Source organism: Heteronotia binoei, chromosome 1 (genome assembly GCF_032191835.1).
Source record: "Heteronotia binoei isolate CCM8104 ecotype False Entrance Well chromosome 1, APGP_CSIRO_Hbin_v1, whole genome shotgun sequence".
Lineage (NCBI taxonomy): Eukaryota > Metazoa > Chordata > Lepidosauria > Squamata > Gekkonidae > Heteronotia > Heteronotia binoei.
Window position 1 is genome coordinate 62131286 of NC_083223.1, and position 144179 is coordinate 62275464.

At 41.6% G+C, this 144179-nt stretch overlaps 1 protein-coding gene across 1 annotated transcript; it reads left to right on the top strand.

Annotated features, from left to right (window-relative positions):
* The first annotated feature begins 16367 nt into the window (after nt 1-16367).
* On the top strand, nt 16368-68988 carry FAM83B (family with sequence similarity 83 member B). Its single transcript, XM_060235174.1, has 4 exons — nt 16368-16861; nt 58192-58356; nt 64607-64731; nt 66538-68988. The coding sequence occupies exons 1-4, from the start codon at nt 16418-16420 to the stop codon at nt 68966-68968; spliced, it is 3165 nt and encodes a 1054-aa protein (XP_060091157.1). The 5' UTR covers nt 16368-16417; the 3' UTR covers nt 68969-68988.
* Nucleotides 68989-144179: the final 75191 nt, after the last annotated feature.

Here is a 144179-nt window from a genome sequence, read left to right on the forward strand (position 1 = left end):
TTTATTTCATGGGCTGTATTTAACATTGTCAGTAATGAAGTTCCATAGCTTGTATCTAAGAATCCTGTGTCAATACTGATCTAGTGGGAAGGTAAACTAGGGAAGACCCTTATTTTCAAAATGCAGTTGCTGAGACTTAAATGCAAATAGGGTTGCCAATCCCCAGGTGGGGGCAGGGGATCCCCCGGTTTGCAGGCCCTCCCCCTGCTTCAGGGTCATCAGAAAGCGGGGGGAGGGGAGGAAAATGTCTGCTGGGAACTCTATTATTCCCTAGGGAGATTTATTCCCATAGAAAATAATGCAGAATTTATCCGCAGTTATCTGGGGCTCTGGGGGGGGGCTGTTTCTTAAGGTAGAGGCACCAAATTTTCAGCACAGCATCTAGTGCCTCTCCCCAAAATATCCCCCAAGTTTCAAAACGATTGGACCAGGGGGTCCAATTCTATGAGCCCCAAAAGAAGGTGCCCCTATCCTTCATTATTTCCTATGGAAGGAAGGCATTGAAAACATGTGCGGTCGCTTTAAATGTGATGGCCAGAACTCCCTTCGGAGTTCAATTATGCTTGTCGCAGCCTTGATCTTGGCTCCACCCCTAATGTCTCCTGGCTCCACCCCCAAAGTCCCCAGATATTTCTTGAATTGGACTTGGCAACCCTACATGCAAACAAGAAAGTGCTTAGAATGCTGGAACATTCTCCTCCATCAGTTTGCACATGTAGTCAGAATACATTCCCTTTAGAAGCCTAAGTTCAAATATTGTCATGCAGTACGGCTTCATGGTAAATGTGCATATAACTGAAATCTTGATCTTTCAAAGTTGTGTTGTGGGTGTAATTCTACCCATAACCAATGCAAATCTAACTGATTTTTTTTCTTGATAAATATGTAGAATTAGCTGTACGTATCTAATAGGACAATATTGTGTGGTATCAGTTTTTTATAATTTCCTTGCTTTGGCAAATAGAATTAATCCTTATTTCTGTTCCAGAGGGAGAGGGATTTCAGTTTAATGGCAGGTTTGGGTTCTTCAGGAAGAAACCAGTCTATGTAAGATAATTAAGAATGGAAATAAGATTGTGATAGTGTTCTGTAGTTGTTAACACATCAGAACAGTAGGTATGAATAGGTGTTTATTTATTCTATTACTAATGTCATTCTTGTGCAATTGTGCGATGTCTGAAGCTGTTATCATTGCTTAAAGATACATTGTTTTAGTAAGGCCTGGAAAAACTGCCTTGAATCTCTTGTTGCAGCATGGGATTTAAGGATATGCCAATATGCAGAGGATCACTTTATAGGCGCAGTTCTCCCTATTATGTGTGGGATATGCAGAGGTGAAATTTTGAATCAAGTTTGATGTGATGTAAGTTAATTTCAGCAGGAATTATCCTTCCTATTGAAACAAAGACCATGATCTGTAATTCTGAGTAGAAGGTGAAGTTTCTTTACTGATGACTGGTCCAGCCAGTAGTATCTTTGTACCTAGTTTTGTACATTTCATTCTCTTTGTTCTAGCAAATCTAATAATGGCTCTCTAAGCAATGGTTCTTGGATATATCCAATGAGTGGACAATGGGCCACATCACTTGCTTTTATTGGGAAAAAAGCAACAACCCTGAACCAACAGGAGAGATATCAAATAATAAACTTTGGGTGTACATGTTTTGTTGATGCAATTCTATATGGAAAGAAAGCAATAGATTCTTTCCAAGAAACAGAAAACAAATGTGATTAAGAAACAACTTATATCTATACTGTAAGACTTACCGTACATGAATAAGTTGGCAGAATAACAGAGTATGTTCATGAATGGTAGGGTATTTTCAATAGCATGAATGAAGTAACATAGAACAAAATAAAAAGCAGAAATAGAATAGAACTCCAAATGAAATCTTTAATTGCAGTAAATCATGAAGGTGAATTGTTAAGGAAACAGGAGAACTTCAAAATAGGCAAATACTAACCAACTTGAATTTGGAGGGGAGAGAGAAAGGGAGTTGCATTTTCTTGGCCAATTGCAATGTTCTTCAGTGTACTATTCGTCTATAATGAAACTATCAGGCATGAATGATAATGCTTAAAAGAAGATACAGTTCTTATATCTCACTTTCCTTCTACCGTAAGGAGACTCTAGGCAGCTTACAGCTGCCTTCGGTTCCTGTCCTCACAACAGACACCTTGCCAAGGCAATTGGGGCTAAGACAATTCTGACGGAACTGTGACTGGCCCAAGGTCACCCAGGAGGAGTGGAGCATCAAACTAGGTTCTCCAGATTAGAGTCTGCCACTTTTAACCTCTACACCATGCTGGCTTAGCATTTCTATAGCACTTTAGAGTAGTCCATCTTTGTAATTCTTGCAACCACCCTAAAAGATGGCTCAGTTAGCTGTCACTAGAGGAAGGGCCTTCTCAGTTGCAGCCCCTACCCTGTAGAATGCACTCTCAAATGACAGCTGTACCCTGCTGGACTTGCTTCGTTTCCTCAGGATATGCAGAGCTAAATTATTTAGGTTGGCCTTTGGAGGGTAACCACATGTTTGTGGCGCAGAGTGGTAAAGCTGCAGTACTGCAGTCGGAGCCCTCTGCTCATGACCTGAGTTAAATCCCAGTGGAAGCTGGTTCAGGTAGCTGGCTCCAGGTTGACTCAGCCTTCCATCCTTCCGAGGTCGGTAAAATAAGTATCCAGCTTGCTGGGGGGAAAGTGTAGATGACTGGGGAAGGCAATGGCAAACCACCCCGTAAAAAGTCTACCGTGAAAATGTGAAAGCAACGTCACCCCAGAGTTGAAAACAACTGGTGCTTGCACAGGGGACTACCTTTACCTTTAATAACAGTGATATGATGAAAGCCACATATTTTAATAAATTATATTTGTTATTTGCTTTTTAAAAAACCTTATTAGTTTTAATGTTGTAAAGCACCATGAGACCCTTTGAGTGACTGGTGACTCAAAAAAATCTAATAAATAGATTTATTTATTTATTTGATTTATGTCCTGCCCTCCCCGCTGAGGCAGGCTCAGGGTGGCTCACAATATATGATAAGATAATTTAAGATTATTATCTCCATATTGCAGATGAGAGGATTGAGTTGGAGACTGTTTTTGCATTATAAGAATGAGCCAGAAAGCCCTTCAGCTTGTATCCTTCCTCTTCTGCTCATGTGCAGGCCAGAATGGAAGACATGTCCTAGAATACTGGTTTCTAGTCAGGAAACAAACTACAATTTAACTACTCAAACCAGGAAGTCTTCAGTTCTGGCACAGAGAAAGGGAGAGAACATGCATGAGCCTGAGGGTTTCCTGTCTTGGTACTGCCTAGGGCTAGAGTGCCAAGAATGAGCTCTGCTCAAGGAAGACCTCATCTCTGTCACAAACTCATTATGTAGTCTTAGCTCACCTTTATCTGGTTGTATTCAGGTCTCATAAAAACCAAAACCCTGTTTGAACCAGTGGTTCCAGTGTGCAGTGGATAAGTTACACCTTGAGAAACAATGATAAACATTAATCGGTGTTGTTGAATAAAAATCGAATAGCAAATGAGGTTCTTTGCTCTGTGGGTTCTCTTTTATATTTGCATTTGAAGCCCACATTGATGACTCTCTTTGAAATGTCAATGATATGCTGATGGCAATGAATTGGATTTGAGTAGTTCGAACTTTAGCTTCATTAAAACAAAGATAGTAGAACTGTACTTCAGTGTCTGTAGCCAATCTATGACAAAACATTTGATTTAGTTCTTGTTACCATGGCCTGTGCAGTGTGGCTAAGCTCTCATCTAAAACTAGATATATTCCATAATTTTATATAAAATAACATTACTACTCTGTAGTGTTATGTACTGTAGTCACTTATTCTTGTTGTTCAAAGCAATCTAGGGTTCAAAAATAAAATTGGTAACATGCCAATTTGAACTATCCAACAGCGCATTCAAATAATCAGTTCAATTAACATGATTAACATGTGGAATTCACTGCCACAGGAGGTGGTGGCAGCTACAAGCATAGCCATCTTCAAGAGGGGATTGGATAAAAATATGGAGCAGAGGTCCATCAGTGGCTATTAGCCACAGCGTATTGTTGGAACTATCTGGGGCAGTGATGCTCTGTATTCTTGGTGCTTGGCGGCCGGGGGGTGGGGGTGGGCAAAGTGGAAGGGCTTCTAGCCCCAATTGTGAACCTCCTGATGGCACTTGGGTTTTTTGGCCACTGTGTGGCACAGAGTGTTGGACTGGATGGGCCATTGGCCTGATCCAACCTGGCTTATTTTATGTTCTTAATTATTACTTGGTTTCTATCACTCTAAATCTGTTTTATAATGTAATTCCTGGAGAAGAACATCTGTATGCACCAAACAAAAGTGATATACAATTTAAATTTTATTATTGTCTTGCACAAAAAAGAGAGAAGAATTAACTTCTCCAGGCCTAAAACCCTTGACAACTTGCTTTGCAGCTAAATTTCTAATCTAGATGCAGTGATTGCCTATATGTTACAAGTAAGACTTTCCTAAATACCATTGAATTCTATCAGTTTGTTGCAGTAGTCTTTAGAAAAACTCTGTTCTGAGCTTGTACTACTAATGTTTAAAGTTATGAAGTTTTTAATGTGATGTAACTTTAATGTAATTTTGATCAGTCATATACATGTATATGTTGGCTGGTAAGGGCAAGGCTTAGTTCCACATAATCTCTGTAAGGCCCTTGCAGAATGTAATCTCACATTAACCTTAAGATCTGTATTAGGCCACTACTGGTTGAGAGTCTGTGAATATTTAGACTAAAATGCCATCTAATGACATGCAAGTTTGTTTCTTTATCTGACTTCTTGTTCTGGGGTTTCATTTTTTTCAACTAATACCTTCCTATAGTTAGAGGCTTGATGCAAGGGAAGAAATTCATATTGGAAATAGACAAGATTGAGATCATAGTGGTTTGCGACGTAGTACCTGTTTGGCTGCAGTGGCACCTAGAAATTTTTATTACTAAACCATCTGAAAAGGCTGAAAAGTTTTCACTTGTTCCTTATAACTTCAAGGCTTGACATCAGAAATGTGTTATATATTGGACTGCTCTTGAAGATCATTCAGAGCAGAAGCCAGTGAAGAACAAAATGGCCCACCTTAGAAACCCCTATCTTCACTATGGCCTGTTGTGACCATGATCTCATTGCGCTCAACCAAGATCTTCTTGTTAACATATTATTCAGTTACCTTATTGTTGTAACAAGGACACATGCCTAAAACTACTTATTGCATAGATATGCCACCTTCCATAATGAAATATAAAGGCAATGTAAGCAGTGTTTCCAGGAAGTCTCTGACAGAGGCATTGACCATGCACATATCTGCCTAGTGCCTCAGTGATGGAACATCTGCTTGGAAGACTTTATGATGGCCCGATCTACTTCCCTCCCTCAGAGACAAGATTTCTCCTCCATTTTTCTTTCCATGTCTGACTGAATGGCCCTAGTAATGTATTATCTTCTTTCCTGAAGAACTGGCCATCCCGCCCTTTAACTTAATGTTTTTATATTTCAAATTAACAAAATATTTTATTCAACATAGAGGGGAAAGGTCAGGTGAACTCTGAGGTAAAACCAGTACATGCATAGACTTTATTTCTTATGTTTCAGGCTAATGAGAGTTTCTTAAACTATTCACAGTTACTTAAAATCTTTATGTTGACCGGCTTTTGTTCCAGTGTTTTCCAAACACTCCAGTACACTTTCTTTGAGTATTCTCTGACTCTTTTGGTTTCCAGAAGGCTAGCAAGTCTTTCCAGTACCCAAACTCTGTCTCTTGAAACACCAGTATTCATCTTGAGTTTTTAAGTGACTCTTAAGGCAGGGGCATAGAGCCCTGTGGCGCAGAGTGTTAAAGCTTCAGTACTGCAGTCCTAAACTCTGCTCACGACCTGAGTTCGATCCCTGATGGTAGCTGGGTTTTCAGGTAGTCGACTTGAGGTTGACTCAGTCTACCATCCTTCTGAGGTCAGTAAAATGAGTACCCAGCTTGCTGGGGGGAAAGTGTAGATGACTGGGGAAGGCAATGGCAAACCACCCCGTAAAAATCTGCTGTGAAAACGCTGTGAAAGCAACATCACTCCAGAGTCGGAAACGACTGGTGCTTGCACAGGGGACCTTTCCTAAGGCAGGGATGGGGAACCTTTTTTCTGCCAAGGGCCATTTGGATATTTATAACATCATTTGCAGACCATACAAAATTATCAACAATTCAGACTGGCAAAATTTATTATGTTAAATAAATGTTTTTCTATTTGAAGTCATGTGAGGAGAGCCTAATTTGGCACACGCACACACACCCAGCCTGCTGCCCTTGGCAAATGCCTAGGTCCAGGGCTTTTTTTGTAGAAAAAGCCCAGCAGGAACTAATTAGCATATTAGACCACATCCCCTAATATTAGCATAGTAGGTCACACACTCATTAGCATATTAGGCCACACTATCTGGGATAATCAAGTGCAAACTGAACTGGTGGTAACTGGCCCTCGGGCTGGACGTTCCCCACCCCTCTGTTAAGGTCTCTAAAGATAATTTCTAACCACGCCACACCAGGGATCTTGGAATTCTTCAGAACTAACCCTTTGTTTGGTTGGGTAGGGAAATTCTTCTCTCACTAGATCTATCCCCTGGTCCTTGCCAACTATCCACTTGTCCTTGCCAACTTTCCCCAGTTCTCCTGTCTGTGTTAAACTGCTCTTAGCTAAGGTTGCATTCTGAAACTGTCAGTACTCTATACTCTTCAGCTAGGGCAGAAATCAGACTGATTTCTCTTCAGCATCCAGTTCAGAAGTCTTTCTCTGTTCAGCTGATACTAACCAATCAGATCTCTTGAAACAGCATGTCATTCAAGGCTCTCTGACTTTGTGAAGAATTAACCCTTCACAGTCTTTATCTGTTTGTGCAGCACTTCTGAGCTTTTAAAAGTGCAGTCCCTGTTCATCACAGACTTCTACCAATTACCCTGGAGAACCACTGCCAGTCTGAGTCGACAACAGTGGCCTTGATGAACAAATGGTCTACTTTAGTATAATATAGTTTTATATGTTCATTTCCTTAGCTTCAGTGAGGATGCCACATCATGAAACTCATAAAACTCCCTTCATGATGATAAACATTTTCTTGAGATAAAGCAGGACCTTTTGACCATTTGTGATTTGGTGCTAAATTAACTGGGAATTATTTAGCTTTGCTTTCTTTCATTTATTTTGTACTTTGAACTTTACATGATGTGAATCTTCAGGAACTGAGACTTCAAGAGAAGCTACACCACTGACACATTTCCTGGTGCCCACCAGATGCTTTAAGAAAGTGGGCAGGGCCAGATGGGGCTTTTGCCTAGTAAGGATTCTGATTGGCTATTGAAGATTTTATTAGTTATGCATATTTTTAAAAACATTACTTTCTTCACTGTGTGATTGAAGGTTAGCTGTGGCAGCTGTTGCATGTCTGATCCTGCCTCCTGCATCTTCCAACTTGTGACAGCCATTTTCTGTCTGTGCCTGCCATACTGTATCAGAATTCCAAAGGTGCTCACAGTCTCACAAAGGTTGGGGACCCCTGGGCTACACAGTACAACTGAGAAATTAGAGAGCAGCCAGTTACTTAAAAAATTTATCAGTCTGTCTTGAACAATTAATGAAATGATCTATTGACTATGCTGAAATTATGTGTTGCATAACCTTAGCCATTTTGAAGTTCCTGAAAGAAAAGGACAGTTTCTCTAAAGTGTGAGATAACATCTGTAAAAGAATAAATGTCACTCATGCTTTTAAGGAAGGGTAATTGTTATTTTTTCCTTGGGAGAAATTAAGAATATTTACAGTGAACTGCCAGAACCAAAAAAAGGCTTCAGAGTACACAAGTTTAGGCCCATCAGTATTGTGAAAGAGCTGGGGAGAGAAAATATATTGACATTGATTTCAACTGAGCATTTGCTTGTGATCTTATATAGCAAAATTGAAGCAAGGTGAATTAATCTATAAATTTCATTCAGTAAATCATGCCTGACTCTCAGAAATGCAGCATACAGGAGTCTTAGCATGGTGCCAATCTCCATAATTAATTAGGGAGGTAGTTTTTTAATCTTCATCCAAAACTTCAATGGATTAATTGCAATTTAATAATCATATAATGTGTGCAAATCTGATCCCCTATGTTTAGCTTCACAATTCCTGCTAATGAGAATGCTCTTTACTTCTTGTGTTATATAAGAGGGCATATTATACTTCTATGGAGCTGACTACAGGCTGCATGGAATTCAAACAGGAAGAAGGTAGTCTTGCAGAGGACACTGATGAGGGGAGTCTTAAAACTATGATTCACGAGGGCACTGTGGCAGGACCCAGTAAGACAGGATTTGGAAGATTATAATTCTAAAGAAATCACTTATGTTAAATCATTTCTAGTAATGAATCATTTATATTTTGCCTTCTGGAGAATGTATGGAAATAAAGGCTCTCTGCTGTGTGATGAGGAAACAGGGTGAATTATGTGAGAAGTAATTTCCATATATGTGCTACAGGGATTTTTGTTTGTTTTTATATTTGCAAACATTTGCAAAAAGTGATGGACCTCTAGTTGTAGACATTTTTTGCCCCTGAACTTGTCTTTTATGTAATATTCATCTTAGTGGATTGATGCTTTATTGTGTGGCATTGTTTTTTGTAAGCCACAACCTAAGAAATGTGCTAGAGCAAAATAAATTACAGCTGGCATATAATTTTGGCTTCTAATAAAAGTTATTTGTGTACATTTGATAATGCATCTAGTAGAATTTTGCTCCAGTTCAGTTTCCTTTTGGTGTTTATTCTGTCAAATCCATCAAGTTCTCCAGTCCAGTCTCTGGTATTTTTTGGCCATCATGATATAAATTACAGAACAGCAGCTATTGGTTGAATTGGATAGATGTACGGTAATTATATATCATTTTTGTATCCCTGTCTGCTTGAACCAGAATATACAGACCATCCAATTAATTAGTGAAGTTTGATAGAATTGCTGGAGTTAGTGAGATTGCTGCAATTATTTTTTTTAAAACTTACTTGACCAAGTACCTGGACTTGGACCCAAGGGTCTTGGATTCTAGTTCATCTATAGATTTACTGACCTCAGCAAGGGCAAATCAGCTTGCAGAAATGATTTTCATTCAGATCACTCTTTTCTCCTCCATACATAAAAATGCCTACTACAGAGGCACAAATGTGCAGCAATCCACTTTCACATGTGGAAGTTGTAGGGCCAATGGGGATGTAGGGCCATCTGTGGATATCTTGACAAAGTACTCTTTAGGTGCTGTTTCCCATCTGTAAGGGAAAAAAAAGATATCCTACCTTACAGAGTTGTAAAGATTTACAAAATAAGGATTGTATCAGGAGTAGGCAGACCCCGGCCCCCATGCTGACAACAGCTCACCAGGCCATTCTGCTTGGCACACAGGCACGTATCTCCACCTAAATAACCAAGGCACTGGCAGAACTGCTATGATCAGCAGTGCAGGAGAAAGCAACAGGCATGGCTTATGCCCATCCTTAACTCCACGTCTGCACATTGACCAGCTGAATCCAAGAAGAATTTCTGAGATGCTGACATCCATGCTAGGATTTGGCTACCACTTAAGTGTTGTTCAACCAAGTACAACCCTCATCTCCTCGTCTCCTTTTGTTTGCAAGCACACCAGCATCGTCACAGGTAGATGCTGTGGGTGTTTGGGGTGGCACTTGTACTGCAAATGGTTGCCGGAGGATGGCCAAACTTGCTTAACTTAGCCACGTAGAATAAACATCAGATGTTTGAGAGCCACAAGACATGAACAAATACTAGACACATATCTTTATTAAAACTCTTAATACTCTATTTGCACGGAAAGATAAAATACATACGGTATGTATGCACTTTACAACACAACCATGTTTGAAAGAGACTTTTTTAAAGACAAAAGCTGGGAATAACAGTTCCATAAGACCACCATAGGGAAAGGTTAGGGAATTCTTTTTTGGCACCAATGGGAGAAGGAAACATACATGTACTATAGAAATGGCTGACCACCGTCTGCATCATTATGCATCTCTCTTTGCCTTGACACCAAAGTTAGTAAATACAGCTCCTACGAGACCTATGAAACTAAGGGGGAACCCTGTGCCAGCCTCTTTAATTCCATCCCTTCTTCCAGTGGCTCCTTCAGATCTTGCATTCTTTTCCCCTGCTCTAGGCCTCTGGGCGACCCCTCTGATGCAGAAGAACCTGCAACCCTATCTATTCCTTTACTTTACTTTACTTTACTTTACTTTATTCGATTTATATCCCGCCCTACCCCACCGAGGTGGGCTCAGGGCGGCTTACAACAATAAAAGCTAACAAAGGTCGATTTAAATACAATTAAAATTATACAATAAAATACATAAAAGCCTAAAAATACATAAAACTCACATCGATATACACTATGCTACTATTACTTAAATCAGTCCTTCAAATTTCCAATATTCGGTAATCTGATGTTTAAGATTTAATATTCAGGCATTCTGCTCACAGTTAATTATATGCCAACCGGAAGAGGGTTGTTTTACAGGCCCTGCGGAACTGTTCAAGGTTCCGCAGGGCCCTCACCTCCTCCGGGAGCTGATTCCACCAACAGGGAGCTGCAATCGAGAAGGCCCTGTCCCTGGTCGCTTTCAGACGGGCCTCCTTTGGCCCAGGGATTATAAGGAGGTTCTGAGACCCCGACCTCAGCACTCTCTGGGGGACATGTGGGGAGAGACGGTCCCTAAGGTAGGCAGGTCCCAGACCATAAAGGGCTTTAAAGGTCATAACCAGCACCTTGTACCGAACTCGGTATGTTATCGGCAGCCAGTGCAGTCCTCGAAGCCCCGGCTGGATGTGCTCCCGTCTAGGGAGCCCTAACAACAGCCGGGCAGCGGCATTCTGCACTAGCTGCAACTTCCGGGTTCGGCACAAGGGCAGCCCCATGTAGAGGGCATTGCAGTAATCCAGCCTCGAGGTGACCGTTGCATGGATCACTGTTGCCAGGTCGTCGCCCTCCAGGAAAGGGGCCAACTGCCTTGCCCGCCTAAGATGAAAAAATGCGGACTTGGCAGTGGCTGCTATCTGGGCCTCCATAGTTAGGGTAGGCTCCAGTAGCACCCCCAGGCTCCTAACCCTGTGTGCCGCTGACAGAGGCACACCATCGAGGGCCGGTAAGGGAATCTCCCTCCCTGGACCACGGCGACCCAGGCAAAGGACCTCTGTCTTCGTCGGATTTAGCTTCAGCCCGCTCAGCCTGAGCCATCTAGACACGGCCTGCAATGCCAGGTCCAGGTTTTCTGGGACACAGGCAGGCCGGCCGTCCATAAGTAGATAGAGCTGGGTGTCATCAGCGTACTGGTGGCAACCCAGCCCATATCTCCGGGCAATCTGGGTAAGAGGGCGCATATAGATGTTAAACAACATCGGGGATAGAACTGCTCCCTGAGGGACCCCGCAATCCAGCGGGTATCTTTGGGACAATTCACCCCCAATCGCCACTCTTTGTCCCCGACCTTTGAGGAAAGAGGTAAGCCATTGTAAAGCCAACCCCTGAATCCCCACGTCGGCAAGACGGCAAGTCAGCAACCGATGGTCGACCGTGTCGAACGCTGCCGACAGGTCTAACAGCATCAGTACCGCCGAGCCGCCTCGGTCCAGATGCCGCTGGAGATCATCCACCAGGGCAACCAGCACTGTCTCCGTCCCATGACCTGGGCGGAAGCCCGACTGATGGGAGTCAAGGACGGAAGCATCCTCCAGGAAACTCTGTAGTTGCAACGCCACTGCCCTCTCAATGAGTTTACCCAAAACTCCCCCCCCCTTCCCCACTTCAAATACGGCGGAAATAGTTACCTACCTATGGGTCAGCACTCAGAGGTTGACTGAGGTCCCGATGCTAAGCACACTTACTTGAGAGTAAGCTGCATTAAATTCCTCCTTGACCTCCAGGAGCTGCACAATATGCCTGAAAGAGCCGCATGTGGCTCCCAGGTCACAGTTTGGTCACCACTGTGCTATAGAGTATGTAAAGCAAATGTTTTGGGAAAAATAGAAACTAATTTGACTTCAAGTTTAAGTCTAGTAAACAACCATATATTCTGCTCCTCTTTTCCAAACTAGTTTATTTTCTTGTGACAGCAGTACTTTTTTCTGTAACACAAGGGTTTTTTTTTCCCTTAAGGAGCAAGTTTTGATTAAAATACTTTCTTAAACACTTTTCTTAAGGAACAGGTTTTGATTGAAAGACTGAAAGGGGAAAGTTGCTGCTTTTCAGAACAGGCAGGGTGGATCCCTATTGTCACCTTGCTGATTCAGTTTCTTATCCAAGGTGTGGGAGAGAGAAAAACTGTGAACAGTAGGTCTGTTAATTAGTCATACCTGTGATGTAGGCAGGTCCTGGATGCAAGCAGAAAATGGATTAGATCAGCATGGGAAAAAAAGATAAAGACAAGAATACAATTATCTTAGGGAGATGAGATGTATATAATCCATGTCTGAACAAGATGCAAGAACGACGAGGGGTTGCAAAGAAGAAATTGTTAGAATGTCATATTTTTTTTCCCTTTCCGCTGTTTTTAAGAGATATTCAGCAACAACAGAGGTGCTGCCAATTATCAGAAGCTACTATACACTCTGACGTACAGAGTATTCTCATACCATAAATCACAGTAAATTCTCCCAGGAATCCACAAGCTTCAGAACTGTTGTTAAGGGTAGCCCATGAAGAGTGTGAACAGTGCACTAATCTGCATCTGGGAGGACAGGTATGAACAGTGTACTCATCTGCATCTGGGAGGAAATGCTATGTAGTCTTATCACTTGAAAGGTTGCTGCTACCTGGAGCTCTCAAGAACGCAAGACCAAGTGACTTGTGAATGTTAAGCATGATCAGTGATAGTGTCCCCCATATTCCTTCCCTAACAAGTAATTGCAGCTAACCATCACCATCCCTCAAGTCTCTCCCCCGCCCCCAATTGTGTTTTACTTTAATGGTGTTTAATCTCCAACCGCAGTGTAAAGTATGAAAAGCATTGAGGATCTGGGAGGTACGTATCAGCAACATACTCTTGCTGTTGAATTTTGTATGTCTAGATACCACCCAGAAACTTCATTGAACAGAAGGCTGCCTGGGGGTGGGGGTGAGGGAAGGGAAGACCAGAATAAAAATAAAACTGAGGCCCCAAGCCCTTTCTAATATATTTTAGCTGCTGGTTGCTAATAGATTTTTTTGTCCCACTTCAGATACAAGTATTTTGACTGTGGTCTGGTAATGGATTTTATTTACCTTTTCAAACAAAGCCACTTGTGTCTTGTATGCAAAATGGGGCTGAGCTGTTTTCTTAAAAAAACAACAGCCCTGATTTCAGGAGTTCTTTGTACTTTGGTGTGGTGTACTTTGGTGTGGTGTTTGAGAGGTCTGGTGCTTCTGAAAGTGCCACCCCCCCTTCCTTTTTCAGTGTGTTCTAATTTTTACATTATTGTTCTAGACCAACATAGTGATTCAGTGCTATATTGACAGCATTTAGATGCTTGCAGCTGTCATGGAATTGCTGTATAATTGCTATAAGCCAAAAAGAACACATTGTGAAAAAGGGCGGAGGGGAGCAGTGTGGTTTGAAATGGCAAAGCACTTCAGACATGGCTCATAAATGGATTTAAATACACTATCTGAAACCCCCATCCCTATGTCACTTTACAAGGGATTGGTCCAGCAATGGATAACAAATAACAGCTGTTTTTAAATGGCAGTGTGAAAGTGGCATGAATTAAATTTGGATTTACTGATACTTTTATTTCTTTTAGCAATGTGTTTACTTTTTGGAAGCTTTCACATATTTGTGCAGATTAGAATCCACTGACAAATCCGGTCTGGTTTTAAAATGCAGAAATAAATAATGGGGTGGATCCAAGGAGCCTTCTTCCAGTCTAAGAAGCCTTTACTCCAACTTCAATAGCTCTTCTTCCAACAGAAGAGCTACTTAAATTGGAGAAGGCCTCCTTAGGTTAGAAGGTGCTTAGTGGAGTAGAAATATAGGCTAGGATTCACCCCACTATATATAAGTGCTATTAAATTTGCAACTGACTTTTGGGCGCTCCTGTAAAATTTTCAAGGTAAGAGGTGGTCAGAGTGGTTTGCCAATGGCTGTCTCTATGTAGTGACCCTGGACTTCCCTTGATGTTCTCACATCCATCTACTAATCAGGGCCAGTCCTGTTTAGCTGCCGAGATCTGACAAAATCAGGCTGGTCTGGCCTGTGTAGGAGTAACTGTGAGAATATTACAGGATGACAACAAGAATCCCTCTTCTTGCTGTTTCCTGGTCTCTCTCTGTCACAAGCACTCTAGAGCAAACCCTTGAATATTGTGTTGCAAGCGGTGCCATTAGAATGTCAAGATAAGTATTTTTAAAAACCACCATGCGGTCAAAATGAATGTGCTATCATTCTCTATGGTGAGAACAGCAATCAAGAGCACGTGCAGTTTCAGACTACACTCCACTCAAAACTGGACCAGCAGAGATTTGGAAATGTGATAATTCCCTGGTGTGTCAGGAAATGTTGGTGTTTGCTCAGTTTGCAGACTCACTGAGGGAGCATCACACAGACTTCCACCCCCTCACGTACCGTATATTGTCTCTACTCTTGTTTGAAAAAGTGTCTTCAATACCTAGTATCTTTTTGCTGCTCTGCAGTAGGGCAGTAGTACAAGACACCTATTAGCGTACCACATCAGCATCATTAAAGAAATTACAGCAGATAATGGCAGTGCTGCAACAGTTCACACATTGTATTTCCCCATGTGATCATGTAACCAGGAACGTGTTTCCCCATGTAATCACATTGTCAAGAGAGATGATAGACCGTGATTTGGAACCAGGACATGACTATATTAACAAAAGTCAGGGGGATTTCTACTTCACAGATGCAACAATCCCTGGAATGTACAGCCTCAACAACTCCCACAGATGTCTTCTGACTTCAGTATAAGTGATCTACCACGGAAGCTCCATGGTAGCGGGAAATATTGCAAGGCAATCCTAAGCGGTTATGCCTGAACAAGTCTGCTGTCGCCAGCGGATCTAGAAAGGTGTAGTTCTTTTTAGGACTAGACTGTTGATCACTTAAGTCCTGTCAGTTTCCCAAGGCCACTTAGCAGCATCCAGGCTTCATTCAAGAACTGACCATTTAAGATTATTCCAGCCTTCAGTTGATGGACATGTCATGGCCTGCCATTAGCTCTAGTCTGTAGATTGGGGCGGGGGGGGGGGGAGAACATTTTCCAAGGACAGTTTTCCAAAACAAAAAAGGCCCTGTATTTGCCCATGAAAAATGCTCTGTCCCACATACATAAACACAGGCTGTTTATATGTAGTTGTCAGAGTTGTTCTGCCAGTCAATCATGTTAGATAGGCTAAATGTGGGATATAAAACATGAACAGCCCCACTGCTTGTACATGGTCCAGGCTTGTACATGGTATATTTTTTTGTCTTTTGCTAACATTTACATTTTGCTAGCATTATAAAAATAGTATATATTTAAATTTGCATTGGAAAAGTTTCTGATTCAGATTTTCTTGGAAAACCCATCTCATTCTATGATCTGAGCAATGACTGTGCTCCCTTAGAGCTGGAATCTTTTGATTTTGTTAACAGCTATGGACTGCATCGAAGGTGCCCTTGCTTTGCCTTGGTGCATATGCCATATTTTCCACTCATACGATGAGGGGTTTGCAAATTTCCTGTCATTTGAGTTGCAGCCAATTACACTTTATGCTTTTTTTAAAAAAATAAAAGAAATAAACTTTTAATCAGGAATAAAACCCAATACAAGTACATCTTATGCTGTTGTTGGGGATGGGGGAGCTGCAAAAACAGTGAAAGGAGGCAGAAAGATCTATTCCATGAGCAGTCCTAACAGTTCTTGGACTTGCAACTTTTATTAGCTGCTCTGTTGTAATACTGGAGGTGGGCCCATGGAACTCTGGGTGATGAGAAGCTCATTGTGGGCAATCATTTTGTTCCAGGATTTCTCTGATGTTTGAATAGGCTATTAACGAGACATTCAAGGTATCAGACTGTTATTGTTTTCCCTTGTGTAAAATGCTTATCTGACTCATGGATTCTGTGATTATATCTGTTTCTGTGTAGATGGTTGTACCCTGCTTTCTTCCCAAGCTGAAGACTCAGCGACTAACATACTAATGAATGAATGCAAAGCTTTCTTATCCGTTAAAAAGCTATTGATAAAACTCCTATTTCTCCTCTGTGTGCTAGTTTAAAACATCATTACAAATATGCTGACTGTTTTCTGTTTCTGTTTCAGGTATATTTCATAGCACATGAATGGAAATTTAAGAAGTGCCATTAAATAACTGAAAATGGAAACCTCATCTCTGCTGTCATCATTACACGATGAATGCAAATCAGAGAGCTACCTCGAACCACACTATAAGGAATGGTACAGGCTTGCTATCGATGCTTTAATTGAAGGAGGCTTAGAGGCTTACCAAGAATTTCTTGCCAAGGAACGATGTTCAGAATTCCTAGCAGATGATGAGATTAATTACATACTGAACACTGTTCAGAAAATCCCCCCAAACATGGTGTATGCTTCTGACAACGCAGCTGATGATGCCTCTTCCTCAGGAACTTACTGGCCCATGGAGTCGGATGTGGAAGCTCCTAATCTTGATTTGGGTTGGCCCTATGTAATGTCTGGAATGTCTGGTGGTACAAATATTGAGCTGCTGTTCCATCCCCCAAGAGTACAACCTTTTACAATAAAGGAAAGTGTTAGGAAGATGATGAAAGAAGCAAGAAAGGTAAATAATTACATCGTTCAAAAACGTATTGATAATAGATGAAGGACACTTTGATATCATAGGTAAAGTTCAGATCAAGATTTATTTTCATACCAGCAGTTTGGTGTAGTAGTTAAGAGCATGGACTCTAATCTGGGAGAACCAGGTTTGATTCCCCACGCCTCCACATGTAGCTGCTAGTGTGACCTTGGAAAGTCACAAGTTCTCTCAGAGCTGTTCTCTCAAGAGCAGTTCTTGAAAGAGTTCTCTCAGCCCCACCTGTTGTACAGGGTGTCTATTGTGAAGAGGGGAAGGGAAAGGCTAAGCCACTCTGAGTGAAGGGTGGGGTATAAATACAATCTCCTCCTCCTTCTAGAGCGGGGGTGGCAAAACTGTAGCTTGGGAGTCACATGTGGCTCTTTCACACATATTGTGTGGCGCTCGAAGCCCCCACTGCCCCATCAGCCAACTTGGAAAAGGCATTTCTCTCTCTAAATCACTTCTCCAAGCCAGCTGGTGACTTGGAAAATGCCTTAAAAGTTAAAGTTGCTTTCTTTCCATCTCTTCCATTCTCACTCTCCATCTATTTCCTTCCTTCCTTCCTTCCTTCCTTCCTTCCTTCCTTCCTTCCTTCCTTCCTTCCTTCCTTCCTCTCAAACATCTGATGTTCATGTCTTGCAGCTCTCAAACATCTGCTGTTTATTCTGTATGGCTCTTATGTTAAGCAAGTTTGGACACCCCTGTTCTAGTCTCTGAAATTCCTGTAACCTTTTGTGAGAGAATCATAGGAATGCACAACTTTCAGAACTTTTCTGGTTTTCATGGTTACAGCAATAAGCTGGAAGTATAGAAGACCAAAACACACAAAGGCAAGTACAAGAAGAAATCCAGTTTTCTTGTTTTTGTGACCTTTTTCAAGCTGATTTTAGTCTTATTGTTTTTATGAAGGCTGTAAGCATGTACTTCAAAAGTAATTCAGTCTGATTGAATTGCAAAAGAGATTGGAAGATGTTATAGTGAAAGTATCTTTGTGCTTGTGGCTAGTAGGATCCAACCCAATGTTTTTTAAACTGCATTAGCCAGGGGAAAATGCAATTGAAAATATGCGACGTCCGGAGGAAAGAGTGATCAGAATATATCTTTAAGCCAATTTAATATCAGTCATCAAATTTAACTTTTTCTTTATCCTTTATACATACATTTTATAAATTATGTAGCAATGATCATCTTGTTTATCACTGTTTCAGAATCTTCAAGGATCCATTAAATCAGATTTATCAGTTCCCTTAAGGAAAGTTTTTGCTCATTTCAGTGGTATTTCTTGGTTAGATCTGTCAAGCTTGGAGTTCATAACACCATCTAAATCTCCACCTACACAAATGGTACCTAATGAAAACCTCTGTACTTTAATTCAGGAATACTTTATGCATAGCCAATTGCATAAAATATTCCTGTATTAAAGTAAAGAGGTTATTTATGCAGATGATAAATATAAATCATTGTTATATCCTGTCCACTTAGTAGTCTCTCAAGCATTATATAGTTCTGTATATATTGTAATATAGTTGCATTTGTATACTTCCCGAAGGGTAAAGGAACTTGCCTTAAGTATGATGGTCATCAGTTGTTTCACTCACGATAGGTCTTGCAATAGAATTCTCCAAAATTAAGTAATTTTAAATGAGGCTTGCCTCCTTGTAAGTTTCTGAAGAATGATTAAATCAGCTTTTCAAAAATTGATTTAGCATATTTGTTTCTTTTATATAATGAATTTAGATCTTTAATAGTCAGTGACATTACCCTCCATTTCCTCATCTTTAATAAAACAAAGTAATATTTGTATCAGCCAATTGTTTTCCAGAATCCTAATGTTTCTGTCACTTGTATGGCTCCTACCACAGTCTACTAGCTTTTATTATAACTGTTAAATGCAAAGGACAAACTCAAATTGTATTGTATATTTTGATGACCATTTTTCAGTCTGAAATGGAAAAGTTCTTTTAGATAAAGTACTCAGGTATGCATCATTAAACTACAAGTTGAATTTTTCATAGCTTTCTTAAACCTCTTCATGAATTCCTCGGTATTACCTCTAGTTCTCAAAGTGGGAAAAGTCACAAAGGTAGCAATCCTGTGCTACTTTACATAGGTCTGTTTAGAAGCGAGGGCCATTTTATTCAGTACTCCCAAGAAAGTGATGTTAGGTTTGCAATTTAAATCACCTTGGTTTGTTTACTGTTGTTTAATTTAATTTAATTTAATCCCACTCTTTCCCGCAAGCGGGCTTGTTACTGTTATTGCTGCTCTTCTTATTACTGTTATTACTGTTCTTGTTACTGTTATTACTTGCAACTTCTTTTCAACTTCACTTTGAAAATGCGCAGCCCAATACAAACCATGATGTTCATTTCCAAAATTCCAGTCACACAAAAATTGTATTATATTATTATTTAAAAGATATATATGTAAAATGAAAAGTGAGTAGTCTGATCTCCTCTAGAACCCAGAGATGTCTTATTCTTTGAACCTCTCAAGGCAAAAAGGACACTTTGTCTTCAGAGAGAAAAGCTTTAAGCAGTCTGTCTGCCACAGTTGCTTGACTTTTCTAGTCGTTTGTGGCCTGCAAGAAGCAACATTGGCAATAAGAACATAAGAACATAAGAGAAGCCATGTTAGATCAGGCCAATGGCCCATCCAGTCCAACATTCTGTGTCACACAGCGGCCAAATATATATATATATATATATATATATATATATACACACACACACACTGTGGCTAATAGCCACTGATGGACCTCTGCTCCATATTTTTATCTAACCCCTTCTTGAAGGTGGCTATGCTTGTGGACGCCACCACCTCCTGTGGCAGTGAATTCCACATGTTAATCACCCTTTGGGTGAAGAAGTACTTCCTTTTATCCGTTTTAACCTGTCTGCTCAGCAATTTCATCGAATGCCCACGAGTTCTTGTATTGTGAGAAAGGGAGAAAAGTACTTCTTTCTCTACTTTCTCCATCCCATGCATTATCTTGTAAACTTCTATCATGTCACCCCTCAGTCGACGTTTCTCCAAGCTAAAGAGCCCTAAGCGTTTCAACCTTTCTTCATAGGGAAGGTGTTCCAGCCCTTTAATCATTTTAGTTGCCCTTTTCTGAACTTTCTCCAATGCTATAATATCCTTTTTGAGGTGCGGCGACCAGAACTGCACACAGTACTCCAAATGAGACCGCACCATCGATTTATACAGAGGCATTATGATACTGGCTGATTTGTTTTCAATTCCCTTCCTAATAATTCCCAGCATGGCGTTGGCCTTTTTTATTGCAAACGCACACTGTCTTGACATTTTCAGTGAATTATCTACCATGACCCCAAGATCTCTCTCTTGGTCTGTCTCTGCCAGTTCACACCCCATCAACTTGTATTTGTAGCTGGGATTCTTGGCCCCAATGTGCATTACTTTGCACTTGGCCACATTGAACCGCATCTGCCACGTTGACGCCCACTCACCCAGCCTCAACAGATCCCTTTGGAGTTCCTCACAATCCTCTCTGGTTCTCACCACCCTGAACAATTTAGTGTCATCCGCAAATTTGGCCACTTCACTGCTCACTCCCAACTCTAAATCATTTATGAACAAGTTAAAGAGGATGGGACCCAGTACCGAGCCCTGCGGCACCCCACTGCTTACCGTCCTCCACTGCGAAGACTGCCCATTTATACTCACTCTCTGCTTCCTATTACTCAGCCAGTTTTTGATCCACAAGAGGACCTGTCCTTTTACTCCATGACTCTCAAGCTTTCTAAGGAGCCTTTGATGAGGAACTTTATCAAAAGCTTTCTGGAAGTCAAGGTAAACAACATCTATCGGGTCTCCTTTGTCCACATGTTTGTTCACCCCCTCAAAGAAATGTAACAGGTTAGTGAGGCAAGATCTTCCCTTGCAGAACCCATGCTGAGTCTTCCTCAATAACCCGTGTTCATCAATGTGCCTACTCATTCTGTCCTTGATAATGGTTTCTACCAACTTTCCCGGTATTGAAGTCAGACTGACTGGCCTGTAATTTCCCGGATCTCCTCTGGAACCCTTTTTAAAGATGGGGGTGACATTTGCTACCTTCCAGTCCTCAGGAACGGAGGCAGATTTCAATGAAAGATTACAGATTTTTGTTAGAAGATCCACAAGTTCAACTTTGAGTTCTTTCAGAACTCTCGGATGTATGCCATCCGGACCCGGTGACTTATTAGTTTTTAATTTGTCTATCAGTTGTAGGACCTCCTCTTTTGTCACCTCAATCTGACTCAGGTCTTTCAACACCCCTTCCAATATTAGTGGTTCTGGGGCGGGCAAACACTTCTCATCTTCCACGGTGAAGACGGAGGCAAAAAATGCGTTCAGCTTCTCAGCCATTTCCCCATCCTCCTTCAGTAATCCTTTTACCCCATGGTCATCCAAGGGCCCCACTGCTTCCCTGGCTGGTTTCCTAATTCTAATATATTTGAAGAAATTTTTATTGTTGGTCTTTATGTTTTTTGCAATATGCTCCTCATAGTCCCTTTTTGCCTGCCTGATCACAGTCTTGCATTTGATTTGCCACTGCCTGTGTTCCCTTTTATTAATCTCACTTGGACTGGTTTTCCACCGCTTAAAGGAGTCCTTCTTACCTTTTACAGCTTCCATTACTTTGTTTGTTAACCATGCTGGCCTCTTCTTATACCTGTTTGTGCCTTTCCTAACTTGTGGTATGTATTTTATCTGAGCTTCTAGGATTATAGTTTTAAATAGTCTCCAAGCTTCCCCAAGGGTTTTGACCGTATTTACCTTTCCTTTCAGTTTCCTCCTCACATGCCTCCTCATCTCAGAGAATTTACCCCTTTTAAAGTTAAATGTGGTTGTGGCGGTCTTTTTGGGCAACTCCCTATTTATACAAATGGTGAAATCAATAACATTATGGTCACTGTTCCCAAGCGGCGCAATCACTTTTACGTCTCTCACCAAGTCTTGGGCATTACTTAGGACCAGATCCAGGATCGCCCCACCCCTGGTAGGTTCTGAGACCATCTGCTCCATAGCACAGTCATTGAGAGCATCAAGAAACTCAATCTCTTTCTCTCGACCAGAACACATATTGACCCAATCAATCTGCGGGTAGTTAAAATCACCTATTACGACACAGTTTTTACGTTTAGCCGCTATCTTTAATCCCTCCATCATATTATAATCGTCCTCTCTCTTTTGATTTGGTGGGCGATAACAAACTCCCATGGTTAAATTTCCTTTTGGGCCCTCTATTTCAACCCAAAGCATTTCTAAAAGGGAATCTAATTCTCTGACCTCAGTCTTACTGGACCGTATATCCTCTCTGACATACAGAGCCACCCCACCTCCAACCCTTCCCTCCCTATCCTTCCGATATAACTTATATCCAGGAATCACCGTGTCCCACTGATTCTCCTCATTCCACCAAGTTTCTGAAATTCCCACAATGTCTATGTTTTCTCCCAACACTAAACATTCCAATTCACCAATTTTACTTCGGACACTTCTAGCATTTGCATACAAACATTTATAATTTCCCAAGCAAGCTAGGCCCGCCACCTCTCTCCTGCTGCCTCGAGACTTTAGCAGACAGTCCATACTGTTTGTCACCATCACAGTGGACAACTCTGATCCGTTACTCGGTAGAAAAATAGAAGCCAACCCTTCATCTCTTTGAGACGAGTCCTCCCGAACCAGAGACATTCCATCTCCTGTCGGCTTTCCCCCAAGATTTAGTTTAAAAACTGCTCTGCCACCTTTTTGATTTTAAGCGCCAGCAGCCTGGTTCCATCCGGAGACAAGTGGAGACCGTCTCTTTTGTACAGCTCCGGCTTGTTCCAGAAAGCATCCCAGTGCCTAACAAACTTAAACCCTTCCTCCTTACACCATCGTCTCATCCACACATTGAGACTTCTAATTTGCGCCTGTCTCTCCTGCCCTGCACGTGGAACAGGTAGCACTTCCGAGAAGGCCACCTTGGAGGTCCTGGCCTTAAGTCTGCCACCTAGCAGCCTAAATTTCTCCTCCAGGACCTCACGACTGCATTTCCCCACATCGTTGGTGCCAACATGCACCATGACCACAGGCTCCTCCCCAGCACTGTCGATCAGCCTATCTACTACACGCGTAATGTCCGCTACCTTCGCACCAGGCAGGCAAGTCACCATACGGTCAATACGCGGTTTCGCCACCCAGCTGTCTACTTGCCTAAGGATCGAATCACCAACTACCAAGACCCCCCCTCTCCCCCTGCCCAGGGATGGTTCCTTGGCGCGAAAGGATACCCGCTCACCAACCGAAGAAGAGGTCCCTTCTGAGGGCGCATTCCCCTTATCCTCAGCAAGGTGCCCTGTTCCCTCTAGACCCTCACGCTCTCTGGCAGCAACGGGGCTGCCACATTCAGAGTGGGGCTCATCTAATACGCCCCCAAGAGTCTTCCCCAATTGCCTAACTGACCGTCTCTGCTTCTCCAGGGCAGTCACCTCGGCCTCAAGGGTACGAACTCGTTCCCTGAGGACCAGGAGCTCCTTGCATCGAGCACACACCCAAGACTTCTGTCCTGTGGGCAGATAGTCATACATGTGACACTCAGTGCAAAACACTGGAAAGCCCCCACCCCCCTGCTGGCATTCTACCTTCATGATATATATATTAAATATATAGTCCTCTTTAAATGCTGTTGTTTACGTGGCTCCCCTTCTGGAATGAGCAAGACTATCCATCTGCTTAACATTCTGTTTTCTTTTCTTCGTTGTGGTATATGGAAGGTATGGCAAAAGGCTTACTGTTTCCTTAGCAGCTTACTTCCTAGCTGTTCCAGTGCTATTTGATGTCGTCTGTATTCTAAGAAGCTGAGGTTTGGTTTTGTTAGAATTTGTAATACTTCTTATATGAAACAGTTCTGTATTAGCACTGCCAAAGTACCAGTTCTGAGAATTTATTTCTGACTCTGAAGGCATTTAGGAAAGCTATCCTAAGCAGGTCTACTCAGATACAGAGTCCATTTTATTCAGTGCAGCTTACACTCAGGAATGTCTTCTTGGGATTGCAGCCTAAATGTCAAAGCGTGTGCACACACACGTACAAGAGGAGTGACAGGTGAATTGCAATGGTACACAGTATGCATGGAAATGACAGTAAGTTATCCAGTACTGGTAAAGGGAAATGAGATGGCAATACAAATAGGAGCCAATCAGGGATTCTTTAAAGGAAAATTTAAAATTGCAGAGTGGTATCTGAATGTCATTTCCATGTATTTTATGTCCTTTTTAATTTATTACCCCCTTAAAATTCAAATTGTACTAAAACTATTATATAGTAGCATTGATATAAATGAATTTCCTTGTATACTGTAATTTGTTACTTCATATAACAGTGTATTTGCAGCAAAGAATCTTAAGCCACACAAATGTATCGGAAATAGCAAGACATGTCTTATTAGGATGCAGGCCCTTGGCTAACCCACAGGAGTGTTGAGGGGTGGAGGCTCACCAAATGGTGTCCCTTTCCTGACACTTCATCATGGGATACTCTGAGATTTCCCAAAAATCCTATGGTAAATACCATAGTTTTTGGAACATCCTAGAGCAGGGGTGTCATTTGTTGTGATGGCCAGATCTGACATAAATGAGACCTTACTGGGCCAGACCATGTGTGTTATAAAATGTAATGCCAGGTAGCGGAGATATAAATTTTACAGGGCACAGACAAACACAACTAAAGATTTTGTTAACTTAAAATAAAACATGCTTAAAACATTAGCATGTTTGCAATATTTTGTTTAATAGTCTTTGATAACTGACACTTCTTGCTCTGAATTATTGCATCAAAATTTGGATGCAATCTTGACTATACTGTTAAGGTGTGTATCTGTAAATTGCAAGCCTACCTTTGATTTATTGACATTCACTACAGAAATCTCATGGTCAATGCTCTGTGCCTTAAGACCCGGGGAAAACATGAAATGGCTGGGCATTGTGAGCTTTTGTACAAAAGTTGCTTTGTTTGCTGATCAAGAACATGTGAAGGCACCATGACATAGACTATGTGTTTATCTATAAAACTGTAATCTCCAGAAAAATAACTACAACTCCTATGAGACAGTGCAAGAACAGAGAGACAGCCATGTATAGTGGTCACTGTCAGCCTACTATCTGGGAAGTCTAGGTTCAGAATCCCCAGACTACAATGAAAATATGCTGAACACACACTCTTAGCCTAATCCACCTCACTATAGATTGTGGTTATTCCTCACCTAAATAGTTCCTACAGGCCACACATTTGATACCCCTGTCCTAGAGTGTCTTGTGATGATGGTATGTCACCCTTGGTTGCACAGCTACAAGTGATTTTGTGGCATCTCAGGATTATACATGCACACACAGACACACTTTCCCCTCCATTCTATAGAGCAGCTTGGCATTGCAATACACAAGTGAAATAACAAAACCAACACTATTCGCTAAGGCTTCTTTCAAAAGTATTAGTTTTTGTTCATTTATGGCCCACTTCCCACGATAAGTGGTCAGAAGGGGGTGATAAAGCCATATATACTCATAGATCATTCTACAGGTGTCAATTTGTATATACTACTAGCTTCCTTTTTTATCTTGATGTTGTAACAGTATGCACCTGAATTCTTTTCATGTTTTTGTGAACATGTACAGCATTTCCTCATTTATTTCAGAATACAAAGGCAGTACTTGCAAACATTAATTTTCATACGTAATTAAATTTCTCAATTGAAGTGGAAATTCACATGGAATTCTCAATCAGGTGCATTATTTTATTTAAGTCACTTTTATATAATTTAAGATAATAGGTTTTTAGGGACATCTTTGGGACAGTGAATCAGTTCAGAACTAAAAATTATCTTAATCTTTGGTGGTGTTGCTCATTTTGGACTGAGTAATTCTGGAAAATTTGAAAAAGGACGAAGGCGATTTATTTGAATCTTGCTTTATAGTAGCTTGTGTTTGAATTCTCAGTTCCCCATTTTTTAGATTGCTTTCAGGTTCCATATCAATGCAGATGTAACCTACTTAAAGAAAACTTGCATTTCTTCAAAGTTCTTTAAATGTGTTGCTCCAGAATCTGAGCCTGTAAACTTCCTTTTGTATCTATCCCATAGAGTACATATATCATCCAAAATACATATATTTTTCTCCCTGACTCTCCCTGTGGCTATATCTTATACACTACATTTTTGTTTCCTTCAAGATAGTAGGAAGCTTATAAGTCCTGGTCTAATTGAAAACAAATTCAGAGGCTTCCTCTTTCAGACACTCAGAACAAGCTACTATAGATTTTCTTAAAATGTAGTAGCCTGCCCAATGGGACCCAAACACAGTGTTCTAAATTGTGACTCCCATTAATATACCACTGCACCTAGTGAACAGCGGGGCTGGCAAAGGTACATTTCTGGGATAGCGACCAAGTTGATGCACCTCAGGTTCCCAGGGATCTGGGACATTCTGCTCTGCTCCCAGTTCATTCTACGCAACAAGCCCTGCCACACCCCTGTTCTTACAATATATGACTTACGGCACTCATTTAGCCTAATTTGGGGTTCTGATCAGCCTCCCATTTGTCTGCTGCCAGCTGCAAGTTGTGACATCCATTAGAAGAATTCCCAAGGTTTAATCTTGCTGCTGATGCAGGGCACTGTATGGTCACATGGCAGAGGGCTATATAGAGTGATTGAGAAAACTCCTGTTCCTGGTCAGGCCCTGCTCTATAGTAGCCAGGAACAGAAGCTAAATAGTGTTTCAATTGGAGGCAAGGCATTCCCACTCAGTTCATGCCCATACTTCCCCATAAGAGGTGGGGATGAATGGCTAAACTGAGTCAGGCTGGCAAGCTGCACATGTGGAGGGAGAGCTTGGAGGAATTAAATGCTCTCAGGAACCACCCTCACAGCACTAGATGCCCTGGGCGTGGCCTATAGCCACATGTCCCTTGAAATGACAAAGAGAAATGACAAAAGACGCTTCCCTGGCTAAGAGTGGGGGAAAGTTCAATTCTTTACGCTTTCTCTCAATCCCATATATGGCTTCTGAAACAATTTGGCACTATAGTCAAGAAGCTGCCACTCATTCTCCCTCCCCTCAAGGGGAAGTGTCTCTGTGTGGGTACATGTCTGACTTGGTTGGGTAACTGCCTTCCCGGTTAGTTCTCTTATTGCTACCACACCTTGTAATACCTGGGCAACTCAGGCTCTCGGGTTTTTTTTTTTTTAATCATTGTGATTATTTTCTCAGAACAACCCAAGGAAAAAAAATTCAGTCAGTAAGAGTAGCCCTTGCCTGTCTGTCTTTTCTTTTCTTTTTAAAATATTTTTTTTTTACTTTCTCAAAAAGAAATACGGATGCAGAAGGAAAAACGGATAAAGGAGAAACAAAAATTCCAGTAAAGCTTTTAGATATCTTAAATATTTACATACAACAAGGACAATTAAAATATTAATAAACATAAATATTTCAAGTAGTGTGGAAACAATCTTAGCATTCATTAATATTTTACCTCTCGCAGTCATAATTAGACATCATACAGTATTTGATGGACTCTGTTGGCTGTTTAACTTAAAATCATAGATTATACTATATACTATGACTGCTATAATTATACTATAGTTAAAAGAAATCGGCAAGGTATTTCAAGGATATTTCAAGAAAAAATACAATAAAGACTTCTTTAAAAATTACGTCTTTAACATTAATATTAAATTCAATGGCTTTATTTTAATCTAAACATGGTCATATTTCATTTTATAGATCATACTCTTACAGATTATATTGGATAAATAATAAATTATTAAGTAGTGAAATTAGATTATACTAAGTATCCCCCCCCAACCAATACCTAATAGTACAAATAGATGCCAAAATCTCCATATGTTATATCACACATCTTAGTTATTTCCAGTTACGCATAATAGGCTTGCCATTTCTCCTAGTACTCTTTAGTCAGTCTTTTGTTTACATAGCTTGTTAATTTAACCACTGCTGCATAGATGGACACTCATCTGTCTTCCATTTCATTGCAAACATTATTCTAGCCAACTTTGTCTATCTTTCCAACATCATCCAGAAAACACCTGATATCAGTGTGATCATGGCAACAAAATACCTTCTTATAAGCAGCATAACTGCTTAGCATCCTGCTTCTTTTCTCACTGGAACAGCAACAATCTCAACATACAATTATTATTATATCATTCATTTTCATCTTCTGCTTCCTAAAGAGAGATGCGTTTTGCAAGCATTGTTAATTTTGCATGTTGGGTTACTCTGTGACAGTTCTCCTTATCCCATTTGTACTTAGACCCCTTCTGTTCTGTCCAGAGTGGTGTTCTTCCTATTTTTCTGCTTTCTTGAAATTTCATGTTGGCCAAGTGCTGATGAGTGCTTGCATTGCAGGTCAGTTTGGTGATGGTACAGTTTTCATGGGATTAATGTTACTCTAATTATGCAAGAATCAGAGGGGTTTTTTTCTATTTATCATTTATTATTTTAATACTACAACTTATAAAACCCCTTTTCAAATTAGAAAATAGTCACAACTTCATAAATCTATTTTGTTTTATGATGAAGGCAACACCAGTGCATAGAGGAAAATAAATTACCAACAGTGGTTTGTTTTAAACATATTTTATCATGCATGGTATTTACTAATAATATTAAATTATATTGGGCACAATAAATATACGCTATAAAAGAGATAGATGCCAGATTAGAAATTGCTTATAGCTGCTTTCCTGAGATCCCTGTAAACTGAAGTGATGAAATTGTTTCAACCGATTCTGCTCTAGTCAGTTTCACTACTAAACCTCACAAGCAAATTAAAAGGAAGAATAGAACCTTTAAATCCACTCACAGTTGCTCCAGGCAAAGTGGAAGCATCATGGGCAGTATCCATTAAATGCCTAGACCTGCATACACTGCAGTAGCGGCTTCTCACAGTCCTGAAGGTATTTCCAGAGATCATCATCAGCTTCTGCACGGACCTATAAATAAAAATCATTTTAGCCGTATGACCCATTTTCCCAGTGGTGGTCTACAGTAATGAAACGTGTATTGTAGGCAGTGGGATATCCACAACTAGTGTTTGCTGTAAACTGAGTTAGTGTGAGCTAGCTCAGTTTTTTAGCTTCCAGCTTCACACATGTTTGTCATAGCTCAGGAGAAATGAGCAAACTAATTTATGCAGTAACTCAGAACTTTAATACCAGTAGCTCACAAAGTGGAAGTTTTGCTCACAAAACTCCACAGCTTAGAGGGAGTACTGTCCACAACACGACCATGTTTTTGAAAATCCCCTGGCTGGACACAGCATTAGGCAACAGTCCTATGCATGCATACTTTGAGGGGAGGGGAAAATACCACGGGGTTTGGTGGACTTACTTCTAAGTAATTTTGAGTAGGATTGGACTGCATGTTACCTTGGAATGTTGTTGGATTGCATGTTAACTTAGAACGGCTTCCAGTGGTTTTTTTTTTCTTTTACCTTAAAAGGGCAGTTAGAAAGTAGGAAAACCTGGATACTTTCTGAGGATTCAAGTATTTCTTCTTTTGACTTCCTTCTGAAACAGTTTGGATTATGAGATAGAATTAAGGGGTTGAGCCATTTCAGAAACAGCATCCATATTTAAAGAAGTATTTCTCTTCCCTAGTCTAATGATTATTTTATCTAAGAACTAGTGTTGCAATGATTGCTTGCAGTCTTCAAGATCAGCATGAAGCTTTCTTGCATTTTTGTCCAGTATGGTAGCAATGACTCTCCGTGGAAATTTTTTCCCTGTTAATCCTTGTTATCGCATGTGCAACTTGAATGCTTCTATTAGTCCAAAAGCTGGAAGTTACTGTTACTTGGAAGTTGTGCTGTTCAAACATTGTAATAAATACAGAAACACTGGTGTTTGGTTGAAATACATTGACCAATGGCATAGACCCTTTATTAGTTTTAACTCGGAGGCATTCATGTGGGACTGCAGCTTTGAAGCAGAGAGTGCAGAGGGAAACAGAGTTTAACACTCTGGCAATTTTATTTAGGACAAACAGCTGAAAGAGGGTGTCTTGATGGGGGGGGGGGGGGAGAGAAAGGAATGGCCCAAGAAGAAAGGATTAATCACCTCTTCCAGCCATGTCACTGCTCTGCACAAGTTCACATTTGATTTCTTCTAAAGGTGCATTTGAACAGAGAGAAGAAAAGACTAATCAGGATGCTCCCTCGCAACATGTAGTTTCAGCTCTGTAATTTTGCTCACTTCCCTTTTGATCAACATAGCAGAAATGCTAATAAATCTTAATTAATCTTGGAGCTATCCCAGCTCTTTATATAACCCCAGAGATCTGCCATATTGAACTTTTGTTTTTTAAAAAACTCGTAATTACTAGAATGAATACTCATGCATCCCAAATCCAATCTTAAACCACAGAACAGCTTTTATAGAATTGATTATCCCAGCGTGGTCTGATTTTGATCCTATTTTTGTTACATAGTATTATAATAAAAACAGAAATGCAGTAACTGTGCAATGTTCCGTAATCAACACTTTATGGAGTTTAGCTCTATAACCAAATGCCACACAGCCCAGCCCCCTCTCCCATTGAACATAGCAACAGACTAAGTGCCTGCTGCTTTAAGAATCTACTGGTGCTGAACCAGGGAGAGACACTGCTGTATTTCAGAAGGGAATACAGATGGTCAAGTTTTGGTGGGATGGGAATGATGCTTCAGTCCCCATCCCATCCCACCTTCAGAGTGTGTGTTTCTCCCTATCTTTTTTCAGATGGCGGAATCAAATGTAGGACAAACTATAAACTGAAACCTGCTTCTGTTAGCTGGTTCCCTTGCTGCAATGAGGCATCTGTTTGGCCTGGGGTAGTGTGTGTAGATAATTCAATATCAGCTGTTTCATGTTGCAGTGAGAATTAAAATCTGTCAACTATTCCTGTTTGGAGCCGGAGCTACAATGTATTTGTATCTTAATAGGTATAGCTCCTGTGCAACTTTAACATGCTTTGCTCCAGCCTCACTTTTTCAAGCCGTTCAGACCACTTGTTTGGTGTAGTTGCTGATGCTTTATGATAGCAGTGGATTTTTGCAACCTGCATTGTTTCACATAGGAGTGAAACAAGAGAGACCATGGGAGTCAAGATAATCACAATGAATGTAATTAAGGCTGTAAGCAAAAGTCAATACAAAGTTTTCAACAATATCGCACTAGAATATAATAGAAATAGTGCATTAATAGTCAATATAGCAAAGGCATATATAATCCAATCGTGAAAATCTTTCCACAGCTCTGCCTATTGGAAATGAGCAGTGGGTGCATTTGTATTGAGAGAAGGCTTTTTGTCCTGATGTGAATTTTTCTACCAGGAAGACTACAGATACTGAACCAGAGCTCTTGAAAAAGAAAATTTTGAATCAAAATAATCATTGGGCTTATGGTCCCTCTTCTGGCCCTTTTGTGTGTGTGTGTGTGTGTGTGTGTGTGTATATCTCCTGGTTGACCTTGGGAACCTAAAAGAAATATATGTCTCCTTGTAGACCTTGGGCACCTAAAAGAAATATTGTAAGAAGACTAATGAGTACTTAGGACTTTAGGAAGACCTACTTCTGATGACTTACCTCTGATGGTTGGAATGGACACTCAGGAAATTATTGACTATTGGGTTATATATGTCTTTGTTATATTGACTGCAGGACTATTAATGCATTGTTTCTATTATATTCTAGTGTGATATTGTTGAAAACTTTATATTGACTTTTGCTTACAGCCTTAATTACATTTGTTGTGATTATTTTGGCTCCTGTGGTCTCTCTTGTTATTGCAATTTTAAAGACCGTGTTTTCCCTTTAGCATTTATCTCTTGACCTTCACTGTAGGAGTGGTCATCCCCAACGGAGAACTCCATTCTCCACATCAGGGAGCCTCAACAAGTTGAATCCGGCGAAGACTGAGGTCCTTTGTGTGGGCCGCGGCGGACCGGGAGGGGAGGTCACCCTACCGGCTTTTGACGGTGCGCCACTGATACCAGTGCGCAGGGTCAAGAGCCTGGGAGTGCTTCTGGAATCCTCTTTATCAATGGAGGCCCAGATATCTGCCACTGCTAGAGCCGCCTTCTTCCACCTTAAGAGGGCGAGGCAGTTGGCTCCCTACTTGGAATGCAGCGACCTAGCAACTGTGATCCACGCAACGGTCACCTCGAGATTAGACTACTGCAATGCCCTCTACATGGGGCTGCCCTTATACCGAACATGGAAACTCCAGGTAGTGCAGAACGCGGCAGCCAGCTGCTAGTGGGACTACCTCGGTGGGAACACGTGCGGCCTGGGCTGCGGGACCTGCACTGGCTGCCGGTTGTATACCGTGTTCGCTATAAGGTGCTGGTTATTACCTTTAAAGCCCTATATGGCCGAGGACCTGCCTACCTTAGGGACCGCCTCTCCCCATATGTCCCCCTGAGAGCACTGAGATCTAGCTCTCAAAACCTTTTAAAAATCCCTGGGCCAAGAGAGGCTAGACTGAAGACAACTAGAGAGCAAGCCTTTTCAGCAATGGCCCCTCGATAGTGGAATCAACTTCCAGAGACGGTGCGAGCCCTGCGGGACCTGAGCCAGTTCCGCAGGGCTTGCAAAACCTCTCTGTTTCAGCTTGCTTTTGGGACAGAACCTGGCTGAATGAATCTGTAGCCATCCAGCCATCTTGTGTATGATTGTGATCAATAGCACTTTATAGCACCTGTTTTATCTATTTAATTAACTATGTAATTGCATCGCAACTGAATAGTATTTTAAAATTGTTTGTTTATATTGTATTTTATTTATATCATGGTCTTCCATGTCTGTGAGCCGCCCTGAGCCCGCCTTTGGCGGGGGAGGGTGGGATATAAGAATAAATTTATCTTATCTTATCTTATCTTATCTTATCTTATCTTATCAACATGGTGGCTAAGGGTGTCATGGCGCCCACCAACAGTTTTTCTGGTGCCCACCAAGTGTTTTTAGGAAGTAGGCCAGGGCCAGGTAGGGCTTTTGCCTAGCACGGCTTCTGATTGGCTATGCCGATTTTTAAAAATGCTGCTCTGACAGCAGCTGCTACCACAGCACAAGAATTTGCACTGTGTTGCTGAAATTAAGCTGTGGTAATAATTTTGTAGTTAGCTCTTCTTTGTACAGCAGCCATTTTGTTGCTGTGCCCTCCATGCCATGTCAGAATTCCAAATGTGCCCACAGGCTCAAAAAGACTGTGGGCCCCTGCTCCACACAGTAGTTGAGGACTAAAAGGGTATTTTTGCTTCATAAGTGATCAGACGTCTCTTCTCCAATAAAATTGGTACCATCAAATGGTAATGACATGTGTGCATGTACATACAAGATCCAAAAGAAATATTTATTTTATTGAATTGTTTTATTAAAATATTTTATCTTGCTATTCTCTTGGAAAGCAGTACTCAAAACAGTTTATGAAAGTATAAAACAAGCAACAATCTAAAATAACAGTATTTCATATATTTAATTTATATCCTGCCCTTTCCCCGATGGGAACCCACTTGTTCTGTCTGCACCCTATGAGATGGGTTAAGTTGAGAGTGTGTGACTGGTCCAAGGTCACCCAGCAGTCTCTTATGGCAGAGAGGGAACTGCAGCCTGTTCATTTCTCCATGTTCCCTTGGCTAAATTTTCAAGTGGCTGTTGGCAAGCCAGTTAGTCAGTCCAAAAGAAAGGCACATCAGATGTGCAGTGAGGTGAAAGAGCTTACACGGCCACTTCCTTCCTCAGTCAATGAGAAGAGTGACTCCTGGGATTATCAGTCCCTTTTTATAGGAGCTACATCATTCATAGATGTAGCTCCTATAAAAAGGGACTGATGATTCCAGGAGTCACTTTTCTCACTGACATAAGGAAGGAAACGGCAGTGTGAAGGAGCCCAGTGGCGCAGAGAGGTATGCTGCAGTATTGCAGCCCAAGCTCTGCTCATGACTTGAGTTCATTCCCAGCGGAAGCTGGGTTCAGGTAGCCAGCTCAAGGTTGACTCAGCCTTCCATCCTTCTGAGGTCGGTAAAATGAGTACCCAGCTTGCTGAGGGTAAAGTGTAGATGATGGGAAGGCAATGGCAAACCACCCTGTAAAAAGTCTGCCAAAAAAAGTCATGATGTGATGTCACCCCATGGGTCTGTAACGACTCGGTGCTTGCACAGGGCACTACCTTTACCTTTTTACATCCATAGATGAAAATGTATTAGAAAAAGGCAGGTCCTGTTCAGGTTCACAAAAACCTGACATGGTTATTTATTAAAAAGCTTTATTTAAGGAACTGGCAGGGCAGTTCTAAGCACAGTTATGCCCTTCTAAGCCCATTCACTTCAATAGATTTAGCAGACTGTAACTCTGCTTGGGCTTGCTTTCTGAATTCAGTATCCATTTTAACAAACTAATATCAGAAAATAATTTCTTCTTTCAAATGCCGAGAGACATGACATTTCTGGAGTTGACATCTTTTCGAGGTGGCCTCTCTTATCAAATGTTTGTAATTGCAGTGACTTGGTCTGCAACAATTAAGGTGTGGTAACATTTCTATCTCTGCTGTGAAAACTTTCACCTGCTGACTTGCGCAAACACAAAGGCAGTCCAGACTAGGGTGTGTCTTCCCACCCCCTACCCATCTGGACAGCTGGCAGCCTACTCATTGCCAATTAGGACTGCAAATAGTTTAAGCCTTTAACCATTTTGGTTGCCTGTAGAAAATAGCGGTGTGCTTTTTCTGAAACCTCAACAGGTTGTTGTTTTTTTTTAAAAAAAAATTATGATTTAACTTGACAAAGCTGCAAACTCATGCAAAATATAGCAATGTAGGCTTTCTTTAAACTCATTAGATTCAATTAAGCAGATCTAAATGTCAGCAATGTAATCCATATAATCCAATATAATCTTTTTTGATGAAATAGGGGGAAAGCAAACAATGAAAATACAACTTCCAGAACAATCTGATGTAAAAATTCAAATAATTGTTCTCTCAAGATTTAATTCATGCATTTTCCAAAGTCTTGACCTGAATGGCCCAGGCTAACTAGATCTTGTCAGATCTCAGAAGCTAAGCAGAGACGGCCATGGTGTTACTACTTGGGTGGGAGACCAAGGATGTCCAGGGTTGTTATGTAGAGGCAGACAACGGCAAACTACCTCGGTTTGTCTCTTGTCTTGAAAACCCTACAGTCGCCATAGGTTGACTGAGACTTTATGGCACTTTCCTCCATCAGAATACACTGAAATTCTGTGTTTGTATTAAAAGGAATGCTTGCACCGAACACATTGTAGGCTGGCTGGGGAAAGTGTCTTCTCACCTTTTTAACAGTACTCTTTGCCTATGGTGTTGAATATTTTTAAAGCTTAGACCAAAACTGTGATGATACATTCTGCTCAAGGCAATGCTTGTGTCCTGTTTGTCTGTCTTTTTGGGAGTGGGTGGTGGGTAGGAGACACAATCTAGCTTTTATCACTTCTGTCCTTCCTGGCAAGTAAGATACTGCTGCTTGACTCCTAGCTATGCCTGCTGCCTTACATTGCAATTACTGTGAAAGTGTTATTGCTGTGAGTGGTTTACTGTTGTGTTTTTCTACACTACCCCTAGAACTGTAGACTTCTCACTTTCTCTAAAGCTGTGAGATGATTCTAAGATGATTCTTTGCCTAAACATGCCCCACTCACTTTACTTTCTAAACTCTGCAGATCTTTCTGCTGAGGAGTCACAGGGTTAACCCTTACCTCCTATGATTCACAGCTTAATTTTCTCCTTTCTCCTGCAACTCAGAACAAAAGATTGCACACAACCACATTTGGTTTTCCAGAAGCCCGCATCACTTTCATTTTGCAAATAAAGGAAGGTGTGGAGAAGTAAAGAAAGCTAGCCAGAAGTGAGTTTGTGTTTAGAATTAAGCTTTCTAGGAAGATAGTTTTAGGGAGCAGGAAGCAAGAGTTGCATTTCAAGAAAATCCATTATCCACTGATAGCCCTACTTGGATCCTTCAGAAAATGCTTGCAATTTGGTAAAATGGCAAAAGTGTTAGAAAAAGTATTGCATAATGTTAGAGAAAAGATTGCTTGAGAAGGTTACATGCACATATCTATGCAAATCTTTAATCAAGTGAAAAAGAATTGCTGCTCAGGATTCCTCTACTCTCTTGTACCAGACCAAGACAAATCTATGTTCCTATTTTGCTCTTAACTTTTGCCCTCTAGAAATACCCAGTGAAGATTTCGTTAATGTAAATTGCTCGAGATGTCTTTCTTTAAGTTTCAGCCTCTTTCCCTGGGTCTCTGGGTTTTCTTCTTGGAGTGGGATTCATCTTGCCTCCAAGGTACATCCCATGCTTGTGCCTTCAGCACCCCTCCAGCCTGCCATTTGATGCATGGATGAGGCTCATTGTTGATAACAGTGTAGGATAATTAATCTTTTTCTACTGTAAACCTTGGCATTTAAAACACAGCATGGCAGTCTATTGCAGAATGAATGAATTTGGAACTCCTTGGAGTACAGCTTTCAACAGTAGCTAATCAATGGGTATAATCACTGGTGTAAGAATAGGAGCACTGCCCATGGTTTTATCAAAAATGTTGAAGGATATGAAGAACAGTCAGGTATTTTCTCAGGCTCTGGATTTTGATATCTTTCTGATACTTCACTGGTGTTTGTCAACAATCAGCCTTTCCTCTTTCAGCACACACAGGATATTACAATCCAATCCAAAGCAAAGTTACATCCTTCTAAATCTGTTGAAGTCAATGAGCTTAGAAGGGTGCACCTTTAGTTAAGATGGTGCTGTTAGTCCAGTATGCAAATTCTGTGTAGAGCTACTCCGGGCTGAGTAATTGAAATAAATTAGTTTATGCTGGAACAAATCTATCTAGGATTGCACTATAAATCTAATGCAGCACTTTAATGCTTGCTGTCAAATAACACAGCTCCTTTTTCATGATCTACTCAAAACTGCCCTGTCATCCGGTAGCTAATTATTTTACTTACTTACTGCCAAAAGTATACTTCGTCTCCATCCTTTGGCTTATTTTGCATATTTTGGTAAAATTAGGTAGCAGATTCTGATACAGCTCTCCCACAGAGACGCACATACACTCTTGGGTAATTAGCATGTATCAGTGTGCACCTGAAATGTTTTGGTTCTTTAAGCAGGAATGATTCATTAGTTTCTTTGTCTGGAATGTTCATTTTGAATGTTTGAAAATGAACAGAGTAAGCAGAAAGCTCATAAACACACTGACCTTCAACTCTTATCTAGAAGAGCAATTAAGGTCTAACCTGATGCAATTCAGAAAGAATCTGACAATGCGTCTTTAGCTTTGGCTTTTCCTAGGCTTCAGTTCTGAATTTTATTTCTGCAGTGATTTGTGTAACAGGAGTAAACCATATTATTAAAGTCAACAGGGAAATTAGGCATGACAGTGTCCTAGAACAGTGTGAATACAGGATGGCTTGTTCATTAATAATTAAGAATCCAGCAAGGCATCTGTTTAGCAGCTGGCAAGTGGGCGAAATGATTGGCAAAGTTTACCATCATTACAAAAATGCTGATGGTCTTATTTGTTTAAACCAAAAATATATAAATATATATTTAAACTGAAAAATATAGACAGATATATCTCTAATGCTTAATAATGTTATCAGATATTTCTTTTCTCATATGTCGATCATTTCAAAAATCTTTTGATGTAGGCCCTGATCATCCTTTGCTTGGGTTGCTGTTGGCTTCCCCTGTTATTGTTCTCAACTCTACTTCTAAAAGCATAGCTATTTTTGAGCAGGAACACACAGGAACACAACTCCAGCTGGCTTGGCATCAGGGTGTGGCCTAATACACAAATGAGTTCCTGCTGGGCTTTTTCTACAAAGAAAGTCCCATATGAAACAATGGTGATGTAAGGGGGTGTATTATATTGTATTTTGTTGTGCTTTACTGCTAACATAAAGTTTCTTCTTTGGACACTCTAACTTGGCCCTTTGCAGATACAGCAGCAACATCTACTGGTGAAACTGGATTTTAGGTTATAGGGAGAAAAGAGATCTTATGGTGCTAAAACCATTTTCAGGGAGCAGGAACACTGGAATGCTGCCACGTTTCTGAGGAACGCAACTCCTTCTGCCTGTCTTTCTCTTCTAGCAGGCGTCCAGTAACGTAAGCCAAGGTTAGTTTGTTAGCTTCTGTAGATTCCAGTGAAGTTATAAGCATATTGTAATCCACAGACAGGGAACTGAGAATAATAAATACTTTATCCTCCTCTGGAACAGTTTTTCCGCGCTGCTCCAGTTGCCCTCACAGACTCCCCCTGTCTCATTACAGTCTGGTACATGCAACAGGTAATTGCTATCAGAGACCCAGCTGTGCTTTGCATGTACACAGCCTTCAAACTGTCCCACGCTTGTTTAGCCTTCGGCTTACCAGATACGTGCACAAGCTGGTCGTCTGCCACACTCAAAACGATTGTCGCAAGAACCTTTTCGTCCTTGACGTCGTCCCCAGCAGCTGAAGGGTCTGGGGGAGCGTCGACATACAACCACAGATCTTCACGCTCCAGATAATGTTCCATGTGAAGAGCCCACACATTATAATTGGTAGAAGTGAGCTTCTCCACCAGCAGAGCAGTCGGTGCCTGAGCCATGCTGTCGTTTCCGTCTGGCAGCTGGTCCTCAGAATCACTCCTATGTGCTGTTATCAGGAGCCTGGCTGAGCACGTCTTCTCCTCAGCTCCAGAAGCGGCAGCTGCAGACTTCCATTCAGTCACAGGTCACCCCAGCAGTTCAGCCTCCTTCAGAACCTCCAGAGCACGGCACAGTGGAAGCGTGCTGGGCCCATAACCCTGTTGGCGTATTGGCTGGTATGCTCTGGGTTCGAGAGGCTTAAGAATATACAGCACACTGACTTGTGCTAACTATATACATTTATTTACAGATTTACAGACAATCCATTCAGTAACAGAGGATACACTGTATAGACTCTTCTAAGTTATATACACATATATATATACAAGCACCAATCAGCACACAGTGCTGAGTCATTCTGCATAAGCACAAGTACTCTGGACAGAACCGGTTTGCATCTGCTAAGTGAAGTTGTCAGGAACTGTCACAGATCATGAACTGTCATTTGCATTAGACTCCAGCCTGAAGTCTTACTAGCAAGCATACAGGGACCTACTGCTACATGAGCCAGGTGGAAGAACCATAAGGCTGACTTCAAATTGACTAGACAGTGGTTGCACTTGGAAAGCAGTGTCTCTGTGCTGTTATTCAGGCCTGAGGAAGACTGAGAGAACCCCTGATACTCCAGAATAGGACATTGACCACTTGGAATCTTCTTGAAATTCTGTTACAAAGGTGTTGATTCTCACGCTGTGCATAATGAGTGTAGTGACTGAAGACGAAGAGATTAAGTCTAGCACACAGTAGCTATTAAACTAACTATGTACATTTATTTAAAGAATATATCTCAGACTGACAAAATGCTCCGTACACCTTCACCATCCAAACTCCCGACACATATGAAGGTACTTCTGTACATTTATACAGTTCACAAGTCTGTCTGACCAATCAGGCCAGTGCTGAGTCATGCTGACTCTACCTTGGCTGATGCAACCTGGCACTCTGCCACATTGCCCCCTCCAGCCAGATGATCTACTGTCACTTCAGCTGTCTGCAGTAATCTGGATACTGTCACATATATCAACACCCCTCCTCAGGATCAGATTACAAGTTGCAACAGCTCTCTCAGTTTTACAAATCTTTCCAAGGTTACATTTTTTGTGAATACATCTGCAACATTGTCTTCAGAGTTACAATGCTGTAACACTACCAGTTCTTTATTAATTACTTTCTGTACCATTTTATTAACACACATGTAGCAGCCAGCATTGCCTTTTTCCCGGATACACGCTTTCTCTAGGCAGTTCAGTTTAATTGGCTTCACATTATCCATTTCATTCACATATGCTGGCGCCTTTATTGGTTTAACACATTGCATTGTACATCTAGTTTTATTTCTTTGTTTAGTTTGCAGCTTGTTACAATCAATCTCCATAGTCCAAATTCAGCACACTTTGATAACACCTAGGTTCTGCAGTAGGCACATAGTTTATGTCAGTGTCATAGCCATACCTCCTTGGAGGCACCCCTTTCTTCACTCTGGAAGACACTCAGACCTCTGCCTGAAGGTTGTTAGACTCATCAGGCATTTCTTGCTTTACAGCCTCTGCACTATTAGAGCTTTTAGCTCTTTGCCCATCCTCCTCTAGGATGAAGTTTCTTGTTTCACACTCCCCTCCTCACTCAAGGAAATTTCTTGTTTAACATGCCCCTCCTCAACCTGCTGTGCTGGTAATTCTACACCACCAGGCAGCTCATTGGCATGCACTTTGCTCCAGTTATCGTCCTCACAAAATGATGCAGACCTGCTGAATTATATTGCATTACAGTCATCAGCGAACCTGTAAGCTTTCATCCCATTCTGATATCCTAGGAACAACAGCTTTCTTGCCCTGGGTGGTATGTTTACCCAGGCTTTTATTCCAAAGATTTTCAGAAAATTTAAGTTGGGATTCTTCCCATACAAAACTCTGTACGGTATATCATCAGTTGCTTCTGTCCAAAGTCTGTTAATTAGAAAACACGCTGTCTTTAGCGCTTCCCCCCAATAGGAGATTTTGAGCCCACTATCTTGTAACATTCGGTGGGTCATCGTTTGAAGAATTCCCCCTCTTCGCTCCACAATCCCATTCTCAGCTGGGGTAGAAACATTTGCCAACCTATGATGAATTCCTTGGTCTCTGAGCCAGGAGGTGAATTCCTTTCCTGTAAATTCTCCTCCCTGATCAGTCTGCAGGGCACTTATGGTACAGTTTAATTGCCTCTGCACTCGTTTAGACCAATACTTAAAAGTTGGAAACACATCAGACTTTTTCTGCATGGCATAAACCCAAGTGAAGTGACTCAGGTCATCTTCCAGGATTAGGGCAAACTTATTTTTAGACACACTCGGTGCAAACAGCACGATTATATGTAGCTCAAGGTTAGCTTCTCTGAATCTTGACCCTCGAACGCCATTAACAGCATGTCTATTACTCACTTTTGCTACGGGGTACGCTTTGGATTTTGCTTGTTTACATACATTGCAGTATAGATAAGCGTTGCATGGTTCAACCTTTTCTTTTCCCAGAATAGCGAGGGTTTTATTTAGAGTATTGTAGCTGGCATCCTCTTGTGCAATCTCTTGGATGCAATTATGGTGAGGCTGCTGATTACAAACCACCTGTGCTCTAACTCCCTTTTGTTCAAGCACAAATACATTCTCATTTAGCATACCTCTGGCTAGCACCTTGCGTTCCTTAGATATATTACACCCATGCTCATTGAAGAATACATTAAAGCCTGCTTTAGTCAGCACAGAGATGCTTAACAGGCTTGTCTCCAATTTAGGCACACACAACACATTTACAAATCTGTGTCTCAGTTCTGGAAAATATACAGTTCCTTGGCATAAGACTTCTGCCTTTCTGCTATACTCATGACTTTAAGGCTTGCTGGGTTAGTGTCCTCCAGCAGTCTCTCTTCGTTGCAAAACATCTGAGTAGCCCCAGAGTCTATAATCCATAGAGTGTTCTGCAGACGCATGTTAGTCCTCACCAGAGTTGCCTGCTGACTTTGTGCTGACCTCTGCTTGCCTCTCCGTCTCTCCGGGCAGCTCCTCCACAGATGTGAATCACTCCCGCACAAAAAGCATTTCTTCTTCACCTGCAGCACCCTCTCCACTGGTGGCTGCTGCCAGCTGGAAGCAACTCCTCCTCTTACTGGCTCTGGCTTCCTCTGGCACGGCTGGACGTGAGCTTTCTGCTCGCGGCACTCCTGTTGTCTCTGGTCCTCTGCTAATAACTTCCCCGTTATGTAGCTCAAGGTTAGCTTCTCTGAATCTTGACCCTCGAACGGCATTAACAGCATGTCGAACCGCTCATGCAGGGAACTCAGGATTATGTATACTTTATCCTCCTCGGTGATTGTTTTGCCACGCTGCTCAAGTTCTTGAAAACAAGCAGATAAAGAATTAAGATGTTCTTTCACTGTCTCTCCGGTCTGCATCCTCTTCCGATACAGCCTTCTTGTTAACGCTATCAGCGAGCCCGCTGTAGTCTGTACATAGATGGCCTTGAGCGCATCCCAAGCCTCCTTTGCCAGCTGCTTTCCTCCGACGTGGACGAGCTGGTCATCAGATAGGCTCAAGATTATGGTTGCTAGAGCCTTTTGATCACGGATGGTATCTTCTGGTGTGGGTTCCTCTAGAGGATCTGCTACTGCATTCCACAGCCCCTCTCTCTTCAGGAAATGTTCAACACGAACTGCCCACATGGTATAGTTGGTAGAAGTAAGCTTTTCAATCAGCACTGTAGCCGCTGCTGTAGCCATCCTGCTCAGCCTTGCTTTCTCAGCTACTGCTGGTTCCCTCAGCCAAGGTAGCTTCCTTCTCCACTCCAGATTTGTTATGGGGGAGGGGGATGGATTGGAAAAGGAGGGTTTCACTCCCCCCCCCTTGCTGCTCCATTTCAATTTCCAGGGACCCCCTGCCCCTCAGCTGCTTTAGGCACCAGATGAGGGGAATACAGGTACAAAAATTTTCCCAGTTGATACTTGCAGGTAAATCGTATTGGGGGGGATGTAAATCTGCATTCTATGGTGCTGTGGTCCCAATCCTAACTGGGTTCTCCTCCAGCTGTTTTTTTAAATATAAAAATTACATATATTTAAGCAATTTTGGCATCAAGAAATTTTGCCCTAAGTAGTATATTATCCAGATTCTTGAAAATATTCATCTAGAATATTCATTTTTTAAAAGCTGTAAAAAAAGACATTATGATTAACTTTGCTTCCTATTGTCTATTTTGGGAAATAATTTGACAGTTTTGTAGCTTAATAAATTGATGCACCATATATCTGGCAGTAAATCTTGAGACAAATGACAAGTTAAGCATACAGTGGACCAATTATATTACAAGACTATTAATTGTTTGTTTGCAATGTGATTTGAGCAAGGACCTGCCTTGTTGCTTGTTTTGCTCTGAAATGTGTCACGTTCACACCATTATCATTGACATCATAAACTATCATGGGATAAGTATACACAGAATCATAGAATTAGTGAGTCAGAATGCAGTACAGACAAGTGATAGACGCATGCCAGAACTGCATGCCCTGATCCATCTAGGTCAACTATGTCATTTGCTGGAGAGAACTATGTCAGGTAGTGTAATCCCATGCTACTGCAGTAAAAGTAATTAACTTTTGGAACCCACTTCCACAGGATGTAGTAATGATCACCAATTTACTTGGCTTTAACGGCGGATTAAACAAACTCATGGCAGGTCAGTTCATCAATTATTATTACCTACAATAACAACACAGAAACTCCATGTTCAGAGGCATTATCACTTGGATTAAAGTGCTGTGCAACAGCAACAGAAGGAGATATTGGCTTCTGTGTCATTCTTGTAGGCTTTCCAATGACACTGGCCAGACACTGCATGAAACAGGATGTTGGACTAGATAAATAATCCAGTCCAGCAGTGCTGTTCCTATGCTCCTAGTTGAAATGATACAAATACAGTCAGCCTGTAATAGGCAACTGGGTCAGTGCCCTATAATCCTGATCCACTTAAATTGCAGACTTAGAAAGTCCACTTATTACTATTTTGCTTACTGCTTTTAACCAATCTAAAACAGAATCTATATATCTAGTAGTCACATGGCCCCTTCTGTGTGGATATCCAAATCTGCAGATCTGAGGGATATGGAGGCTAAACAGATCTTGGGGCACTCCCTGAGTTTGCAAAAAAAAATTTGAAAAACTTTTTAAAAGTATCTGGGGGGAGATACTTTAATCCTCCCTCCAAAAGAAAACAGTGTTGCCTATGCATGCACAGAGAATGCACTTACCATTACTGTTTCTGTTGGGGGGAGCTTCAATGGGCCGGGCAGCTGGGAGCTATGCAGGCCTCACCACTATTGCTGCTGCTGTTGGGGCTTCAAGAGCCACACGATATGTATGAAAGAGCCACATGTAGCTCCCAAGCCACAGTTTGGCCACCCCTGATACAGACTATTGTGTAAAGTATTTGGTAAATATATATTTAGTTGATACATGTGAGCCAAGCAGGCAGAGGTGGTGGTGTTATTGGTGGGTGGGCATGAACAGTGGGAACCACTGCCTCTACCTTCTGCCATGTTAGCTGTTCAGGGAGAGAAGATGGCATTGCAGCCAAGCAATAGAGGGGAAAAGGAACAGGAACCATTGCCACATAAGCAGGCAGGCAGAGGTAGTAGTGCTAAAGGTGAGTGCACTGGCAGGCAAGCAGAGCAGGTTGGGATCCTGCTCACCCTCCCTCAGAGTCTTGCAGATCCTCCTCTTGTTACATTCTAAAAACCATCAGCATTTCTTCACAGTGTAGCAAGACTACATTTGACAGCATGGAGAATTCAGCCATAGAGTCTTCCTTCTCTCAGGGAGTTTGGGATATTTTGTTGCAAGCCCATAAACCTTCAACTAGGTACTATTATAATAGGAAATAGATCCATTTTGAATTGCGTGCTTCAGCTAGAGGGGAATGCCCTTTTGCCTCCCCTCTAGTGTTGATATTGGAGTATCTGCGGTCCTAGTGAATGCAGGTCTAGCAGTGTCCTCAATGAAGATGCACCTTACAGCCATTGTCACATTTCATGAAGTGTAGGGAACTAAGGTTTTGCAAGTGCTTTCCAATGTTGTTCTCCCCCCCCCCCCATGCCCTGTACTGTGTCACAGTGGTTGTAACCATTGCTACTGGCTAGTTTTATGAAGCCCCCATTTGAGCCTTTGGCCTCATGTTCCATATTTGTGCTCATAAGAAAAGTAGCATTTTTAGTGGCAATTACATCAGTCAGGAGAGTTGGTGAACGGGCAGCACTTAAGGTTGACTCACCATCCCTTAAAATATTCAGTGAATGGGTAGTTTTACATCCAAACTTAGAGATTTTCTTCTGAAACTAGTGTCTATGTTTCATTTGGTGCAGGAGGTGCAGGAGCCTTATAGACTCTTTACCTTAGGAGAGCCCTCTCATATTGTTTATAGAGAACAGGACCTTTTAGTGAAGCATAGCTTATGAGCTACTGGGACCCCAAGAAGAGCAAAGCAATGACAGGCCAGTTTTCCTAAATAATGTTCCCCCAAGTGTGAATGCCATGAGAGATACCATTCAGCTTCATGGGATTAAACATTAATTGCCACCCAATAGTGATTCCATACAGCATGAAAAGGCCATGTGCAGCAACTTCATGCGTGCATGCTCAGAGGTTATAGTGAATTATTTAGTGTCAAGAATTAAGCCCAGGACAGTAGCCTCACATGTCATAATTACAAGCAAAATCAGACCTGGAGTTTTTTAAACTGCTGCCCTTCCAACAAGTACAACTTAATGTGTGTGTCTTTTTCTAATCTAGCTGCTGTCACTTCCCTAAGGGGTATTCAAACATGGACTGATTCCCCACTTGCCTTGTTCTGGTCTTGTTCTGGGGCAGCAAGTTGCTCCGCCTGTCTTCAGGTTCCCTCCACAGCAGGCAGGATCCTATGAGAAATGGTTTCTGCCTGCTTTGGAGGGAACTTGAAAAGAGGCTGGGCAGCTTATGCAAAATCCAGCAGAAGTGCTGTGGGAAAAGGAATGAGAGTGGGGACAAGGTGAGTGGGGAATTGGTCAAGGTATGCTTTTTTAAAAGGCACAAAAACAAATGTTCTTTCAGTCTCTACTCCCTGTGAGTCTAGTTACATACTTTTTAGGAGGAACATGCTTTGTTTTAGTTTCTTGTTGAGTAGCTACTTACTAAAAGGTGTTTAAGAAATGTGTTGTGATTTTCTTTAAAGCCAACTGGATGTACTGGGAAAAGATGCTAAACACTTGTCAATCCACATTTAGGGTAAATCTCAGAAATTCTGAGCTCTTGGTTCCTCTTTCAGAAAAGGATGGGTAGTTGGTATACACTGTGATTTTCCAAGGAACTGTGAGATCATTGCAGCCATGTTTTATAGCAATAAAAAACATCTTGATTGGTTATAAACTGGCACTAAGTAGTTTGAAATACTTTCCTCTGGTAAAACACAAGGCTACAGATACATCTTTCCTTCCCTCCATTTCTGTCTTGTGGAGCTGTGTGGCACCTAGGGTAAAAACACAACCCTGCCCTGTTAGCAAGCAGAGACTCTCTGTAGGTTCATGTACTAAAGAAGTTATTCTTGGGCTGGATTGTCATGGAAAAGCCTCATAGGAGCAGTTTGAGCATCGCCGCTAGATTTATATCCAGAGTTACCATTGTATCTATGTCCCTATGAAACACGCCTGTGATATGCAACACCCAATCCATCTCAGGGCTGCTGTCTCTGGGTTGGGAAATACCTGGCTATTTTAGGGGTGGAACCTGAGGAGGGTGAGGTTCGGGGAGAAGAGATACTTCAATGGGATGTACACCTTACAAAATAGACATTTTCTTCAGGTAAACAGTCTCTGCCACCTGGAGACCAGTTGTACTAGTGGGATATCTCCAGCCACTATCTGAAGATTGGCAACCCTGGTCCACACCCGAACTCTTTCACTTGTAGGAAGTATCTGTGCCTGAACCTTGTAGTGCCTTTGGGCTGTTTTGCACATAACAACTGAACTGGGGATTTCTGAAAAGGTTTAGCATCTACGTGTTTCTTCCCTCTATGGAGTTTGTTCATTTTCCTTTCTTCCCTATAAAGCTCACAGTGGCTTACAGTACATTTTACCTTCTTTTTTTCCAGCTGGGAAATATTTCAGGGAGCTGTGATTGTTATCAGTTCAGTGCTGCATGGTTCTGTACTGGACACCAGCAGAGGGGGGAGGGGAGGAGAGAGGGGAAGATCTTCTTGCATGACAATGCAATACTGATGCAGGGAGGAGCCATTGCATGCACTCCTTAGCCATAATCTCCATGGTGGGAAACAAGACCTTGATCCAGCAGCTCCATCACCACAAGTAGAACATGAGAAGGGGCTTTCATGTATGGCTAACACATAGTACTGATGAGCACAAAGAATTCACTCAAATCTTTGGTTGCTGATTTGCTCCTTTGCTGATGTTGAACACAGTGGGGTGGGGTGGGGGGGGATATGCGTAATAGCTCAGCTCAAATGAAATGCTGTGTGCATGCAATGTTGCAGAAGTCAGTTCTTCAAGCCTGGCATCACCATGTTTACATTGGGCTTCAGTCTACCATCTAATTCCACATAATGTCGAGAACAGCTGCCTATTGAGCAGTTGTGAGACCATAATGCAGCTTACTCATCAGAAATATTTGAAAAACAAATGTAGGGTATTTAGTGAAGTGTCATGGCTATCATCGGGCGAGGCACAACAGTCATAATTTCCTTGTAGATTAAATATTTTTCATATGTACATAATTTTAAAAAGCTCATCTTATAATCAGAACTAAAAGCCTGCACTGCGGTCAGATAGCTAAAACTCAAATTAGATTAGAAATAGATTGTTATGTTTAGGGTTTTTTTTTTTTTTTAAGCAACCTTGGATAGGAAAACGAGCAATAAGGGATTTAATTAACGTTTTAAGGAAAATGCTGCTTATAAACTCTATAGTAGACGTTTTTGGAATGTGCAAGTCAATACCTCTTTTAAATGCCTTTCAAACATTTCTTCATATTGGATTTTTTTAATTCCTGTCTGGAAGGGTTGGTTCTCTGTTTCACAGATGACACAGCATGTGCTATAAATGACAGGCTGGAAAAGTATCAGTATTTTACATCAGCCAGTTAGTTGGATTTTCTGACAGTGAGCAATTAAACCACTTGAAAAAAATCCAGTTGAATTTCTTCTTGACATGTTCACTTGTTAATGCTGAATTATTTCTTCAAGATTTGATGATACTCTGCAGCGGCATTGGAATTTCTCTTTAGAGACTTCCTATCTTCTTTTTTATAAAGCAGTGTGTTCTTTCCATAGTGCCTTTTGGTTTAGCCATTCTTTTTTCTTTTTTCTTCTTTCCATGTCAACAATAACTACCTAGTGATAAGAGCTGTATGCAGATTTATAACAGCTATCATTGTATGCATGAGATTTACAGAGCAATCATATGCAGAGTTAGGATGGTGGACAGAGGCCAGGAAGCCCAAATGTTCCTGTAAACAAGGAGGCATTTTTCTATTGCCTTGGCGTTCTGTAACACAACATATGATTGAGGCTCCATGTAGAAAAGCACTACAGGAAGAGTTTTCCAGCAAATGATGGTAGGTATTATGACTGATATCTATTCATGTCTCTGGTAGAAAGGATGGTTTTAAAAGGTACAGTGACAGGAAGCTCAGGCAACAAATGTGTAAAATCTAGGCTGTCATACAACACAATAGGTCAGTAGTAGCTTTAGAAACTTGGTAGAGTGCTGGTTAAGAGAGGTTACAGTTGTGGGCTGCAGTTCCAATAACCCATGTCCTGTAACAATGGAATTCCTATCATCATAAATATAGTGAGGTCCAAAATGCTCTACTGAATGAGACCTTTTACAGTAACATAGCAGGTGCTCTTGACCTCACTGTTATTGGACATCCATGTATATAATTTTCACTGAAACTGAGCATTTTTCCTCTCAGTGCTAGACCTCCACACATTTGTAGTAAACTTCGATCTAAAGAACAATTAGTATGTTTATGGCCCCAAACTAAAGTTATGATGAATTGGCAGTCTCAGCCAGGGATCAACTGCTGGGCAAAATTATCTTCTGACAGGTACTCAAATTGGCCCTGCAGTAAAAATAGTTGCTAATGAGGGGTTTAAACTGAACATAGCCATATCACTGTTACTTTCCTGTTATGCAAATAGAAGGTGGAATTAAAACAGAGAGCACAACAGATGACTGGATTATCTGCTGAGTGCAACCTTATTTATCAATAATGTTCCCTACCTCTTTTCAGTACTTTTATATATCAAACCTACAACACAAAATTCTATCCTGTGTTTAGAGGATTCTAAAATTCAGAGCTCTTATGTATTTGTCAGAAATTTTCTGTAGCCCATCTAGGTAAAGATTAATTAAGAGAGAAGTCTAAGCAAGTCTGCTTAGAATCTTATATAGGCTTACTCAATGAGGCTTACTCACAGGAAAGTATACTTCGGGTTGAACAGGGAGAGTCTTGTCTGGAAGCTGTGAACACACAGGGCTTTGGACTCCCCCCCCCCTTAGGGTAATAAGATTATGAGGTCAGCAGCTTTGCCTTAGGGAAGAACATGAGTAAACATGCAGTATTTGACCATTATTCATATATTGCTGCAAGGTTTTGGAGTTCATTGGTTACCTGGTAATTGTGACTTGTGATTGATGCACAATCAACAAGTAAACACAGGTTTCAACCCTGTATTTTGTTTCTGTTGGTAATTATCCAATGTTTAACAGTCCAAATGGGGAAAAAAACAGATGGATCTAAATAAAGCTTATTCATGGCAGACCACTAAGGGCATAGCACCATTTCCTAAGGTCAGTGAAAATTGTAGCAAATGCATTGTGGAGTGCAGCGATGGCAGATCTCATAATGCAGTTGTGTGCTTCTCTGCAGCAACATGTGCACACATACATACAGATATGTTTTAGGGGGAAATTCTGGCCTGTTGTTAGCATGCTGGATCCATGAACAGGCCATTACTACCACGAAAATATGTTATTTATTTATTTAGATATGTATACCCTTTACACTCTTACCAATGAGGACCCAAAGTGTCTAACAATATTTTACTCTTCTCCATTTTATCCTCAAACCTATCCCATAGGAGGGTGCCGGGGGGAAGAGAGGTGGGAAAGCTGAAGATAGGGAGAAGATAAAGGTAGGCCTAACATACATCACAGAGTAGTTGTAAGGATATAGAGGAGAGAATGATGTAAACTGCTTTGAGTCCTCATTGTGGAGGAGTAAATAAAAAATATAGTTGAAGATGGTGGTGTCAGATAAAAGGTTGGTGGGTGAGTGGGGAAGAGAGAAGGAAGCAGGCAAGGGTGAGGACATAGGGGCTGACAAGAGATGGTAAAGAGGAAAGTGTGTGTGAAGGAATAGAGGAGAATGTAAAGTACATCCCTCAACAAGTCATTGTGGATTCTGCACTATGTAACTGGCCCCAGATTAGACCAGTTGCTGATACTGCACAACTTGGCTAGTTTTCATTAGGAGAAGGTGTCAAGGGAAACTAAAAAAGAAAGGGGAAATAAAAGTAGGTTAGTATTAGCGAATTCTGTTTATTCATTGGTCACAAAGATTGTTGGGGGATTTCTGTTGTACCCGCAACAGCATAAACCAAACACTAAAACCAGCAGTTATCAGAAGGCTAATACATATTCACTAATGAGTTTTAAGACCTCATAGATAAACTTTATTAGACTCCAAGTTTCTCAAAGCAAAACAGTTTATTAGACTCTGAGTTTCTCTTTTAGACAGAAGGCTTAAAATACAGTTAGAAAGGCAAAACAAGAGATTGCATTAGTGCAGTTGCTCATACAGTTCCTTTAGACAGAAGGCTTCAAATGGACAGAAAACAAAGCAATTAGATAAAAGATTTCAGGTTTTCATGGCTGGTAACATCATTGGGGTTTGTAGAATCTTTCGGGCTCAAGTGCCGTACTGGAGAAAGTTTTCCTTTCAGACGTTTCATTCTCAGCTGCGGAGAACATCCTCAGTGGCATTGCAGCCGGAGCAGGCGCTCTGACCTTCTTGGCTGCTGTGCATTGAGTGGGGCCAGGGCTGCTGGAGAGCTGCTATTTATAGGCTGGAGGGGGTGTGATGAAAGGGCAATTGGTTTGTGGATGATGTTTTTGCCATCTGGAGTCATGGAGAGGCTGCTTTGAATAACTTTCTCCGTCATCTGAATTCAGTCCATCCTCGTATCCAGTTCACCATGGAGAAAGAAAACGATGGTCAACTTGCCTTTCTTGACGTCCTCATTACCAGGAAAGCCGCCCTGAGCCACTTGTGGGAAGGGCGGGATATAAATCCCGAATAAATAAATAAATAAAGATGACGGAAAACTCGGCCGCACTGTATTCAGGAAACCCACACACACCGACCGCTATCTAAATAAGAATTCCAATCATCATCCTCGCTAAAAACATATAGTTGTAAAAACCCTCATCCACCGTGCATCACGCATCTGTGAACCAAGCCAACTCCAACAGGAACTACACCACCTCAAACAGTCACTGCAGGCCAATGCATACTCCCAACAAGAAATTAGAAGAGCCCTCCATCCCAGGAGACCATCCACACCAAATTCCGAGCCACACACAAATGTGGGTACAGCCTTCCTGACCTACATAAAATCTGTCACCAACCGCATTGGCAAAATTCTCAAACGCCACAATGTTGACACAGTCTTCAAGCCCACACAACAGATCCGCCACATGCTGCGCTCGGCCAAAGATATGAGAGATCCACTTTCAACCGCTGGAGTCTACAAAATACCCTGCTCCTGTGGTGCAGTCTACATTGGCACTATCCAACGCAGTATCAACACCCGTCTCACCGAACACAAGAGACACTGTTGCTTATTTCAGCCAGAAAAATCAGCTGTAGCTGAACATGCACTTCAAGAAGGAGACCACATCATCCACTTTGAAAGAACTGAAGTCCTTTCTACGGTCTCACGTTATCATACCTGCCTGAACAGAGAAGCTATTGAGATTTACAAACACCAGCACAATTTTAACAGAAAGGAAGAAGGCATTTTCATCCACCAATCTTGGTACCCAGATCTGCAAAACACCCTACAGACTATAAATTGCAGAAAGTCACAGAACAACCAGCACATTACACAGAACAATCAGCACAGTCAACAACCATCTTCCTTATCTTCACACCCCTTCCAACCCTCCCAGCAATTAACACAGAACAATGGTCACATTCAACAGCCAGTTTCCTTATCACTACCCTTCCAGGAAGCCCCACCAAACAATGGGCACATCCACAAACCAATTGCCCTTTCATCACACCCCCTCCAGCCTATAAATAGCAGCTCTCCAGCAGTCCTGGCCCCACTCAATGCACAGCAGCCAAGAAGGTCAGAGTGCCTGTTCCGGCTGCAATGCCACTGAGGATGTTCTCCGCAGCTGAGAACGAAACATCTGGAAGGAAAACTTTCTCCAGTAGAACACGGCACTTGAGCCCGAAAGATTTTACAAACCCTAACAATTAGATAAACTTAGTACATTTCAGTTTCTATAGAAGGCTTAAAATATATGGATAGAAAAGCAAACAGAAAACAATTAAACAGAATTTAATCGAGCATAAAGCATAAAATACAATAAAGCAATAATGAAAAATATGTCCCAACAGGGACTTCCCCTATTAGTTACATTTTCCCATTTAAAATAAAAATCCCAAGTCTTAGTAGATGCTATGCTCTAGATTCTAAGTCTGAGCATTTTCTTTATGTTTGAGATCTCAAACAGAAGATGATTTAAAATCAGCAAAGGCTGTTTCTCCTCTTTGATTGTCCAGCAGAGAAGCTGTCTCTGCAGAGCAACTCAAGAGTCTAAGTTCCAATTAGCTCAGCATGATCTGACACAGAGGCAGTGTACTAAACCTCTAGTGCAGATCAGCAACTTGGGCCCAAAAATTCACAGCTTATAAAGGCTCCAACGATCTCATATCAGATCTACTGGGTCACTTACTGTAAGAAATTTTTATAGCCAAATGTAAACAATTAGAGCCCAGCTTTTCCCCAGCTCACTTTGGCCTTTCACCCAGTTAGTAGCCATCTTGCTTCCTGCCATACCAAATATGGAAATTCCTGTCCCCAGAAGACTCTCAACTTTACCCTAGGTTTTTTTCTGTTCTGCTGCCCTATTTGCAATATGAATGCATGATAGTGCTGAATAGCTTAGAACTCTGGTGGCCAAGTTCATAACTGCAGCCAAAAACCATAGAGAAATATAGAGACTTCTAAGGTGTTTGTAGAACTTAGTGCTCATTTTATAAGAGCATGGCTGCTTTCAGAAAGAGTCCTTGTAGCCAATTTCATAAAGAGTATGTTTAAAATCATAAAGAGGACCAACCCCAAATAAATTCCGCCACAGTTAGTTGGTAGATACGAATGAGAGAAGGAAACAAGAAGAGGGGAGAGGCTAGACAGGGGTGTCAAACATCCAGGGCTCTTATCTGGCCCGTGACCAACTGGTGCAAGAGACAGAAGGCAGGAGGCCGTTTGGGGGGGGGAGTGGGTACGTGGGTGAACACAATGAAATGTGTGCGGTCAAAGCTGTCAAAAAATGAAAGGAAAGGAGGGGTATGGTATCACTTAGGAAAAAAACTAGTCTATACCCAAAAGTTAAGAGCCTTGGTGGGACCCCCTCCATCAATGCACCATAGAGAATTCGGCAGATAGGAAGATATCCTTACCTCAAGATCCTATTAACATTGAAGAGGTGGAGGATCCAATCCCTGTTTCAACTACATCCTTGGATCATGAGGTAGAAAGGTCAGCTGAAATGAACCCACATTTGAAATTTCCATGCAAGAAAAACCAGCAGTTGAAGATGTAGATGATTTTTTGCCCCCTGAACATAGGAAGGAGAAAAACAAGTTTGACCCTCCAGTTAAGTTTGACATTGATAAGGTCTTGGAATGTTTTAAGTCAAGGATGCAAGCAATTATTTCAGGAATGCTTCTTGAATGGTCTGATAACTGATTGCATAGCAGTATGGTTTCTCTTAGTTGTTCATTTTGGTTTTTCCCTTTCATTACCCCACCCTTCCCTTTCTTAAATGGTATTTTCTTTGGTTATTTTTCCCTTTTCTCTCTCTTCCGCCATCCTTCCCTGAACAGCATTTGTGGATTTCCCATGATGTTCCCTAGACACAGTCTCCTTTTCCCTGTTTGGATCGTAATTGGGCTACTGGAACTGTTCTCTTCCTTTGTTGGAGAAATTGGAGGTGGATCACTAATGGGGGAGAGGCAGTTTGTGGTCTGTGCAAAATAATGTGGTGGGGGATAGGTAGTTCATGGGGATGGAAGGTGTCTTAGTTTGACTTTCCACCCCCTCCTGCAGGGAGGTTGGAATTTATTGCTATGGGTTTGGGGAAAGGAGGGTGGGTCCTAGTGTGGGAATAGATTTCCTGTCATATTCAGGCTGCCTAGACAATGAAAACAGAGAAAGTACTATACATCTTCTGTTTTGTAGTTGTTTTATCCCCATGTATATTTTGTGTCTCATTTTGCCTTTGTGTATTTATATTGATGTCTTTCTGATTTTAACCTTATTATTAAAAAAAAATCCCACTCTAGTCTTGCATAAGATTGAACAGTCTGTGAACCTTTAAGTGCTCATAATTCCTTTTCAAAAGGAATTATGTGGAGAGTATCAAGAAATGACAGTTGTGAACTAACAGTAGAAAAAGAGGCAGTTTAGCACAGTCTGAGGACTGGAAAGGAGGCAAAGAGGGGTAAGAGGATCATGAAAGATCCCCATTCAAGCAAAAAAAAAAAAAAAGGGACAGTTTCTAGTCAAAAGAAGTAATCCCTTTTCAGTTAAAAAGGACCTAACTTTTAAAAGAGGAGTGATCCCTGGTCTGTATCTATAGAAGGATTTTGGGAATGTGGTTGTATGTTCCTGCCTTCTACAATGGAATTGTCAGTGAAACTTGGAAACCTATGCTTGCAAGTTAAAGCAGAAACTCAAAAGAAAGCCCCTCTCCTCAAAGTTTCAAAGACCTTGAGGAAAAGCAAAAACACTTGTTGGCAACATATCTGGATTTAGTGTGATACAAAGTTACCTAAGTTTTCATTATTGTTTCACCGCATACATCCTACCCCTGATTCTGCTTGACCTTTCCCCTACCAAGAGGAGGAGGAGAAGAAGAAGATGATGATATTGGATTTATACCCCTCCCTCCACTCTGAATTAATATTATTATTAGTTTATTTCTATTCTGCCCCTTCCCCCTTTTGGGGGGCTCAGAGTGTAGTACAACAATTTAAATTAAAATCACAATAAAATCATAGTAAAAAAACAAATTTGATATTCAGTAAGTGCAGTAAGTTAGTTCAGCAAGGTGATAAGAGCAAGATGGTATAGCTCCACAATACAGTGATGCAGTGGGCCGTAAAGGCGTAGGGGGAGGCCAACCGATCTAATAGATGGATGCCCTCTGCCTCTGAATCTCAGAGACTCATAGCGGTTTACAATCTCCTTTACTTTTTTGCTCCACAACAGACACCCTGTGAGGCAGGTGGGGCTGACAGCTCTCACAGAAGCTGCCCTTTCAAGGACATCTCTGCAAGAGCTATGGTTGACACAAGGCCATTCCAGCGGCTGCAAGTAGATGAGTGGAGAATCAAACCTGGTTCTCCCAGATAAGAGTCTGTGCACTTAACCACTAAAATAAATTATTTTGTTAATTTTTGAACTTTACAAGACCTCTTGTGTGCCATTACAAAAATAAAATATAAGTAGGTGATTTTCTCTCTTCCCTCAAGTCCCTGGGCTGGGCCAGCATCAAAATATATGATAGCATGACAGGGTGGAATTTATTATTTATTTATTACTTTAAATTTATATCCTGCCCTCTCCGCAAGCAGACTCAGGGTGGCTAACAATCAATTATATAAAACAATTTAAAACCAATAAAATACATTTAAAACATTTTGTGGTGCTATACATTTGATATGGCGGGATAGACCAAATAAGAAAATAGATATAAGGGCTGCCCAGCAAGAAAGAAAAAAGAAACAAATCTGAGTGTGAGGAAAGAAAGAGGGCAAGGGAGCTCTGTGTATCCTGCTTCCCTTTGTTCCTCATTGACCATGCCTTTGCAGCCAAGGCACTTTACTATGCCAATTAAGATGAAGTTGGAAGTAGCATTGGGCAAGATTGTGGTTCCATCTGTTCCACCCACACTCGTAAATATTAGGCAGTTAAGGTATACTATTTAAGTTCTGAAAGTGGAATTTCATTATTGAATCATAAGCTACTGCTGCTTGATTGGTAGAATGCGATTATGTAATTACCACAGACATATATTAGGCAGTGTCTGTGGTGTCTTCTGCACAGAGCTTTTGCTCCACCTTTCCCTCACAAATGCAGTGGGCTTTCCCCCCCTCCTCTAAGGGATATTGTGCTGTTTTCAGGCATGATGTATGTGGCTTTGGGGGCCCTTTCCCTTTAAGCCAGAACAATAGGAAACAAATGCCTGCATTACTCCAACTTAGAGAAGAAGGGGGCAGAGGTATGCTCCACATTCTCACCTTTCATCTCGTTAACAGGCTTTTTTCATCCAGTTGAGGGCTTGTGCTTCCTCAGCTATGTAGCGGGAAAGGGGCAGATGGTCCTTTAAGCCCTTTAACTCTCCCCCTATTACTGTGAGGCGATGCCCCCAATCAGCTGTGAAAAGGCAGTTGTCTGTTGGAGGACATGTGATTCTTATCCTTTTGGCACTTATGTGCTAACTGAATTGTCTGTAAGGGGAAAGAAGAGAGAGACCAGGAGAACAACCAAATGGTATGGGCTCAGGAACATACAGAGATTTTTCTCACTCACCTCCATCCTGCAACCTGCTGCTTCCACAGCCTATAACATCACTGTCATGATTCTCATATCATTTTGTGAACTTTTAAATCATTATTCTTACTGCTATTTAAATGTGCTGGTTCTATGTCTCCCAAGCAGGAGAGTTCTCATTGGGCCCCTTAAGTTGGTAATTACTGGTGAAATTTCCCCTTCATTTTTCTGAAACTATGCTCTAGAAGTTAATTCATTATGCAGACAAATAAAGGGAAACCTGATTGTATTTTGCTACTGTTTGTTGAACTTTGGCTGTATGGTTCTCCTTCAATCACATCGGGTTTTGTGTGGCTAGAGCCATTCACAGTTATTCCTCCTGCCATGCACTAATTGTATACACAATCAATAGCTCAGTCAAGACACAAACTACGACAATACTAGTTGTGTTACCTGGTTGTGGTTCTCAAATTAATCAAGAGTAGTGTGCTCTCTTAACTTCAGTAGAAATATTAGTAGCCCAATATACTGGAGACTGAACTGTGGTAAACCATCTCCTAGTTGGAAAAAAAGTAAGTTTTATAGGCTTAAAATAAATAAAAGAAGCATTAAATTTCATTCAAGGGAGAAGAAGAGAGTCATTAAAAATACTGAAGCACACTAAAAACTTGCCATGTCAATTTATATCTTTCAGGAAGCAAAGATATCTTTAAAGATATATTTTACCTTGTTCTGAGTTATTATGAGGATTTCAGATTAATAAATATCAGAGGTAAAGACATGTTTGAAAAATGCCCTCCATTTGGACACTGTAGATGCCGTATTATATTAACCATGGCTCAATATGCTGTCTAAGCTACAAGAAACTGAAGATTCTTCTCTGTGCAGCTTAGCTTCATTTTTGTCTTCTTCCTACTCCATGTTCTGTTCATAAGGCAGAACAACAATTGGTAATTTGGTAGTGGTGATGAGTAGTTTGGGATATTTTTCATTACTCATAAGCAGCTCTCATTAAAGAAAATGTTGGTGGCTAATGGTATAGACCAGGGGTGGCCAAACTTGCTTAAAGGAAGAGCCACGTAGAATAAATGTCAGATGTTTGAGAACTGCAAAACATAAACGTAAGATGCTCGAGAGTCACAGGACAGGAGGAAAGGAAGGGAAGGGAGAGAGCAAGGAAAATAGATGGGATGAGGGAGAGGTGGAAAGCAACTTTAAATGCATTCTCCAAACCAGCTGATGGGGCAGTGGGGGCTTCAAGAGCTGCACAATATGTGTGAAAGAGCCACATGTGGCTCCTGAGCCGCAGTTTGGCCACCCCTGCTATAGACTGTGAACACATATATGAATGTCACACTTCCCATCTATCATTGAGCCATAGCCCCTCACATATCTGTTAGCTTTCTAAAGAAAACTCTTGAGCAACATCTGCGTACTATGTTGTGCAAGATATCATTTGGTTGATTACAACTCTATGACTAAGCCTTGGTGGCCCTTGTAAGAGCAGAAAGGCAGGTTATAAATTCTGTTTATAATAATAAGCAAATCTATACTTATGATGGAGATTTAAGGAATCAGAGGAAGAAAGGAAATGTTCAGTACATGGAGAAGTTCAGCATGGTTTGTTGGAGAAATGAATTGTCAACATTACATGCTATATACATTTCAGATTCTTTATCACTTTACAGTTGTCATTGTCATTCATTGTTTATTCCTTTTTTGTATAGGTGATTGCCATAGTTATGGATATATTTACAGATGTGGATATTTTCAAAGAAATTGTAGATGCTTCTACTAGAGGAATCGCCGTATATCTTCTGCTAGATGAATCTAAATTCAGCCACTTTTTTAAGATGACAGAGAAACAGGGCTGTCAAGTACAGAGGCTCAGGGTAAGTAATTTACAGTGCAATCCTAAGGACACTTTCCTGGGAGTAAGCCCCACTGAATAGACCGTAGTAGAATTCAGAGTATACCTGTTTAGGATTGTTCTCTTAGCCTGCAAGAGGAGTAAATACTTATCACCAATGTTCCCTCTAAGCTGCAGAGTCTTGTGAGCAAAAATTCGACTTTGTGAGCTACTGGCATTAAAATTGTGCACTGCTGCATAACTTAGTGTGCTCTGGTGTCATCCTTCCTGAGCTAAGACAAAAATGTGTGAGCCCGAGGCTAAAAAACTGTGAGCTAGCTCACGCTAACTCAGCTTAGAGGGAACACTGCTTATCACTCATATGTTCCAAATTAATTTATGGAGATTTAATTATAGAACAACAAGACAGAATGAATATCTAGCAGTGCAAGCAAGGAAGAATTTCTGCCACGCTTTTGGATAGCCACTGACCTGTTAACTCTGGAAAATAACAATTGCCTCTAGAGTGACTTGGCAAACTCTAGTAAAGCTGGTTTTTCTCTAAGGTTAAATGGTGAACATTTGTTGGAATCATTATTCTGTCAGTTTTTAAATTATAATTACATCCATTGACTCATTAATATGGAATAGAGTTTTCAAAATAAATCATTCAAGTTTGTGTAGAATGGTAGATTAGTATAAAAAAAATTTGAGGGCGAGTACCTTTTGTAGAATTATTTGCAAAGTAGCTTGCTGAAATCATTTAATATAATGGAAAGTGTTAATCTCTTTTTCTCCAGAATATTATTCTGTGCAAGCTGCTAACTATAAAAAAAAATTCACTATTTGGAAACTGTCTTTCCGTATATCTGAGACTGTCATTTCAGAATCTACTAATTTTTTTTAAAAAAAAAAAAATGTTTTCACTGTTGGCGGATTCTGATAGCATATTATTTCATCTTTAATTTTTTTCTGATTTTTCCCTATTGTGCTGTATTTTAAAAGGGTTATATGAAAGACACACAGGATTCAGTCATGTCTAAATTATGTGCCCAGAAGCACAACTTCCCCACTTCCCCTCTGTCAAAGTTGCTCTCTAAAATGCTGCTTCTGAAAGACAAGGAGAGTTAAAGGACTGCTGCAAAAGGGGGAGAATCTTTCCTCAGGTCTTTTACGTGCAGATCTTTTCGGCAAGATGCAACATAAAATTTTCCAGTGAGCTGAAGAATTCACATTCTTCAGAAATCACAATATATCCTAGTATATATCCAAAGGGTGAGAGCATGCTGTGATCCATCACAATTCAGAGAGCTATTTCTTTGACTGTTTGTCCAATTTAGCATGTCTCATGCTGTGCCATGGATACTTTACACAACATTCAAGGGCTGTTAATTCTAGTTTGAAATTAGTAACGGATTTATTCCTCTTCGGATCTGTAATGAAGGACTGCAGATATTGAAATCTTGCTCCATTAAATCTGTCTGGCTAGTGCCCAGCAGGAAGAAGATTGCACTCTGATTTATTTCACTTCTTGCCCAACCTTTCCATGTCTTGCTGCCCATTGTATGGTTATGCAGAAGTTAATTCTACTGACGCCATTCAATTTTATTCCCAAATAGGTGTGCTTATGCATAGGCTTGCAGCCTTGCTCAGATAAGTCTTAGATACAGAAGAATGGTGTGCATACATATGTGGTAGTGTCTGTGTCTTTCTGGAAGTTTTTGGTCGCAGAATAGTGGTCCAAGCATAATTGACAGGTAGTGGATTACTGGCTTTAGATAAGTACATTGTTTCCTTCTGGTGGCTGCCTCCCACAGAGATAATAAAGAGCTTCCAAGATCTGTATAGCTGCAATGGACAGGTTGCCCATGAGAATGGTATGTTTTCTGAGCAATCATGAGTGTAATTAGTTTCCAGCATTTTCTCCCAGTTAATGATTACACTCTGCATGTTTGCTCAGGAGTGTCACTGAGCCCAGTCCCAGGTGCATAGAATCAGAGCTTTGATATCTTATTAAATGTTCCCATATCCATTCACCTCATAGCCTGAAATCCCATGTGTAAGTGAAAGTGTTGGACCTGCGTTAAGTTTTTTCTTCTTAAAAAAAAACAAAATATCTATAATCCTGAGTTGTTAGCAGAGTTAGTTTGTTATAGCGACACTAAACAGGAGCCCAGTAGCACTTAAAAGATTAACACAATGTATTCCAGAATAAACTTTTGTGAGTCAGAGCTCTCTGGCAAAGTTGTATGTGATGAAATGAGCTCTGGCTCACAAAAGCTTGTGCTGGAATTTTTAATCTTTAAAGTTAGGCTCCTGTTCAAAATATCTGTATTCATCCTTAAACTGTTTCTAGACTAAATGGTCCCATTTGTTCTAGTGTTTTAGTCACTAGCCCAAAGACATTTTGTGAGCTTCTGTGGCAGAGTGGGGATTTGAATTTGGGTCTCTGAGTTCTGGTTTGACAGCCTAACCACTGTGCCACACTTGGGAGGCTCATTGGAGGGATGACCTTTGCTCTAGGATTTGGGGAGGAGTTCAATGGCAGCTACAGCAGAATCCACCAGGTAATTCTGCCTCCCATTTCCATAAAGTGAAAAGGTGAAAGAACAAAGTGCTTCTGCCCAGAGCTTGTTTTTGTAGAAAAAGCCCACCAGGAATACATTTGCATATTAGACCACACCCCCTGATGCCAAGCCAGCTGGAACTGTGTTCCTGTGCATTCCTGCACACACACAAAAAAGCCCTGCTGCTGCCACTGTTCACTCACTGCACACCGGGAGCATAAAGTGGACTCTAGCGCATGAAGTCCTATGATTCAAGTTAATGGATAGATCTTTTTGTTTTATTTTCATTAATGATGGTGAAATTATACATGAAAGTTAATAGCTATTTTAAGTTTAAAAAATCTGTTAGCCTTTAATGTGCCGCTCAGCTCCTTTTTCTTTTTGCGCAGGAGACGGACATGGCCACCCCACTGGGATTTCTGACCAGGATGAGCTATCATGGGCATACCAGTTGCCAGAAGGCTATTGCGCCTTTTGATTACCCTGTGGCCATCAGCACTGTGGCACAGATTGTCATTTCCTTTTAGATGAATGGGTTGGCAAAGATATGTCTCAGGAGAGCAGGACTTTCGCCCTCTGTCCTGCTTCTTCTACCTAAGTGAATTTTTCGAGGTCCTACTTCTTCTAAGTAGATCTAATTAGATATACAGCACTTTAATTATTAGATTTTATACCTTTAGTTTAGAACAGCAGCTGTAGTTTTCTTTTTAATTCTAAAAGAAAGATGGAATTGTTTTTAAATGAAGAAAATCTAGCACTCTATTTTCAAGTTGCCATAGAGATACTGCAAGAAGAAGGCTAGTTTTATGTTGAAATGCTAAGGCTGGATATCTGAGCTGCATCTTCTGGTGCGCAAATTAATTGGATTAGGTGATATAATTGCATTATGTGACACAATTGCCCTATTCAAGTTGTTCCTGCTTCTTTACTAGGTTATAAACATCCTTTTCTGTTTACTCTAACCAGACACGTCATTTCAACTGTATACTTTGTACCAAATTGTATATAATACTCTTGCATCTCTCTATCTGCTCCACACTGTAAAGACAAAGTGGCTTTACAGTAATTTCATTAGAATAATAAAATGTAATTAAAAAAACAAACAACCTAAATTCATCAAAATGAATTAAACATAGACAGCAAAGTAACAGCCATAAAACAATCCAGTAGAAGTTGAAAACAAGGCAAAAGCAAGCAGTAGTTTTGTGACGCCTTAGAAGACTACAAGTTTTTCTTGTAGCATATTAGTTTTCATGGACTTGCGGCCCCTTAATCAAGTATATGTAATGGGTTGTCATTAGGCCTAGAGAGGATTCACTACATGTGTCTGATAAAGGGGGCTCTAGTCCACACAACATTATGCTAGAGTAAAAATTTATTAGTCTTTAACTGGTATGTAGGGTATGAATTGTGCTAAGTCCTAGGCAGTACAGATTGGCAAGATATGGTCTTATGCCACCAAGCAATTTTGTTATCCAGCACTTAGTTGATGCTTTCCTACACTTTTTGAAGTTAGCCCCACAGGGAGTGCACTGTAGTAGACTGGACATACTCACTGCAAGGACAGCTTTGGCCAACTAAGTCTTCATGGACTGAGTTTCAGCAAGTCCACTGCTATCGTCAGACAACGATTGAGGACTTCTACTATTTACCTGTTTTTGTTGTTGGGTGTTATTGCAAACTGGTGACCAATCCTTCTCCAAATCTCTAGATGATTTTTCTTAGCAGTTTCATGTAGATGTTAAGTAGATGGAGGGCAGAATAGAACTTTTGGGGATCCTGTTTTATAAATGTCAAGGGGCAGAGTTGTTCCCCAGCATCACCTTTTAGAATTGGTCAACCATGTAGGAATTAAACTTCTGGAGCATGGTGCCCCATATCCACGTCTTATGCCAGAAAGATCCAGGCCCAGAAAGATACCATGGTCAATGGTATCAGACTTGTATGCGTGAAAGATCTATGTTCAGATCTTTTATTGAATGTGCATAGACTGAGAGCTGGATTGGCTGGTGTGGCCTTCCAATCTGTGCATGTTTCATGTATGTGCAGTGAAACATATTTGCCTCAACATTAGGGATGGGCACAAATGAAAAAACTGAACCATTGTTTGAGCACAAAACTTGGCTGGTTTGTGGTTCGTTTCAAACCGGTTTGTTCAGCAGCGTCATTCCCAAACAAAAATGAACTGCCTTTTTTCCATGGAGATTTGGGTGGTTCGTTTTTGCAATTCATTCTCCAGACAGCCTGGTGCTGATTCAATCAATTCCTAGGTAACGCTGGAGGTGGACTTGTGAAGAGTCCTAAAAACATCCAAAGCAATTGTCTATAGCTTGATTGGCAGCTCTGGGAGCCAATCATGGAGCTCCCATTCTGCTCTATAGGAGCAGATTATATGCCAGTATAATACCACATCCTGACTCAGCTGCTTTCACTTGGCAGCATGAAAAGAGAAGAGTTAGTTGTCATGAGAGTAGAAGAATTGTTTGCTGTGTGGCTGATTATAGGAGGCTTTGAAGAACTCCTTTTTCCCCCTACACAGTGGGGCATATTTTTGAAAAACTGGCCCAGCTGGGAAGGCGTTCCTTGCTGTGGTTTCAGAGACTGAACCTGAAGCTGCAGCTGAACTCTCCTGGGGGCACCTGGTTTGTGGGGGGCTATAACTCAGACATCCCAAATCCAATCTTCACCAAGCTTGGAGGGTGGGTAGAGGAGAGTCTACTGAAGTCTGCCTTTGAGTTTCGCATCTCTAACTTGCAAGGGGGTGTTCCCACCTCCTGAATCAAACAAGCCATGAACCAGTTTGGGAAACAGAAAAGTTCATGTAAGATTGTGGTTTGTGCAATCAAACAAGCCATGAACCAACACAAACTACAATTTTCCTGGTTCGTGCCCATCCCTACTTAACATGTATCTTAAGGAAAGCTAATATTTCAGAAACTTCATATTACGTTGATCTACAACTTGCTGCAATACTCTTGTATATTACACATAGAAATTTAGGTAGATCATATTGTAATTCATTGGTTTTAATCTAATGCTCCACTACTCCACTGTTGAATTCACAGAGCCCAAACTGGTCAGCAGAATCGAAGAAACCAACCAATCACTTTTTAGTGTTGCAGGAGAGAGAAACAGGTTGTGTTCTCCTGCAACACTAAAAAGTGATTGGTTGGTTTCTTCGATCCTGCTGACCAGTTTGGGCTCTGTGAATTCAACAGTGGAGTAGTGGAGCATTAAATTAAAACCAATGAGTTACAATATGATCTACCTAAATTTATCTACCAATGAAATATAATATGATCTAACCAATCACTTTTTAGTGTTGCAGGAGAGAGAAAAAAGGTCGTGCCTAGTTTGTCTTGATGCTGCCTTTGGGTAGGGGAAACTATTGTTAGGTCAGAGATTGTTAATTGGTGTGTGAAGGGTCATTGTGTCCATCTAGGCACTAGATACATTTCCCTGCACCCCCAGATAGACTAATGCAGCCTAATCTGTTTGTATATGCAAATGTTGCCTGAACTGGAACAATTAGATTTCTTGGTGTTTGAGATAAGAATTGCAACATGTACTAATACCTTCCTCCAAAGCTGCAGTCCTGTGCTCATGTACTTGAGTTTAAATCTTGCTGAACTAACTTAGAATTAGTAAGCAAATATGACTGGGAAAAAATTGTTTAGTACTGGCTATGTTAATCATACTAAATCTTTTTCATATTATGTTTTCCAGAACATGAGAGTGCGTACAGTAAAAGGACAAGATTATTTCACCAAGTCAGGGGCAAAATTTCATGGGAAAATGGAACAAAAATTTCTTCTTGTTGACTGTAAGAAAGTAATGTATGGTACTTACAGGTGAGAACATGTGTTACCCTTACAATTAATTTAATTTTTAAATTAAAGTTTAAAATTTAAATTTATAGTCTAATGTATTAATTACCTGATATTTTCAAAAACTTTGATATAGTTTAAAACACTAAAATGCATTGTTTACAGTTTTAGATATTATATAATCCTTTGTCTATTTCTTTTTTTGAGTAAGATAATTTCTTTAGGTTCCAGCACAAAGTATGAAGACTGGTTACTAGGCTGGAATACAAAACTCCATTTTATACCAAAATACGTAGCCACTCTCTATTAAACAACAGTATCCACTAAATAATTGGGCATGCTTAAATTAAGTTGTTACTAAAATTCACTATGTCCATGTATGTATTTACCTATTTCATTATCTATTTTGTATATACACATATGCAGCCTTCCTATTATAAAAGAATACCCAGGGTGGTAAAAAATAAAATAACATAAAATAATGGCATCATTCACTGATTTACTAGGAAGTTAACCGGTTTATATGGTACTTGTCATGAAGAAACTGATACGGTCCACATACATCAATTCTGCAGTAGGGCAGGGTTTTCCCAGCTTGTGCACAGGGCATATGGGATCATTCTATGGATACTGTCCTTAGTTATTTTGAGAAAATAAAATATTTAAAATAATCATATTTCAAATTCTTTCAGTCAGTTACTCTTGGACTATGATTATTTGATATGGAAATTGACAAAGGAAAAGTGCACTGTATAATTTACATTTGCAAAAATATTATGAATCCATGATTCTTAATTTGCTTCTTTTTTGTTACATTCAGATGAGACACAGGAGGTAAGGTAAATCATATTCTCCTACCTTCAGATTCCTGCAAAAAGTATATCTTAACTTACACCATAAACTCAGACTGTAAAAACACGATAGTTTTGGGCTCCAATACAAATTGTGTAATAATATTTAGGATTGTGTTTCCCAAAATCAACTGTTACATAAAACCTGCTGGTATAATGTATGTTAAATAATTAGATACATCTCAGCAGAACACTCAGTATTTTCACCACTATATTGCTATTTCTTGGCAACATGCATTTTGGAAAATATTGTTAAAGTTTTAGCAATTTTTGCAAATGCCAAAACCTACCTATAGGATTGCTCTAGATAAATACAATATTTAAATATTTGAATTATTTCACTGCATAATTATATCTAATAAATATGCATTGCAAATCTTTTTTTTATTTTATAAACATGAATTTATTTTCTAACATTTATTTAGTGATGTTATCAAAGATATTTTAGTGTGTTATTTCAGTATCTGCTTTGTAGCTTAACTGGGGGATCTTTGCTGCTCTGTGCAAGTGTTTCCTATCAAGCAGAAAGATACCTGCACAAAGCAGTATAATGTCATGTTTTAACCATACATTTCACACCAGTCATATAAAGTGGCTTCATGCCTTAGCTAGCAGTTGCTATGAGGATTAGCCCTTAGTCATTGTAAATCAGAGCTATGAAAATATTTTGAAAGTACTAAAAAGGAAATTTATACTGAAAACCTGAACAGAATTATATCTTTCTAAGGCAGCTGAATTAGAAGGGTGTATGTCTGCCTACATTTGCACTGTCGTTGTCCACTGTATAGATGTACCTCTCCATCCTTAAGTCACCCCTAAAAGATTTGAATGGTCTTGCAGCCCCAATGCACATTTCAAAGCAGGAGAAAATTGTCTTTATATACAGATAGGCTGTCAGGGGTAATTCCATGTAGTAACTAAGATGAAGTGTTTGCCTATTTCTTATCTGATTATTAATTGTCATTCCTTTCTGTTTCAGCTTTATGTGGTCCTTTGAAAAAGCCAACCTCAGCATGGTCCAGATTATCACAGGACAACTTGTTGAATCTTTTGATGAAGAGTTTAGGACACTCTATGCCCGTTCTTCTGTTCCCAGCTCATTTGATCCAGAATTAGTTAGGGTTAATAGCCGGCGAGCTCTCTGGAACAGTGATGCATACCAGCATTCACAGTCATCCTTAGCTTCAGTTTCTAGCCAGCGTAATCTTTTGGGGAGGCAAGACAAGATTCACAACTTTGATCCCAATTTTCTGAAAACTCGAGGAAGATATGGAATAAATGACAATGACAAATTTGGTAACAGAAATCAGCTCTTTAATAAAACACCATTTCTTCCAGGCTTTCATATGCAGAATAGAATTCAACAACTTCAGTCCAATGAAGAGCACTGGAAAAGACATAGTTATGCTGGGGAGAAACCAGAAAGGACTCCATATCTGATGCTCAACAGAGCAATGAACAGGACTAAGAATTCATCAAATGCTTGGAAAGTACCCTCTGATAGTCTCAGTATTGTATCCTCATCACATGGAGGTCATACAAACCACAATGTACCTCAGCAAAGTTTAGCAGATAGATTTCCACAGCCAAAACTCAATATGGTAGGAAGGAACTCAATTGTTCGGCGATCTTTCAATGGAACAGACAGTCACATGCGCCATCTACAACAGAAAATGCCAACACTTGAACATACTACAAAATCATTTCTGCGTAACTGGCGAATCGAATCATATTTAAATGATCAGTCAGATTTTCCAGCAGATTCTAATGGTTCAGGGGTAGGTGACAGATGTGAGGGCTATGATGCAGCTGAAAATGTCAAAACTCATGCCCTTTATACCCATTCTCGACTGCGTTCTTCATTTGTTTTTAAGCCTACATTGCCAGAACAGAAAGAAGTAAATAGTTGTGCAAGTTCTTCAAATTCAACTATCATTGGTTCAGAGCATAGTGAAACTCCTAAAGCCACACACAATCATCTTCCAACGCTACAAGATGTGACTGATGACACAGAGACAGAACCAAGCCCTAATGTCCCCCTGGAAGTCGATGTAGTAAAAAGCCAGAGTCCACAAGTCTCAGAAGATAAAAAAACTAGTTTTAATCCTCCTGTTATCAGAGAGCAGACTGCCTACTTAAATACTGCTGTGAGTACGAACAGACCAGTAGAATTTCTGAAAAACCATAGAAATGAATATATATTGAAAAGACGAAGTTTTCCAATATTTAACCAATCAAAATCAGCTTTGGATAATGGGGATAACAAAGAGGAAAGTACCTATATCTACAGCACCCTAAATAGGAATAGAATTAAACAACCACACACTATAACACCTCCTTCAGAGGATGCACTAAAAATCTCTAAAAGCTTGCATAGTGTACCCAGTCATCTGGCAGATGATTCTAAAAACCTCAGGACTAACTCAAAAGGCTCTTCTACTGCCAAGTCCATCTCCGTAGCTGCATTGGTTGAAGTAAGCAAAGAAGAATCTAGTAAAGATGTCATGCCAAAGAAAGAGAGCAAGAATTCTCCAAATTTCCTTAAGAAGGGATCACAGAAGCTAAGATCCTTGTTGAATCTTACTCCAGACAAGAAAGAAAACTTGTCAAAAAACAAAGCTCCTGCTTTTTACAGGATGTGTAGCAGTTCTGACACTTTGGCATCAGAAGATGAAGAAGGGAATCAAAAGCCCAAGGTGTCTGAGCTGAAAGCTGATTGCTCTCCAAGAAAAAAGAGAATGTCATCCTCTAATTCACAAGGGAGCTTACATAGGAGTAAAGAAGACGTTACTTTGACCCCAACAAAGTCACCCAAATCACTCAAGATCCCCAAATCTCCTAAATCCCCCAAGCCACCCAAGTCTCCAAAATCTCTAAAACCTCCATCAGAAGAAAACCTTAAAAGATGTTCTCCTGTGAAGCCCTTGGAAAGTATGTTGTTAGAACCTGTAGGTGATGTTTCCGCTCCCAGGTTTAACACCGAACAGATTCAATATCAAGATGCCAGGGACATGTCTACAAACAAAGCCAGGGCACCTGCCCATGTTCCTGCTGGTGTTCTTTCACAAAGAACCAATACACAAAGGGCCAATGCAGTGACAGTTCACCCTTCAAGCACAAAGCCTAAAGATGAGCTGCTAAGATCTCGCTTGAGTGAAAGGCGTGTCTACAGTCGCTTTGAGCCATTCTGTAACATGGAAAGTTCTGCTCAGCAGTCAGGAGTAGTTCAGCCAGGAGGCAGCAGCACTCAGGTTTCAGAGACAAGCAGCAAGGCCTCCAGAAACAACTATTTAAGGAGTAATCAGGTGGCTACTTACAACCCTCGTCTGTACCATCCGTTACATTCAAATGAAAACAAATTTCGGGGGTTTATGCAAAAATTTGGGAATTTCATATACAAAAACAAATAAAACGTAGATCTGGAATGTAACCCCCCCCCACCACCACCACTGGCAATGCTTTAGACATTTTGGCAGCTTTTGTAAAGCTTCGATAAAGTTACCACAGGGATTTTTTAAAAAAACTTTTGCATGTGTATACAATTTTACGACATCCAGAACTTTTGTTCTTCAGCTCAGGATAAGTTTTGAAATTGGAAGATGTTTTTATGTGCTTGCAGCTTTTTAATGTGATATAACATGCATTTGTTGCCTTACAGCACAATATTTGTGTTATAAACCCTAAGAATAACAGCAAGCCAAAGGAAATGTTGCAGATTGTAGCCAAGGAGAAAGCCACTTGTAATACCTCACAGTCCTTGTATGCAATCACTTTCATGCCCAATACATGCAATTGTTGCTCATTTTTTTACACTGTCTTATTTGCTCTCAGGGTTGTGCTTCATTGGGGAGAGTTACATTTTCTCATCACCTTACGTGCTTTTTCTACCACGAAGAACTGTACCAAGGTCACCCATTATACACATTTTCAGCACATATAGTACATTTCCAATCCTGCCAAATACATCCATTTCTTGCTCCTAAGGTGCTTATAGTGTGTGAAATGTGATTGTGTCAGTGTCACTAGGTACATCCTGCCATACCATTGAGCACAGTTTGAAGCCTTCATCCAGCCAAAGGAGATTTTCTCCAATTTAAGTGCATCTTTCGTGGAGAAAGGCTTCTTGAAGGGTGATTGAATTTCCCACCACCACCACTGTATTGATAACAGGCAATTCAGCTCTCTCTGTAGCCCTTCTGCATACTTTTTTTTAAAACTGTTTTAAATAGTTAGAAATGATTATTTCACCCAATTGTTATCCCCCTTCCCAACAGAGGTCATTTGAGAGATCCACAAAATTGTTGTTCAGTCGCACAGTCAAATCCAACTCTTCGAGACCCCATGGACAAAGTCACACCAGGCCCTCCTGTCTTCCACCATCCTCTGAAGCCTGCTCAAATTTGTGTTTGCTACATCAGTAACGCTGTCCAGCCATCTCATCTTTTGCCGTCCCCTTCTTTTGCCTTCTGTCTTTCCCAGCATCAGGATCTTCTCCAGGGAGTGCTCCCTTCTCATTTGGTGGCCAAGTATTTTAGCTTCAGCATCTGACCTTCCAGGGAACAGTCTTGGTTGATTTCCCTTAGGACTGATTGATTTGACCTTCTTGCAGTCCAAGGGACTCTCAAGATTCTTCTCCAGCACCATATCTCAAAAGCATCTATTCTTCTGTGCTCGGCCTTCCTTATAGTCCAGCTCTCACAGCCATTAAATTAAATCCACAAAATTAGCTCCTTTTAAATGCAGTTAGTTTGTACAGATGATCCCCAGCCGTATGGGATAGCACAACAGGGAAGTGGCCTCCACATGGTGCTGTGTGTATGCAAGCACTCATTTGATCCCCTAAAGTGCTTTTCCAGATGTAGGAAAGAACCCCCTGCAATAAGGGTATTTTCCTGTTATTTTGAAAACATTTTAAAACTATACCTGATAGTTTTAAGGTGCTCGCTCCCCCTTTTCTGTGCTGGAATATACATCCAATTTGGCTTGGGTGTGGGAGGTTAAACACCGGCAAAGATGAATCATAGCAAAATTGTTCTCTTCTTCTATCATGCACTGATTATGCGCTATTGGGGCAATAAATTATAGTCCTTTAGATAGTGGCTCATGAAAATAGCATGCAAGATGAAGCTTATGGAGGAGGATGTTCTATCTGATTTTGTAGGAAGTCTTTCAGCCTGTGTTCATTAACTAGGGTTGCCAACAAGCCTGGAGAAAAAACCATGTTTATTTAATAAATTTTTAATGGGATGCTGGAAAGCTTTCATACATAAGCATTATTAAAGGGACAGGATGGGACATTTTTCTCCAGGTCTGTGGGCAGCCCTATCACTAGCCTACTGCATATACTCATGTCATAGATTTTAAAGCCAATCGCAATGAAGAGCCACACCAACAATGAATTGTGAGGCATAACAATTCTGTAGAGAAACTAAGCTTTTTCTGGAGATGCAGTGTGTTCCTCTTACAATAGATGAATTGGGGCAAACACATTTTGCCTAATAAAAGAACTGGAGGCTGAAAATTAGAGGTTATAATACATCTGAAGCTGCTGCCAAAAACAACTACCATTTATCCAGTTTTTCCCCTCTCTCTGTAATACTTTCCTAAATCCTGATGTTATAACATAGTGTGTTTCTTTGCCAGCATAGCAAATTTACAACACTCAGATGGTAGAACATAGAGAAGTTGTTGGCATTTTCAATGCACACTACATGTAAGGTCTAATTCCAGCAGCAGTAGATTGTGTATACACAAAGTAATGTGCATGTAAAGGAGAATGTAGTTGTGATTGCCTATCATGTGTTGTGTTTGAATATGTTCTAATAGACTCAAAATATGTCTCCTAAAACCTGTAAAATGCCGAGATAATGTTTGTAGGTACAACCCTCTGGATAAATACATTAAGGAAACTAGCCTAAACAGGTCTGTTCAGAAGTAAGTCCCACTTATTCACTGGGGCTTACTCCTAGGAAAGTGTTTTTAGGATTGGACCCTGAGTCTGAATGAAATTAGTAGGCTGTATGTTTCATTAACCCAGTTCAATTATCACAAATGCAATTCTTCAAACCTTTGCAAGCTTGAAAATATGCTTTAGACTTCCACTTTGCTTTATCCTCCACTCTCTTTCACCCATATGGTATCCTTTTCATTTCTTTCTCTAGTAATAGTTTGCCATGATGTTTGAATTAACTTACAACTTGCTTCAAATCATGGTTTAAGTAATGGTTTGAGGCAAGGAACAAACTATAGCTTTTTGGTTCACACATCATGCAGGCTGCAGCTACAGAAAACCAGGAATAGGAAACCTGAAAATCCTTCATGCACAAACCTGTGGCATGTTCCTGAGATTCTGAGTCATGGTGACACTTCACAGGGCTGAATTTTTGATGTTTGAACTGGGTTGCTGTTCATTGAATCATAACCTATTGCCTTTTCAGCATTTAGGTGTTCAAAAGAGTGAAAAATAATTTTGTTATAGCATATGTGAGTTGGGATGATATTCATCCAAAGCTAAGCACTTTTGAATTCCTCTGATACAGTCAAGAGAGAGTCACACATACTGAACTATTCGTTTGCATCATGCACAGGACTGTATAAATAGCAATCCAAGTGATTGAAAAACAGTGACCTTTAGTTGGATCATGTCCGTAACTTTTAAAACTAATTTTAAATGCCTCTTACCTGTGTATTTGATTTTGTTCAAGAGGGGCCATTGGTCAGTCAAAATAATAAACAGAAAACCTGCTTTATTAAAAATATTGTGTGGGATTTTTCATATCTTTAATACCTCAAAGTCATCTTCTGAAATGTTAGTGCCATACTTATTATTTACACTCTTTAAAAAATAAGAATCGCCCATGTTGGATCAGACCAAGTTTAAACTAATTAGCACCGTCTATAAATGTCACCTAATCTAGCACTGTCTGCATTGAGATAAACCTTTACAAAGTTTACAGGAAGAAATAACAAGAATAAGATAGCCAGCCTCCTAGAATTAATTAATCCAAGCTGTATCTCACCAGTATCAGGAATTCAGGGTAGTATAAATGGGGTTACCCCATTTTTTAAAATCAATGCATGTCCAACAGAACTCATCCCCACTTAATCGACCCTTGCTGGATTTCTCTCAGGACTGATCACAAAAACTAATTCCAAATTAAAATTACTGAGCTTTTTTTTTTTCTTCCAGCGTAGGAGCTCAGGTCAGTGTGCGTGATGTAAAATAGGTAAGGTTAACAGTGAGAGATTGGTTTAATACGGTGCAATGGTATTTGACCTCAGGTCTTCTCAATCCTTACGTAACCAGGACATCACACATAGTTTGGGACATATGACAGATGCTAGAAAACGTGGAAAACTAAAAAGCAAACAATACTAAATGTCCTCAGTTGAGGTTCACATAATGGGGTGTATGGGAATGGAAAGACTAGAAAAATAATACCATAAACTTCAAAAGGCTGCATGAGCTCTGTTATTTAAGAAAATAACAGCTGAACCACAAGAAACAAAACAAGAACCCTCCCATTTTTGCCCAAATGTTTTTACCTGTCCTTCAATATTAATGCTGGTGTAATCTGCACCAAGAAAATGTGATGTGCTCTGTGTACAGAGGGATCAGTTACCATGATCCCACATATTTCCATAAAACGTTTCTGTTTTTGATTTGCAAAGTTTGGTGATGGAGAAACATCTTGTGTTGAATTTAAGTAAATTTTATTAAATGTGTCTTCATACCATTTTTGAAGAGATGTTATCCGTCTTTTTGGAGTATTTGTTGAAGGGGGGGGGGGGAACAGTGTCCCTATGTAGAAATGCTTTGGAAGATGTTTATATATATTTTTTTCCTGAGGAAAATAAAAGGAAACTATGTTGAAAGAGATTCTACTTTAGTCATTGCTTAATGGTTTAGGGGCCCATTACCAAAGAATGAGATTAGAAAAATTTCATTAAAGGGTGGTTAGGGTTTCAGGAGGGGATGACACCTTTTGAAATTTTTATTTCATATAGCAAAATGTCTTGGATTGGCCTTGAAAACAGACATAATAAAAGACAGAACAAAATTGGAGCCCTGTGACACCTTTTAAGACCAATAAAGTTTAATTCTGGGTATAAGTTTTCATGTGTATGCACACATGCACTCACTTGTTTAAGGTAAGCAGAGTTAAAGAGTGGAACATGTTCCATAGAATGGAACATATTCCAGAAAACCATTTTCCTATCTGATTTATGTCAGTCTCTCTGAGAAGATATTCAGGTTTATTAAAATTATGCTAAAAGAGGAAAAGTAATGCCAGCAACTATTTCTCTTCCTTGGACTTTCATTTGAGGTTGGCAAAGATACATGCACAATCAGTGACAATTCCTAATTCCTTGTTACTCATATGGAACTTTCAAAATATTTTCCCTTTTGCCAATAAAATACATTTTATTCAGACATAGAAGACCACAATCAAGAGACCTGCATTAGGTATATTGTAAAGCAAGACATTTTTAAATAGCATTCTGGCTGTGATCCAATCTCATTATGCACAGGGGATCAGGGGCGAACTAGATGTTACAGTGTCTTCAATGGCATATCATAGAAGTATTTGGCCATTTAAAAATGGTACAAGGGCCTGGCACAGTGGGACCAGACATGCATTTTCAAGTGCCAAAATATGGGGGAAGCTGTTTCAGCATTTACAAAGGCACACGGGGAGAAAAGATCACCTGGTCCCACCACACTGGGAGCCCAATCAGAATCAGTTTCCCATGGCATTTTTAAATGGCTAAATTCTTTTTTTAAATTGTGTCCAGGGGTCCAGACCGTAAACCCCATAATGTCAGTAGTAGAAGTGGCAAGTGAAAGGCAGCTGATGAACAAGGAGGTGAGAAGAGGAAGAAACACCTTATTGTTCCTCCTCCGTGTCATGTTTCCCCTGTTGTCTGTCAGATCTGGGCTAAACATCACACTCACAATGATTGCATTGCATTCCTATGGTCAGCCATATTATTATTGTTGTTCTTATATTAATAATTTCATTTATAGTCCCCTTTTCTCACAACATATGCTGTTATGAATTGGAACTATTATACTTTCAGTAATTAGTAACATTTGCCAAACACACACCATAGTCTCTTGGACAAACGGATGTTGTTGTACTTATTAACAAGAAACATTCACCTGATCCAGCATGACCTATCCTTGTAGGACCTACCTTTTTGCATAATTTATAGATGCTGCCATTCTGGCACTGAAGGCCAGACTATATAGTACACCACCTGGTACATTCACCCTGCCTAACGGATTGCTGGCAAATAAACCACTGATCACCTGTTTGGGGAAGGGTTTCTTCTGGGCTTCTTAATGTAGCCATGAGGTACATCAACACAAAACTATTCTGAATTTTAGGCTCTTATCTTGGAAAGCATAGGCAGTTGGCTGCTAAAGACTTCCACTGTGACTCATCCGCCACAATTCAATTTTTATGTCATGAGGCTGAATTAGACACATCCATGAGCATGTTTTTCTAACATTAAAGGCCTTTTCAAACTGCCTTGTAGCACCCACACTTAAATCAGTCAGCCCATGATTATTCTGACAAATATGAGGCTTAGTTTTCTATATGCAATTTTTTGCAATCATGCCAAAACTCTATTGTGCAAAATTATTAAGATGTGCTTTAGTTCCTGTAAAATTGCACTTACTTTCTATGCCACAGCTCTTTAACAGAATGCACTTCTACACTCAGGGTTATGAGACTCAGTTTTTCCAGAACAAAGATCTTAGGCCAAAATCACAGAATGAATCTCCACTTTGTGAACCTGGGCTTTTGATCACTCTGAGGCGGATGAGTCCAAAGGAACCCCTTTTCTCTTTACCTGACAAATACATTATTAAAAACTGCATTCAAAGCTGCCGCCGTGGTATAACACAGAACTGTGGCTGATGAAATGGAGGCTCAAATGGCTAGAGAGGCAGTGGCGGCGTACTTGAGACGAAGCGACCAGAACATCTTATAGAAAGTTTATGAGGTCCTATGAGATGGCAGTCAAAGCCACAAAGAAAGCTTACTTTGTGGCCAAGATTGCATCTGCGAATTCACGCCCGGCTCAATTATTTAGTATTATTCGGACTCTTAAAACTCTGCCACAAGGCAGACCAAATTGTAGGGAATTGGACATTGGCTGGGAGGCTTTTGCAACCTTCTTTGCAGATAAGATCTCATTGCTCCACTACGACCTCCCTGCCACAGTTGAAACAGTATGCGAGCTCGAGACTCCATGCCTGTTTTCGGGATCAGCTTTAGACAGTTTTACAACACTTAGCCTGGAGGAAGTTGACAGAATTCTCTCTACTGTGCACCCAACAATGTGTGATTTGGACCCTTGCCCATCCTGGCCAATTAAAGCGTGCTGGATGGAGCTTCGATATCCTATACAGGATATTGTAAATAGATCCCTCTCTGAGGGGCTCTTTCCAAGGCCCCTCAAAGAGGCAGTAGTCCACCCCCACTTGAAAAAAACAACATTAGACCCAGCCAAATTGCACACTACCAGCCAGTCTCGAATTTACCCTTTTGGGGTAAAATTATTGAGAGGGCAGTAGCGCTGCAGTTACAGAGCTTTCTGGAGGACGCTTCCATCCTAACCAGTCTGGCTTTTCCCACACCAGTCTGGCTTTTGCCTGGGTCATGGGATGGAGACAGTGCTGGTCGCCCTGGTGGATGATCTCCAGCGGCATCTGGATCGAGGAGGTTCGGCAGTGCTGATGTCATTGGACCTGTTGGCAGTGTTCGACATGGTCGAACATCAGTTGCTGGTCCATTGCCTTGCTGACGCAGGGATTCAGGAGTTGGTCCTGCAATGGCTCTTCTCTTTTCTCTTCGGTCAGGGACAAAGGGTGGTGATCGGGGGACAATCGTCCCAGAGACATCCGCTTAATTGGGTGTCTCAGGGCCCGTGCTCTCTCTGATGTTGTTTAATATCTATATGCACCTCCTTGCCCAGATTGTCTGGAGATATGGGCTGGATTGCCATCAGTATGCTGATGACACCCAGCTCTGTCTACTGATGCATGGCCAGCCAGCCTCTGCCCCAGAAAATTTAGTCCTGGCGTTGCAAGCTATGGCAGGGTGGCTTAGACTGAGTCATCTGAATCTGAATCTGACGAAGACAGAGGTCCTTTGCCTGAGTAGTGGCGGTCTGGGAAGGGAAATCCCTCTACCAGCTTTTGATGGGGCTCCACTGATATCGGCACAAAGTCAGAAGCTTGGGGGTGCTGCTGGAGCCCACATTGGCAATGGAGGCCCAGATAGCAGCCACTGCAAAATCCGCCTTCTTTCACCTTAAGCGGGTACGACAGTTGGTCCCCTTCCTTGAGTGCAGCAACCTAGCAACTGTGATCCATGCGACGGTCACCTCGAGACTAGACTACTGCAAAGCCCTCTACATGGGGTGCCCTTGTCTCATATCCAGAAACTGCAGTTGGTGCAGAATGCGGCAGCCAGCCTGTTATTGGGTCTCTCTATACGGGAGCACATACAGCCAAAGTTGTGGGAACTGCATTGGCTGCAAATAGTATTCCGGATTTGCTACAAGGTGCTGGTTATCACCTTTAAAGCCCTATATGGCCGAGGACCTGTCTACCTTAGGGACTGTCTCTCCCCACATGTTCCCCAGAGGGTACTCAGATCTGGAACGCAGAACTTATTGTCAATCCCCGGGCCAAGGGAGGCGAGATTGAGGGCTACCAGAGAAAGAGCCTTCTCAATTACAGCCCCCCACTGGTGGAACCAACTTCCAGAAGAAGTAAGGGCCTTGCGGGATCTTTCTCAGTTCCGCAAGGCCTGTAAAACAGCCCTATTTCGACTTGCCTTTAGCTGAATTATAGTATAAGTAGATGCCCAACGTTGCTGAACTTAATGAAATCAACACTAGCACCAAAGTTGTTTTAAATCATTTTAAACTGTTTTAAAATTATTTAATTGGTATTAATTGTTAAAATTTTAATTGTTTATTTACTGTTTTATTGTTTTAGTTTGACTGTTGTGAGCCGCCCTGAGCTTGCTTCGGCGAGGAGGGCAGGGTATAAATCTGAGAAATAAATACATAAAAATAAAGAACTCTCAAAAGATCAGTCCTTCCACTGAGATGCTTTGATACAAAGTATTCTAGTATTGCAAGAACAGATTTTAATTTTCATACAGTATTCCAATAAAAACATCTGATTTATGGTGATCCTGTACGGTTTTCAAGGTGAGAGATGTTCAGAGGTGGCTTGCATTGCCTGTCATGACCCTGGTATTGCTTGGAAATAGCCCATGCAAATATTAGCCAGGGCTGACCCTACTTAACTTCCAAGATCTGACATCAGGCTAGCTTAGGCTATCCATGCCAAGGCCAAAACATCACTATCTTACAATTTGATACTTTTTAAATAAGTATCTTTTTTTGAAGCTTTTAAAAATGAGTATCTTTTAAAGTATCTTTTTTGATACTTAGAACAGTTTATCAAGGCCTGTAAGACAGAGTTGTTCTACCAGGCATATGGTCTAAGATGAGTGGCAGCCTCCACTATGGACTTATGCCCATCTGCTTAGTGCACCATCTGGAATTGAATATTTATTTTAATTTAGCTGTATTTTAAATGCATTTTAAGTGTGTGTTGATTTATATGTCGTGAACCGCCTTGAGTGTTACTGTGTAGGGGAGAGCAGGATTAAAAAACCCTGTAAATAAAAATATCTATAAATATTTCCTTCTCATTAATGTAATAGGTCAAAAGAAGATTCTGAAAGTATATTTTACTATACCCAGTATCAGTCTAATGACTACTTTTTAAATACTTACATTTTATAAGCCAAAAGGTCATTATTGCTTGCTGTCTGAATCTATAGATTAGAGACTTTAGATCAGTGTCAGACACTGGAATACAATTATGGTAACTGCTTAGCATAACTGACTCCATTTTCCTAGCATTGATACTAACCAAGAGAAAGCTTGCTGCATATCAAAGTAGAGGTCACAGGATGTTACTAACAGTTGTTGTGAACATTCCTTTCCCCGCAAACTAACAAAAGATGCTTTCCTTTGAAGATAAGGGCCTCAGGGCTGGCAATTCAGCCATCCCTGTGTAGCAGCTAAACAAAGAGATAAGAGGAAGTACCTGTGTGAACGTTAGCACCCAGATTTAGCAATGTTTAGATGTGTGGGTTTTTGCACACCAAGCTTTGATGTAGAATTCTTTAAGTTATGTGATCATGTGCAACAATGTATCAGTTCCAATCTCTCTTCATTCAGATGTCATGAGTTCTCTAATAAAACCTATACTTTGTATCAAATTGAAGTCTGGTTGATCTGAAGTTCCATTGTCTGACAATCAGGTGTCAAACATCTGGCCCAGTGGCTAAATCAGGCCCCCAGAGGGCTCGTATCAGCCCCCTGAGCAACTGGCTGTCATCTGTTTCCTTCTCCCTCTCTCTTGCTTCTTTCTGCATAACAGCTTGCTTGCTTTGCAAGGCTTGCTCCAATCATACAGGAGCTACAGAACAAAACCTCTTATTTTCTCCAAGGGGGAGGAGAAAAGCTTGCTTTGCCAGGCTCTCTCAATCGCACAGCAGAGCTACTGAGCCAAGCATCTCTTCCTTCTATTGGCTGAGGCTTCTCCTCCTCCTGGTCCCCTGGGGAAGGAAGGAAAGAGCCAGAGCTTCCTTTGCTTGGTTCCCTGGATCTCATGGGAGAAATATAAAGAAACCACCATTAGAAAGGTTATATAACTCTGTTTAGGACTAGAGTGAAGAATGAGTGCTATGTTTTAAGTGCTAATGTTTGAGTGCTAATGTTTTAAGCATGCTTTTAAGTTTTTGGTTTTTTAAAAAAATCTTTGTGTTTGTGTCCTTTCTAAAGTTTTTATCTCTGCTATCTAATCTTGAATAGGTACACATATGGACTGGCCCGACATGGCCCAGCCCGACAAGGTCTCGTTTATGTCAGATCCGGCCCTCATAAGAAATGAGTTGGACACCCCTGGTTTAGATGATAGACATTTATACATACGTTCATACTGGACCTTAACTATTGCTGCTTTCTTTTCATAAAAGTTATTTCACGGCCTTAATGTTTTACTGCAGAAACCTAATCTTCTTTTTAAGGGAGAGCTATAAAAATAGTCCCATTATGCAGCAATAAATTTTAAAATCATAGCACTGTAATGGAGCATTGGTGGTGGTTGGTGGTTTTATTACCACTCATTTGGATTACTGGCTTATTCCTCTTGTGATATTGCAACACATAAATTACACACTAAGAAGGGAGACGAGGGAGATGTATTGAAGACACCAGTCTTCAAAGTTGTTTTGCCAAAAGGATCTTGACAGAAGTCAGTACCATCGGTGTTTCCAAACCCATAGAAAGCACCTTCCTGAGCAATGTGAAGGCTTTATTTGCACTTTGTCGTTCAGTCCTGAACACTACTTCTTCAGGAATTATGTTGACAAAGAGCCCAGGTAGACATGCTTGACTTTTACCTCATGATTTATCTTGTGGTTTTGAGTATCAGGGTAAGATGGAATACTACCTATCAATAATATACAGCCACTAATGGTTGTGAGTTGGTTGTCTTGCTCCTTCCTGTTCACAATTTCCATACGGTAGCCAAATATCTCTGACTGGACAGACCTGATTGAGTGAGTGAGAGGTCATGTTAGACTCCAAAGCCAAAGACAACTGAGCAAAGGACACAGAAGATGTATCAGGCATTGCATGAGGGGGAAAAAAACCTTTTCATTTCTCATAATTGGCACCTGTTTTTCCTGTTTGTAGGCAAAAAACATCTGGAGAGCTACCGTTGGCCACCTCTGCTTTAGAGGATGTGTAGTTGATTGTCGGAAGACAGCAGATAAAGGCGTACTATTAGGCTGCCAAGCCCCCGATGGGGCAGGGGTTCCCCCACCTGGGAGATTCCCAACCTGCTGGCCCACATTGGGCCAGCGAGGGAAACCTCCCCTGATGTTGTCGGCATGATGGCATCACCTGAAAGTGATGTCATTGCGCCAGTGACGGTACGCTGAAGACACTCTAGGCATTTCCGGGAAAATTCTGGTTTTCCCAGACGCTCTAGCCATTTGGGAGGGAAAACTCTATGGTAGAAGAGGTAATAATAATAATAATAATAAATTTTATTTATATCCCGCCCTCCCCGCCTAGGCGGCTCAGGGCGGCTAACAACAATTCAACATTAACATAAATAGATAAAACATTTAATTTAACAATTAAAATTAAACATATAAAAACCAGTTAGTTAAGTTAAAATACATAGTTTGAGTTACATTATATATATCTGGCAGCAATAAAACTGTTCTGGCGCTGGTTCTGCCAGTTTAGATAATATTATAGATGGCGGTTCTTCGTTCCTAGCAGCTCAGCAGTCGATATCGTTATAAGCTTGTCTAAAAAGGGCGGTCTTGCAGGCCCTGCGGAACTGGTCGAGGCTCCGCAGGGCCCGCACTTCCTCCGGGAGCTGGTTCCACAGTGCAGGAGCCGCAACTGAAAAGGCCCATGCTCTGGTGTTTTGGAGTTTGACCTCTCTCGGCCCAGGGATGGTCATTTTATTTTTACCCACTGACCTCAGTGCCCTCTGGGGTTCATATGGGGAGAGACGGTCCCTTAGGTAGGCTGGTCCTCGGCCATATAGGGCTTTAAAGGTAATAACCAACACTTTGTACTGGACTCGGTAGGTAATTGGCAGCCAGTGCAGTCCGCGCAGCCCCGGCCGTATGTGCTCCCATTTCGAGAGCCCCAATAGTAGCCTGGCCGACGCGTTCTGCACCAGCTGCAACCTCCGGGTCCGGCACAGAGGTAGCCCCAAGTAGAGGGCATTACAGTAGTCCAATCTTGAGGTGACCGTTGCATGGATCACTGTTGCGAGGTCGCGACGTTCCAGGAAGGGGGCCAACTGCCTTGCCCGCTTCAGATGGAAGAATGCTGACTTGGCAGTGGCTGCTATCTGGGCCTCCATTGATAATGAAAGCTCCAGTAAAACACCCAAACTCTTTACCTGGCGCACTGGTTTCAATGGTGCGCCATCGAAAGTTGGGAGAGCTATTTCCCCTCCCCAGGCGCCGCGGCCCACACAAAGGACCTCTGTCTTCGCTGGATTCAACTTCAGCCCACTCAACCTGAGCCACATCGCTACAGCCTGCAAAGCCCGATCTAGGTTCCCTGGAGCGGAGCCAGGCCGGCCATCCATTAGTAGATAGAGCTGGGTGTCATCTGCGTATTGATGGCAACCCAGCCCAAACCTCCGGACAATCTGGGCAAGGGGGCGCATAAAAATGTTAAACAGCATTGGGGAGAGAACTGCTCCCTGAGGCACCCCACAATCAAGTGTGTGCCTCTGGGATCGCTCACCCCCAATAGCCACCCTTTGTCCCCGATCGGAGAGGAAGGAGGAAAGCCATTGCAAGGCCAACCCCCCAACCCCCAGACAATGCTAGGGACTTGCAAGGTACCAGACAATGCTAGGGACTTGGCAACCCTACCTACTATTATCATCCCCAGGGCCCCAGACAGGGATTTTTTTCTCTAGGGGCCACCAGGGGGGGGGGGGGGCACTAGTTTTTTTTTTAAATAATTTTAAAAGTGCCTTAACTTTAGTGCCTTTAAAATTCTGGTGAGGGCTGAAGCAGGAGCCTGGGCAGCACCCCAGACTTAGCACCCTCCACCTCTGCATGCCAGCTAGTGAGTGAGCAACCTTTTTCTGATGTCCCTGCCGCCAGAGCTGCATCAGCTACATGGACTACAACTCCCAGGGATCTTCACTTCACTCTGGGCCCATCAGTGCAGCCGAGTCTTTTCCAATTAAGAGCTGTGTGCCTCCAGCCACCTCTGCCCAGAAGAGAATGGCTAGGAGTGCTTTTGGGGAATAGATGAGCTGCATGGCTCTGCCCAGCCAGAGAAGGAGAGGCGACTTCACCCCAGCAACTTGTATTTCTGCAGAGGTCAATGGCACCAACTTCTTTGCAAAAGAAAAAAGCTTTGGCAAGTTCCCACTGCCTCCACCCTGGTCACTTTACTGCTCCTGTAGAAAGCCAGTGAGAGCTTGGTTGAGGCAAAGAGACTGCTGCAGCTGCACTTGGATGCACCTCCCTCTCCCCCCTCCCTGCCACCAGCTCACTGGGAAAGCACCCTGCTGCTCTGGATCATGAGGGACAAATGATATGCCTTGGGAGATACAAAGGGACATACCCATGGGGGCGCTGCCAGTTTTGAAAGGGGGCAGAGCCCCATCTGCCCCACTGCCCCCCTTTAGTCCACACTGCCTTTCAAAACAGAGCTTTCCTTGACAAAAATAGCGGTAGGGGTTTTGCTGCACTTGTCAGTATAAAACCGCTAAGGCTGTTAACCTTTGAAATCTTTTTTTCTTTTGGGACAGTCTTCAAAGCACTTTTGGAAATCTTTCTATAATAATTTTGTTCTGCTAATCTTGGGGTCAGGGAGACCACTCGGGTGGAGCAGAAAGTGGATAAGATCCACAACTATCAGTGCTTTGTGGGCCCAACTCCAAGGGGAGAAACAGCAAGGCAGATCACCCCCAAGTGTAGTGAACTGGCCACAATTTTATTGGCTGCAGCTGAAAACAGCTTTAGCACAGAATAGAGCAAACAAAACCTGCCTGCCAGCTGGTGTACAAACCACCCCCAGCCTACCTGCTGGGGGGATGCCATGGGATGGTAGTTTAAAGGATTCCACTACTGCATGGTTTCCTCTGTCACTGGAAAGTGAGGACTCCTTAACAACCCCCAAGCTGGGCATGTCCCTTTCAAGCCCTCACACCAAAATACCTTAAGAGAACCCCCAACAATGGGAAAAATGGGCACACAGGCCAAATTTCCCCCAAATGGATCCAGCCCTAGGCTGACACTGCCAACACAGTTGTGACAATGAGAACAAAGGGAAAACAAGAAAACGTAACAACACAAGCAAAATGGCTGAGCGGCACAGTAGGCCTCCTTCCAGACTGATGACCCAAGGGGAGGCTCCCTCCATAAGGTCCTGCCCCCAGCCCTGCCAGGCCTCACCTGATTTGACCAGGCCATGGAGGAAAAAAGGAGGAAGTCTGCACCATCACAATAGCCTCCCCACTACCAATCTGTAGTTTGCCATGCTGCTGGCCAGGCTGGAGAGCATCACCTTGCCTTCTGACCGCCTCCACAGACCCAAAAACAGGACTCTGGGTAAGTCTGTGGTCTGTGCTTCTGCTTCTGAAGAACCACTGACTCCAAGCCAATATTAAAAACCTCCCTGCAGGTATATGCATCAGCCAAAATGGTAGTCTCACTAAACAATTCCGTATGATATTGTATCATGCATAGTTTAGAATTACATTCATTAAGAAGGTAAACAGCCATATGGGTACATGTTGCATTTCTCACATGTATTAACCAAACTAAATCAAGGTTCTTTTGGGGGGGCTATAACTTATAAGTCCTATCTTCACATAAATTGGAAGGCATGTAGAGGAGCATCAAGGGGAGGTCCTCTGTGAGTCTGATATCTCTTGCTTGCACAGGGTCTGTTCTATACACTCAAGAACCTGCTCCTGAGAGTGCACCTTCTGTGGGAGGCAGTAACTTGAACCCCGGATCAAACTTGGAGAACAGATAGAGTCTGGTGGAGAGCTCCTGTGAGTTGGGTGGCATGCCAGGGGGTCTTTCTACCACATCACGAACCTCACAAGCTGAACCAGTTTGTTTAGCCCTTAAAAGTTTGTGACAGTCTATGGTTCATGGGAGCCCCGTGGGCCAGAGTGGTAAAGCTGCAGTACTGCAGTCGGAGCCCTCTGCTCATGACCTGAGCTTGATCCCAGTGGAAGCTGGTTCAGGTAGCTGGCTCCAGGTTGACTCAGCCTTCCATCCTTCCAAGGTTGGTAAAATAAGTACCCAGCTAGCTGGGGGGAAAGTGTAGATGACTGGGGAAGACAATGGCAAACCCCGTAAAAAGTCTGCCGTGAAAACATGAAAGCAACGTCACCCCAGAGTCGAAAATGACTGGTGCTTGCACAGGGGACTACCTTTACCTTTTTATGGCTCATGAACTGGATACTCAAGAAAGAAAGAGGGGAACAAAAACTTAAACCCCCCCCCCAAAAAAAGAAGACGATAAAAGTTAGGGGTTCCATATTAAAACCAATAAATATACAATATAATAATATTTATTATACTGGCTCCATATTTGCTTTTGGAATTGAATCTCCTGGACCAAAATAGGAAGATATACAATCGAAGTACCATTTTGGTTATATGTACCTGATTTGGACACAAGGCCTATATAGTTCATCCTTGCCTTGAATCACTGATTTATCCGAATGTAATTTTTACTTGGTCCTTCCTATACTGATTAATATTAGTATTGCAATAATTAAGCCTATGTGCAATATTTATGCTTGACCACTGAAGAAGGCCGGTAGACTGAAACACCTCTGTTTTAGGGTCACATAGAATCATAGAGTTAGAAGGGACCCTCAGCGTCATCTAGTCCAACATATGGTCCTAATTATGCATATTGTATGATTTGAGATTCTTATTCACATTTGACGCTATAATTGTTTTAAATTAATTTGTTATGAATCCATGCATTTTTGATGATTCGTAATATTTATATTGTAAATTTATTGACTTGAACATTGGGCCCCCAAATTTGTTTCCATTTAACCTTCCAGGTCCTTAATTCATGAACTAGGCATGCCATGAACCAAACCACATTTTCCCAGTTTGTGCTCATGTCTATTTGCGTTCCTGGGGAAAAGAATAGAGAAGACATCAAATAATAATGATTGCAAGTAATTAAATCAGAAGTTTTATTTGTACTTGCTACCACTGCATAATAAATTGGTGTCCTGCTGGTCCCAAGCAATTAAGTGAAGCTTGGCCAAAGATGTGTACTTGTGCTGCAGTACTTATTGACTGGCAATTCCTGGAAAAGAAAATGCTGTAACAGCCTGAAATTATTTCTGTTGTTTATATTCACTGTGATCTACCATAGAATATTTCATTATGTATTGCAATCAAGGTTGTTAATCTGACCAGTCGTTTTGATTATAGATCAACATCAACATAATAGAACCAACAGTCTAAAGCCTAGGGGGAGGGACAGTGGCTCAGTGGTAGAGCATCTGCTTGGGAAGCAGAAGGTCCCAGGTTCAATCCCCGGCATCTCCAAAAAAGGGTCCAGGCAAATAGGTGTGAAAAACCTCAGCTTGAGACCCTGGAGAGCCGCTGCCAGTCTGAGAAGACAATACTGACTTTGATGGACCAAGGGTCTGATTCAGTATAAGGCAGCTTCATATGTTCAAAGCCCCAAGTGCTGTTCCTGCTTGAGGCCATCAGACTGAATGAATTGACAAATACATGCCTCGTGCTTGACAACCCTCTTATTTTTGCAGACACAGAAGCACCAAAATCAGGTAATTTATAAATTGACATGACTGGAAAAAAGTTCCTCTCATAACTGGGCAGTAATTTTTTTTTTAAAAAAAATGTTATTTATAAAAATAGAAGTCCTTACAAAAACAACCAGTAGCAAATGCAATCTTATGGAGAGGCATTCCTTTACTCATATACTAAAATGAATACCACTTCTAATATGCTACCTGCTGTGACAAATGTTTGCACTGTATAATAGCAAAGTGAGAGTACATTTTTTTTTAAAAAAAATCTAGATCCATGGTTTTATTCATATGCACTCAGATATTGGTATAATTATCTAATTCGTGAAGCTTAATGCAATAATTGACTAAAATGAAGGAAAATTATTTAGGATTGCCATTAGTTATTGTGTCTTTAATGGGCTAGTATGAACTGTTTTTTTCCTTTGACATGTCACAAGTTGCACAAGCCTGTGCTAAGTGTTTATTCATAAGGATCCTTTCACTGTATTCTGGATTAAAGAAAGGAAGCCAGGATTGCGCAGAAAAGATAAACCCTTTTTTCCATTAACTTTGTTCTTCTACTGAATTCCTCTGATAACTACTCCTGGAATAGATAACAAAGGCCTACAGTTTTAGTATTTACTGATATGTTAACACAATTTTTCTATATAACAAATCCACAAATGATGAAAAAGCAAGGAAGCCACCACGTAAATGGTAGTCCCATCTCTCCATTTCCATTGCTGTCCACCTGGCCATAGCCCTCAGTAACCTGTGTGGTTTGGAGAGGAGGAACCAACCAACTGACTCTCTCTGCCTCCCTCTCTCCTTTGGGTGGCAGAACTCCCACACAGTGATTCTGGGGCCCCATTCTCGAGTTCTTCCTGGGGGCCTGGAATCATTCAGCACCCCTGCCCCCAAAGGATTGTACATGACATGCTGTGAATGTGAATGAACACTCACTCATCTGTTTCAGCAAAATTAATTCTCTTCCATGAAGGTCTCTGGGGCACCTCAGTCTTACTGCCACTTGACAGAGAAATTAACAAAACCAACTCCATTTGGTATGGCTTCAATTTAAAGTCTTTGTATGTCCTAAATTTCTGAACTTTGCCTGAATTTTGCTAATGTCATAAATGCTGCTAGCATCATTAGGAGATGGTATGTTAAAATGTATGTAGCTGTGTGGTAATGGTGGTCCCAACTCTTTGGGTTACTCAGGGTAGGACTGGCACCAGGGTTTTCTGTGCTCCAGGCATGCCCCACCCTGCTAGCTCCACTCAGCCTTCTCCCAGGTCTGTGCTTCAGAAGGGGCTGGGCGGGAATGACAGCGCTGCACGTTCACTCACCTTGGAGGCATTCAGAGCTGCTCTGAGCACCTCTGAGGTGTGCGAATGCCCCACCCCTGCTCAGCCTTCTCCTGAGACTCTGCTTCAGCACAGACCTGGAAGGGGCTGGGCAGGGACAACAGCACAGTGCATTTGCTCACCTCGGATGCATTTGGAGCTGCTCTGAGCACCTCTGAGGCAAGCAAATGCCTCTCCCCCACTCAGCCTTCTCCCATGTCTTTGTTTCAGCACAGACTCAGAAGGGGCTGAGTGGGGGCGGCGGCACAATGTGTTTGCTCACCTTGGAGGGGCTCAAGCACCTCTGAGGCAAGCACACAGAGGGTGGTGGGGTACGAGCAGGGAGGGGATACCCGCCTCAGTGGCTAGGTGATCCCCTGGGTGGTGCCTACCTGGCCTATTGGGTCATGCTGGCCCTGACTCAGGGTGAGAGTACACCAAATTACTAGACCTAGTTACTTTTTATATTTTAAAATCTTTAAAATTTTATTCTAAGGTAAATGAATACAAAAGGCCAGGGGTGGCCAACGGTAGCTCTCCAGACGTTTTTTTGCCTACAACTCCCATCAGCCCCAGCCAGCATAGCCAATGGCTGGGGCTAATTGGAGTTGTAGGCAAAAAAAAACATCTGGAGAGCTACCGTTGGCCACCCCTGCAATAGGCCATCAAACATAAAGGCAGACAAGCAAAATAGAAAACAGAAACTAATTTCACTATGCTAAAATATCTAATACTACGCTATATCTACGCTAATAATATCTCTATCTGTGCATAGCAAACAAATTCAGATTACCTCAGGCCTCAGAGTAGCATGGTCCTGCCTCCAACAAGTTACCAGGCATAAATCCTGGGCATCAGCTCCTTGATGGCTCCAGCAGGAAGAATTTTGGGGGGTTGTACCAAGATATATTTCTTGATCCTTCCAATCAGCTGACAACACCCCCCAGTCACTTTACTCCACTATTGAGATCTTTGCAGAATCTCTTCCATTAATTAAACACTCATGGCTTTAGTTCTGAGTTAATAGGCACAGCTACAATCTATGATTGACATCACCTGGGTAGAATGTATCGGTCTTATAGTTTAACTGTAAACTATAACATTTCTCCGTGGTACTCTCTGTGGCATTATATGCATTATCAGATTGTTGATTACAGTATTCCTTCCACCATACAAGAAAAGACATATAAATAAGTTTAGCTTTGGTTTTGATTTTATTTGACCCACACAACTAAACAGATGAATTTATAACTTGATTTTATTGGGGCTTTAATATATACATTATATACTCGTGGTTTTCTGAAATACACATTTACTCTTTCATACAGTTCCTTAAGGATCATCTTATATCATCTCATGACAAATATTAATTTGCAACAAGAGAACTACCAAAACTTGCCTAATATTGTACTGGTAATAGCATCCATTCATTATTCCTTTTTCTTCTTAAAGAAATGGCAAATTCTCCATGGAAAAATTAAGCACTATACATACACAAGCTAGCTCACCAACAATGCATAATAAATGCTGACAGTTTACACATAACATGAAACCATGGCTTATTTTTAGCCATGGCTTGTTTGTAAAACCAGGATTCAACTTTGCAAAAAATCACCCACATTCTGGTTTGCCTTGACAATTTCTAGTTTCAGCCCCTTTGCTGTTTCACTCTGCCCAGGGGCATCTTTGGTATCTCGTCCTGTATTGCCACAAGGGCAGCACCAGGCAAGAAGCAAGGAGGAAGCATTTTCATATAATGGGAGACTAACTTCAGCATCTCATTCAACGTACTCAAACATAGATTCAGGTGGGCAGCCATGTTGATCTGAAACAGAAGAACGAAGTTTGAGTCCAGTGGCACCTTTAAGAGGAAAGCATGCACATGAACGCTTATACCCAGAATAAAACATTGTTGTTCTTTGTTGATTGCCACTGGAATCAAACCTTTGCTCAAACAAACCCTAGTTAGCAGAGTGGTCTGCATTTGGATGATTCCAGTACCAATAGGCAGTGTAATTAAGCTATGGTTTCATAGGATATCTGAACTGAGAAGCTATCATGCTACTATTGAGCTACTATGAGTTCCCTGACTGCTATGGAGTAGCTAATGTATCCTCTGGAAGACCATGAAAAAGATTTCCTCTAGCCTTTTTTTAAAAAGTATTTATTTCATAGGATTTTTCGCTGCTTAGACTGCTGGTCAGGGCCAGTTACAGGAGCACATGATCCAGATACTACAGCAGTTATATTTGTCAAGTCTGCTATGGGTTACTCAATATCTGTATTAAGGTTGGTTCTGAAGTGAAGGAGTCTGGGTACTTTACAGTGTACACCGGGGGCTGCTAGCTCACTCTCCTGCCCCCTCTCTAGAAATGCCTTTGTTGTGTAACCTGCTTTGAAATGCTAACCTGTGAACAAGATAGTGGCGCCTTCCCAGCCTTGTTCTCTGTGGGGAGTATGGGGTGTCAAGACTTCGGTCTGGGAACGAAAGAAGTAGCATCCTAGTGTGAAGATGTGTTGCATAGATTGCCCCCCGTAGGAATCCTTTAGATTCATACTTTAAATACTGGATTAGTGCATATGTGTTTCAGTCCTTCAATCTCTGCCATGGTCCACAGTTCTGATTACAATAAACTTGCTACTTTATCAAGAGACTCGTTATTGAATTCAGCCGACTTGACAATATTGGCTACCGATCTGCTTAGCTGACAACTTCATTTATAGTGCTTTTCTGAGTCCATTTTCTGTTTCTAGAGCATCCTGACAGGGGAGACGTGAGTACAGTGGGAGTAAAATTTGCCTCCTTCTGTTGTCACTGAGTAGTTTGGCATTATTGACAGAAATCCTGCAGGGAGATACAAATGTCTTTTATGGTCACGACAACCTGCTTTCTTCTCTCCCAGTGACTTAACATGGAAGTCTTCCCTCCACTTTTTTTTTTTTTGCCACCAAGTTGCAGCCAACTTCTGGTGACCCTATAGGGTTTTCAAGGCAAGATACCGTTCCGAGGTGGTTTTCCATTGCCTGCCTCCACATAGCAATCCTGGACTTCCTTGGCGGCATCCCATCCAAAAACTGACAAGGGCTGACCTCCACACACATCTAGGCATTTAAATGATCATAAACACAAATTTTTGTTCCTATATTGTTGCCTATGACAGAGATCCAGATTCATTCTCAGAGCCATTGATGTGAATGAAAATGTTACCCAATACTGCCATTTGTCACATCCGACTGGAAAGCCTAGGAAGGAAGATAATATTTATTCAAGGATGAGCTGAGGAAGTCTTTGGGTGTTTTCAGGAGTATGTTTCAGGAGTATGTCCTTCCCCAGGGCCAGTTCACATATAAGAAAAGGATTCCATGTAATTTGTGCTGATGTTCACAAGGAACATATTTGTATGGTGGGCCGTATTTGAAACAAGCTTTGTGGATGCAACCACAGTTTTGCACCAGCATTACCCAAGATTTCAGTAATATATTTTTCGTATTTGGCAACTGCAAACATATCTATGGAAGGTTCAATTCACATATGGTAGTTTTTTCATCTGACTGTAATTCTAAGGAAGGTTATATCATATAAAATCAAAGATGGGGAGAAACCGGCATTTTCTCCCTTTTTAATATATACATATTTTACTGACAGAACATTCACTAATACAACAAAATGTAAGTCCCATAGCAACAAAAAAATTCCAGAGTATAAGCTTTCATGAATCTAAGGTATCTTTACCAGACACATGAACACACATGGGTTTGCCTTATACTGGGTGAGACCTTTGCTCTCTATCGAGGTCAGTATTGTCTACTATGATGGACAGTGATTTCCTGATGTCTCAGGAAGAGGCCTTTCCCATCACCTACAACCAAATCCTTTTAAATGGAGGTATTAGGGACTGAAACAAGGGCATTCTCATGCAAAGCAGATGCTCCACCACCAAGCTATGGTGCCTTGGTTGGTGATATCTGAGAAAGTGAACTTTGACCCATGATATGAAAGCTTATACCCTGGAGAGGTGAACTTACCAGGAGTGGGCAGGAATACTGAATATAAAGACATGACTCTGAAGTGATGTAGATATGTTGGGGATGTTAAGGAGTAATGGTCTGGTTTGGGGCAAAACTCTATGGTAGAATTAGCTTCTACCATAGAGTTTCTCAAAAACCAGAGAGTCACCCCCACAACATGCCTATATCACTTCTGGGTCATGTAGGCATGTTGCATTTTTTTCCAGCTTCTTCTTTGTTTTTTGAGTAATTGGGGTGGGGATGTAGAGGACCCAAAACCAGGGAGCCCCTGAATGCACTGGGGGATCTGGCATCCCTAGTCTGTAAGGTGCTACTAGATTCAAATTGTGATTTACTACAGCAGACTAACATGTCTTCCCATCTGAAACTGTCAGTGATACTGAAGTTTGAAAATAAAAAACTCTTCAGAGGATCTCTTTGCTTAAATGACCGTTTTATTTATTCAAAACATTTATTATCTGCCTTTCTCCCTTGCAGAACCCTTTCTTTCTCCCTTGCAGAATCAGTCCAATGCTAGGTAGATTTATAAAAGTCAAAAACACCCTGAATTGAGCTCAGGAAAAGATCAGTAGCCAATGTAATTGCTGTAGTATTGGGGTCATGTGCCCCTGGTAACTGGCCTGACCAGCAGTCTAACCATGGCATTCTGCACTAGCTGCAGCTTCCAAACATTCTTCAAGGGTAGCCCCGTGTAGAGCATATTGCAATAGTCCAGTCTAGACTAGATGTAACTAAGACATGGATAATTGTGGCTATATCTGACTAAACCAGAAACAGGCAACTGATGCATCAATTGAAGCTGGGGAAAAAACATTCCAAGCTACCTAGTTTTTTAAGAAGACTGCTGTGTCAAGCTGCACTCCTAACCTGTGAACCCGGCATATCAAGGAAAACAGGAGAGATCCCAAACAGGAGAGATCTCAAGTCTCTGGTCTGCCTTTCTACTAACACAAAAAAGCTCTGTCTGATGCTGACTGATGCTGAGGGACTGTTCAGACCAGAGATCTAATGCAAAGGTTGTACCAAAGTAGTAAACAAAATACTGCTAGATATCCAAGCAAGCCTCCTTCTCCCCAAACAGGAGAAATGTAACATTGCTGTCATGATGCTCATATTATCTCCACCCTGTTTTAAATCAGGAACGCTTTTGTAATACTGCACCCATGCTGGCTAAGGCACCAAGCCTTCTGTTTACAGGCATGGCAGTATAAATCTAAGGAAACTCCCTGCTGAATCATCTGAAAATGCAATGCAAAAGGAGTGGATGGGCACTGCCAGAATCTTATCTAGCTCATAAATGCTCTAGAATACAGCAGTCATACAAAAGTAGAATTTCATGTAGAATGGCAAGTACATATTACAATACCTCAGAAAACAATACCTCTCATTTAGTCAGGCAGGCAGATAAAGCTAGGCTGGTGATTGGCTGAGAAGGAGATAAGGTTGCCAACATCAGATTGGGAAATTCCTGGAGCTTTGAGGGGTGGAACCTGGAGAGGGTGGGGTTTGAGGATAGCTCAGATCTCAGACACATACCATGTCATAGACTCCACCCTCCAAACCAGCCATTTCCTTCTGGGGAACCATTGTTGCCAATCTCCAGAATTACAACTGCTATCCAGATGGCAGAGATCACAGAAAATGGCTGCTTTGCAGGGTGGACTCTGCGTCATTATACACTGCTGAGGTAGCTTCCCTCCTGCTTTAGTCCCCACTGTGGAGAAAGACTGTACTGTGGAGAAAGACTGTACTTTTTCTAGGCAGAGACTGCAGGAAGGAGGGGGGAGGAGATGGAAAGCTGAAGACAGATCAATTTCCCTATAGAAAACAGCTGCCTTGAGGCACATACCCTGTGCCATGGTATACCTAACACAATCATGCCAGGCCTAAAAAAAACAGATCATGCCACAAGCTCATGCTAATGCTTAATGCTATAATGCTAAATATGACAGGAAAAGGTGGCAACAATGCACTGCAAACAAAAGGAATGCTGAGCGTCAACATTTGTGTGACCATTGTCATGCCCCTCACATGCCCCATAATTATTCTTCCTTCTCTCAATCCTGGGCCTCTTTCAGGGCTTTGAGCCACCACAGACTAAATGAGACATGGGACACACACAGTTTACATCACACACATGTGGAAGGGGGAAAGCCAGCATCTGTTTCAGCTGCAAGGTGGGTGGGAAAGCAATGAGGGCGGGGAATGAGTGAAGGCCAAGGGTTGGGGTGAGGGAAAACGGTAAGGGTGGGCTGAGTGAATATCATGGGTGGGGGAGTAGTAGAGTGCCAAGGATGCAGGGGTAGTTGAGAAGAAGAGGTGATTAGGGCGGGAAGATGCCAAGGGTGTGTGTGTGTGGGGGGGGTGAATGCGTTCACTTGGGTGAGTGGAAGATAGCAAGGGTGGGGGTGAGTGAATGTCATGGGTGGGGGAGTAATGGCATGCCAAGGGTGTAGAGGTAGTTGAGAAAAAGAGGGGGTGGGGGTAGTTGGAGGAGGGTGGGAAGTTGGGGATGGATGGGAACACACCAAGAGTGGGGGGAGTTAATGCCTTCATTTGGGAGGGTGGGAAGACAGCAGGGGTGGGGGGTACTCACCTGGAGTGGCTACTGCACAGCTGACCAACTTACTACTGCATGAATTTTGCAAATGAGCCAGACTTCTCCTAGGGAAAGGTTGGCAGGAGGAGGAAAAGAGGAAAAGATGAGAACCATTTTTCTGTAGTGGTTAAATTGACTGACTAGGATCTAGGAGATACAGGGTCAATCCCCACTCTGCCATGGAAACTTGCTGGGTGACCTTGGGACAGTCACTGTTTCAACTCAATCTACCTCACAGGTTGTTATGATGAGGATGCAGTGAAGGAAAGAAGAATGATGTAAGCTGCACTGGGTCCTCATTAGTAAGCTATATAATATTCATATATGGGATATTAAAATCAAATAATAAAGTTTAAGATTGGGGTGAGTAAAAAAAAAGGTTGGTTGGTGAGTGGAAAGGAGAGGAGGACGCAAGGAAAAGAAAGAGAGCTGCGCTCCCCATAGTGAACACAGTTACTTCTGGCCATGTGCTGCTTTATTCTTCCAAACAGAAGAATTTCAACCTATGATCACTGATGATTCCAGCAATCTACCATGGTATCATGGCATTTTGTATTGCAAACGCTTTGGTGTTTTGTTTTAAACTAAGATTCTTTGCTTTAGATTAATGTTATAAGTATATGAGCAACGCTGCTATTATGCTTCTTCACTAGCTTTGTAGCAAGCAATGCAAATAGTTGTTTGCATTATACAAATGACCTGTTGAAATACATGTATTGTTTTACTATGACTTCCTTGGATTCTTTGTATAAAGAGCTCATTTACAATGGAAGGTTAATTTAAACCCTCACAAAAACAAAATGTGCCAGTAGATAATCGTGTTACAGACATCCTCTGAATTAGATCACAGGGGAAAACATCCTCCATAGAGATATTATTTCTCAACTACTCACTATAAAATTTCCCTGCAACTTCCTTCTGCCTTGGCCTTTAGAAAAAACTAACTGCTGCTGCATATATCTGTCTTCTTGCATATTGACTGCCATCTTTCACTTTCCCCCCAGTTTTGGTCAAAACGCTCCAGGGACAAGTTGCAAAAGCAGGGACAAAGCCACATGGAAATGGCTGATCTTTCCCTGAATGCAAACTTTTTGCCATGTTTGGCAGCTACCATGTGGATAAGAGCTGGGATCCAGATTAATGTTTCTCTGGATGCAAAACTTCTGCCTGAAGAGTGCAATCCCCCCCCCACAGCAACCTGAAATCCCCCCCTGAAATCTTTTCTCCTAGGCATGCCAGCCTCCAGGTGGGACCTGGGGATCCCCTGGAATTACAACCAATTTCCTGCCTAGAAAGATCAGTTCCCCTAGAGCAAATGGATGTTTTGGAGGGTGGTTGTACCCCACTGCTGTCCCTATCCTGCCCAGGCTCTACTTCCAAATCTCCAAGAGTCCCAACCTGTAGCCAGTGGCCAGGAGGGATTTGGCAATCCTAGTCCCCTCTCTGTTACCATCAATGTCCATCAACAGGATTTCATTTTGAGCTGCCACAGAAAGGGGAATTGGACAGAAGTCCTTGCATGCATGGAAAATGTTATTCTGCAACCAACCCAAAGTATCATTTGCCTAATGAGCATTTCTGAAAAGTATTTAATGAAGTACAAGAAGGGCTTTTTTTTTTCTGGAAAAAGAGGTGCTGGAACTCTCAAGAGGGAAATGAAGGAGAACCTTTAATCATTTTTTTGAGATAGATCCAATTTGTTAATTTTACTATTCTGTCATTGAATCTTAAATTTGTACCATTTTGCACTCTAAACCACTGCCTACGAGCTATATATAGCCCTGCACACTGTACCTGATTCCTCATCTGATGAAGTGTGCTCGGAGCACACGAAAGCTTATGTTCTGAATAAAACTTGGTTGGTTTTAAAGGTGCACTTGACTCTTGCTTTGTTCTACATTTTTTTTGAGAATTTTGTTTCCACAAAGAGGTGGAATGCTTTCCCTTAGGAAAAAAAGCCCTGTGAATTGTTGTTATCTATTGCATGTATCTTACCACATTTCAAAAATAAAAATAGACACACTGTTTTGTATTTGTATTCTCAGTTCAAGTGTTACGATATGAATGTTTCTCCCCCGCCCAGCACACATTTGCTGAAGAATCTCTTCCATCTGTAGTACAATGTACTTCCTTTGTGATAATCTGTCATGCAGTGATCTGAAATTAAGCAGCATAAGTGATCTGAAATTATGCATCTTTGATAAAGATGTACTAGAAAAATGTAATTATCCTATGTTACCAAAACTGTCTGATCAGAATGAACGTCATTAACTACCATTTTTGAAAGAAAGTTGTTGTTGAAGGGAAGATTATATAGGTCAGTTTGGCTACCCCCCTATGAGTTTCTCTCTGCTTCTATGGTGGAAAGAAATGTTCACGTTGGGATTGGTGTTTATGTAGTAATGGCAGATAATAGTGTACATTCGTTTTAAAAGCAAAGGGGAATGGCAACGTATAAGCCTAATTTGGTTTTTTTTTAAAAAGAATGATGAATAAATGAAACCATGTTTCCCTCCCCCCACTCATTTTGCATTGCTTTATATTGACAGTGCAACTTGCAAACCGATGCAGAGGAGGTATTGTGCATTACAGGCGTTGGCTGGAATAGCATGTAAAGTTCACAGAAAGGTTAGAGGGAGTGAAAGAGCACGGTGTAACAGGCAGACTGGAAAACTGCCTAATAGGCAACAAAGACAAAGTCTCCTTTCAAAGGAATTAAGGAATTATAGACATGGGACAGCTAGGATGAGCTGTAGACTCCCAGCACTATTTCTTAACATCCTGGTGCAGAGGTAGGTGGTCCCCTTCTTGAAAGCCTGGTAAGAAACATTTGAAATTGTGCTTTAAATGCAATTTTTCCCTTTCCCTTTCTTTCCATTGCATCTGAAGAAGTGAGCTCTGGGTCAGGAAAGCCAATGCTGGAATAAATGTTATAAAGTGCCAATGGACTTCAGTTTCCTTTTGCACCAGACCATTGGGGCAGCAATTGCCAACATTTATCTGATTGCATCATGTCTAGATTTTTTGCTTTTGCAGTATTTATCACTACAAAAATGCATGTTGGAGGGAGGAAAGAGATAAGTGAAAGCAGGGCTTTTTTTGTAGAAAAAGCCCAGCAGGAACTCATTTGCATATTAGGCTACACCCCGACATCACCATTGTTTGACACAGGGCTTCTTCTACAAAAAGAAGCTTATTTGCATATTAGGCCATACCCTCTGATGCCAAGCCAGCCGGAACTGCGTTCCTGTGTGTTCCTGCTCAAAAAAAGCCCTGAGTGAAAGAACTCAACTACAGTAATCTATATACTATTAGCCATGGGTGGCCCCCATCTGAAGATAGCTAAATCGGAGCCACACTGACACTAAAGAGATTTTTCTGCAAACTTGGGTGACTGTCTAGGTTTGCAGAAAAATCTGAAAAGTAAAAAAAAATAAAACAACACATGGGGAGGTTTAAATCCCCACAAAAGTAAAATAGGTCTTTGTTACTCACCTTCTGTAGTGGTGTCAAAGCCTGCTGGGCTCTCCAGGATCAGTGGCGAGCCCAGTAGCAGAAGCCTTGAGTGTGGAGGGGTTTGAGGAGCCACTGAGGCAGCATAAGAGACCTGGAACCACACCGGGCTCTCTAGCATTGATGGGGGGAGGGAGTATGGCAGTCCTGTGGCAGTAGCTGCAACAGTAGGGGAAGCCAATATATTTGTGGGGGGAATCACTTCTTTCTCTTCCTTCTCTCAGTGTTTTGAGGGAATAGAGTTAAGAGAGGGAAGGGATCTCCCTGCAAGTATCACGGGTCTTCACTTCTCATATAGTTTCCAGAAGCAGTGGATGGCTATTCTTCCTAACTTTCAGCCTCCCTTACCAGCACCTACCCAAGTTAAGTGTGTTCTTCAACTCAGGGAGTATAAACCATTTGCTCATTTCCTCATCTCTATTAACAAGGATCAGGTGTACTATATGATTTCTATGTGCTGTCTGGCTGTTCTCCCCAGTCTAGATAGCATGATGCCAGATAACAGCTGTGCAATATGATTACAAATTGCATGGGTTTCTTTTATGACTGGGTGGCCACAGATAAGCAATGCATCTGCTGTGTGTTTGTCTCCAGGAGCTTTTAACAGGCATGCAATCAGGAGGGCACAGTAATTGCACTTCAATTATCTTTCTATAGAAGTCTTAGTTCAGATGCTAAAAATATTTTATTACACTGATTCATTGTAGCAGTTATTGGGAAATAACTTTATCTACCAAGAACTGTTGCCAATAAGAATGGAGAGTACAGAGCAAGGGTGGCCAAACTGTGACTCCTTTCACACATATTGTGTGGCTCTCAAAGCCCCCACTGCCCCGCCAGCTGGCTTGGAGAAGGCATTTCTCTCTTTAAATCATTTAGCCAAGCTAAGCCAGCCAGCAGCTTGGAGAATGCACTTAAAGTTAAAGTTGCTTTCTTTCTACCTCTTTCTTCCTCCCCTTCCCCCCATCTATTTGCTTTCCTTCCACCTTTCCTTCCTTCCTGTCTTGCGGCTCTCAAACATCTGACGTTCATGTCTTGCAGCTCTCAAACATCTGATGTTTATTCTATGTGATTCTTATGTTAAGTAAGTTTGGCCACCATTGGTACAGAGAAAGATAAACCAGGGACTTGATTCATTATAAGTAGGGAAACCAGAGAGAAACCAGATGGAGTGGGAACATTGGGGGGGGGGGGGTGAATATCAGTGACAATGGCAGTCCTTTCTCAGGATCATCAACAATTCTATGGATTTATCATAGAGTTTCTGGCAATTCCTAGAGTGGCATGATGCCACTTCTGGGATTTTCTGGAAGTGATGTCATGCTGGGTCTGACACCAGTTATTTACACTGTTATTTTCCTTCCAGCCACTGTCTGCCAGTGGGCAAGGTTTATTGGGAGTAGGAAACCTCCTGCCTCCACTGGGTGCCTAAAAGATTGACAGAGCAGGGAAGTTAGAGAACCAGTGAAAAAACCAAATAGCTTCCCAAACAATGATTTTTTTTCTTAGTTTCAAACAGCAGATTTGCCACAGCTTTATATCCTGCACTTTCCTTGTGAATAAAAAAAATATTTTCTGCAAAAATTTAAGCTGCTGCTGTTGATCTCAACCAAAACAAGTCATTTCACTGCTAGTTCATCCAGGACTTTGAAGAGGCAGCACAGAAATATCCTAAATAAATAATTATTTAGAACCCACATTCCTGTCTTCACTCCAAAGGTTCCTATTTTATGGAAGGTTTCATTTCTGTTATTCATCTAATCATACTTCCTGCAGATGTCATTTTTCTAATCCACAGTCCCACAGCTAGGTGTGCTGGATGGATTGAGAACAGTAACTGTCATGGTGCCATTAATGCCCATTCTTCTGTTGTTTCCTGACTTGTTCTAGTTTTCTTGTTCTTAGAAAGGGAAAAGAAAGTCGTAATTTATTTCATCATTTATGTTAGGATGTTTTTTAAAAGATGCTAAAAATTATATGTACTTACATTGGTCACAATAAAATATCAGGACAGTAGAAAACAAACTCTTAAATTGGTGCTGTCACTTGAGGGAATCTGAGACATTCTCTGCCATTTTGACTTGACTGCATAGAATGCTTGCCAGGCCACAGAAACAGGGTGTGGAGGAATCGGCACTACCTCCCTCCTCTCTTGTGACTGCCCTCTTCTGTATCTTCCCCAGCAGGCTTGTCATTTCTTTCCTCCTCTGTGGCTTCTGGATCCTCTCCTAAGGCTGACTGACAAGAAATCCTCCCTAGGAGGCTCCTTCCTCTGAGGTCCTCCTGCAGACTCCTCTCCTGTGCCTGATAGAAACCCCTCACCAAGACATCACCCCTCCTCAGCTTCTCTTCAGAGGCTTGGGTTTGCTAGGAGCTAGATGATCACTCATGCACAGCTTGGTACGTCCTACCTTGTGGTCTGATCACTCAGATGTGGCTTGGCCTGTCCTTTCTGCAGAGGCCCAAGCCAGTCTATCAGGCATAGCTTGAGCTGTCCTTTCTACTGGGGCCTGGATCAATAACTAGGAATGGGCATTAACTGGGAAAACTGTGGCAAAATTTCTGGCTGACATCCTTAAATTTAATTCTGACCATGTTTGAATGTATCTGTAAGCTCGGTTTTATTTTGATTTTATCTCCAATGTTTAAATTTTTATATTCTGTGTATTTTTATCTGAATCTATCATGCCATTAAAGGTTTGGTATGGTATGGTATAACTGGGAAAACGCAGTTTATTTCTGTTTGTTGTGTGCCTGGTTTATGAGCTGCCACCATCGTGAACTTTTAGGCACTGAACAAACTGGTTCATTTTCTGAGGCTTGTGATGTGGTAGAACCCCACTCTTGGCATGCTAGAGACACCAGATTTGCACAGGATCTCTGGCTGATTATCTTCTACCTGTCTGCCAAGTTTTGTGAGATATGGATTTATGGGGGTCAGAGTTACAGCTCCTCCCAAAGAAGGTGCTTCCAAGAAAGTGCTTACTGGGGAAATGTCAGGTGAAGGTTCAAAAGGTTTAGGATTGCATAGAATGGACCCTGTGTGAGCTAGAGACATCAAAGATACAGAGGATCTTCACCTGATGCTCCTCTACATGACCTCTAAGTTATGTGCAGATTGGACATAGAGGGTCCAAGTTATAGCCTCCTAAAGAAGATGCCCCTTAAAAAGTGTTTTTGGGGAAAATGTCAGGTGTGGGTTCAAAAGTATACAGAATGGACTCCCTGCAAGCTAAATATACCAAATGCACAGGAAACTTCACCCTACTTTAGATGTTTGGTAAACATTTTGATTGAGCAGAAACTCTCTAAAAATATGTCTATTCATGAACCATGATGAACCACTTGAAAGTTCATGCCAGTTGACCTGTCATGAACTTCAGTTCGCAAACCACAAACTGGCCAAAATTTCTCACGAACTTTCATTTGTGAGCTGGTTCATATCCTTCCTTACTAGTCACTCAAGCACTGCAGCTTGGTCCATACTTTCTCAGCCCCTTCATCCCTGCATGGTTCCTACTGATGATGCCAGCAGGTGCAATAGAAATATCAGCTGCCATAGGTGAGCTCAGGCTTCTGGCTGTCTTCTCCATTGTGTGTCTCTGGACAGCGGCCCTGGCTCCAGATATGTATATACTTTGTTTATAAAGCACTTTGTTATAAATCTTTTTAAATAAGGCAAAAGGGGTCTGGGATCCAGGGAGAGTTTCAGCAATGGCTTAATGGTAATATAAGCAACTGCATTTGGAAGAAAATAAACGAAGAATTCCACCTTAGGTTGTCATGTGCAACAGAGGAGTTGTTCATACTTAGAACAAACATTGGGAATTTTCAAAAATGTAAAGATTCTGAAGTAGAATCTTTCATTGCAATGAAGATAAAGGGGAGAAATAGCCAATGTAAAGGGCTGCCTATGCTGACTTGATATGCAAGTCTGATGCTCTTTCTTACTCCACTCTGCCCTTTTCCATCTTCAAGTCTAATAATCAACATGCTAGTGCCAGGATGGTTCCTAGGTCCATAAAGAACCTTTGCTCTTGTGTTTGCATTGCGAGGCTCTCATCATTAGAAGTGTTCTGAATGTACAGTCGCTCCATCACAGGCAGAAGTTCATCAGGCATAGCTTTTTTCATCACAGTAATATAACAGCCCTGTTCACAAGTTACAATGAACACATGTACAATCTGTCTACAATGTACTCTTGGTTTTTCTTTCATGTGCACTGAGTAATTCACATATTTCCTTCAATGTATGTACAACTCATCTGCATGATTTAAAGCCCATATTTACATAGGTACTGGTTCACAGTTTCATTTCTAAAATGAATACACTTTAGCTCTTTTTTATAAACAGATGGATGTATTTACATGCAGGAGGTAGATGTGTTCACTGTAATATGCTTGAGTTAGCAGGACAGGGAGTTAAGAATGCCAAGAAAAGCAAGAATGAAGGAAGGTAAGGATTTAGGGAAGACTACTTGAAAAACCTTTTTGACATTAACTGTCTAAGGGAGGCATACTAGGTTGGCCCAAAACATTAAATTCTGAATCATTTTTGAAAAAATAGTAGGAGTTACCAAAATATGCTTTTTCCCATGTTGCTGTCCTGCTAAAACTTGTGAGAAATGATTATTCAAGGCCAAACTAGTCCTTTCATGGGAGATTCAGGATTTTTTTGAATGAAAAGCATTATTAAGGATATAAAACAAAGCAAAAACATGTCTGTACTGTGACTCTAGATAGTAAGTAAGCAGAAGTAAAAATTGTTTTAATATTATTATCTGAGCTCATCGCAATAATTTAGCATGCATGAATAGCCCTGGCCCAGACTGTAGATGATGGACAGAATTAGATGTCTACCATTTGCTGGGTTTTATTCACTTCCAAGATGTTAATGGAGGAGAACTTATTGATTTCAGATTTATTATTCTCTTTTTTATTTGGATTTATGTACGGTCAAATGAGGGCTTTAGTTGCTCTACTATATCTGATAGGATGCAGGTTAGGTAATAGATAAATTATCCAGAAATTTAGTACGCCTTTCTGTGAATTACCAAACTGTCTAACCTTCCTAGTATTGAACACCATATATTAAATCCTTTTTAACGACGTGTAATGAAGCAGACATTTCATGGACTGTTGAACACTCTACAGCTGTATCCATCTGGGAGTTTTGTTAAGAGCAAACTGAATGACCACAGTCATGCCTATTCCAGTAGAAGCCTAGGAGGAGAATAGTCTTTAGCACCAACATTTAAAGAAACAGGTACTTAAAGTAGCAAGCTGCAACTGATGTGACAGTTATTCTAATCTTGATGGCAGTTGAGGGTGCGAGTCAGTGCTTTGCATACAGAAGGTCTCATCGCCAGTTAAAAGGTTCTGCACAAGAGCGCTCTGTGTCACAGATGTCCCTGTTGGGGAGGCTAGTCAGGCCAGATCTAGGAAACTATCCAGTTACTTTGGTTACCAGATGTTAGTTACCAGATAGGAAACTATCAAGCTATCCAGTTACTTTAATTACCAGATGTTAGTCCATCAGAAATGGGAGAGAATCCATTAATAGGATTATTCTCCTACAGAATAAAAAGAGGATCCAAAACATGGCATCCTTTCAGGGTTTTTTTTAAAATTATAAAAAGCATACATATATGTACAAATAAGGGGCAAGTTTTAAGGAATAAGCATGGATGAAAGTATAGCAGACTCTTTGGTATCATTTCTACCTCCTCTTTTAAGCCAAAAGGTCAAGAAAAGCTTCACAGAACAACATGCTAAGATGTTGTGACACCATTGACTTAATGTTAGGTGGCTTTGGGTCATTTGTCATTTGAAATTAATTTCTCTGTAGCCTATTTCATACAATTAAATCATATACAGTGAACTACCAGAGGATGTACACGGAAGCAGGATAATGGTGGAAAGCCCCACTTCTGATCCAAGTGCATTCCCTACACTGTTCTATGAGAACCTTGGTAGAATCTGACACGTGCCAAGATGTGCCCTCACAGCCTAACGTGTAATCACTGTTTGCACTGCTGTTGTGTGAAAAGGCACAAGAATTGTCTGTAAAGGAAGCTAAAACATATGCTCAGATGTGGAACAAAAGATGGATTTGTTTTTAGTCACACACAGCTTTTTTCAAAACACAGTGGGTTGGATCCTATGAGTCCCTTCTGCAAGTCTTCATCCAAAAAAGGAAACAAAACTTCCTTCAACCAAGAAAGTCTTTTTTCTCAAGAGAGGGAGTTCCCACCCAAGAAACTTGCTTTAGGTTTTTTCCCACCCAAGAAGCTTGCTTTAGGTTTTGCAGAGTGCTAAACATTTCACTTCTAATTTCATATGGTTAACCCCATTACCTACGGTTGTCTCTCAAGCTGACCAAATTCATGGGGAATAACACATAAATGTCTATGCTGCCTGTCCAGGAACATGCCTGATGTGGCTTATGAGATTTAAATAAAATAAAATAGCATTAAAAGATGTTAATTAAAGTCCAGCATTAAAAATTCCACTCAGCATAAAAACATAAACCATAAAAACAGACCTCTGACATCTTAAAATAACAACAGCCAGACTAAAATATTATTAAAAGTTCAGCCTCTTGATTAAAACGTTAGGTGACCAGAAATATTTAGCCTGGTGCCTAAAAGGCAGCCTCAAAGGGAAGGGCACTCAACAAGTGAGGTGCCACTACCGGAAAAGCCCTGTCTCTGGTTGCCACTTGCTTAAACCTTTTTTGTGTGATGTGGAATTTGTGATTGCAGCTCCAGCATAAGCCATTTTCACTCAGAAGGTGGAAGGCCACGAAAATAGTGTAGCCCTGTAGTTTAGTTCTCCAACACTTTCAAATGCATACTTAGAAGCAGGTTGAAGAGGCTTCAACATCCACTGTCATAAGTATGCTGCATGTCTCCAGTAAAGTGAAATGGCTGACTTTATCCTGGGTGAGATAGATATTATATGAATATACTTTTCATATTAAAAACTGGACAGATCAGCTATTTTGACTTGAGTGAGAAATTACCATTACACCATGCATTTGATTTAAATTGTTCGTTAAATCCAAAGTATTGGAGTTCAGATTAGGCCACCTTGTACTCCTACATTCCCACCACATAAAATGAGACATAGAGTGCTATCAGATGGACATTTTTGCCTGCCGTAGACATCCCCACCTCCAGATCTGATGGGAGCAATCACATGCATGTCTTTCCCCCTTGGCTCACTTGTGCCTACCTTGTGCTGTGACACCTCCACAACACCGGGAGACACCGGGAACATCCTGGTGGCAAAGTCATTGTAGAGCTTCTGGGGCACATTTCCAGTCATCTGATCAGCACAGCATGCTATGGATGCACAGGAGCAGTGTGATTGCTCCACTCTATCTGTGTGCAGCCCATGACTCTCTTGCCAGGTGGATGGGCACTGTCTGATCGCTACGGCACATCTGTAACTTTAAAAGCCAAGAGACTGCTGCAACTAACTCCCAGTTTGATTGCACCCATACTGTGGTACACTGATTAGCAGGACCAGCTCTAGAGCATTTTGTGCTCTAGGCAAAACTAACTCTGCCCACCCCTCTGCAGCACCACACCCGAGAAGGGGTTTAAAGTTTAAATCCCCTTCTCTAGAGTGCAGCACCGGTGGCCAGATCCCTCCATTCTGTCCTATGGGCCCATAGGAAATAATGGGTCCATAGGATAGAATGAAGGGGGGGGGAGATCCTCTCACTGCTTTTGCACCATGGGGGTTTCAAAGGCAGGGAGAAAGCTCCTGCCTCCGTGCTTCTCAGGATAGAGGTGGAGGCAGGGGAAGGGAAGATCCTTTCCCTGCTTTTGTGCCCCAGGGGTGCAGGGAGAAAGCCCCTGCCTCCATGCCTCTCAGGAAACTCCAAAGAGGCAGGAGAGAAGATCCTCTCCCTGCTTTGCACCCCAGGGCTGCAAAGGCAAGGAGAAAGCCCCCACTGCCTGTGCCTCTAGGGAGACTCCTGAGAGATGCAGGGGAACTCGGAGAGGTAGCCACTGGGTAGCTGCCTCACTGAGTCATGTGGGGAGTGCCAATTCAGTGGCCCTAGCCTGCCAGCACTCTAGGCAACTGCCTAGTTTGCCTAATGGTAGATCCCGTCCTGGTGCTTAGAGTTTCAGATTAGAAGCTAAGAGATTCTGGTTTGAATCCTCACTCTGCAATAGAAGCCCACTAGGACCTTGGTCCAGTCACATACACTCAGCCTAACCTACCTTGGAGGATTCTGGTGAGAATCATATGGAGGAGATGAGAAGGATTTAAGCTGCTTTGGGTTCCCATTGGGGGAAAAGGTTGGATCTAAGTGAGGCAAGTAAGTAAATAGACAAATAAATAAATCAGATCATGCATATGCTCAGTTACTGTGAAGCTTGCTTATTTGCCTGAACTCAGTGGCTCCAAACCAGTTAAAATTAGACATAACAGTGGAAACCTAAACGGAATTATACCACTTTCCATGAAAGTCAATGGATTTAAGAGGGATGTTTAGGATTTCACTGTAAGAAATCTGAAAGCTACAGCATTTTCACAAGCAGCTTGTGCCATGGAGTTGAGTGGCACTTTGGACCAAACTGCACAAGACAGAAAGATCTGTAATTTGATTTTCTATGGGATTTTTTAAAAGCTGAAAGTGACCAGGGGGCTCTTTGGGTTATTCTTTTCCCCAGACTATTTTCCCAGTGTCAGTCACCCTGGGGTTCCTTACTGCATCCTCTGTGGGTGGGTGGCATTCAGGTACAATATGAGAATGCCTGTGTTTCCCATAATAACCATTTGGGGAGGATGCTTTAAATTTGCTTTAAATTGGGAAGAGAAGACATAAATGGGAAATGGCTTACTTCTCTCTTCCCTCGTAGCTTCATAGCGACAATTCCTCAGGCTGATTTTGCCTTTTTTCAAAATTTATTATTTTATTTTATTTTTCTTTATTTTATTCGATTTTTAGCCTGCCCTTCTCGTAGGACAGGCTCAGGGTGGGTTACATCATAAAAACAATCAACAATAAAAACAATAAAAGACCAATTTAAATATATAACATCTAAAACTTCAGAATGACTAAAATGGCAGGTTCTGCCTCACAGACATGACCTGCTGTCCAGGTCCAGTAGATCTTACAGCAGCGGGATAGAATGAAGATTGTAGATTATGGCTCTCCCAATAACTCGTCAAGCTGACCCTTTAGTTAATACTAACTTTAATCACATGGGCCCATTCTGTATGAGAATCTTTTCAGGAACCAAGTTAGAAACCAGTCTTTGATGAAGCCCCATGTTTGATGCAGTGGTTAAGAGCAGGGGACTCTAATATGGAGAACTGGGTTTGATTCCTCACTGTTCCACATGCAGCCGGTTGGGTGACTTTGGGTCAGTCACAGTTCTCTCAGAGCTGTTCTCTCAAGAGCTGTATTCTCAGAGGTCTCTCAGCTCCACCTACCTCACAATGTGTCTTGTGGGGAGAGGAAGAGAAGGAGATTGTATACCACTCTGAGACTCCAAATGAAGGGAGGGGTAGAAATCCAACTCCTCCTCCTCCTCCTTCAACTGTGTGTGTGGTAAGTGCTGCTACATCACTCTTGAGTTATGGTTACCCTATGAATTAATGACCTCCAGAATGTCCTATTGTTAACAGCCTTGCTCATGTCTTGCAAACTGAAGGCTGTGGCTACCTTGATTGAGTCAATTATCCCCCCCCAAACCTGTACAACTACTTTTTCAAATTGTACATAGAAGTCTTTTCTTGTGTTGAAATTACTTTATAGTATGAAAAAAAGAAAACATAAATTCTTCTGTTTCACAGATCATGTTTCCTAATTGGGCAGACACTTGCCTCTATCATAATAATTAAAATTGATATTTCATATTACGGTAAATGAGTGAATAAATCTGTTTTTATGGAGAGTTTTACTGGCAAATTAGTTCATTAAGGTAATTTTTATAGCATTCATCTGCTTAATAGAAACAGAGTTACTAGTAGCTGCTACTTAGCGAAGCAAGTATATCAGCATCCTTCAAAGTAATTCATGCTAGCCTTAAATCTTTTTGACATATGAAGCTGCCTTATACCAAGTCATACCACTACTTGCTCTAGATTTAGAATCGACTACTATGACTAACAGTAGCTCTCCAAGATCTCAAGCAGAGAAAGGTCATTTATAAAACCTGCTAAATTAACTGGAGATAATAAAGACAGAACCTGCAAAACATAAGCTCTACCAGAGCATATCATGTATTCTCCATAGAAGAGCATTGTGTGTGAAGTGATAGAACCGGAAATCAGAATTAGACAAGTAGGGGCCTGTGAGGAACTTGCAAGGCAGGAATACCCTCCCATACACACACACATTTCCTTTCTCCCCTCTTCCTCCCCCCCCCTCTGTCACTCTTCTCCTCTATGTCTCTTTGCACAAGGAACCCATGAGAATAGGGTGGGGGAAGGCGATATCCCATAATTTTGTCTTGATTTGCCCTTCAAGGAGTTCTCTCCCTCCCTTTCAGTACCACACTTACCTTGACTCCCCTGTTCCCTACCCATTCCCCTTTCAGCCCCTCCTTGTTTCTTGTTTTTCTGCCCTTAAAAAGGCCAGGAAATAGCAAGGAAGGAAGGAAATGGAGAAGAGGATGCCAAAAAGGAAATAACCCTTGCAGCAAAACAAGAGTTTTAAATTATTGCAGAGCTCAAGGAGGCAGGAGAGTTCAAACACTGACTGGCTTGATGTCTCTCTCTCTCTCTTTGTCTTGCTCTTTCTCATTCTCCCTCCCCCAATGGCTTCTATCAAATGCACACACATTGAGCTTTTTCACACAGCCTATTTATTCCGGTATGGAAGCTGATCAGTTACTGAACAGTAACGGGTTTCTGCTGGCATTTCAGACAGACCCGACTCAGTAACTGGCTGCTACCAGAATACTGTCACCTTTTCTATTTCAAACAATTTTATTAGTAACATATGGTAGTATAGTCAATTTCTTATATCATTAATAACTACTTTTTTTCCTTTATCCCATATATTACTTTCTAATCACCCCTCCCCCCGTTACTTGACCCCTGCCGGTGTACTATACTTAAAATATTAGTATTAAAGGTACCCTTAATTAAAAAGAACCAAAATTCACATCCTCCTCCCTCTTATACTTAATCATTATCAAAAATTGTCCAGTGTCCTTTTATTTTCCACTCTTTTTCTACATATCTTCAGAACTTTTTCCACTCCATCTTAAATACTTTTAAATCATAGTCTCTTAAGGTTCTTGTTAGCTTGTCCATTTCACTCCATGTCATAACTTTTACAATCCAATCCCATTTCTTTGGTATTTTTTCTTGCTTCCACAACTGCGTATACAATGTCCTAGCAGCTGAGAGCAAGTACCAGATTAAAATCCTATCTTCTTTTGGAAATTTTCCCATTTGTAATCCCAACAGAAAAGTCTCTGTCACTTTATTAAATTCATATCCCAAGATCTTAGAAATCTCTTGTTGAATCATCTGCCAATACTTTTTCGCTCTTTCACAAGTCCACCACATATGGTAGAAAGAACCTCCATGTTTTTTACATTTCCAACATCTGTCCGGCATCTTATTATTCATCTTTACCAACTTTTTAGGAGTCATGTACCATCTATACATCATCTTAAAACAATTCTCTTTAATACTCTGACATGTTGAGAGTTTCATAGAGTTCTTCCACAAATGTTCCCATGTATCCATCTATATTTCTTTATTTACATTAATTGCCCACTTAATCATTTGAGATTTCACTACTTCATCTTCCGTAGACCATTTTAAAAGTAACTTATAAATTTTTGAAATTAATTTTTCATTATCTCCAAGCAGAACTTTTTCCATTTCCGTTTGTTCTCGTCTTATTCCTTCAGTTTTAAGATCACTTTCCACCAAACTTTTTATTTGTTGCATTTGAAACCAATCATACTTATAATTCAGCTCCTCAGCAGTTTTCAACTCTATTTTACTGCTTTGTATTTTTAATAGTTGATTGCATGACATCCATTTTCCCTCTTCCAACTCAGCTGTTATTTTATTACTTCTGCAGGCACTATCCATAGTGGTTTTCTCTCATCCCCATATTTCTTATACTTCATCCAGACATTTAGCAAATTATTTCTTATATAATGGTGAGAGAAAAAACCATCCAGCTTTTTCTTCCCATTGTACATATAAGCGTGCCAGCCGAATTTATTTCCATAACCTTCCAATGTTAAAAGTTTTTTTATTCAATAATGTCACCCAATCTTTTATCCACACCAAACAAACTGCTTCATGATATAGTCTTAAATCTGGTAATTGAAAACCTCCTCTTTCTTTAGCGTCTATTAAAACTTTCATTTTAAGCCTTCGTTTCTTTCCAGCCCATATGAATTCTGAGATCTTCCTTTGCCATTTATTAAATTGTTTGCTGTCTTTCACAATCGGGATAGTTTGGAATAGATACATTGTTCTCGGCAAAATGTTCATCTTAATTGCAGCTATTCTCCCAAGCAATGACAAATTAAGCTTATTCCACTTTATCATACCTTCATCCATTTTATGCCATAACTTTTCATAATTATTTTTTAACAAATCAATGTTCTTCATTGTTATTTCCACACCCAAATATTTTACTTTAGAAGTAACCTCACATCCCATTAGCTTCTGCAGTTCCTTTTGTTTATTTACTTGCATATTTTTACATAAAAGTTTTGATTTTTCTTTATTAACACAAAGTCCCGCCAATTCTCCAAAATTTTGTATTTTAGCTAACAACAAAGGTGTTACTTGTATAGGATTTTTATTTATAAACATTATGTCATCTGCAAATGCTCTATATTTATAGGTAAATCCTTTAATTCTCATTCCTTCTATTTCTTCATCATCTTGTATTTGCATCAATAAGATTTCAAGAATCATTATGAACAACAATGGTGAAAGCGGACAACCTTGTCTTGTGCCTTTGCTAATTTTCATTTCATCTGTGAGATCTGCATTTATACATAACCTTGCACGTTGTTCAGTATATATTGCCTTTATCATTCTTACAAAGTTTTCCCCCAACTTTATTTTTTCCATAACTGCAAACATAAAGTCCCAGTTCAGATTATCAAAAGCTTTCTCTGCATCCACAAAAAATAATGCAACTTCCTTCTCTGGATGTCTTTCATAATATTCTACAATATTTACAACAGTTCTAATATTGTCTCTTATTTGCCTTTTGGGGGGAAAGCCTGCTTGATCTTCCTTTATAAAATTTATTAAATATTGTTTGAGACGTTCTGCCAGGATTCTTGTGTATATCTTATCATTATTTAATAATGAAATTGGTCTATATTTTTTTACATTCGTGACATCTCTATCTTCCTTTGGAATAAATGAAATTACAGCTTCTTTCCATGTATTAGGTATTTTCCCATTTAATCTTATCGTATTCATCAATTTTTGAAGTTTTGGTACTAATTGTTCTTTAAGCATTTTAATTTTTTTTGCCGTATATCCATTTGGACCAGGTGCCTTTCCAATTTTCATTACATTAATCGCTGCTTCAATTTCTATTTTTTCAATTGGATCATTCAATTTTTTCCCCATATATTCAGTTAAGGGTGCTATCTTGATCTTTTGCAAATACATTTCAATCCTTTCTTTCCTTACTTTAACACCCTTAAATAAATTAGCATAATACTTAAAAAATTTCTCTTTATTCCTTCTTGGTCCACCATCTCTTTCTCATCAACCACAATTTAGAATACTGTCACCTTTTCACACAGTCCCGCAGCTGTCCCCATAGTGAGGCATGCCTGAGTCATTAATAACAAACAGCAGCTTCTTCCAGTTTTCAACCCCTCCTTCTGGGTTGAAATCGGTATGGAGCGCTGTGTGAAATGTCCAGTATCTAATCCGGGAGCAGTTTTCACGCCCTTTTTTGCCCGCCGGAGCACGATCTCCAGTTTTGTTTTGTTTTTTTGGAACATCGGGCTAAGATCGCTATAGCAACGTCTCACAACAGCTCTACCATAGGGATGCCTGGGCTCCATTGAGATGCCAGAGATCGCCACCGCTGAAACTTGGTAACAGGTGCCCCATTGGATACACAGTTCAAGTGGGAGATCAGGGCACCAGGCGTTGGTCTGTCACCTGTTGCTATCACTTGCATGCCAACATGGGAGTCAGGGGAATATGATTGGTTTGTAGGTTTCTCTGAGGCACATTTTTTTGCGGGGGGGCTGTTGCCACCTGGAGACGAGTTGCCCATAGGGCAGCAGGTTTCAGTGGGAGAACAGACCAACAGTGATTGGTGAGACAGATGTTGCTAACCTATCCTGATGTGCACCCATCCATGCCCACAGGCTATTGGCTGGAAAGTGACTTGTGCCAAGCTGTAGCAGGTATAACTGTCAGGGGGGGAAGCCACAGATTTCTGTGGGTTGTAGTTGGTGAGCAGATTGTCTGGTTTAATAGGTTGGTGAGTGGTTTGTCAAGAATTGTGAGGAGGATGAGTGGGTCAAGAGGTGTAGTTTGGAGTGAGCAGGAGATTCTGGATCTCCGAGCAGTATGGGGAGATGATGAAATCCAAAAGGTCTCAATACTGTTGTGATGGAAACTATGTCTATTACAACAATAGAACTAATAGAACAATAGCCTTCCACACAAACCATCTGTCTCACCAATCACTGTTGGTCTGTTCTCCCGCTATAGCGATCTTAGCCCGACGTTCAAAAAAAAAAAAAAAAAGCTGGAGATTGTGCACCGGCAGCCGAAAATGGCTGGTGCTGGTGGAAGCAACATAAAAGCAGAACAGTGTGAAATGGCTCAGTTCAATCACGGAACCCTATCGGGGGAAAAAACATGTGTCTGAAAACTCCCATCCCTGTCTCGGATTACTGCAAGGCGGCACTATGCCGACTTCCTTCCAGTTTCCACTGGTAAGTGTGAAAAGGCCCAAGATCTCTTTCTTGCTCTTTCCCCAAAGCCCCCCCCTCCCTCCACCTGCTCACATTACACCCTGCTGGCAATAATTAGTAGTTGAAGGAGTGAGCCAGGTCAGTGAACAGCTTACACTGAGGCAGGTTGGGGGGAGGGTGATCTTCTCCTTCCTTACCTCACCTCATAAGAGCCAGTTTTGTGTAGTGCTTAAGAGTGTGTACTCTAATCTGGGACAATCGGTTTTGATTCCCTACTCTTCCACATGCTGCTTTTGGTGTGACCTTGGGTCAGTCACAAGTTCTCTCAGAGCTGTTTTCTCAAGAACAGTTCTTGAAAGAGCTCTCTCAGCCCCATCTAGCTCACATCTGCTGTGGGGAGGGGAAGGGAAAGGAGATTGTGAGCCATTCTTAGACTCCAACTGAACAGTGGGGTATAAATCCAATCTCTTCTTCTCTTCCTCCTCTCTGCTCCCCATTCTTAAGCTGAGGGGATAGTTGGTGGGGGGTGTCTGAGGCGGCAGCACTGGAGCTTCTAGCCCAACTGTCCTTCTCTTGTCTCTCATCCTTCTCACATTGCTCTGCCTCCCTTTTTTCATCTGATTGTCCCCTTCCACCTGACCAGCCTCTCTTTTACATGAGGCCACACCTCTAACACATGCGCAGACAACTCTCCTTCTGCTACATGTTCAGTTGGGATGTGTTTTGTGGAGCAGAATGGTACTACTAGCAATAGGTTGGCATAGGGGCAGGTACACTAGAAGGAGACGAACAGGCCAGGTAAGGGAAAGTGACAGCAGAGATCTGAGGACTGTTGCCTTCCTGGTTCTTCTTGAAGCCAGGGTGATGTTGGTGACCATATCAACATACTGCTGGGCTAAAGTATCTTGCTTTTAAATGCTAGGTCACATTGCAAAAGCAACCATCCAGGATTTAATTCTAGATGAGATGCCTTGCCTGGTATGTATCACTGAGACCTGGCTGTGGGAGGGGGAGGACCGAACCTCTTCTACATATGCTCCCCAGGGTATTCAGCACAGGTCAGGTGGGTGAGGAGGTGGTGTTGCTGTTTATTGGATTTTCCACCTGGCTTAATGCCCTGCTTTAGACCCTGCTGGTTTTGATAATGTGTATCTTGTGTTGGGGGTCGTGCCAAAATGTGGAACCCCTGCCCCAGGGAGATTCATCTAACTCCCCATATCCTTGTCTTCTATCTGTGGGTGAAGATTTTCTTGTTTTGTTTGGTATACCCCCAATAACTCCTTCCCTGTTGTGTTGTGTTTCTATGTCTATATGTTGTTGCTGAATTGTTTAAATATTTTATATATACCTTATTTTAAATGCTGCTGTGAGGAACAGTCAGGGTCAGCAGGAAAAAAAGGGGCCACTTTAAATTTTGTCATCTTTACCCAGTACCTCAGGGAACCAGAATTAAACCTTGTCAGAAAATAATGAAGGCACTGATAGCATTTCAAAGTCAAAACCAAATATTAAGTTTATTAAGTACAGAAGGCAAGGAAGGAAGGAAATAATAACTGTTAGCTGTTTATGAAAATCAGGAATTCAAATAACAAATATTCTTAGAACACTATAGAGGTTCGCAGGTTGTAGTTGTACTATAAAAATATTGTTTCCTTCACTCTGGATGAAACTGTTAATCAGGGCTTTTTTTAAAAAAAGCAGGAACGCATAGGAACACATAGGTTGGCTTGGTGTCAGAAAGAGTGGCCTAATATGCAAATGAGTTCCTGCTGGACTCCTCCCCCCCCCAAAAGCCCTGCTCTTAATTAGAGAAAGATTTATAAAGTAGTTTCAGGCTTTTCATATATAGATCCACACACTATTGCACTTACTCAGAGGACTGACTGAACTTGTGACAGATATATACCCTCACAGACTCTTTCCTCTAGCAATCAGGTAGACTCCAGACTATAGAGCAGTACCCAGGAACTAACACCCTTGAGGGCTATTCACACCAGCACCTCAATCCCCTTGTGTTAAGTCCCACACAGCTAGGATCTCTGTCTGACTTCTGGGATTTCCACCCAGCCACAAGAGCCTTTTTGTCCCTCTCCCAATGTGCTTGTGTTCTATGTTGGAACCAGGAGTCTATCTTTTGACACTGATGGAACTCTTCAGCAGAACCTTAAAGTTTCCCTATGCCTTGTGGCACGGTGTGCCACAGCTTTGAGAGTTTTCTCTCAGAAAGAGGGTTTGCCCCTTCTTACAAATAACTCTCGTCCAGACAGAAGCTATAAATAGCCAGTATCTGTCTCAGAAACTGAGCTAAATGGCCTGTTCAGTCTCCTCTCAGCTCCAATCTCTAGTGAACTAAACACTGAGGATTTTTTCCCCCTTTGCCAGCCTCCCCATTGGATACATTCATTTCCATTGAAGTGGCTCAGCCAATCAGAGTGAGCTTTTCAATCCCCACTCAGATAGACTACTTTAAGTCCATCACAGCTGCTTTAAGGTTTTTAATGTTTTTAATGTTTGGATGTTTGCTGCCTCGGGGACTCTGGGTGGGAAAAAGGCAGCATGGAAGTATTTTAAATAACTAAGTAAACAAAATTGGCTATGGTCTGCTCTGGGGCTACATGGTAGGGAAAAGTAATTATCACTATGCTTATATAAGTAACTTTAAGGTGCAGTGTTTTGGTGGTGATCTTGTCTTTTGACTTTGGCTATTGAGGAGAAAGCAAAATTATTGTTTAGAATTAAACATTCGGACAATTACAAAGGAAAAGCTTCACAAAGCCTCTTTCATTTATACTGTTCTATATACAACTTAAATAAGGATCAATAATCGCAAGCTAAATTCAGAGTCTTTTGAAGTATTGTTGGGGGTTCAATTGTTAACTATTTCTAAAGTCTTCCTTTGATCTATTGTGCTAAAAACATATTTTGCAAAGTATGTTGCATATGAAATGGAAACCAGCCTTTGATCCTAAGCTGCACAGCTCCTTAATAGCAGGATTTGGCAAACAACACACAAGACATTACCTCTGAGAGTGAGCCATGGAAGGAAAATGCTGTTTTGACAGAAAATGCTCTGAAGCACAAAATCATTTTGGATGGTGTCTTGAGCAACCTCACTGTTTTTGATCTTGCACAAAGCTTTTAAATCTTAGTTTATGTTTTTGGTAGAATAAGTGACACTTAAGATTCCATAGTCTCCGACACTGGATGGATAGCTTGATTTTCATCTCTCTACTGGTTTTACAGAGGGATATCAGCACATCACTACCAGAATTCAGACAAATTAATCAATATTCTGAACACATCATTAAGGAATGGGGTCATGGGAGGGAGGTCAAGTTAGGTGTCAGTAGAAGTGAATCTGTGCTGAGATAAAGTACTGCTGCTAGTTACAATTTGACTAGAGAGGGCAGGAGATCAACTCTTCATTTGGAAGTAATCTCAGGTGTCAATTACAAATAACTTGGATGGTATGCAGAATTATATTTCAGCCTCAGACCGTAGAGACCCCAAGATTTAGATTTACAGCTTTGGATAAACGAAGTATGGCTTTATGGCTGTCCTACCCTCCCAGCACAGCGTTGATCCTTTGCTTTAAACCCCTGTCCAATGATTTCTCCTTGACACAGCCCTTCTGCATAAATCCCTGCCATTTTTACAGCTATGTGCCCCTGTCACTGAAAAAAAATATGGTTTCAGTTTTAGTCCTCAGTCTTAAATTCTTAATAGTGTTATTGGCAAATGAATTCTGTCCCATATTTAAGATTGTGAATTCATTTCAATTCCCTGTTGTGAAAGTGTATCCATTTATTGACTTCATTTCCACCCTGCCTTTCTCCCCTGTGGGGACCCAAGGCAGCTTATGTTGTTCCCCTCTCCTCCATTTATCCTCACAACAGCCCTGTAAGGTAGGTTAGGCTGAAAGGCTGTGAATGGCCCAAGGCCACCCAACAAACTTACATGGCAGAGGGGGTATTTGAATCTGAGTCTTCCACTTCCTAGTCTAACACTCCGGCCACAACTCCAATCTTGTATTGATCAGATAATTTTTAACCTTATATTTGGATAAGATTATGATTAATTACATATGGAATTCTCAGCTGGCACCTCAGCATTAGGGCCATGGGCCTCAGCTAGCTGTCTGATTGAAATGCCAGCTACAGCCCTTCTGAGGTCTGCTTTCCTCACTACCTGCTCCACAGCAGAAGCCACTGCCCCTCTCTGCTGCCATGTCAGCCTGAGAAGGCAGCACTGCGGGCAGGTGGGGTGGGGAGGAGCAGGAGGCAGCACCATTGGCTGGTGAGTGAGAAGAACTGGAGCTGCCAGGCCACCATTAATGCCCTTACATCAGACATGCAGATGGAGGTGGTGGTGCCACAGGCGAGGGAGAGGTGGAGCAGGGGCTGCCACTGCTGCAGGCAGGCTGGTGGGAGAAGTGGGATCCACTCCTCCCATCCCCCGCTTCAGCCAGGCAGATGGAGGTGGCAGGTAGGCGGGTGGGCTGGCAAGTGAGGAGCTCAGTAAAAGGATGGGGTAAAAGGATACGACTCATTCCTGTCAGTCTTGTTTGTCCCCCTCTTGTCTTTGATATTTGTGGTAAAATGCAGCAAACAATATGAGCAATAAGTCTGCACATCATGATGTTTGCTTGCAGGACTAAAGAGAGTTGGATGGCCCAGGCTCATGCAATGAGGTCTCCTGGACAGCGTAGCCAAGGATGTGGGGAATTCATCTTTGAATAAGCCCCTCCCCACAAATGAGTGGCCATCTGGAATGGTTTAAGATGGATTTTGCACTAAGGATCAAGTCAGGTGTGACACTGGAAGAAACAGGTCGTGTCTGGTTTGACCCTCCCACCCCAGGTAATAAGACAGGGGCAAACAAGTAACCTAGTGATGGTAATAGATAACAGAGAGAGTCCTACCAAGGCCAACAACCCATAGGACCCGTGGGATAAGCAAGAAAAGACTGTTCTGTTTGAGAATTGTAGTATCTCTTGTGTGGCTGTTTTGGAAGACATAGGATGGACATCACAATCCATCAGAGGAAGATGGTGATGACTGCCAGTTTTCCTGACTTTCTCCTTTCCCTAGCAATCTTATCCAAATGAGGAACAAATTTTCCCAGGGTTGTGGGAGCTGCATAGAGCAACAGCCATGTAAGTTGAGAAGCTGTAATGGGAAGGGTGAAAAATTGCTTTCTCCTGCTTCTTACAGGAGCTCTTCTGACGGAAGAGGAAAACAGAATCAGTATTGCTCCTTTTCCTTTCCCACTGCAGCCTCTTGACCCCAAGTGGGTCCTAGGGGTGGAAATGGCTGCTGTGGGAGGGGAAAGCCAAGAAGATTATTGATCCTTACAGGGTCCTTGAACTGGATCCAGACCATTGGGGGGAAATTAGACTAGGGTGTACTGCAGCAATGCTGATAACTATATATTGATTTCCAATTATGTATGTAAGCATTTGCATGCTATATGACCACACTTTGAAGATAGTCCTCCACAACCAAAACCACTGGAAATGTCTTTGTCCATTTTATCAGCCAGCACCTTCAGTCCTCAGATAGTTAATTCTAGGAGATGCCTTGTAATGCATATGATGATGTTATCTTTGGACTGGCCAAATCTTCAAAGCAAGCAAGTAAAGCCACCTCTTGTTACATTTGCTGTTTGAAATGTAATCCTGCTCCCTATGGTACTGATTGTACCCCCAACAATATAAAACCTCAAAATCAAAACCCTGCAGGGATTAAAACAACCTGCAGTTATCAGAAGGCTAATACCTACACACAAGTTTTAAGACCTTGTAGATAAACTTTCTTAGGCTCCATGTTTTCCTGTTATAAACAAAATTATTAGTAACATATGGTAGCAAAGTTATATCTATATCTTACAACTTAAAAAAAGGAAAAATTTTCTTACTTACTACCCCATATCTTACTTTTCCCCCGTCCCTCCCCCCCGTTACTTGACCCCCGCCAGTGTTATTTACTTAAAAAAAACCCCAAATAGTAAAGGTACCCTTAACTATTAAAAAACCAAAAGCTATACTCTTGTTTTAAAAACTTAATCATTATCAAAGATTGTCCAATGTCCCTTTATTTTCCACTCTTTTTCTACGTATCTTCTGAACTTCTTCCACTCCAACTTAAAAAGTTCTAAATCATAGTCTCTTAATATTCTTGTTAATTTGTCCATTTCACTCTATGACATAACTTTTATAATCCAGTCCCATTTCTCTGGTATTTTTTCTTGCTTCCACAACTGCGCATACAATGTCCTAGCAGCTGAGAGCAAGTACCAAATTAAAGTTCTATCTTCTTTTGGAAATTTTTCCATATGTAGTCCCAACAGAAAAGTCTCTGCAACTTTATTAAACTCATATCCCAAGATATTAGAAATCTCTGCCAAAACATTTTAGCTCTTTCACAAGTCCACCACATATGGTAGAAAGAACCTTCATGCTTTTTACATTTCCAACACCTGCCTGGCATCTTGTTATTCATCTTTGCTAATTTCTTAGGAGTCATATACCATCTATACATCATCTTAAAACAGTTTTCTTTAATACTTTGACATGTTGCGAGTTTCATAGAGTTCTTCCACAAATATTCCCAAGATTCCATCTTTATTTCTTTATTTACATTAATTGCCTATTTTATCATTTGAGATTTCACTACTTCATCCTCTGTAGATCATTGGAAGAGTAATTTGTATACTTTTGAAATTAATTTCTCATTATCTCCAAGCAGAACTTTTTCCATTTCTGTTTGTTCTTTCCTTATTCCTTCAGTTTTGATGTCATTCTCCACCAAACTTTTTATTTGTTGCATTTGAAACCAATCATATTTATGATTCAGTTCTTCAGCAGTTTTCAGTTCTATTTTCTCACTTTGTATTTTTAATAATTGATTATATGACAGCCACTTTTCTTCGCCTACCTTATCCGTTATCTTTATCACTTCAGCTGGCACAATCCATAAAGGCTTTCTCTCATCTCCATATTTCTTATATTTTATCCATGTATTTAAATAATTGCTCCTTATATAATGGTGAGAGAAAAGACCATCCATCTTCTTTTTTCCATAATACAAATATGCGTGCCAGCCAAATTTATTTCCGTGGCCTTCCAACACTAAAAGTTTTTTGTTTAACAGCGTTATCCATTCTTTCATTCATACTAAACAAACTGCTTCATGATATAATTTTAAATCTGGTAGTTGAAATCCGCCTCTCTCTTTTGCATCTGAAAGAATTTTCATTTTAATCCTTGGCTTCTTCCCGGCCCACACAAATTCTGAAATTTTCCTATGCCATTTATCAAATTGTTTGGCATCCTTCACAATAGGAACAGTTTGAACCAAATACATTATCCTTGGTAGAATATTCATTTTTATTGCAGCTATTCTACCCAGCAATGACAAATTAAGCTTGTTCCATTTTAACATAACTTCATCCATTCTATGCCATAACTTCTCATAATTATTTTTAAACAGATCAATGTTTTTCATTGTTATCTCCACCCCTAGGTATTTTACCTTAGAAGTAACTTCACAGCCCATTAATCTTTGTAATTCTTGTTGTCTATTCAGCTGCATATTCTTACACAATTTTTTTAATTTTTCTCTATTTATAAAAAGTCCTGCCAACTCCCCATATTCTTGTATTTTCATTAACAACAAAGGTGTTACTTGTATGGGGTTTTCATTTATAAACATTATATCGTCAGCAAATGCTCTATATTTATAAGTACATCCTTTTATTCGTAAACCTTCTATATCTTTTTCTTCTTGAATCTGCATCAATAAAATTTCAAGACATTATAAAAAAATTGATGAGTTGACTTATGATCAAGTATTGCTAATGGGAGACTTTAATGGAACAGTTAAGAATTCATTGGATAGATCTGGAGGGGAAAAAATGATGGGAAAGAAGGAAAACTGCCAAAATCCTTTTTTGAATTGGCTAAACAAGAAAATTTAGAAGATATATGGAGGAAATTTAATCCTGAAGTGCGGGACTATACTTTTTTTTCCAGCAAGACATAAAACTTTCTCTAGAATCGACATGCTGTGGGGAACTAAAGACTTAAGTTTTATAACAAGGAAGATAGAGATTTTACCTAAAATTGGGGCCAATCATAACCCAATAATGTGGATTACAAAACTGTTCAAGAAATTAAGAAGATGGAGATTGAATGAAGATTTGCTACAGAATAAAGAGACAGTGACATTCCTAGAAAAGGAAACTAAAGTTTTTTTCCAAGTGAATGATAGAGAAGATATTGATTTTCAAACGGTCTGGGGTGCTTACAAAGCAGTAATGAGAGGAGTGTTGATTACTTTGAATAATAAAGACAAAAGAAGTAAAGAAAAACAGTTAGTGGACATTCAAAATGAAATAAAGAAAAAGGAAGGGGAGCTGAGAAAAAGACCAGGGAAAAAGAAAATTTTAAGGGAAATTACAATATTACAAACTTAATTGAGACATTTGTTGAACAAAGAGGTGGAAGGGAATTTGAAAAGACTTCAGCAGAAATCCTTTGAGGGAGCAAATAAGCTGGAAAAATATTTGGCTTGGCAATTGAAGAAAAAGAGAGAAAATAGAATTATTAATAGAATTGTGGTAGACGGAAGAGAGGTGGTTACCCAAGAGGGAATAAAGAGAGAATTTTTAAGTACTATGCCAAACTGTTTAAAGGTGTTAAAATAAAGAAAGAGAAGATGGATGAATATTTAGGCTCCATGTTTTGAAAAGCAAACAGTTTATTAAACTCCAAGGTTCTCTTTAGACAGAAGGCTTTAAATATAGTTAGAAAGGCAAAATAAGAGATTACATAAGTACAGTTGCTCCTACAGTTCCTTTAAGCTTAAGAAGACTCTTTTAGAAGGCTTAAAATATATGGATAGAAAAGCAAATGGTTGGATAAACTTAGCACATTTAAGAAAACAATTCCACAGTTAGAATTCAGTCAAGCACAAGCATAACATACAATAAAGCAATAATGAAAAATATAAGTCCCAACAGGGACTTATCCCTATTAGTCTACATTTTTCCATTTAGAATCTAAGTCCCAAATCCCCAGTAAATGCTATGCTCTAGATTTTTTTCTATGTTTGAGATCTCAAACAGAAAATGATTTAAATCAGCAAAGGCTGTCTCCCCTCTTAGGCTGTCCAGCAGAGAAATTTTCTCTGCAGAGCAGCCCAAGAGTCTAAGTTCCAATTAGCTTGGCATGATCTGACACAGAGACAGTGTAGTGCAGATCAGCAGCGTGGGCCAAAAAACCCACAGCTTATATAGGCTCTAGTGACCTCATACACACATCTACTGAGTCATTTACTATAAACACTTTTTCCAGCCAAATGTAAACAATCAGAGCTAATTCAAAACAATCATGGCTGCTGTTGTCCCTAGTTCACTTCAACCCTTCACCCAGTTTCTGGGTCTTTGCAAATGGCTGCTCCCTCCATCTTGTTTCCTGCCATCTTGGTTGAACCTTTGCCCAGTAACCCACTTAAGCCTTAGATAGTTTAGTTCTGTGGTTCTGAAAGACTGAGACCTCTAGTGGCCAAATTCCTTAACTGCAGCAAAGATTATCAACTTAGAGCTGCCGAGAGCAATTATATTGCTGTTTAGAGAAATATGAATGCCTAATACTGCTGAAAAGCTTAGAACTCTTGTTGCCAATTTCATAAAGAATATATTTAAGAGTATGTTTAAGATCATAAAGAATATGGTTAGGATCATAAAGGGGCCGACTTAAGAGAAATATAGAAACAAGATCTTTGAAGAGCTTAGTGTCCACTTCATAAGAGACCCAACCCAAAATTCCGCAACAGATATCTCTATCTAGGTTGAGGGGACAGGGTGATCTTTACAACGGATTAATAATGATGCAGTATTTGCTTATGGTTGGAATATAGTTACGGATACTTCATCTTTTTATATATAGAAAAGAAATCAATTCTTCCCCAAAGACAGTGCTCTTGCTCTCTCTTATCTAATTTATAGTCTTCTCGTGCCAGTGATGGCTTGTTGGCAATAAATGAGTTTCTCATTCATGTTACCCACCTGCTGCTTTTGCTGCTTTCATCTGTCTCCTGGCATTACAATAGATTGTTCTACCCACCTGCAGCTGGATTTTCTTGAGGTTTCCCATTGGTGCCTTTTTACTTTGGCAGCTAAATCACCTCAGGGTCTCTATGTGAAGAAGACATTGCCTCATCTTTTAAGCTTCAGGCGTGGCTGGCACTTCTTTGTGATTTTGGGTACTCCTAATGAATGGTGATTTTTCTTGAATGGTGGTGTTTGAGAAGGATAATTAGTGGGCTACATAATGAAGGTTTCATGGATTCTTAATTTAAGGCTATTGAAAGCTTTCCAAATCAGAGATAGGCTAAGTGAGGCTATATATCAGTGAAAAAGTCCCAGACCGATTTTGCACTTGCCCAACACCGCTCTCACATTCATCTTCTCAGCACGGCATCCTTCCGATTTCCCACTATCTGCCCTGGGGCTGTAACAAGGATCGGCGTTTTCATGCAGCAAACAAAAAACGCTAAAACCAGATGTATGTTGTCCCATCCACAGAATGTGCAAATGTTCTTTTACTGTAATCTTTCCAAAAAGCAAGTCAGAACTGAGAAGGACTGGAGCAGGGCTGACCAAACTTGCTTAATGTAAGAGCCACAGAGAATAAATATCAGATGTCTGAGAGCCACAAGACATGAATGTCAGATGTTTGAAAGCTGCAAGAAAGGGAAGGAGGGAAATAAATGGAGGGAGAGGTGGAAAGAAAGCAACTTTAACTTTAAATGCATTCTTCAAGCTACTGGCTAGCTTGACTTAGAGAACATAAGAACATAAGAGAAGCCATATATATATATACACTGTGGCTAATAGCCACTGATGGACCTCTGCTCCATATTTTTATCTAACCCCCTCTTGAAGCCGTCTATGCTTGTAGCCGCCACCACCTCCTGTGGCAGTGAATTCCACATGTTAATTACCCTTTGGGTGAAGAAGTACTTCCTTTTATCTGTTTTAATGTGACTGCTCAGCAATTTCATTGAATGCCCATGAGTTCTTGTATTGTGAGAAAGGGAGAAAAGTACTTCTTTCTCTACTTTCTCCATCCCATGCATAATCTTGTAAACCTCTATCATGTCACCCTGCAGTTGACGTTTCTCCAAGCTAAAGAGCCCCAAGCATTTTAACCTTTCTTCATAGGGAAAGTGTTCCAACCCTTTAATCATTCTAGTTGCCCTTTTCTGCACTTTTTCCAAGGCTATAATATCCTTTTTGAGGTGCGGTGACCAGAATTGCACACAGTATTCCAAATGAGACCGCACCATCGATTTATACAGGGGCATTATGATACTGGCTGATTTGTCTTCAATTCCTTCCTAATAATTCCCAGCATGGCATTGGCCTTTTTTATTGCAATTGCACACTGTCTTGACATTTTCAGTGCGTTATCTACCACGACCCCAAGATCTCTCTCTTGGTCAGTCTCTGCCAGTTCACAACCCATCAACTTGTATTTGTAGCTGGGATTCTTGGTCCCAATGTGCATTACTTTGGCCGCATTGAACCTCATCTGCCACGTTGACATCCACTCACCCAGCCTCAAAAGATCCCTTTGGAGTTCCTCACAATCCTCTCTGGTTCTCACCACCCTGAACAATTTAGTGTCATCTGCCAACTTGGCCACTTCACTGCTCACTCCCAACTCCAAATCATTTATGAACAAGTTAAAGAACATGGAACCCAGTACCGAGCACTGGGGCACCCCACTGCTTACTATCCTCCACTGCGAAGACTGCGCTTTTATACTCACTCTCTGCTTCCTATTAATTAGCCAGTTTTTGATCCACAAGAGGACCTGTCCTTTTACTCCATGACTCTTGAGCTTTCTAAGGAGCCTTTGATGAGGAACTTTATCAAAAGCTTTCTGGAAGTCAAAGTAAACATCTATTGGGTCTCCTTTGTCCACATGTTTGTTCACCCCCTCAAAAAAATGCAACAGGTTAGTGAGGCAAGATCTTCCCTTACAGAACCCATGCTGAGTCTTCCTCAATAACCCATGTTCATCAACGTGCCTTCTCATTCTGTGCTTGATAATGGTTTCTACTAACTTTCCCGGTATTGAAGTCAGCCTGACTGGCCTGTAATTTCCTGGATCTCCTCTGGAACCCTTTTTAAAGATGGAGGTGACATTTGCTACCTTCCTGTCCTCAGGAATGGAGGCAGATTTCAATGAAAGATTACATATTTTTGTCAGGAGATCCAAAAGTTCAACTTTGAGTTCTTTCAGAACTCTTGGGTGTATGCCATCTGGACCTGGTGACTTCTTAGTTTTTAATTTGTCTATCAGTTGTAGGAACTCCTCTCTTGTCACCTCAATCTGACTCAGGTCTTTCAACACCCCTTCCAAAATTAGTGGTTCTGGAGCGGGCAAACACTTCTCATCTTCCACAGTGAAGACGGAGGCAAAAAATGCATTCAGCTTCTCAGCCATTTCCCTATCATCCTTCAGTAATCCTTTGACCCCTTGTTCATCCAAGGGCCCCACTGCCTCCCTGGCTGGTTTCCTGCTTCTAATATATTTGAAGAAATTTTTATTGTTGGTCTTTATGTTTTTTGCAATATGCTCCTCTTAGTCCCTTTTTGCCTGCCTGATCATAATCTTGCATTTGATTTCCCACAACCTGTGTTCCCTTTTATTAATCTCACTTGGACTAGCTTTCCACCGCTTAAAGGAGTCCTTCTTACCTTTTACAGCTTCCGTTAATTTGTTTGTTAACCATGTAGGCCTTTTCTTATACCTGTTTGTGCCTTTCCTAACTTGTGGTATATATTTTATCTGAGCTTCTAGGATTGTAGTTTTAAATAGCCTCCAAGCTTCCCCAAGCGTTTTGACTGTATTTACCTTTCCTTTCAGTTTCCTCTTCACATGCCTCCTCATCTCAGAGAATTTACCCCTTTTAGAGTTAAATGTGGTCGTGCTGATCTTTTGGGGCAACTCTCTATTTATACAAATGGTGAAATCAATAATGTTATGGTCACTGCTCCCAAGCGGTGCGATCACTTTTACATCTCTCACCAAGTCTTGGGCATTACTTAGGACCAAATCCAGGATCGTCCCACCCCTTGTAGGTTCTGAGACCATCTGCTCCATAGCACAGTCATTGAGAGCATCAAGAAACTCAATCTCTTTCTCTCAACCAGAACACATATTGACCCAATCAATCTGTGGGTAGTTAAAATCACCTATTATGACACAGTTTTTACATTTAGCCGCTATCTTTAATCCTTCCATCATATTATAATCGTCCTCTATCTTTTGATTTGGTGGGCGATAACAAACTCCCATAGTTAAATTTCCTTTTGGGCCCTCTATTTCAACCCAAAGCATTTCTAGAAGGGAATCTAATTCTCTTACCTCAGTCTTGCTGGACCGTATACCCTCTCTGACATACAGAGCCACCCCACCTCCAACCCTTCCCTCCCTATCATTCCGATATAACTTATATCCAGGAATCACTGTGTCCCACTGATTCTCCTCATCCCAGTTTCTGAAATTCCCACAGTGTCTATGTTTTCTCCCAACACTAAACATTCCAACTCACCAATTTTACTTCGAACACTTCTTGCATTTGCATGCAAACATCTATAATTTCCCAGGCAAGCTAGGCCCGCAACCTTCCTCCTGCCACCTCGAGACTTTGGCAGACAGTCCATACCGTTTGTCACCATCTCAGTGGACAACCCTGATCCATTACCTGGTAGGAAAGTAACAGCTAACCCTTCATCTCTTTGAGATGAGTCCTCCTGAACCAGAGACATTTCATCTCCTGTCGGCTTTCCCCCAAGATTTAGTTTAAAAACTGCTCTGCCACCATTTTGATTTTAAGCGCCAGCAGCCTGGTTCCATCTGGGGACAAGTGGAGACCATCTCTTTTGTACAGCTCCCGCTTGTTCCAGAAAGCATCTCAGTGCCTAACAAACTTTAACCCTTCCTCCTTACACCATTGTCTCATCCACACATTGAGACTTCTAATTTGTGCCTCTCTATCCAGCCCTGCACATGGAACAGGTAGCACTTCCGAGAAGGCTACCTTGGAGGTCCTGGCCTTAAGTCTCCCGCCTAGCAGCCTAAATTTTTCCTCCAGGACCTCATGACTGCATTTCCCCACATTGTTGGTGCCAACATGCACCACGACCACTGGCTCCTCCCCAGCACTGTCTATCAGCCTATCTACTACACACGTAATGTCCACTACCTTCGCACCAGGCAGGCAAGTCACCATACGGTCAGTATGCAGTTTTGCCCCCCAGCTGTCTACTTGCCTAAGGATCGAATCACCAACTACCAAGACCCCTCCTCTCTCCCCGCCCAGGGATGGTTCCTTGGCACGAAAGGATTCCCGCTCACCAACTGCAGAAGAGGTCCCTTCTGAGGGTGCATTCCCTTATCTGCAGCACGGTGCCCTGTTTCCTCTCGCCCCTCATACTCCCTGGCAGCAACGGGCCTGCCATGTTCAGAGCAGGGCTCATCTAGTACGCCCCCGAGAGTCTTCCCCGAGTGCCTAACTGACTGCCTCTGCTTCTTCAGGTCAGTCACCTTGGCCTCAAGGGTACAAATTCGTTCCCTGAGGACCAGGAGGTCCTTGCATCGAGCACACACCCAAGACTTCTGTCCTGTGGGCAGATAGTCATACATGTGGCACTCAGTGCAAAACACTGGAAAGCCCCCACCCCCCTGCTGGCATTCTACCTTCATGATAGCTTTTTTCAAAATTATACAGCCCCCTTTAAATCCTGTTTGTTTTTGTGGCTCACCTTCTGGAGGGTCAACTTACCTTATTGGGAGCACAAAGAAATTAGGGATCTGGGTTGCTGGTCCTTACAGAGCCCCTAGGCTAAGAGCCATAGGCCAAGAGCCCTTTAGCTCTCTGGCAAGGCGCAGCTTAACAATGCAAAGAGGGTGGGGAACACAGCCACTCCTAATCAATCAGCACCAATCACCATCAATCACCTTCACCTTCAGCCCACTCAAGCAAACACACAGCAGTTCCCCAGCAACCACAACTCAGAATTTTCAGCAGTCACCAAACTCAGGAATTCTCAGCAACTTCCCCAGCTGTCTCAGCTTACCTCAGAGTTGCTCTGCTTTCTCTCATCCTCTTTGAAGAGAAGTGATTTAAAGAACAAATGCCTTCTCTGTGCAGTAGTGGGGGCTTCAAGAGCCACACGGTATGTATGAAAGAGCCGCATGTGGCTCCCGAGCCACAGTTTGGCCACCCGTGGACTGGAGCAAAACACAGGCAATCCCACAAACAACCTCTGATAATATCACTATTCAGGGCCAAAGTTAACATAGATTAGTAACTTGCTAGTTGTAGTTGGAGATTACTTATGCTGCTGCTTGGTATTAAGCATCCTGTAATGTTTACTTAGGTGCAAAACCATGGATCTCGGCACAAAGTTTGTCAATTATCAAGAAGACATTGAGATCACCACACTTTAGTCTTCGGAGGTTTTTGTTGATCATCAATCCTGTACATCAGAGATGGGCAAGCTCTACATTCTGAATGGTTACTCTCAATTCAGTATTAGGGTTGTTTTTTGTTTTCCTGTATTGTCACTGTAAGCATTTTTCTTTTGTCCATAGTTGTTAGTGTTTTTGTGCCATTTCTTCACAAGGAGAAAGCAAGAACAAAAATGGGATAGGTGACAGACAGACAGACAGATAGACAGATGCTGGCCCAGCCCAGGGAACTGAGGGAAGAGACAAAATTACCTTTTTATATTCTGCTTTTGAAATGGCACACAAGAGACTTTTGAAAGTTCAAAAATAACAAAATGTTTTATTAACTTGGAGGCGAAAAGGTCAGGTGAAATCAGGTGTAGGATGTATGAGGTGAACTGATAACAAAACTGAGGTAACTGTATTCACACAAACATCAGTTAATTTGTTGTAAACAAGTAATTTTTTCTGCTTTTCTACAGTTTTTAAAACTTTGAGGAAATAGGTTTCTTCTTCAGTTTCTACTTAAACACTCAATCATATGTTTCTGAGTTTTGCTGACACTTGAATCTTTAGAAGGCAGCAACAAACAACCAAGCTCCAGTTTCCCTCTTTTCAAACAAATCACACTCCTTTCTTTAAGGCAATATCCCTTTTTGACTATGCAGTGAGTGATCACTTCTCTTTATTAGAAGCTATTTCCTTTTTTTTGTTGTTTGAATGAGGATCCTCCTTGATCCATTCTCTCTCTCTCTTAGCCTCCTTCCCAGGCCACAGTCAGTGCTGAACTGTCACTTCTTCAACTGTCAGTTCCTAATTGTCATTCCTTGACTCTCTCAACAGAATTCTGTTGGAACAACCCATCACTCAAAGGTTCTCAGACTCTATTAGCATTAACCCATTACAGTCACTCACACCCACAATGATCACACTGAAGCTTTCATCGGTAGGAAGACTCCTTAACAGAGCTGGTGTCATCTAGCACAGTGGTTTTCAACCCGAATATCAGGACTTTCAAGTGGGACACTGATTCTTTCTTTGCGAGTTGCAAGCCCTCATATAGAGCTGGGTTTTTTTTAACCTTTTGGAAGGACCTGCAATTTAATAAGCTTCATGCATCTATTTGCAAGTCAGTGAGTTCCATATTGAGTAGGTCCCAAATTTGGAAAGGTTTAAAGACCACTGATCTAGCAGACATGAAACCGCCTTTCACCCCCATGCCACCACATAACATTTATGTGGGGGTTTTTAAAAGTAAAAACAGTGACCAGCAAAAGGGTTTTCAAAGTATTAAAAATACAAGAAATACATTTTTACATACACCTCATAATTTGAGTTTGAGACACTTAACTGGGTGGCCATAACAAATGGTAACAAAATTACAGTGTAATCCTAAACAGAGTTACACCCTTCTAAGCCTGTTGAAATCAATAATCTTAGAAAGGTATAACTCTGTTTATGGTTGTGCTACAGCCACCCACAAGCATACTTTTGCATGCGTGATAGATAGATGAAGCAAACGGATTTATTTTATTTATTTATTTTTATTTACATTAGACTTTTATCTCGCCCTCTCCGCAAGCGGACTCAGGATGGTCTCTCATTCTTTAATGAAGACACAGACAGCTAAACCGCACACGGCCTTCTCTGTCTTTGTCAGCACGCCAGCCAAGGAAATTGTTTTGGAGATGGGAGAGATGCAGCAGGCACGCTGTACAAATGAAGAGCCACTCTGAAGCTATTATGTTGTTGCTCTCTATTAATCATTCTATTATGTTGTTGCTCTATTAACCAGTGTTAAAATCTGCTAAACCAGTAAATAAACAAATATATTTGTTCTTTTGTAATCCTGCCCTTTGAGCCCCAGTCACATTTACAAATAATTCTTCTTTTCCCACAATTACAAATCCACAATAACACTGCTATCAAAATAAATCTGGGTCATGTCAATGGAAAACCTATATGGTGGGTTTTTTGTCACAAACAACCCCAATGATAAAGAGGTCATTACAGTCACCCAGTAAACTTTGTGGCTGAATGGGTATTTGAACTCAGGGCTCCCTGTTCCCCACTTGTTGCTATGGCCATCACCCTACACCAGCAATTGGGAGGCAGGGGCAATATACCAAGCAATGAACTCATCTATCTGAGCAGTAGGCTCTCCAAGTCTTGCTGAAAACACAACTGAAAGTGGGCCTGCAGTTCAGCTTCCCAGCTCCCTCATTCTATTTTGACATTGCTACTCTTCTATTTTGACATTGCTACTCCCGATAGAACTGGAACGGGTTCAATGATGAATTCTGGCACATGAAGACGTCTTGGACCAAGTTAAACCATTAGAGTTGCCAGGAGCCTGAAGATCTCCCGCTTTTACAACTGATCTCCAGCTGGCAGAGAACAGCTCCCCTGGAGAAAATAATTAAAGCCAAAAATCACCAGAATAGCAATTACACTTTTACACAATGAATGTATATGCAACCTACATTTATCAAAATACATGCATAGCAATGATCATCAATAGTAACTTGTTAACCACTCATAAGACTTAATTCAACAAATGCTCATAATACATGAGTCAATCAACACGACTGTCTACTGTACCCCACACTGTCTACTGTATTAAGATAAAGAAAAGGACAGTTCCTCAGAGGCAGATGCTTTCCTGCTGCTCCAGCTTGTGTTCAAGTTTGCTCAGCAACTTGAGTTCAAATTTCCAGCAAAGCTTGTCTCCAAGAGAGTAAGGGACTGCCAGCCAAGGATCCCTCACAGTTTCAGTCCTTCGTCAGCCTTTTTCTCTCAATATTTTATTCTGGAGCTATTTGTTACGCAAAAAATTATATCAGACTAAAAACAATTTAACCATGCTTATAATATACACATTTTATGTGGCAATGCACACTCACCCTCAGTACATTTAACCACTTGGATCAACGCATGTTAATTGCTGTTTCTGGCTCTCGCCGTTTCACTGCCCTTGTCTCACTGATAAGCGAAAGACATTCTGATTCTTAAAGGTACAGCACCATCTCAACTTCTCACTATTTCCCCACCCTTCACAGAAATGCTGACAAATCAAATTCATGCCCGTTAGTACAAGTGTCTGGAACCTATCTATCCAGTAACATTCTTGTTGAAGAAGGACCTTATCTATGCCCTCACTGGTGAATGGTTTAGTTTGATATCTATATAGAATGAAAAATCTCAGGTTTTTAGGTTGATACCTACTTTCCCTCATATGCTGGTACATCGGCGTCTCTGGCACCCTCCTCTCCAAGCATGCTTTGTGCTCCAAAATTCTAACTTTAAATGCTCTGGTTGTTTTTCCTGTGTATAACAATTTACAATTTGTGCACACAGCTGCATAAATTAGTTGCTTTGAGTTACAATTTGCAAAGCAACATAATCTAATCCTTTCCCCACTTACAGGGTTCATTAGTTCTTTGGTTGCCAACACCATACTGCACACAGAACAGTTTCCACAAGGAAAAGTTCTTGTAACCTTGTTTACAACTCTCCATTCCTGCTTAAATTCAGCTGTAACTAGTCTGTTTCTGCGGCTACTAGGGTTCCTGTAACCTATTTTTGATGGGTTGCCACACGCAGGGATATGTGCCACTATGTGCCATAAGTTCTTAATTGTCCTACTAATTCTGCATGCCAATGAGGAATTTAAAATTCCACATGCCATTCCCTTCTGTGATTGCATAACTTTATATACCAGTAGTTTTTTTTTTCAATCCCTCCTCTCTGCTCTGCCCCTAGCCTTTCTAGCCTTCCTAGTATTATGATTGGTTAACAACTTACTATTGATGATCATTGCTATGCATGTATTTTGATGAATGTAGGTTGCACATACACTCTTGTGTAAAAGTGTTATTGCTATTCCAGTGATTTTTGGCTTTAATTATTCACTTATATTGGAATCTGTAATGTACTGAAGTCAGAGACGTTCAGATGGGAACATGCTTTATTAGTGAGTACATCACAAAGACCACATGGCAGGGCTGGGTCCCTTGTTATATACATTTCCCGGAACAACCTTCTTCCTGGTCAGGTCCAATCCTGGCCAGTTAAACTTCCTGCCACTGATCGTCATAGGTGGGCTGCATTTGTCCCTTCCAGGCATTGCCCACAGGTGCGCTGTGCTGTACTTTCTGGGATGAACGCCTGACACAACACTCCTCCCCCCTAGTTCAAGATACATAGTCTTTCAAATGAGCGGGCAGCTGCCGCTTTCTGAGCGACTGCCGAGATTTGATCTGGGGAGCTGGGGCTGCTACCTGGGGTTCTGTAACCTCTGGTTCCTCGCTTTGGGCCGTGGTCAGCAGAGTGTTGTCTTGATCCTGTGGAGGTATCTCCCCCGCCCTGTAAGGCTCCTCTGCCAGCGACCCCGGTGAGCTCGGCAGGGTTGCTTCTTGCAGCGGCCCCGTGCTCTCCCCGTTCCCCACTCCCCCTGCCCCTGCTGGTTCCTCTGGCAGGGTGCGGCAGCAGAGTTGGTCTATGCATCTGCGGACAAGCTGCCCCAATTCCACCGAGACCTCGTAAGAGTGGGACCCGGTGAGCCACAGCACCCGAGCTGGTATCCACTCTGGCCTGTTCGCAAAGTTCTTGGCATAGACTGAATCCCACAGAAAGAACCCCCTCGTGGCCTCCCAGGTCTCAGGGGAGCTGCGGAGGTCTGAGGCCCAGTCGGGGTGTAACCTATCTTGCCAGGTGGTTAACCGTCTGGCCATGAGTAACTCAGCAGGGCTTACGCCCGTAGCTGGGTTGGGGTTGATCCTGTTCCCAAACAGGAAGGCGAACAGTCAGTGGTCCCAATCCCCTTGGACTATGCGACCCAGGGCCTCCTTGGTTGTGCAAACCATGCGCTCTGCTTGGCCATTAGTGGCCGAATGAAAGGGAGCGGACCGTATGTGGCAGATGAGGTACCTATTCAGGAATTCCTGGAACTCCTGGGAGGTAAACGTGGGGCCATTGTCTGTCACTATGGTGTCAGGGATTCCGTGGGTGCAAAAAACCCTCTGTAAGGCTCTGACTGTGGCCACGGTGGAGGTGAAAGCGACTGGGATTACCTCCAGCCACTTTGTGTAAGCATCCACCAAGATAAAAAATATTTGCCCTGGTATGGCCCCGCAAAGTCTAAGTGTAGCTGGGACCACGGCACCCGATTGGACTCCCAGTGGTGAACAGGGGCGCTGGGCGGATTCGGCCAAGACTCTTGGCAGGGCGGGCACATCCTAACGCACCCCTCAATCTCTTAATCCATTCCTGGCCACCATACATAGCTCTGCGCCAGAGCTTTCATACACACTATCCCTGGGTGTGTCTCATGCAAGGCTTCAAGCACTTGCTTCCGGAGTGGGGGAGAGACCACCACTCTGCTGCCCCAAAGAATACACCCTTTGTGTAAAGAGAATTCTTCCTGGTGGGAAACAAATGGTCTGAATGCAGTGTCCAGTTTGCCCGTGGCTTAACCCCTCCTCACCCAGTCCAAAATGCGTGCAAGGATGTGGTCTCCGCCATGGACCTGGCTACCTCCGCTGCGAGGAGGGGCCGCTCTGGCAGAGACTCCAGGAGCATCACGTGGTGGACCGGGGGCGGATCTGGGTCCATCTGCAGCAGCGGAAGGCATCTGAGGGTGTCTGTGTGGTCCATTGCCTTGCTGGGGCAGTAGACGAGCTTGTAGGTGTATGAGTTGAGGAACTTGTTCCACCACGGGACCCACTGCGACAGAATCTGCGGTGTCTGGCAGTCTGGGGCGAGTAGGCCAAGTAATGGCTTATGGTCTGTGGCAATCATGAAGCGCCTACCATACAGGTAGTTGTTGAATTTGTATACGTCTGCCATGATTGCCAATTCCTCCTTATCTATTTGGGCGTAGTTGTGCTCAGCCTGGGTCAAAGTGCAAGAGTAATAGGCCATGGGGACCTCTCTCCTGTCTGGGAGTTGGTGGCCCAGGACAGTGCCCACTCTGTAAGGGGAAGCATCACATGCTAAAATCACGGGGAGGGACTCGTCAAAATGGTGGAGTACCTCATTTGAAACCAAGATGTCCTTGACCGCCTGGAAGGCCGTGGCCTGCTTCTTTCCCCAGACCCATGGGGCGCCCTTATCTTTCTTCCTTGGCCAGGGCTGTTTTGTGGGGCAAGAATGAGTGGTAAAAGTTCAGGAGCCCCAAAAAACTTTGTATCTTCGCCCCGCAAGTGGGGGCCGGGGCCTGTACTATCGCCCTGATCTTGTCGGCCGTTGGGTGAATTAATAATAATAATAATTTTTATTTATATCCTGCCCTCCCCACCGAGGCAGGAATTCCCACGGCGTCCACTGCAAACCCCATGAACTCCACCCTTGGCACCCCAAGCGAGCACTTCTCCTGCTTCACCTTGAGACCTGCATTCTGGAAGTTGCGGAGCACCTCTCGAAGGTGGCAACAGAACTTGTCGGCGTCTGGTGCCGCTATCAAAACATCATCGAAAAAGGTTTGTATTTCGGGAATCCCTTTAAGGAGAGAGTCCATTAAGCTTTGGAAAATTCCCAGAGCCATGCTGACCCCAAATTGTAGCCTCCGCACCTTGAAAGCCCCCCGGTGTGTAACGATGGTCTGAGTCTCAATTGTTTTCTCATCCACAGGAAGTTGTTGGTATGCTTGGGCCAAATCCAACTTCCTGAAAATCTTGGAACCGGCCAGGGAGGCGAAGACATGGCTGATCAGTGGGACGGGATATGGGTGGTCCTGTAGTGCTTTATTAATTGTGCATTTGTAGTCTGCACAGGTATGCACTTCACTGTTCGGCTTGACTGGGGTGACTATTGGGGTTTCCCAAGCAGCGTGGGAGACAGGCTCTAGCACTCCCTGGGCATGAGGCGGTCCAGTTTGGCTTTTATTTTTGGTTTAAGTGCAAATGGAACCTGCCAAGCCTTCAGCCTTAAGGGCCTAACCGTGGGGTCCAGCTGCAATGCGATATGAACCTGGCCTAGGACGAGTGGCCAATTCCTTTTCTTGTTCTTCCATCCAGTAACTTTCATGTTTCCTTGCAAAAGTCAGTGCAAAAAAATTTCTGTATTTACTGGAAATATAGCACATTTCAGTGAATGACCTCTGACCTGAGCAAACTTTAGCATTTATATTTGCACCGCTCAAAACAGGACTGGCTCATATTGTGTTGATTTGACAGCCATGCTCACAGGTAACTGCTGATGGAAGGACTGGTCTTGTCACCTTGCTCCGATAGAAGACCCATCGCTGGCAGACAGTTTTGGAATGTGTGCATATGAACCATTGATTGACAGTCCACCAAGGAAGAAAGGATTATTATGCATTGCTTGTCATGATAAGATCCATGTTCACCGTAGCATGAATAACAAAAAATGTTTTCTTTCTTGACTGGAGTGCTTCTGTTCGTCACCCAACAACCAACTTGCCCTGATACCTACTATTACATCCTTGCCCATCAGTCTATTTAAGCCATTCTTGATGTAGATTTGTAGATTTCATAGATCAGTCAATAATTAAGAGGCCACAGTACACTTTCTGCAAGCAGTTTTAATCATATTTAGTCAATTAGTATGAGGGACAAATAGTTATGCTTACTATTGGGATATTTGGATAATATAGCAGAGTTTTGCTCAGTCATAGAAACATGAGACTGGCCGTTTTCGCACTAGCGTTTGCTCCAGCGTAGCGCCCCATTTACCTCCGGATCTTCTCTTGGATTTCGCACATCTTGCTCCGGCGCTGCGGTTTGCTCTGGCGCTTCAGGGATTTTACGCCGGAGTATGTTTTTCAGCATTCTGCCGGAGTTTCCGAAAACCTCCGGATCCACTCCGGATCCACTCAGCGGAGTTTGCTGTGGGAAATCCATCCACGCCGGATCGACGCTTTGTGGGCGGCACCCTCTCCCTTTCCGTCCTCCCACCCCATCCACCCCCTTGGCCAATCATCAGCCATTCGCGGCGCTTCCCCGAAGTGCCGGCGCGGCCATTTTTTTTTTAAAAACTTCACAGTTTTGCGTAATAGCGATATTTCGAAATTAACAAAGGGAAAAAACCCCTCCTGGAATAGTTGCGTTATTTCGCTGTTGCGTTATCCCCCGCCTCTTCTCCCTTTAGGGGCCCCGGTGGGGGGACCGCGGCAGCCCCCCCAGCAGGCCTTTTCCAGCCAGTTCGTTTCGGGTCTAGTTTGGGGAGGGCGAGCGGGAAGGAGGAGGTTTCAGCGGGCCGGAGGAGGGGCCCCGGCAGCTTCGACTCTCCCCAGCTCAAACACCCCCACTTCACTTCCATTTGCGCCCCGCTTGACCCCGCCGGCTTCCCGCTGCCGCCGCCGCCGCCTTGGCAAAGGGAGCCCAGCCGCCCAGAGACATTTGGCGGCGGCGGCGCTTCTCCATTGTTGGGGGGGGGGAATCTAGTGCCGGTGCGGGCCAAAGCGTTCATGTGTGTGTGTTAAAAACGGAATGCCTCCCTCAGCTGTGCCACCAGGATTTCTGGACCTGCACAAAATCGCCATGTATAAAATGGGAAGTTGGAGTCCTGCATTCTTCTCCCTGGCTACATTCTGCTCGGTTAGAAAATAGACGGAGCTCGCTCTTCATACCCGCCACAGAAGGGGAAGGAGAGAATGGGGCGGCGGGGGGGAGCTCTGGCAGCAGGAATCAGTCAGGTCCCCCGTTGCAAGAGCCAGCCGGAGAGGGGAAAGAGAGCGGAGGAAATCCCAGCTTCGCCACCCGGGAGGGAGCGAAGGGAAGAAGCTGCCACACACACACACACACAAACCCCTCGATTTCTCTCTCTTCGTTATTGCGATATTTCGCAACTTCAGAATTTGGGGGGGGGGGGAATATAGCGCTAGGAATGCTTCTGTTAATACATAAAGGACTGTGGAGGATTCTACAGCTGCAGCCAATCCATGAGCAGCAGCAGCACACGTGACGCGGTTTGACCACGAAATGAAGGGGAGGGAGCAGCTCGATGTTACGTTAGTACGTTAGTACGTTAGTACGTCATTACGCAACCAGACTTGCGCTTAAAAAAAAAAATGATTGACAGGGCATCGAACTCAAGTCGATGCCAGTGGGAAAACGATTTGAGCCGGGGCTTCAGGGAAGGCGACTCCGCAAAGAGTCACTAGTGGGAAAACGAAAAAAATGATCCGGAGATAATTGCGCCGGGGAATAAGGGGAGCAAACGCTAAGTGGGAAAACGGCCACTGAGAGCAGTAAATAAATCTCTCAAGCAGCATATTGCAAAAGGTTAAAACTTACATTTGTTCACATTCACATTCAGGTTGCAGTCAAAAGAAGAGAAAGAATCCTAATCTAAAGTGCATTTTCCCTATCACAAATGGTCAGCTTGGTTAGCATCATGTGTGTGGGAGTATGAGGGTGTTGTCTCTGCAGGAGAGAACTGAAGAAACCTGTGTCTCCATGGAAGGCCATGTAGAGAGAGTGAGAGAACAAAGGGAGAGGAGAGCATCAGAGGGCAACTCCCAGGTTAAGACAAAGCGAGGCATCCCATTCAAGAAATAGCACTATACACAGTATGATGTGGCACCTCTCACAATGTCCAGGCATGCTGAATCTCTCATTCCAGCATGTACAAATGAAAGAAGCCTAAGGAACTGTAGTCAAACTCCAAATCACTTCAAATGTTGCCTGGCACTTATTGCTTATTACAGGCCTACCAAGATCAGTAACTTATTTATGTATTGTTTCTTTCTTTAAGACATTTACATGCCACTTCTTTGAAGACCTGCTTGAGGCAGTTCCCCAATAAAACAAGATAAAATCACAAAAAAAGATCATTAAACTCAACAGCCATTAAAAACCAGCTAATAAAAGTATATGCCCAGAAAATAAAAGCCCAGTAGCATCAAACCACATAAAGCATGTGGCACCCTAAATGAACTTCATTGCAGTCTGGAGGGTAAAAGCCAATTGTGAAAACAATAAAAAGATTAGTCCCTTAATTAAAAGCCTGAGTGGAAAGAACTGCACCTCAAAGAAAGGACAATAAATTCCAGGCAGACCTCAAGTGGGAGGGCATTCCATTGAACAGGTGTTGTCACTGAAGAAGTCCTGTATTTGGTGCCACCAACCTAACTTATATGCAGAGGGCAGAACTTGCAAGGAAGATGCTAAATGAGAGGCTCAGTATGCAAGGAAGTCATTCTTCAGGTACCTTTTGCTCCAACATTTTGGGCCTTAATGGTAAGAACAAGTATTTTTAGTTATGCTGATGAGGTTGAATTTAATGACTGGATCTTCTCATGTTTTAAAGTAAAAGCAACCCTATATGTCTCCAGATTTTGTCTGTAGAGTGAGAGGAGAAGGGGCTTGACTCACCCACTCAAATGGATTTACCAACCAAAACCAGCACACACAATGCTCTCGTATTATCTCTCAAAGGGGAGGGAGATAGAAAAGAAAGGATGACATTCTAAGTGCCTTAAAGCCTTATTTGCATTTTTTATTTGCATTTTTTTTTACAAAAACAAAGTATTGCAATAAATCATGACTTGGAAAAAATGATTAGTTTCTCTTTTTTGGGTTGCAGATCTTACTTGCGCATACAGTCAATGAAAATATTTCTTATTTAGATATTACATAAATTATATCATCTCACTTCAAATAACATCCACTGAAATATATAAATAAACATATTAACTTTCAACAATACCAATCTTCAAACAATAAAATATGTGGTAAAGCATATCCAATTAACAAACATTGCAATATCAAACAAGACAAAAGCAGTAAGGTTGAATCATAGGTCTACAGAATTAAAAAGGGTTTTGTCTGGCATGTGAGTACCAGTAATGATGGTGCCAAATTTGGCACTATGGCTGAACAGAACATTTCCTTGGTCACTACCTGCTAGTAAGTTTGGTGTAGTGGTTAAGTGCATGGACTCTTATCTGGGAGAACCAGGTATGATTCCCCACTCCTCCACTTGCTCCTGTTGGTATAGCCTTGGGTTAGCCATAGGTCTGGCAGAGGTTGTCCTTGAAAGGGCAGCTGTTGTGAGAGTCCTTTCAGCCCCACCCACCTCACAGGGTGTCTGTTGTGGGGGAGGAAGATAAAGGAGATTGTGAGCTGCTCTGAGGATATTTATTTATTTATTTATTATTACCTTAGCTTTTTATCCCGCCCTCTGTGCAAGTGGACTTAGGGTGGCTAACAATTTGTTCAAACATTCACAATCATAGTTTCAAACAATAAAATACAATTAAAACATTTTATGGTGCTATTCAGCAACAACATAGGCGGGATCTTCCTTTACTAACAGTGATCCCATACTGATCGCAATTCCTCAGTGCAGGATGGCAGTCCTCTCCTGTACTCAGTTTTGCAGGCCCTGTGGAATTGAGAGACATCCTGCAAGGCCCTTATGGCCTCCAGGAGGGCATTCCACATTTCAGATGCTGCCACTGAGCAGGCCCTGGTCCGTGTAGAACACAGCCTGGCCTCCCTTGGTCTGGGGATAGACAGTAGATGTTGTGTCCCTGAACGCAGTGCTCTCTGGGGAACATGCGAAGAAAGGCGGTCCCGTAGATAGGCAGGCCCCCGATTATGTAGGGCTTTAAAGGTCAATACCAACACCTTGAAATGGACTCAGAGTGGAGAGCAGGATATAAATCCAATATCATCATCATCTTCTTGTCACAGATATGAATATTCAAACACCTGCCAATTCAGTTCCTGATTTGTTTGCCAGTCATGCTGGAAGACAATTTTTTGGTGGATTGTTCAGCTGTTTGGGAGTAGTTTGACCTTGTTTGTCAGGTTACTTTTTGTATATTCACATAGTACAGTACAATTAAAGGGAGGCCTTATAGAAGGGGAAACCTTCTGGCATGACATGGAAGCAACATCATCACATAATGCTGATAGTCTAACAGTCACTCCAAACTCTATCATTAAACCATAGAGTCCTCTGATCTGGTGGTGTTGCTTCTGGGTTGTGCTGAAAATTATGTAATGGTGTCAGCACTATTCCAATCACCTTCTCCATTCCCCCCACTATTTCCTCTTTAACAGGAAGAGCCGGTGGAGTGTGGGAGATCGCTTGCTAAAGCAGAAAGCCACCAACTCTAGTACAAAACAGGGCAATTGGCAGCATTTCACCCGTGCATTCTCACACGGCTTGATAGCAATCCTAGTTCCTCTGACCTGTCCTTGCTACTCACCACTCAGTAGTGAATTGTAGAGATAAACATGGAGAAAATTAACCTGTCAGCCAGTGATTATAAATAAATACAGCAGGGATGGCCAACGGTAGTTCTCCAGATGTTTTTTTGCCTACAACTCCCATCAGCCCCAGCCATTGGCCATGCTGGCTGGGGCTGATGGGAGTTGTAGGCAAAAAACATCTGGAGAGCTACCGTTGGCCACCCCTGAAATACAGTATTTTTGTTGTAAAAGCTGGTATGAATTTTTGCCCAACATTATGGGAAGGTACCTCCCCAATGGTATTTTTAATTACTTTGTCGGACCATCCATGACCATGGAAGAGAATCAGCTTTACCTACTGCAAAAGAGGCCACGAGGCAGAAGAAATGAAGCTCAACCATCCCGGTTACCTTGCAGCTCCGAACTGTTCAGCAGCTTTTTGAGGCCATTGGTGCACAGGTGAAAAGCTCCAAGGCTTGGCTCATTGTATGCAGTGTTGAATGCAGTGTGTTCACCTGTCAAACCTATTAACTGCAAAATCATGGCATCTCGAACCCTGGAGAAGTGGGATATCCAGAAAGGGTCTTATGAAAATCTGATCTGATTCATATGGGACCAAATGGTTCTTCAGCATAAACACTTAAAGCTGCCTTGTACTGAATCAGACCCTTGGGTCCAGTGAGGCCTGTATTTGTCTACTCAGACTGCCAATGGCTCTTCAGGCTCTCAGACTGAGATCTTTCACTACACCTACCACCTGGTTCTTTCAATTGCAGATGCCAGGAATTGAACCCAGGACCTTCTGCATACCAAGCAGGTGCTCTATGACTGAGCCACAGCCCCTTAAAGTGTCCTGAAGCAGACCATATAGGACTATAAGTCAAAATCAATACTCTGAATTGCCCCTGGAAATTCCTGGTAACTTTCCATCCTACTTATGCCATAAATGTGGATTTTAAAAAATCCTACCATTGAAACTTTTTTAATATTATTTTTTCTTGAAGTTTATGAAATAATAGAGCTAACCAACCACAGAAAGCCTCTGGGAAATTGCTCTGGGAATGCTGCACCAACAATGACAACATGTCTCACTGTATTTATGAAGTATTTCACATAGTGGCCTACTGGTCTCTGAGGAACCAGTGTCATTACAGAGCATAGCTATTTTTCTCATCCTAAGGAGACTAAGTGCAAAGAGGATAAAGTTGTCAGCACAGTTGTCCCTTGGTGCTAACACAGAAATATGCTGTTGTTAAGCAAGAGAAAAAAGGAGATTGCAACCATATATTTTTAGATCGCTCCCAGTAGGCAGCTGTATTGGTCTGAAGCAATAGAACAAAGCAATACACAAGTGTACCTTTAAGACCAACTAAGTTACCGTAGTTAGCCCTCTATTTAAACTAATAAAGCCAGAATGTTACCAAGATTTATGGTACCCGCACCTATGACAGCAGTCTGCTTTTTATCACCCTCCAGTGTTTTTTCAACCCGGTTTTGTCCTACACTAGCAAACACAGATCCCTATTTGTGATTCTTTTGATCTGCTAAAAACATTCCCATGATTCCACACTGCCCACTTATATTAAGAATTGCTGCTTGCCATTCCCATTTTGTCTGATGAAGTCTGCTTTAGAGCATACGAAAGCTTACATTCTAAATAAAACTTAGTTGGTCTTAAAGGTGCACTTGTCTACTGCTTTGTTCTATATATTTTTAGAGCCAAGGTCAGACTTATGTTTCCTCTTACCTGAATGGAAAGTGTATTTAGACTTTTTAAAAAAAGTAATTGTGGGGGTTAAATGAGATTCTGCCTTCTTCACGGAACAAGTCAGACACAGACCATTTTCTTTTGATAGTGTGACTTATTTGGCACAATCACCAACTTGTTGGGCAAAATCATTTTTAAAATTTTACTAGGGTACAACAACTAAATCCCTTGCATGTGTTGCAATATATTTCAAATATTGTTGCATAGCAAAAGTACCCAGAAGACCAGGAAATATCATGCATTTTGCTAGGGAAAACAGTGATTCATGGATTATTGCTGCTGTGAGCCAGATGGTAACTCGATAGCTTTCAGTACAATCCTCTGTAGAATTTTTCAATGAATTTAGAGTAGAGTAACTCTGCATGTGATTTGCTTGTGTACCTTGTTCTGACTTTGTCTCTTCCAGCTCGGGCTATTATGACTGCCAGCAGATTCCTGGAGCTTCAGGAGATTAGGCTTAACTTGTCTTTAAAACAGATAATGGTATACTAGAAGCACAATATCTTGTCTGTATAATGATGCACATGTATGACTTGTCCCGTAGTTTGCAGTTCAACTCACTTTCTTGAGTCATCTAGGGTCATCTACGATTGTTAGCTGGCCTCTTTGCTCCAGTGGCGGCAAAAGTGGGGGAAGGGCATGAAGCAATGGTACTTCCCAATTTTTAGGGTTGGACTTGAGAAAGGCAAACTTCGATAAATTTAGAACTATGCTGAGTAAAATCCCATGGTCAGAAATACTTAGAAGGAAGGGGGTTCAAGAGGGGTGGGAGTTTCTTAAAAGCAAAATACTGAAAGCACAATCACAGTGATCCCTATGAGAAGAAAAAATGGAAAAAGCCTAAAGAAGCCGAAGTGGCTCCATAAACAGCTCTCTAAAGACTTGAGAAATAAAAAACCTCCTTTAGGAACTGGAAGGAGGGCCTTATAACCAAGGATGAATATAAACAAATCACCAGTGCTTGTTGAGAAAAAGTTAGGAAAGCTAAAGTTCATTATGAGCTTAGACTGGTCAAAGATGCTAAAAACAACAAAAAAGGGTTATTTTCTTATGTTCAGAGTAAAAAGGGTTCCAGAGGAGATCCAGGAAATTACAGGCCAGTCAGTCTGACTTCAATACCGGGAAAGTTGGTATGATTCTCTTTGTACCCAGAAGTGAAGTCATGATGCTCTAGGTATCCCTTAGTCTCTATGGTAAAAACCATAGCGATTCCAGGGGAATTCCTGGAGTGAAATAACATCGCTCGTGCATACAACCAGACGTTACATAGTGACATGCCCCGTGGCTTTATGTTCCTTTTGAACAACAGAGAGGTAGTGGGAACTAGGTCCAGGCGATTGCCCAGGCAATTTGGTAAATATGGGTACATAGGATACTTCCTGCTTTCTGACTCTAGCACAATTCTGGTCTAGACTGTGTTGGGTATTTATCAGGTGTTACATGTCATTACTCACTGGCAGAGTACGTGTAACCCCATGGAGAAAAATCCATAACTAATGAACCAAGCCTGTCCTATGGCTCTGTCCTCAGTCTGTACAGTATATATTCCAGGGTTTATATCTGGGTCCTGTGGGTACTAGCATTTTCTGTTTCAAGATCATGGCATAAATGGCCCAGCACTGCCTTTATTTTAAGACTTAAAGGCCAGAAGGGGTTATCATGTTCAATTGTAGGCTGAATGAAGGTAGCTGTTTATTTCCTTGTGTTCATTTTTCTAGTAATATCATTACACCAACTGATTTAGCAAAGTTAGATTTCTATGTGACAAATTAATAGGTGTTTGGGGAGGCTGAGTTGAATTTGAAACACTAATAAAACAGCCCCTGACCTCTAAAATATTCAACAAAATCAGAAACACCATTTTGTGCATCTATTATTAAATGCTTTTGTTTCACATCGGTTAAATTAGATTAGTCTCTAGCCTGCACAGTTGTCTCTAATTTAAACTGCAGGGGACAAAACTGATGCAAGAACAAATTACACATTTGTGATAAACTATGCGTTGAAGTACACCAAACCATCGTGCCAGCATACTTTCCACATGGCATTAGTTTGCTGTCTGCCACAATCCCATGTGCTAATTTTTATACTGTTCTGCTGCTTGAAGAGTTCATATGTCATTCATATATGAACACACTGTTTTCAAAACAAACAATTTTCTGAGCCTGGAGAGTCCCACTCTCAACTATAAACAAACTGTCCTGCAATCAAATGGTTGTCTGAGCATCTCTGGCTTAAATACTATCTCTTGCCCTCTGACAGCAGAAATCTTCAGTGTGATCTTCAGGTAAACATTTCATAAATGTCAGGAATGAGAAGGGCTGCCAGTGAACAACCACCGTTGTCTTGAAAGCCCCC

Excerpts from the sequence above, each read along its gene's own strand:
- FAM83B (XM_060235174.1), top strand. The coding sequence starts at position 16,418 with ATGGAAACCTCATCTCTGCTGTCATCATTACACGATGAATGCAAATCA. Across the intron at positions 16,862-58,191 it reads TGATGAAAGAAGCAAGAAAG|GTGATTGCCATAGTTATGGA; the intron begins GTAAATAATTAC and ends TTTTTTGTATAG. Across the intron at positions 58,357-64,606 it reads GTCAAGTACAGAGGCTCAGG|AACATGAGAGTGCGTACAGT; the intron begins GTAAGTAATTTA and ends TATGTTTTCCAG.